The sequence below is a fragment of the Pongo abelii genome, chromosome 7 (genome assembly GCF_028885655.2).
Source record: "Pongo abelii isolate AG06213 chromosome 7, NHGRI_mPonAbe1-v2.0_pri, whole genome shotgun sequence".
NCBI classification, from domain to species: Eukaryota; Metazoa; Chordata; class Mammalia; order Primates; family Hominidae; genus Pongo; species Pongo abelii.
In genome coordinates, this window is record NC_071992.2 from 145,923,828 (window position 1) to 146,060,832 (window position 137,005).

General features: G+C 40.2%; 1 long non-coding RNA gene across 3 annotated transcripts; it reads right to left on the bottom strand.

Moving 5' to 3' along the window:
• Positions 1 to 19,211: 19,211 nt before the first annotated feature.
• Positions 19,212 to 118,198, bottom strand: LOC129047545 (uncharacterized). Of its 3 annotated transcripts, none has more exons than XR_008509301.1 (4): positions 118,056 to 118,195; positions 114,397 to 114,518; positions 102,314 to 102,413; positions 97,151 to 97,376 (listed from the first exon to the last, which is right to left on the bottom strand). It is a non-coding gene; the product is annotated as an uncharacterized LOC129047545 (long non-coding RNA). The 3 variants fall into 3 exon arrangements; XR_008509300.2 differs by lacking the exon at positions 97,151 to 97,376 and adding an exon at positions 98,275 to 98,407; XR_008509302.1 differs by lacking the exons at positions 97,151 to 97,376; positions 102,314 to 102,413 and adding an exon at positions 19,212 to 19,661 and having other exon boundaries at positions 118,056 to 118,198.
• Between the last annotated feature and the right edge of the window lie 18,807 nt (positions 118,199 to 137,005).

Sequence of the window (137,005 nt, forward strand, 5' to 3'; positions counted from 1 at the left end):
CATGCAGAAGACTACATATATTATTTACATGAAATCTCTAGAAAGACTATATATTTCATTTGTAAGAAACATCTATAAAAGGCGAATTTGTAGAGACAGAAAGCAAACCAAGTTTGCTTATGACTGGGAGTAGGAAAAGGAATTAATGGCAAATGAGCACAAGGAACTTTTGGGGGTGATGGGAATGTTCTAAACCTGGACTACAGTATGATGAGTATGTAGAGTACCAACTCTACAAATTTACTAAATTAATTAAATTGAACAATTACAATGAGTAAATTTTGTTAGGAAATTATAGCTCAATAAAGCAATCAAAACAAACACACACATAGGCACAAACATATTTCATGTATTTTTAATCCAGGTTCATATGAAAGTGCTTGACAATAATGCCATGTAGCTGCCTTATACTGAGCATCTCCTTAAGAACCAGCTACTTTTATCTCTGTTCCTGAAAGCCACCTTCAGAGAGAAATCATATTAACCCAGAGACACACAAAGAAGCCAGCTGAGTTAGGAATGGAACACAATTGGGCCCACCTCTAAATCCTATACACAATTTATCTCATCATACCTCCTGAAATAGGAAGAATCCATTGCCCCAGATTCACATGGTGTAGTCAAAGTAGTAAACTAGATTCACCCTGCACCTACTTATCTTTCTTGCTGTTGTCAGACCCTGCTACCATGATCTCCTGGCCACCATCTTGGAATGATCCCACAAATCAAAGTTGATCATGTCATTCCTGTGCTCAAAAGGGTGCCCTGGTGCTGAAACCTTGGCTTGGGCCTTTCCCAACCTGGCTCCAGCCCCCAGCATCTAGGGCATCCTTGCTCACTGTTTCCCCATACCACTGCGTACTGCTTTTCTCTGAACTTCTCACCGGTCTTTGAAGCTAATGGCCATTTTCACATTGCTTTGTCTTTGTCCATGAGGTTCCTCTCACCTGAAATGCTTGACCTTTCCTTGCCCCTGCCACATATCAGCTAACTCCTGCTCTTATTTTAACATCATGAATATCTATCATTCTCAGTGAGCCTTCTACTGCTTCTCTGAGAGAAGTTAATGTTCCAAGCAGGTTCTATACACTATGTTTATTTTCTTCATTCTCTTTAATAGCATTTTAAAACATGCCCCGAGTTTAAGTCTAGTGTGTTTGCCATATTTTCTTCATAACCATAGCATATACCATTAAAGGATTACTTGGATTCAGTTCTGATCTTCAGATTCCATCATTTATTACCTCTGTGACCTTGGGAAAGTTTATGTAAACTCTTGACATCAGTTTTCCCAAATGTGAAATGAGACCAATGAAAGCACATACCTCAAAGATACTTATAAGAATTAAACAATCTAATAATCATTAATGAAAAGGCATATTTTCTGGTCCATCAAAAGTGCTTAAAAAATGTTAAATAATAATACTAATTTTTACCAGTATAGCAAAGATTATAAGGGAGAGAGAGAAGATACAGGAAAGAAGTAAAGAAGGGAAGGGGAAGAAGAAGCTCCTTGACAAAATGGATAAGAGCTTATGATTTAGCATCAGGCAATAGTGAATCTTTGCCTTGCTATTGTAGATTGGGTAATCTTGGACAAGTTATTTGAACTCCATACGTTTCAACATGAAGCTAAGTATGCCACTGGATAACACATATAAAGCACTTAGCACAGTATCTAGCATGCACTAAGTCATGTTAAAGAAGAAAAAGAAACAAAAGTTTGTGAAAAAGAAAAATCCTCTTGCTTAATCTTTTTTATTCATCTTTGGCAAAGGTCATCTAAATAATTTCTTAACCATTCTCCATTTATACGCTGCTTGTATACTGCCTAGAAATCCGGGATTCCAAGGTGATTGAGAGAAGTGGGTTATGAAAAATTATGATCCAGTCTCACTTTCATGTTGGAAGAAAATTCCCTTCCAACATGGTCAACTCCAGTGAATCTTCACTATTTTGATCTTCAGCTACTTTCTCATGAGAATATTATTAAAAGCAGAGAGGAATAACTAAATGGAAAAAGATTAGCCAAGAAGCAATGAAGAAATTCTCAACAAAATATTTGCAAGCCATATAAAAAGGATTAAACACCTTGGCCAAGTGAGATTTATCACAGGAATGCAACGTTGTTTTGACATCAAAAATTAAAAAAAAAATACATAATCATCTCAATAGACACAGAAAACACATTCAACAAAATCCAGTGTGCATTCATGATTTCAAAACTTGGAATAGAAGGAAAATTTCTCATCATGATAAAGAGCATCTACAAAAAATTTACAGCTAACACCATACTTAATGGTAAAAAGACTATATGCTTTCCCCCAGAAGATTCACAATAAAGCAAGGATGTCTGCTTTGGCACTTCTATTCAACATTGTACTACAGGATCTAGCCAGTGAAATCAGGCAAGCATATAAAATAATGGGCACCCAAGTAGCAAGGAAGAAGATGACAGGATTTTGTATGTAGAAAATCCAAAGGATCCATTAAAAATACTAGAAATAACAAGTTTAGCAAGGTCACATGATAGAAGATAAATTCACAAAAATCGATTGTATTTGTACAAGCAATGAACAATCTGAAAATGAAATTAAGAAAAAATTCAGTTCACAATGACATCAAAAGAATAAAATGGAAAGTATTTTAACAAATGATGAACAAGACTTGTACACTTAAAATCACAAAACATTCTTGAAAGAAAGAATATCTAAATATGTGAAAATATGCCCCATGTCCATGTATTGAAGACTCAATAGTGTTGAGATGATGATTCTACCCAAATAGATGTACAGATTCAATGAAATCCCTATCAATTCCCAGCTGGGCTTTTGGTAGAAATTGACAAACTAATCTTAAAATTCACATGGAAATGCAAGGGAACCAGAATAGCCAATTTGCAAAAATAAAAACAAAATTAGAGGACTTACACTTCTCAATTTGCATATTTCCTATAAAGCTAAACTAATCAAGACAATGTGGTACTGGTATAAGCATAGACATATAGATCAATGGATAAACCCTTACAGACAATAGATTTTCAACAAAGGTGTCAAGAAAACTAAATGGGAAAGAAGTTTATTTTTCACCAAATAATTCTGGAACAGTTGAATATTCACAGGCAAAAAGATTAATTAGGACACCTACTTCATACCACACAGAAAAGCATATTCAAAATTGACTAAATGCCTACATGTAGGTACTCAAAACTATAAAACTCTTAGAAGAAAACACAAGAGAAAAGTCTTCATGATTTGGGGTTAGGCATATTTCTTAGATACAACACAAAACAAGCAATAAAAGAAAAAAAACTGATGAATTGGACTCAATCAAAATTAATATTTTTATTGCTTCAAAAGACACCATCAAGAGAGAACTCACAGCTTGGAAGAACGTATTTGCAAATCATATATCTGATAAGGGATTTGTATCTAGAATATATTTTAAAAAGTCTTACAACTCAATAGTAAATATTTTAGAATCCAGTTTTAAAACGGGTAAAGAATTTGGATAGGCATTTTTCCAAATGATCAATAAGCACACGAAAAGATGCTCAACATTATTAGTCATTAGGAAATGCGAATCAAAGCAGCAAGGCATCACTTCACACTCACGAGGATGGTTAAATCTAAAAGTCAGATAATAAGAGTTGACAAGGATGTCAAAAATTTGGAACCCTCATTCATTGCTGGTGAAAATGTAAAATGGTACAACCATGTTGGAAAATAGTTTGATAGTTTCTTAAAAGGTAGAGATTAACTTACCATGTAACCTAGCAATTCCACTTCTAAATTTCTGTCCAAAAGAAATGAAAGCATATGTCTACAAAAACAAAAAACTCATATACATAAATATTCATAGCAGTATTATTCATAATAACCAAGAAGCAAAAAAAGCAATGTCTCTGCACACTTTCTATATGGATTTGTTAATCCAGCTAAATTGAAGTTGATTTCTCTTGTGTTTTACATTTGACTCTGAACACTTGAAATAGTCAACATTTTGTACCCTAAAGATTAGACTTTCCTTTTATTGACTTTGCCATTTTTGCAGACTTATGCTCTGCCTCTGCCATAGGCCTTAAGCAAAACTCATCTGCCAATGCTAGGAAATAGTAGTAGCAAACTGTCCTAGATCTGGCTTAAAAATTGTTTTATAGTTTTCAGGGAATTCAGACAATTGATTTCTTTGGCAAAATTATTTTCACTGAATAGGTTTTCAGGGAATTGGTGTTTTTGTGAATTGCCTTTTGACAATGGATTATCAGCAAATTGACCAACAGCTAGTAAACAACTCCCTAATTCTCTCCTGTCCTTTCTGCCTCCTCACAGCTTCACTCTGTTCACATAAAGGGGCCTATTGGCAGTCACGTGTTTGCATTGTTTGAGCCTCTTAGAGTGTTCCCGGCTTTGAGATCTAAAGCTTGTCAGTTCAGATATGTTGACCTGAGTGTGGGTCATAACAAAGGTAAAGGGTGAACACTTTTTTAATAGCCATGAAATGTTTTCTTCAAAATTATTCAGAATAAAATATAAAGGAGATGAAAGTAGAGAAACTCTTGCTGCTGTGGTGACCTGTAAGCCCATCAACCCCTAATGTCTCCATGTTCACATCTATTTCTCCAGTACCCTCTGCCTCGGAAGGTGACCTGCCATTCCACATATCACAGTTTAGAAATCACTGACTTTATCTAGTCACTTCTTCTCATGGGTCAGAAAACTGAGGCCCAGGCCAGGCACGGTTGCTCACGCCTGTAATCTCAGCACTTTGGGAGACTGAGGCAGGCAGATCACCTGAGGTCAGGAGCTCAAGACCAGCCTGGTCAACATGGTGAGACCCCGTCTCTACTAAAAATACAAAAATTAGCCAGGTGTGTTGGCAGGCGCCTGTAATCCCAGCTACTGGGGAGGCTGGGGCAGGAGAATTTCTTGAACCTGGGAGGCAGAGGCTGCAGTGAGCCGAGATTGTGTCACTGCACCCCAGCCTGGGCAACAGAGCAAGACTCCATCTCAAAAAAAAAAAAAAAAAAAAGGAAAAAAAAAAACAGAAAACTGAGGCCCAGAAAGTCCCAGTGACTTTTTAGTCAAATTCAATGGGGAGGATTAAAAAATGACAATAGAATATTAACTCCCTCCCCCACGAAAAAAACATAAATAATTATTAGTTGAATCCCACTACTTGGTACAGAAATCTTCTCTGGTGTCCAAATGGCTTTTCCCAAACTAACAATTGGAAACGACATGGATTTCTACTCTAAACAGGTATCAGGTCAAATTGCATTTCTATTTCTTCCTATCTATGTAAATTTAGACTGTCTCTTAACCTGAGCCTCAGTGTTCTCATCTGTAATGAATGGAGAAAGATATCTACATTCTCCGATCATTGTGATGATAAAATGAGCTAATATATGTAAAACGTATCAACATCTGCACCATCGTAAGTACACAGAACTATTCATTCCTTTCCCTTCTTGCTTCCTACCTTTCACTCTGCTGTACTCAGGACCTAAGGGTTTGAGTGTTGTGTCTGTCTTTCAAATGCAATCCTCTCCAAAAGAGCCGCTAACACTCAAAATAATCTGTAGCCACAAGTCCAAAAAAAGGGTCACAGTGATCAGTCAATTAAAAACCACAAAGTAAATAAATACTATAGGGAGCAGAAGATACAGCTGAAAATAGCTAAAACCCATATAAATTTGCATCAGAAATATCACTTCTCTTCAACATCTCTCAAACATCTATTAACCTCTCTTTCCACAGTTGTTGTTTTTTTTTCCTAAAATTCTAGTGGAAATTTCCAATGCACTTATAGAAGCTAGATGAACCAAAAACACGTCTAGATGTTCCAAGTCAGGCTGCTCACCCCTGTGCAGGCTTTCAGGGGAAATAATGCTAAAGGCCTGTCTGGTGACTACCTTGTCTAATCCCTAAATCAAGGTATTCCTGGACAGCTAAGTAATCTACCAGAGGAAGGTCAGCTTCCACAGAAGATTTGGAGTATGGAAATCTCACATGGAAATGCGAAGGAACCAGAATAGCCAATTTTCAAAAATAAAAACAAAATTAGAGGACTTAGACTTCTCAATTTGCATATTTTGTATAAAGCTAAACTAATCAAGACAATGTGGTACTGGTATACCACATTCCAGGTTTACCTGGAATTCATATGAAGGAAAGAGGGAAGGAGTAGGAAGAAAAATGTGAAGATTAAAACATTGGCAAGCAAAAGTAAAGAAAGAATTCTCTAAAAACTAAATGGCCCCGCATTCCTGAGGGGTAAGAAGTGAGATATCACATGTTGGCAAGAGAATGAGCTTGGAGGTGGAAACAGCCCAAGTTGTTTCACCATACTCATTCTCATAGATGACTTTTATTGACAGTCTTTTACATAACAGGCACTAAGCGAGAAGCTTTATGTACATTATTGCATTTGAAATTTAGAACCTATCTAGGACTTCTTCATTCTTATTTTTTGAAGTAAGGAGGGAATACTAAACTTTGACCCCCCCCAAAATGAAAATTTTATCCCAATATTAAAACTCAAAAGTTCTGCATTGGGATCACTCTGATTTCCCTTAAGTATCTCTGCAATGTCTCTCCTTAAAACTCACCACTGGTTCACTATCTCTACCTTTTCTAAAGCTGGTAGCAATGTATCCCTTTTTGGACATGAAATTGTAGGTCTTTACCATGTACAACATGGATGAGCCTGGAGGACATTAAGTGAAATTAGCCAGGCACAGGAAGACAAAGACTACATGATCTCACTCATCTTAAAAAGAAAAAAAAAATGATCACATAGAAGTAGACGACAGTAGAATGGTGGTTACCGTGGGCTGGGTTCGTTGATGGGGGTGGTAGGGAGATATTGGTCAAAGAATACAAAAGTTCAGTCACATAAGAGGAATAAATTCAAGGGATCTATTGTACAACATGATGACCGTAGTTAACAATATATTGTATTCTTGAACAATGAATGCTAACAGAGTGGATATAAAGTATTCTCACCACAAAAATGATAACTATGTGAGGCAATGCATGTGTTAATTAGCTAGATTAAGTCATTCCACAATGCACATATACTCCAAAATAATATGTTGTACATGGTTCACCATTTCTTTTAGACTCCTTACCTGGCCAAAAAGCCCAGCGTGATTTGATTCCCACCTCATGTTTTCTGCCACTCCCTCCTTTAATATGGTGTGCTCCAGACATACTTAATTGTATGTTTTCTCTCCCTCTCCCATTTTCTCTTCCTCACTCTCTCATATATTCTCTCTCTCTGTCTCTGTCTCTCTCTCTCGCACATGCACGCTCCCTGTTTTTTCCCTCTCTCCCTCTCATTGGGCTCCCTTTCCCCTCACCCTTTAACTTACATAGATGATCTTCATAATTTCCGACCTCAACTTTGGCATCACCTTCTTTAGGAAGTCTATCCAGCCACCCCAAGACTACATTAGATAATCCCCTAAGACTCTGCAGTTGCCTGGTTATAGGCCAGTAGCACTGTAGCGTAATATTTTACTTGCTCTGTCTCTTATGTGACTCTAAGCCCAATGAAGGAAGAGGCCACACCTGTTTTGCCCATCACTTGCAATATCTCAAGTGCACAAGAAAAGAAGGAAAACCACAGAAGCAAGGGCAGTTGGAAAGAAGGGAATAAGGACAAGAAGAAAGGAAAGAAAGGAGGGAACTAATTATAGAGATGAGGCTTCTTTGCACCAGAAGCTTCCATTTCTGCCTCCTTTATTTTATACCTAAAATCTCACTGATTGTGGCAATAAGTAAGTAACCTACAAACCATCAGGAAGAATAAGGAGAAGGGAGTTGCAATTCTGGTTCTGCCACCAACTCACTGTGTGGCCTTCATTGCCAGACACTTGCTCCCCTTGCCTCTTAATTTCCTCCTCTGCAAAATGAGAATGTAAGACTAGTTCATTCCTAAGGTCATCTCTATCTCTTGTAAGGTCTAATTCTCATATGGGGCATCAGTTGGATTCATGACAAATAAAGCTTGAGGGAGACATGAGACACTGCCACCTTCTACCTTCTCATGGACCCTTGAACCAGTGCGTTGTAGACTATCAGAGTTGGAGACCCTTATTCCAACCTTCTCAGGGTATTGCCTAGGCAATGGAGCCCTCAAAGGACATTACTGAAGTGACAGAGGCAGGAAATGAGTTATAACTTCTTAGCAATGTCACCAAAACAATTTCTTTTTTTCCCCCTCAGTCCTGTTTCTTATTCTTTCTAGTAATTATTGAATGAATGCTGGATATTTTGTACAATAAAATGTATAAGTTCCTATTGCGTATTGAGATTGGCTTCTCCTTTTGCCTGAACAGCTTGGCAAAGTTAATAATGGACTTATTTGGTCATGATAACCTATCACTCGGTCACCCAGGTTTTAATCCAATTCTGACTCAAAGAAGCATTTGGGCCTGACATTTGTGTCCTTGCTTTTCTCCCAGTCACACACATACACACACACACACACACACACACACACACACACACATTTTCTCCTTTACTCCATCACACCACTTCATTTATTGCATGGGAAAGTTGCTGATGAAATGTTTCTCACCAAGTCATGCATAATTGGTTTAATGTCTCAGTCTTCCAAGAGCATTTGCATTTTAATAGGGGACAATATTTTATTAGCATTAATGTTAATTATTAAGTAAAATAGCTTTCATTTTTATAGCACTGTAGAGTTTACAAGGCACATTTACATATAACATCAAATTTATACTCACAAAGGTGAAGAGAGGAGCATGTTTTTATTAAAAGAAAAAAGTTACCTTGAATTACATTTTCTTCCTGTGGTGTGACTCTGCCATTTATTTGGGGGAGGGGAGGTTTTTAAATTGAAATATTACATGTTAACAAGAAACAATTCTAAATTCTAGAAGATCTGCACAGAGGAGATTATAAAGTATTTCTATATTTTAATAGAAAATGTTTATTATTAAAAATTAATGCTTATCATAATAAAATTTTAAATGAAACATTACCTCAAAATTCCTGATATGATTATTTATAAAAACATATTATTTAACCAGAAAGTATTATACAAGGGTGGAGTTCCATGCATGATTGCATAGAAAAAATAAAGCTGGAAGTTAGGACTTTGCCCAGCTTCTAATTTTTTTCATTTCTCCTCTGTTACACATGAAGATTCATTCAGAAGGAAAATATGGTGTTTCTTTTTTTGTGGGATCTTAGTTCTCTGCATTAAGTCATTGGAGGCTTTGAACAGAAGTAGTGATGCAACCAGAAGGGAATTTTGCCAATCTTAATCTAATGGCTATGGCAAAATTGCAATAAATGGAGAGGTTGGAAGTAGGAAATATCAGCCAGGAATCCAGATGAGATATAATTAAGGTCCAATCCAGATAAGCAAGCAGTGAAGATGGACAAAAGGTGAAATGTGTGGGAGTAACATAAATGTACCCCTGTAATCTCCAGTATTGATTATGGTGTCATCTTCCTGCAATGATGCCACATCCCCAAGTCCATTATTAACTTTGCCAAGCTGTTCAGGCAAAAGGAGAACCCAATCTCAATACGCAATAGGAACTTATACATTTTATTGTACAAAATGTCCAGCATTCATTCAATAATTACTAGGAAGAATAAGAAACAGGACTGAGGGGGAAAAAAAGAAATTGGCAATAGGAATAAATACAAAGATGATCCTTTTATTGAATTTAATAGACATGGACCTTTTAAAAATTGTGTTAAGGTGTTTAAGAGCACAGGTGACATTACAGAACATTCTTGCAGGATGCAGAATGTTATCAGAGAACTGAAACCTATGAGAAAGAATCAAATGAAGATCCCAGAACTAAAAACAAATTATAACTAACATTGTAACAAATAATACAATAGATTCAATACAGCTCATAAAAGGATTAGTGACCCAATGATATATCAGTAGAAAATATCCACATTGAAGCATAGAGGAGGAAAAGTATTGAAATCCAGAAATGAATTGAGAAAAAAAATCCACCATGGAGAATAACTAGAGGATAGATGTTGTAGATATACTACTATTAAACTAAGTATTCTTTTAGGCAATAATCCATTTTAGAGATAACAGGGATACTGTATAATGATAAAAAATTAATCTACCAGGAAAATATGATCATTGTAAATGTGCCTGCATTTTCTAATATGTATAAACTATATATGATATAAAATATATATATCATATATCATATCAAAGAAACTATATATCATAGTTTTAGAGTATATAAATTGAAAATTGATATAACTATTAAAAGAAATAGACAAAATTGCAACCATACTCGAAAATTTTAATACACCTCTGTCTGAAACTGATGGAAAAATAAGTAAAGATATATTAAAGACCAGGAGAATACACTAATTTAATTACAATTAATTTGTTAGTGAATATTAATTAGCTGATTCTAAAATTTATAGAACATAAAAAGGGCTGAGAAGAACCAAAACAATTAAAAAGAATACTTAGAAGACTTACATTATCAGATATCAAGATTGATTATAGAGTTACAGTTAATTAAGTCAGTGTAAAAATAAACAAACCAATAAAATTAAAAGTAGTATACAGAAACAGACATATATGTGGTTACTCAATGCATAACAAAGGCAACACTAGTTCAATAGAGAATGAATGGTCTTTTTAGTAAATGGTGCCATGAAAATCCTGACTCCTTATTTTATAATACATACAAAATTCCCAATGTACCATAAATCTATATGAAAATAGCAAAACACAGTAGAGCTTCTACAAGAAAGCCTAGAAAAATATCTTGATACTTTGAGTAGACAAAAATTTCTGAAACAGAACATACGTGCAAAAAACTAACCATATAGAAAAAGAATGACAAATTAAAATTTAAAATACTTGCATCAAAAGAAACCATGAAGAGCATGAAGGTGAGCCACTGTGTGCAAGATGTTTGCAATTCATGTATCTGATGACTGTCTAAACTTCAGACTATATAAATAACTACCTCAGCAAAAAGAAAAGAAGACAAGCAATAATAGACAGAGAGCCAAATCATGACTGAATTCCCATTCACAATTGCTACAAAGAGAATAAAATATCTAGGACTATAATTTACAAGGGATGTGAAGGACCTTTTCAAAGAGAACTAGAAACCACTGCTCAAGGAGATAAGAGAGGACACAAACAAATGGAAAAACATTCCATGCTCATGGATAGGAAGAATCAATATTGTGAAAATGGCCATACTTCCCAAAGTAATTTATAGATTCAATGCTATCCTCATCAAGCTACCATTGACTTTCTTCACAGAATTGGAAAAAACTACTTTAAATTTTATATGGAAACAAAAAAACAGCCCATATAGCCAAGACAATCCTAAGCAAAAAGAACAAAGCTGGAGGCATCATGCTACCTGACTTCAAACTATACTACAAGGCTACAGTAACCAAAACAGCATGGTACTGCTACCAAAACAGATATATCAACCAATGGAACAGAACAGAAGCCTCAGAAATTATGCCAGACATCTACAACCATCTGATCTTTGACAAACCTGACAAAAACAAGCAATGGGGAAGGGGTTCCCCATTAATAAATGGTGTTAGAAAAACTGGCTAGCCATATGCAAAAAACTAAAACTGGACCCCTTCCTTACACCTTATACAAAAATTAACTCTAGATGGATTAAAGACTTAAACGTAAGATCTAAAACCATAAAAACTCTAGAAGAAAACCTAGGCAATACCAGTCACGACATAGGCATGGGCAAAGACTTCATAACTAAAACACCAAAAGCAATGGCAACAAAAGCCAAAATTGACAAATGGGATCTAATTAAACTAAAGAGCTTCTGCACAGCAAAAGAAACTATCATCAGAGTGAACAGGCAACCTACAGAATGGGAGAAAATCTTTGCAATCTATCCATCTGACAAAAGGCTAATATCCAGAATCTATAAGGAACTTAAACAAATTTACAAGAAAAAAAAAACCAAACAAACCCTTCAAAAAGTGGGCGAAGGATGTGAACAGACACTTCTCAAAAGAAGACATTTATGTGGCCAACAAACATATTAAAAGAAACTCATCATCACTGATCATTACAGAAATGCAAATCAAAACCACAATGAGATACCATCTCACACCAGTTAGAATGGCGATCATTAAAAAGTCAGGAAACAACAGATGCTGGAGAGGATGTGGAGAAATAGGAAAGCTTTTACACTGTTTGTGGGAGTGTAAATTAGTTCAATCATTGTGGAAGACAGCGTGGAGATTCCTCAAGGATCTAGAACCAGAAATACTATTTGACCCAGCAATCCCATTACTGGATATATACCTAAAGGATTATAAATCATTCTACTCTAAAGACACATGTACATGCATGTTTATTGCAGCACTATTCACAAGATCAAAGACTTGGAACCAACCCAAATGCCCATCAATGATAGACTGGATAAAGAAAATATGGCACATATATACCATGGAATACTATGCAGCCATAAAAAAGGATGAGTTCATGTCCTTTGCAGGGACATGGATGAAGCTGGAAACCATCATTCTCAGCAAACTAACATAGGAACAGAAAACCAAACACCACATGTTCTCACTTATAAGTGGCAGTTAAACAATGAGAACACATGGACACAGGGAGGGGAACATCACTCACCGGGGCCTGTTGTGGGGGTGTGACTAGGGGAGGGATAGCATTAGGAGAAATACCTACTGTAGATGACGGGCTGATGGGTGCAGCAAACCACCATGGCATGTGTATACCTATGTAACAAACCTGCACGTTCTGCACATGGACTCCAGAACTTAAAGTATAATTTAAAAGAGAAGATAAGCAATAGAAAAAAATGAGTACAATATTACACAAGTGCTCCACAAGAATAGATATCGAATGGGTGGGCAACAGAAAAAGTGTTCAAACTCTTTAGTGAGCAAGATAATGTAAATTAAAACTACAGTGTGATACCTCTACATGCCCACTAGACCATCTAAATTTGAAATACCACCAGTGCTATCTAGCATTAACGAGGATGTGGAACCATCAGAACATTCCTGCCCTGCTAGCAGGACTGTATATTGATACAACTTTAGAAAACCTATTGGCAGTGTCTCCCCAAATGGAACACAGCTGTACCCTCTGATACAGGATTTTCACTCTTAGATATACAACAAACTGTATATCAAACAATACACCAAATAGGAATGAGTATATAATTGTCCTAAGGGCACAAAGAAGAATGTCCTTAATTATCATTGTGAAAAATTGGAAACAAATATCTTCAATAGTAGACTAAGTAAACAAGATGTTGCATATTCAGGTAATGAAATAATTTACAGTATGGAGGGTGGACAAATCATTGCTACACACAACCACAAGGCTAATATTACTAACATAACGTTGAGCAAAAGAAGCCAGACACAAAATAGTACATGTTCTATGATTCCACTTATATAAAGTTCAAGAATGAGCAAAAATTAGAAGTCAAGGTGGTGTTTCCATCCTTTGGGAGATGTAATGATGGGAGAGAAGCATGGGGGATCATCTGGGGCCTTGGTAACTGCTGTTTCAGGATCAAGGTGCTAGATACTGGGGTGTGTTTCTTTTTGAAAATTCATCAGGCAGTACTTTTATGATTTGTGTACTTTTCTGACTTTGTTTCATAAACAATTTATTCAATAACATGTTTACTTATAAACAAATTTGTGTAGCATTCCAACATCTTGCCAAATCTACTCTTTGGTCTCTGGGACTATTTAATATTTAACACACTTTTTAGTATTCTTATTCAAGACACTTCCCCTAAGTAAAGCCCTGATATGGTTTTGTTGGACTATTAAAGAGGAGAAAGGGTTTTTTTTTAACTTTTTTAAAAGAATGGTGCTGTATCCATCCAGTATTAAATATCTTGTATTTAATATTATATATTTATAGTAATTATAATAGTAATACTAATATTAAACATACTGAAATATAAACCAAATTCAATATCTCAAATATGTGTGTTTAAAAGATTACAGTGTGGGGAGTAATATTCTTTATTAAAAAGCTAGATTAAATAAAGGGACTGCAACTAATAATAAAAATCTTGGGAAATTAAGATCAATACATGGAAAATTTTGAGATTACAGAACTGCTTTTCCATGCTGGGGATCTGCAGATTCACCTCTCCTGATTAAACTCAAAAACTAGCTGAAAATTTAAATATAAAAAGAAGACAGTAAAGTCAGGAAATCATCTCTTCTACTTTTTAACTGGTGACTCCTCGCTTTCAAATTGCTCAGTCCTGAACAGGTTCTACACATGAGTCAACTAGCACGCATACGAAAGCATCAGCTATTGTCAGCACCTAAGTCAACACATGAGCACCGTTTTCCTTCCATCTGAAATCCTGCCACAGCCTCTACCCCAATAGGCAGCCCTAAACAGAGCTGTCTGATGTCCCAGGCAGATGTGGAACATGGAAACTCAGTGGGGGCATGATTCCAAACACGTGGGGTGCCTTCAAATCCTGGCCCCCAAGCCTACATCCTTACAACAGAACCCTGTCTGGAAATGAGACAATTATTTCTTTCTAGTGGGGGTTGCAGAGAGTAGAGGAAGAGAGTTGGAAAGGAGAAGGAGAGCTAGTGGATGGGAAACCAACAAAATGTGGTTCATTTTCAGGAAGCTGCGAGGCTGGATCTTTCAGAACAGCTCATATTTTTTCAAGATGCATTTTTTTTGAGGTCCCCCACTCCGGATACCCCAGTGCCCTCCTTTCAGCCTCGGCCCTTGCATCACCACCAGCCAGGGGAAGGAGCCGTGGCATGGCAGTGGTCACAGTTCTCTTGGATAAGCTTTACCGTAATCTTCATAAACCTCAATGCTCAAGGTGCAGAGGGAGATTGGAGGAAACTTGTTTTTCCGTTGGTTTCTCTCTGACTGCTGCGGCTAATCATTCCTAGAACAGGAAGCTGGAGAAATGTAGGTAGGAGACACTCTTCTGACCAGTCAGGTTGCCTCACCCTTCCAGGGCACAACTGATTAGGAAAAGCTTCTGGGTTACATAACCTCCTTCCTTTACGGTGGTTTTCCATCAAAAGGTGAATGGGCTTAGCCCTGAGAACTGCCCACCCCTAAGAAGCAGGGTAGGAATCTCTTGGTTGTATTTTAGTATTGCTGCCTCCTTCATCACAATGCCCCAGTGCACAAGTAAGGAGAGGAAAATGGGATGCATTAATTTATTCCATGAAACTTTATTGAGTGTCCATTCTTCTATGTATTTGAAATACATCAGTAAAGGAAATGAACTCTACCCTGGTACACTCATATCCTAGTGGAGGGACAGAGAGTAAACCATAATACGTAATTTACATTGTGGGTTAGAAGTTGATTAACGAAATCAAGAAAAGTAGAACAGAGACAGAGGGATAGGTGGTTGGGAGGGCCAAGGCGTGGATTGCAATTTTTAACAGAGCACAAGGTAAGACTCCTTGAAAAGATGACATTTGAGCAAAGACTTGAAGGAGATGAGGGTGTGAGCTACATGACTATATGAAGAAATAGCAAAGGCCTAAGGCAGGAGTGTTTCCAGACTTCTTGTCAGGGTGAGAGGAGCACAGTGAGCAAGGAAGAAAAAAGTAAAAGATGATGTATATGATTGGCTGGGGGGCAGGTGTCAGATCAGGTGGCACTTTGCAAGTGATTGTTAAGGACTCTGTGCTTTTACAGTAAATAAAATGGCAGCTATTATTGTTCTGAGAAGAGTAACAGAACCAGCACATTCACCCTGGTGCTCCTTCTGGGGTGAGAGCAAACACAGAAAGGGTCATCAAATATCATTAACAGCTGTCTGTACTGGAGGCCTCTTTAGGCTTCTGGGTCAAGTCGAATAACCTACAGACCCACCTATCCTCACGGCCGGGGTGGGGGTAGGCCAGAAGAGTGACAGCCTATGTGTTTAACAACATGATTTAAATCATTCAACTGACCCACTGAGAGCTGTGAAAGCAATTTTGAATTTCTTTTCCTGCAGAAGGAATGGCTTTACCTTAAGTCACTCCCTTCCTCAATCTTCTTTGTGACCAAAAAGACAGATTCCAAACACTGCCAGCTGAGTACAATCTACACCCTCCAAATATAGCAGAGCTAACTGGCTACACCAGACCCTGGTGCCATTAGCTCATGCTCTAGCTCCCTGCACTAGCCACCCGTACGGCTTTATGAAATGCAATCTCTTTTTAAAGATAATGACACAGTAAGTGTGTTACGACTTCAGTGATATAGTAAGTTAGGCGAATTCTTTGAAGGCTATCAGCTCATTTTGAGCAGGGCCACCAGCCTCTGGTAGAGAGAAGTTTGTTAATCTGAAGGCATGAAACCAAGGGGTGAAGGACATGTTGAACCAGACGATAAACACTGTCATGGCGGGTGTCCCTCCCGCCGCCAAATTCCAACAAATCATAGCAAGAAGATGAGGTTAGATAGCAGAAATGCATGGAAATCAGCCTGATCAGAATCATTGACCTTTGAATTTTAGAGCAAAACAGTCATTTAGAGATTGGCCAGGCTTCATGTCAACCTGTTCCACCTTTCAACACAGATTCAAATCCAATTGGCAGATATGTTTTGTTTAAACTGCACAGCATTAAAAAAATTTATGTAGCTGCCAATATTTGTAATAAATCAGGATATCTCACGTGCACAGAATTGTCTTTCTTGCTTCTCTTTTAAAATATGAATATCTGTGAACACCACGTCTGCATTCCAGCATGGCTGGAGCTAAATAGCAGCTCTCCCTATGGACTGGGCAGGTGGTCACCATATCACCCCAACTCCTGCCACTCACTATTACTTATTTCTGGCCCATTTCACTTATTATAGCTCTAAAGTTGTCAAGCCCTCACCTGATCTAATATCCTCTTGTACAAAAGGTAGAAAACTGAGGCCTAAATGAAGAGAAATAATGGAATCTTCAGTCAAAGATCAGTCACCCCCAGAAATGTGTGAACCTGAAAATAAAAACCTCACAGGAATTAAATTTGCATAGGCCAGTCCCTCCTCCTAACGTAACCTGGTGGCCAAGCCTCCATAATACTCTGGGGCTCTTGGTTATGTTTTAGAATTATTTTTAATTTAACTTTTGTTCTTGTTCACTCAGTGTCCCACAGTAAGGTGCATTGGGGGCTAAAGGCTTGAAAAAGCAAACAGAGTTAGGGGCCCTAAGCTTCTTCTCAAGAGTTCAGATGGAAACCATAAAACCACCACACCAGGTTCCAGATGAGTTCCACTGGAAGCTGGTAAAAACCTCCCGCCCAGCCTGGTTAATGGCACTTAAGCACTGGATTGTTTGGCTGCCACTCTCCCTTACTGGAATTGTTAGAATAATCTCTCTCTCTCTCTCCCTCCCTGCCTCCCGTTTTTTGTTTTTTGTTTGTTTGTTTGTTTGTTTTTTTCCTTGAGACAGAATTTCACTGTCTAGGGTGCAGCAGCACCATCTCGGCTCACTGCAACCTCCGCCTCCCAGGTTCAAGCGATTCTCCTGCCTCAGCCTCCCAAGTAGCTGGGATTACAGGTGCCCACCACCACACCCAGCCAGAACAACCACTTTTTAGGACCTGGACGTACCTGCCACTCTCTGTGCCCTTTCCACTTGGTAAATGCCACCATCCCCCTCTCAGACATGCAAAGATCCAGGCTATTCTGTTATTTGCCCATCCTCACCCTCCTCAGCAAAGATCTTGCTCTTATTGCATCATTGTTTTCTGCCTTTCCCAGGGGAAGTTCCAACATTAGGCTTTGCTATAATAGGGGAAGAGTTCCATGAATGAACAAGAAGGTAAGGAAATGATTTAGAAGATCAGAATGCTTTCCTACTCTTTTATTCATCCATTCATTGTTTCAGTATTGAGCACCTGCTGGGTTGGGTGTTTAGAAGATCTAAATGTAACTAACATATCTGCCCTGCTCTCAGGGAGCTCACAAAGTCAAATCCTGATTATACAGTGTAACACAAGTGATGATTGAGGGGACTTTCTTGGGCCTCAGGTTCCTCATTTGTAATAGAAGAACTCCACTTACTTCCACATAGTCTGGCTGTGAAGAACAAATGAGAAAAATGGATGTTAACATTCTTTATAAATGACAAAGCACAATGTTAGCACCTGATCACGATCTCTTATTAGGTGTGCTCAAGGATTTGAACCATTGTGGAGAGGTCCTTTAAGTAAATAAATGTGGAAGTAGGGAAATCTCCTCGTTACAGCAAAAAGCTAACAAACGAACGTGGAAAGGATGATGGAAATAGAAAACAACAATTTGGCAAACTTCAAAATAGTAATCAATTCAGGATAAGAATCATCAATGATGATAAAACCAGTAGCTTAAAGTATGAGGAGTAACCGAATGTTCACATAATAAAGTATATCTTAAGATGCTTATCAATTACAAAGGGAAAGCTTGGAAAACACCTTTATGGCAGCATTTACTGTAACTGGCAGACACCACCTTCACCAAATAAAGTCAACATCACTAATAATGAGGGAAATTGACATCATGTGCCTCCTGATAATAATGAATGAAAAAGGACATACCATCATTTCTATGATATTCCAGCTGAAAATGCATGACCTGAATCTAATCATGAGGAGATATTGGAGAATCTCAGATTAAGAAACATTCTGCAAAAATCTCACCTGTACTTTTCTAAAATGTCATTGCCATAAAATACAGAAAACTGTTCCAGATTTAAAAAGATGAGACACGAATAAGTTCAATGTGTGATCCAGTGTTTTCTTTTACCATATAGCATAAAACTGGAACAATTGGTGAAATTCAACTGAGGTCTATAGATTAGGTAATAGTTTTGTATTAATGTTAATTTCCTAGTTTTGATATTAACAATAGTGCTTATGTAACAAAATGCATTTTCAGAAAGTACACATTGAAGTCTTTAGGGATAAAGAACATTATGTCTATAAGTTTCAAATAATTCAGGAAAAAAATATGGCATCATATGAAAATATATGGTACCATATAAAAATATATGGCATATATAATAGATGGTACATATATATTAAATTAAGTAAAGTTGGTAAATTTTTAACACGAGGGAAACTCCTTGTACTATTCTGTCAACGTTTTAAAAAGTCTGACATTTTGTCAAAATAAAAAGTTAAAAACAGTAGCAAGAAAGAGGTACAATGTGGATAACTTTAATCAGCCCAGAACCAACACAAAGCATAGCAGAGAGGCTTGGCTGCACTTCCCAGAAACTCCAGACGCCAAACATGTTTCACCCATTTTTTTATCCCTGTCTTCCAGGCTTCTGATATTCATGACAAGATGGGAGATGATACTAAATTGGGCCCATTTCTTCAGTGATGGTTTCCCATAACTAAGCAGTGTCGTTAGAACCACCTTTATTATTGCCGAGCCAGCTGGAGTCTTAAAAGTTTATTTCCTAGAACCCATAGTCCACATAATCTCTTCCATTACTGCTGGAAGGCAGCAGGGTACCTCTCCTGCAGTGCCTCATGCCACCACAAATAGATCATGCAGAAATCAGGTGGCAATGAGGTCTCTTCTGCTATTTGCACCATAGGATGGCTGTTTGTTGTGCTGGACTCTTCTTCATTTGCCACTTGAGCCATGGTGTTCAGCTCCTATCTGCCCTGGAAAAAAACACTGGCAAAGTCAGCTGGGCCAGGATGCTTTGCATTTTGAGGAATCATGAAATGTCCAGTCCTAGCTAACGGATAAAAGGTGACTCACCATCCCCACAGTGACCCAAGGACTATACTGGACAATAGAGACAAAAATGCATCCCCTCCTCCCAACTGGTGAAGACAATCTAGAGACAGTGCAAGAGTGCTCCCTTCTGCCCAGAGCTCAAATTGCCCTAACTTCACACAGTTTAGCCTCAAGAGAGTTTGAGAAGAACCCTTCTGCTTCCAGAGCACACATCTTAAATGCTATCCCATAGTCGCCCCTTAAGCCTGCACTTAAGATTTCACCTTTATGATCTCATTTCATCTCTTCAACAACCTCAGTAGCTAAGTAGAGCAGATATCATCACACCCTCTAACAGGTAATTTGAAACAGGTGCTTCAATAGTAAAGTACTTACCCAAGGTCAGGAAGACTCCCCACAGAAAGCCTCATCTCCATATTTAAAATTCAGTGGCTGCAAAGAATGGCTTTAAATTCTCCTGCACCCCTAAAAGTATAGGCGAGATTCTGCAATTCTGGGTCATCCTCAGTGATGAAGGGGCTGGGGAGGAATGGAAAACTGGCAGAGGGACTATCTACAGTCATTATAAGTCAATACAGGCTTTATTAGTTTTCCTGTTGCGATCTGACCTACCTAGCACTATCTCCTTGGTTTCTCATGAATCTACTGTTCTTCACTCCTTCCCCTCAGTAGGATCTGCCAGAATGGAAATGACTATCAAACCTGAAAAGAAAACAGACTAGACTTGTGCCACAGAGAACATCGATCCAGGACTATGGGGTTCAAGGATCTCAGCTCACTCAGACAATGGGGGTAGGGAAGAGGAGGGGAGGACAGGTGCTTCTTCAGGGACAAGTGAATTTCCTATCCCTGGAGTTTACAAGCAGAAGCAAGCATAGTAATCCCACCTCTCAGTGTGCACACTTGAGAAACACACACACATTTGTTTGCACAAGGAGCCACATACAAGATTCTTTTTACAGTAGGAGAAAAAAAGAGATGACAACAATTTATCAGTAGAGGAATGGTGAAATAAACCATGACATATCTCCATTAATCAATACTAAGAATCAGTTAAAAAAATGAGGTATATTTGTACGTAATTTCAAGAAAAAGTCCAAGTGATATAACAATGACAGATGAAATTATTTGATTTATGTTAAAACATATACATACCAAGGTACCCAAACATGTATATAAAGATGTAGATAAAGCTTTAGAAAGCTGTGCACCAAAATGTTAACAGTGGTTTCCTCTGAGAAAACTTCAGGGGTTTGGAGAAAACAGCCTAAAGGAGACTTCGGCCTTACCTGTGATATTTTACGATGTCACCTTATAAGAAGGTATTTACATATTAGAAATGCAACTAAACATTAATTTTTTTCTTAAAATTCAGGCCCTTTCTACTGGACACTTCAAATTTCAGCTGAGGCATGGAGAGAGTTTCTGTTTTTCCCAGACCAGCCACTGTTAAAAGGTACCAAAATAGAGCCCTTTGCAATTCAAACAGTTGATAGAATTTAAAGAAGATAGACCTAAATAGTCAGAGCATTGGACCAGAAAATGACAATGAAGTCCCTTCCAGTCCAAAGATTTAATAGTCCTATATGTGTATCAATGCACCATGCATTGATTCAAGGCCTGATGGAAACTAATATAGAAGCACATTCATAAAGGTGTGGTTCTTCCCAAAGACAGACTTCTCTGTTAGTGGGAAAGAGAATGGTTTTTATGGCTAACTAGGCATGCAAACTGAGTCCTTGGTGAGTTTTAGCTGCTTTATCTATCTTCTGGGTACATGCAAGATACATTCAGTACAGCAATCCAGCTGTCTGAATTACCTGTGCCTAGCTGATGATGGCTAAAATCGATGTTCCTTTTCCAGAATGTCAAGAGATTATGGTTTTGTTGGGGGTGAATTGCTGAGAGAAACAGAAAAACCTGAAAGATCAAACTGGAATCCTCCAGGAGCTGGACTCCATGGTAGAAGGAGAGCGGGTGCCTTCACTTCCACCCCCTGAAGTCCAGAGACCGTTTTGTATCAAATTGTACTTAGCAGTCATGGAAGGTAGCTTGCACAAACTTAATGTTCTTCAATGGCTGTGCTCACTTAAAGTTAATTTTATTGTGGCAGTTGTTGTCTTGAAAAGTTTAGAATAAAGAGACTCCAGGAGGTCTTTTCCTAACAGATAATGATGCTGGAACGCAGAAATGTTTTGCTGAATAGCTTGGAGGGATAAATTAATTAATTATTTGGGCTAAAAAAAATGAGCTGGGAAGAAATGGAAAAAATACTACACTTGGAACTAGAAGACCAAGGTTCAACACTCGGCTGCCATACTCACTGTTGTATGACCTTGAGCAATACAGCAAACCTCTCAGAGCCACATTGTCATCTGTAAAATGGATATAATGCTAACATGCAACTGGTCACAAGGTTGTCATACAGTACTAACAAACTAGTTATCATTAGTTTCAGTTGACTGATGAGGAAACTGAGACTCAAAGGGTTAAATGAATTTCCCAAGGACACATAGCTAGTGAGTGGCAGAGCCCAGTTTAAAACCCAGGTACATGTGGCTGCAATGTCTCAATTCTTCCATGCCACCTTTCTCTGCAAATATGTTGGGTTTAATATTGGTTATTTGAACTCCATTCATCCCTAGGTCCCATCCTCCAGCACCTGGCAAAGAAATTAGTGCATATTAGGTGTTTGTTATATATTTGTTGAATAAACCAACCCATAAATCAATCAGGGAGTAAGCTAACAATTTTTTGATTCATTTACAAATACTATTACATAGTTATATGCATAACACATGAGTGATGATTGTTTCATGTTCATAATGTCATAAATATATTTCTCCAGATTTGATATGCGTGTTTCAAATGTTAATGTTTGTATATATGTTTGCATCTGTAATGTATGAGTGTGTGTGTGTCCAAAAGTGAAGGAACATGAGAATAAGATACAAAAGCAATTGTATTCTGTGAACAGCCTCCTTGGTATTAGATAGATGCCAGCACCTGTCTTTGGAAACTCTGGAAGCTCTCTGGGCAGTAGCTCCTTCCACACCTCAGCTGACAGCTTTTACTTTGAATTGCATAGAGAATTGTCTTTGAGGAGCAATTCTAGCTCCTTTCTCCATCAGCATTTGGTACATAGAAAAGGTCAGACTTGCAATTGGATCTATTTTCTGCATTCCCAAGGTTCTGGCTCAAAGTGAAACATCAGGGAGCTTTGTGATCAAATAACCAATGTGATCAGATAGCCTTTCATTATACAATAAAGGCCACCGGCGCCTGCTTCCACCTTGCCATGCGGGACAAAGGTGGTCTGTGGAATGCTGAACTTCCAAGTCTGGCTCAAAAAGGCAGTTCAGGCCTCCAAGACAACACCCAGCTGCCTTTTCCATTTGCAGTAATGTTTTCAAAACCTCAATTCTCCTTTTCTTCTTGGCTATAGATTTCAGACTGGTCTGGAATCTTTGTGACTTCATAGGCTCATAGATAACTAGGAGTCACAACTCTCATTCTTATTCCACCTCTTAACAACTATGTTATTTGGGGAAGTTCCTTGAGCCCTCTGAGCCTCAAGTTTCTCCTCTGTGAAATGGGAGTAATGATACTTAGAGGTTCAAATGAGTGGCACATATTGAAGTGTGGAATGCTTTTCAACTGCAAAGGTTCATTAAGCCAAAGTAGGAAATGCTTATCAAGGGTTCATTAAGCCAAAGCAGGAAAATGCTAGCATATGTAAAAGATAAAAATATAATTTTTGACTATGTAAAGATTTCCCAGTTGAATTTGAATTTCAAATAAACAAATATTTTATAGCAGAGATATGTCCCATGCAATACTTAGGATAGACGTACACTAAAAATATATTTGTCATTTATCTGAAATTTGAATTTAACCATGTGTCCTACATTTTTTTTTTCAGAATATGGCAGTTCTACTCCCAGCCTTAGCCCCTCAGCCACAGTCACCTGGCTGAACTCAGAGCTTGGCAGGTATAGAATGTGGGCCAGGTGCGGGGGGGTTCGATTTCTGAAGCTACAAGAGATTGCCCCAGGTACCTGAGGAAAAGGTGTCCAGAAAGGTGTGATGAGGAGAAGCACAGGAGGGAGGGAGAGAAAGAACAGTACTTTGTTGCCAGAGCCAGAATCCCATTGAGAGGCTGCCACTGCCACCTCAAGACTCCATAAAGCTCCAGTAATAATTACCACCCTCATAGCATCCATCACAATGATCAAATGAGATAAGGCACATTCAGTGCTAAGACCTGGCACTTAGCAAACTCTCCAAAACAGCCTTTATTACTATTTTTTGAGGGACTGAGAAGTAGCATGTATTGGACATATTGGTATCCCCAGCCCTGAAGTGAGTATTGTATAGATATCATCTCAGGCAAACATCACAACAATTTTCCAGGGTAGTTCCTGTTATTGATTTCAGTTTACTAAGGTACAGAGAAGTTGACACCTCCATAAGTCCTCTTGGTACTTAATAGTAAGTGGTGGAGACAAGATTTGAATCCAGGCCTGCTTGTGGTTAAAGTCTATCTTTTTGCACTGCACTAAGCTGCTTGGAAGAATCCTTTCCGGGTCCTCATGTTTTGGTAACCCATTTGCTGCTGACACCACTAGAAGACTTGAAGCCATTTCCGAATGACTTCAAGCTGCTCCTTTCTGAAATAGCGTACTGTTACCCATTTTAGAGAAGGCACATGGGGACAGGAAGTGACTGTCCCAGGTTGCCTCTTAAGAGATTAAGTGCAAGAGGCTCCAAGCTGAAATGGGGGCATCAGGACAGGGTCCTGACCCCCTTCCAGGCCCCCTTACTGACCAGCACCTGAGAGCAGGGCTGCACTTCAGTCTGGTGACCTCTGCTAGTGTTACAGGGCCCACTCTTTGCTCCATCTCTCTTGGCCCAGAGCCAGGGGTGGGCTGTGGAAAGACACAAGGGTGGATAAGTCTGAATGGACCCCCCCTCCAATGGTCACACCCCCCCCAGCCCCAATTCAGTTAAAGATTGCAGGAAGTGGTTTGTCCGTTTAGAAGTCTTCACAGCTCTGAGGCCCTTCTGAGAAATTAACTTGCAGTTCTCTAAAGATAGATTTCGCAAAACGGGAGGGAGCAGCCCCCAAGGACCCTCCAACAGCAATTCTCCTGAGGACTTCCAGAGACCTCTGCCAGTGCCCCCACCCCCACCCCGCCCCCTTGAGCAGCTGCCTGTCCTTGGATGGACCAAATCAACACCCGACTCTTGTGCAAGGCTCGGGTTTCATGTCCCCAGTGAACAAATTCTGTTCTGAAGAGGCAGTGGGGTGGGGAGGTTGAGGCGGGGAGGGGACATCAAAAACAGAGAGAGGGGAGGGGAGGATGGTGGGGGTGGGGTTTTCAGCTGCTCATGTCATTTATTTTCCATGGAATCTTAACTGTAATTTCAAACTGCATCTGGGTTTTCTGAAACTATGTGATTTGCCATGAGGTTCACAGAGAGCGTAGGCCTTGCTCCAAACTTCAGCACTTTCACGCCTAGAAAAACAGGATCCAGGAAGGCAAAGTGACGTAAAGAAGGGGATACTGCTGTGCCCTGATGGAGGGACATGTAAAGAAATCAATAAGCAATTGGTTTAGCCAGGGTAGAGGGTAGGGACATGAATGCCACTCAAACATTGAAATTTCCTAGCAATCAGACAGAGCAGAGCTGGCCTTGGGAGGAACAAGTCTGCACTTTTTTTTTTTTTTTTTACTTTGGACAGAGTTTTTAAACAACTGGTTTTGGAAAAAGAAGGTGGTTCTACCAAGAAAGGCAAAGATGTGCTTGAAGCTCATATATGCTGCCAACCCATATCCCCAACCAGCACCCTGATCAGAATTGCTCCTTCACTTACACAATCCTTAAGATTTATTCCAGTTTGTTTGCAGATCTCCTGTCTGGAGTATTGGGGATATAGAGACTGAGACGCAGTGAGCTTGGGATCTAGTGAGAGACGGGGAAAAGACACAGATGAAGAGGACCCTGTGGTTCCATACAACAGCATGAGTATTGCAAAGCATAGCTGTGCAGAAAAGGGAGCGACACCCTGAGGGCGATGGGAGCTGCAGGCAGAGACCATCAGAGGAGCCTCCTGGAGAGGATGGCAGTGAGCTGTGTTTGAAAGATGAATTCCAGGCAGACAGGTAGCCAAGCCCCATTCTGGCGTGAGCAAATAGCATGTGCATGGAGACATAAAACAGCCTGGACAATGGGGGTCTATAATTGTTCAGAGGAAAGGATGTGGGTCACAGTGGAATCAAAGCCCCAGTCCCCTAAAGCACTGGGCCATGAAGTCCTAGGAACAAGAATCTGCTATAAGCTCTGAGTAGCTTATTACCCAATCTGGAACTCTAGGAAAGAGGGCACACCGGGCTTGGACTCCCACAGTCAAGACCCTCCAGCCACACAGGACTTAAACATCATCACTCCCCCTCTCAGGGCCCAGCCCACTGTGATAGATTTGCCTGCTAGAGATCTCTACCATGCGCATCTCAAAGCTCGAACCCAGAAAGCCACTTGGAGCCTTAGGACAAACCACGAATCCTAGCCGCCTTTCATCTCTGTCATATGTGTTTGCCTCCAAAGTCACCAGCCCTCTCAGCCACGGGGCTTCTGTTCTTTCACTCCCTACCAGTTTGCACTATAAGATGATTTGTCTCCTCTGCGCACTCAATGTTCTCACTTTTGCACATTTCCACTATGTCCCCAGAAACTTATTTCCCTTTAACCTCAACCTTTCCATCAAATTATAATTCTTTCTTTTCCACCTTTGTAACTTAGATTTGACCTGGCAGCACTAGAGGGAGCTGCCTCCCCTCCTCCCCTGGGACTCTTGGAACTGGAAACTGCCCATTCTCCAGGCCCACATGCCTCAAAGGTAGGTGGTGGAGGCAGGAAACCCATCAGAATCAGTGTTTCCACCACCCATTCCGCATTCCTGCAACCTGGCAAAATCCCAAACCTGAATTAAACTCACAGTCGCCTTCTTTGATCTTCTACTGGGGTGACTGGGCACAGCTGGAGAAAATTTCAGAGCAGAAAAGCAACACGACATCTTCATCACTCCACAGCAAAAGTCTGTTCAACACATTCAGTCTCTTGGTATCGAGGTTACTGGTCAATTCTTTTTCTTCTGCTAGTTTAGCACCCTTGCCATTAACTTCCAAAAACTTTTCCTTTCAACTTCTCTAGCTTATCCCCATTATCCTAAAACATAACCTGGCTTTCTGATCCAAAATAAAGTTGAGACCATTAGGTATGCACAACTTAAATTCCTGTCCACCTCTCTCAAAATTAACTATTCCTGTGTCTTCTCCCCTTCTAGTATCAGAAGATGCATTGATTTCCTATTGCTGTTGTGACAAATTACCCCAAACGTAGTGATTTAAAATGACACAAATATTCTCTTACATTTCTGGATGTCAGAAGTCCAAAATGAGTCTCACAAGGCTAAAACTCGAACACTCTCTGGATCTAACATTTTCCTCCAACCTCTATTTCTACTCTACCTTTTCTTCTAGAACATTCTGGAAAGCATCCTCTTCACTTGCTGTCTCCATTTCTAACCTCCCCCTCCCTAGCCAGATCACTACAATCTCCCTTTTCTCCTACTGCTCCACCAGAACTGCTCTAACATGTCTCCAGTGACCATGATATTGACAAAACAATGAACATGTTTCAGTCCTATTCAAACTGAAGTCTCCACATATTGGACTGTGGACTACTCACAGATTTTTATTTCTGAAACTCTCTTTCGCTTGCTTATGTTCCTCATCTTCTGCTAATTATTTCTTTTCATTATTATTCATGAGTTCCCTCTCCTCTTTCCACTTTTTGAATACTAGAACTGGGTTCTCCCCATAGACACCCTGCTTGGGTAATCTAATCTACTCTCCTTGTTTTAACAACCACTTATGTGCTGGTGTCTTTTATTTATTTATTTATTTATTTATTTATTTTTGAGACAGAGTCTCACTCTTGTTGCCCAGGCTGGAGTGCAATGGCGCTATCCCAGCTCACCACAATCTCCGTCTCCAGGTTCAAGTGATTCTCCTGCCTCAGCCTCCAGAGTAGCTGGGATTACAGGCGCATGCCACCACGCCCAGCTAATTTTGTATTTTTAGTAGAGACAGGGTTTCTCCATGCTGGTCAGGCTGGTCTCGTACTCACAATCTCAAGTGATCTGCCTGCCTCAGCCCCCCAAAGACCTGGGATTAGAGGTGTGAGCCACCACATCTGGCCTGCAGGTGCCTTCTAAGACTGCATTTCCAGCTCCACTATCTCCCCTAAGTCCCTTATTCAATTGCCAACTTGACACCTCCAGCTTGATACTCCACAGCCTCCTCAGGGTGATGAAACTTGTACATTCTCTTCTGTTTCGAATCTCCATCAAAGTCATCATTAGCTATCCAGTCATCACTTTTCTCCATATCACCAAATCCTAATGATTTCACCTTTCTGAATGTTTGTTTTCCCTTTTATCTACTGACTCACTGACTTAGTTTAGGATATTGTGCAAAAGCCCCATAGCTGTTCTTACACTGCCCTGCTCACCCCTGCCCACAGCGGATCCATCCTACATGTAGTCTTCAGAGCTGTTTGTCTGTTTGATCTCTCTGCTTGAAACATTTCAATTGCCCCACATCACTTTCAGAATAAAACCAGAGTAAATACTCTTTATACTGGAATCCCAGCCCTCTCCAATCTTGCCCCCATCTCTCTCTCCTGCCTCTTACAGTTGTTCTTTAGTTAGTTAACACCAAGCTTCTTTTAATTCCCACAAATGTCATGATGTTTCTTACCTTTCACCATTGTTCATGCTATTTTTTTACACTTCTTTGATGGCAAACCCAATCTTTAAGCATGGGCTCAGATCGCACCTTTTATGAGAAACCATCTGCAAATCCCCAGGCCTTCCTCTGAACTCACCTACTGCCCTCTATGTTTCTCTACTAGCACTTAGCACATTATTGAACTGAGGAAATAGAAGCATTTAGATGAGAAAGTCTGCATATTCTCTTCTCTTTCTAGCTTCTGTCCCTTTTTTCTCTTTCCCTTACAGCAAACCACAAAAGAGGAGTCTATTTGACCGCATTGCTTAAAACTCTTCAATCAAGTGGTGCTCTCCATCACTTCCAGAATAAAGCCAGGAAATACTTCCTAGACTGTAATAGAAAGCTCACGGGTCAGAGCTACCTCCTGGAATCTCTCCTACCTCACTGGCCATTTCTATTCTGCCCCTTTGCTGACCTGTCTCAAATAAAGTTGACCACAAACTTTATTTCTCTATAACAGTTTTATTTCTCTGTAACAGTTTTATTGAGACATAATTCTCTGTAACAGTTTTATTGAGACATAATTCACACACTGTATAATTCACCTATTTGAAATATACAATTCAGTGATGTTTAGTATACTCACAGGTATGTGCAACCATGAGCACAGCCAATTTTGGAATACTTTCACCAACTCAAAAGGACATCCCATGCCCCTTAGTTATTACCCTCTTATCTCCCTACTCCCCCTAGCCCTAAGCAACCACTAGTCAGCATTCTGTCTCTATTGATTTGCCTGTTCTGTCCATTTCATACAAATTGAATCATTTAAGATGTAGTCTTTTTGTGACTGGCTTCTTTCATTTAGCATAATGTTTTCAAGGTTCATCATGTTGTGGCATGTGTCAATACAGGATTCCTTTTCATGACTAAATAATATCCCATTTTATGGGCATACCATATTTTGTTTACCCATTTTTCAGTTGATTAGGACTTCCTTGTTTGGGCTATTATAAATAATACTGCTATGAACATTTGTGTACAAGTCTTCATACAGGCATATGTTTTCATTTATCTTGGGTATATAGCTAGGAGTGGAATTGCTGGGTCACATAGTTATTCTGTGTTTAACCATTTGAGGAACTGCCAGACTATTTTTCAAAGTGACTGCACCACTTGACCTTCCTGACAGCAGTATACAAAGCTTCCGGTTCCTCCATATTCTCACCTACACTTGAAATTGTTTGACTGTTTAAATTTTAGCCTTCATAATGGATATGAATGCATATCTCATTGTGGTTTTAATTTACATTTCCGTGATGACTAATGATGTCAAACACCTTTTCATGTGCTTACGAACCATTTGTATACCTTATTTGAAGAAATGTCTTTTCAGATTCTTTGCCCATTTTTAATTAGATTATTTGTCTTTTTATTTTTGAGTTTAAGAGTCCTTTATATAGTCTAGATACAAGTTCTTTGTCAAATTTATGACTTGCAAATATTTTCTTCCATTCCTGTCTTTGTACCTTCTTGTGTCCTTTACAGCATAAAAGTTTTTAATTTTGTTGAAGATTCATTTATCTTATTTTTCTTTTGTTGCTCATGCTTTTGGTGTCGTATCTAAGAATTCATTGCCAAAGTAGAGGTCATGATGCTATATTTGTACATATCTTCTAAGAGTTGTATAGTTTTAGCTCTTATGCTTAGGTCCTCAATCCATTTTGAGTTAACTTTTTATATGGTGTGAGATAAGGACCCAATTTTACTCTTTTGAGCGGGGATATCCAGTATTCCTATGAAAGACTACTCTTTCTCCTGTTGAATGATCTGGGCATCTTTGTTGAAAACCGGTTGATTACAGATATATGGATTTATTTCTGGACTCTCAATTTTATTCCATTGATATACATGTTTGTACTTATTCTGGTACCACACTCTCTTGACTACTGATGCTTTGATGTAAGTTTTGAAACCAGTAAGTGTGAATCCTTCAACTTTGTTTGTATTTTTCAAGATTGTTTTCATAATTCAGAATGCCTTGAAATTTCATATGAATTTCTGGATAAGCTTGTCAATTTCTACAAAGAAGCCAGCTGGGATTCTGATAAGGCGTCCATTGAATCTCTAGATCAGTTTGGGGAGTATTGCCATCTTAACAATACTCTTACGCGCCACAAATGTAAAATATTTTTTATTTAATCTTTAAAAAATTTAAAATTTTTGTAGTTTTCAGAGCATAAGTTTTATGCTTCTTTTGTTAAATGTATTACTAAATGTTTTATTTTATTTTATTGTCAACTTTTAAGTTCCAGGGTAAATGTGCAGGATGTGTAGATTTGTTACATAGGTAAATGTGTGCCATGGTGGTTTGCTGCACAGATCAGCCCATCACCCAGGTATTAAACCCAGCATCCATTAGCTGTTCTTTCTGATACTCTTCTTCCCTGACCCCGATAGGCCCCAGTGTGTGTTGTTCCCACACATGTGTCCATGTGTTCTCATTGTTGAGCTCCCACTTATAAGTGAGAACATGCAGTGTTTGGTTTTCTGTTCCTGCACTAATGTGCTGAGTGTAACAGCTTCCAGTTTCATCCATGTCCCTGCAAAGGATATGATCTCATTCCTTTTTATGGCTGCATAGCATTCCATGGGGTGTATGTACCATATTTTCTTTATCCAGTCTACTGTTGATGGGCACTTGGGTTGATTACATTTCTTTGCTATTGGGAATAGTACTGCAATGAACATACACATGCATGTATATTTACAATAGAGTGATTTATATTGCTTTGGGTATATACCCAGTAATGGGATTGCTGGGTCAAATGTTATTTCTGCTTCTAGATCTTTGAGGAATTGCCACACTGTCTTCCACAATTGTTGAACTAATTTACATTCTCACCAACAGGGTAGAAGCATTCGTTTTTCTCCACAACCTTGCCAGCATCTGTTGTTTCTTGACTTTTTACAATAGCCATTCTGACTGGTGTGAGATAGTATCTCATTGTGGTTTTGATTTGCATTTTTCTAATAATCAGTGATGTTGAGCCTTTTTTTCATATGTTTGTTGGCTACATGAATGTCTTCTTTTAGAAGTATCTGTTCATGCCCTTTGCCCACTTTCTTTTTTTTTTATTTCCATGGGTTTTTGGGGAACAGGTGGTATTTGGTTACATGAGTAAGTTCTTTTTTTTAATTATACTTTAAGTTCTAGGGTACATGTGCACAACTTGCAGGTTTGTTACATGTGTATACCTGTGCCATGTTGGTTTGCTGCACCCATCAACTCGTCATTTACATTAGGTATTTCTCCTAATGCTATCCCTCCCTTTTCCCCCAACCCCTGACAGGCCCCAGTGTGTGATGTTCCCCGCCCTGTGTCCATGTGTTCTCATTGTTCAACTCCCACCTATGAGTGAGAACGTGTGGTGTTTGGTTTTCTGTCCTTGTGATAGTTTGCTTAGAATTATGTTTTCCAGCTTCATCCATGTCCCTGCAAAGGACATGAACTCATCCTTTTTTATGCCTTTGCCTACTTTCTAATGGGATTGCTTGTTTTTTTCTCATAAATTTGTTTAAGTTCCTTGTAGCATCTGGATATTACACCTTTGTCAGATGAATAGATTGCAAAAATTTTCTCCCATTCTATGGGTTGTCTCTTCACTTTGATGATCATTTCTTTTGCTGTGCAGAAACTCTTTAGTTTAATTAGATCTCATTTGTCAATTTTGCATTTGTTGCAGTTGCTTTTGGCATTTTCATCAGAAATCTTTGCCTGTGCTCATGTCCTGAATGGTATCGCCTATATTTTTTTGTAGGGTTTTTGTAGTTTTGGGTTTTACATTTAAGTCTTTATTCCATCTTGAGTTAATTTTTGAATAAGGTACAAGGAAGGGGTCCAGTTTCAATTTTCTGCATATGGCTAGCCAGTTCTCCCAGCACCATTTATTAGATAGGGAATCCTTTCCCAATTACTTTTTTTTGTCAGGTTTGTCAAAGATCAGATGGATGTAGGTGTGCAGTCTTATTTCTGAGTTTTCTATTCTGTTCCATTAGTCTGTGTGTCTGTTTTTGTACAGTATCATGTTGCTTTGGTTACTGTAGCCTTGTAGTACAGTTTGAAGTTGGGTAGTGTGATGCCTCCAGCTCAGTTCTTTTTGCTTAGGATTGTCTTGGCTATATGGGCTCTGTTTTGGTTCCAAGTAGATTTTAAAATAGTTTTTTTCTAGTTCTGTGAAGAATATCAATGGTAGTTTAATAGAAATACCATTGACTCTATAAATTACTTTGGGCAGTATGGCCATTTTCATAATATTCTTTTTGATACTTTTTTTTTTTTTTTGAGATAGCGTCTTACTTTGCCACCCAGCCTGGAGTGCAGTGGTGCGATGTCAACTCACTGCACATCCTGAGCTGAAACAATCCTCCCACATCAGCCTCCCAAGTAGCTGGAACTGTAGGCCTGCACCACCATGCCTGGCTAATCTTTTGTATTTTTTGTAGAGACAGGGTTTTTCCATGTGCCCAGGCTGGTCTCAAACTCCTGAACTCAAGTGATCTGCCTACCTTGGTCTCCCAATGTGCTAGGATTACAGGCATGAGCCACTGAGTCTGGCCTTGTATTTTTAGTAGAAATGGGGTCTCTCCATGTTGCCCAGGCTGGTCTCAAACTCCTGGCCTCAAGTAATCCACCCACCTCAGCCTCCCAAATTGCTGGGATTACAGGTGTGAGCCACTACACTGGCCTATTCTTTTTGATACTATAATAAGTGAAATTGTTTTCTTAATTTCAATTTCAAATTGTTTATTGCAAGTGTTTTGAAATATAATTTGTTTGTGTATATTTATCTTGTATCTTGCAACCTTAGTAAACTCATTTATTGGTCCTTATAGTACTGTCCTTAAGATTATATATATACAAGATCATGCCATTTGAAATAGAGACAATTCTACTTTCTCCTTTTCTATCTGGATGTCTTTTATTTTTTTTTTTCTTGACCAGTAGTTATGGTTAGAACCTCTACTACAATGTTGAATAGATTTTTCAAAAGCAGATATTGTTTCCTTGTTCCCAACCTTAGAGAGAAAGATTTCAGCCTTTCACTATTAAGTATAACATTAGCTATGGGTTTTTTATAAATGGCCTTTATCAAGTTGAGAAACTGTACTTCTAGTCCTAGTTTGTCAAATATTTTTATCACGAAAGGGTGTTTGAATTTGTCACGTGTTTTTCTGTATCTGCTGTGATATCATATTCTTTTTGTTTTGTATTTTATTGATATGGTATATTACATTAACTAATTTTCATATGTTAAACCAACTTTGCATTCCCAGGATAAATTCCACTTTGTCATGGTGCATAACTCTCTTGAAATGTTTTGTGAAATGGTTTGTGAATAGGTTGTTGAGAATTTTTGCATCCATATTCAAAAGAGATATTGGTCTGTATTTTTCTTTTTTGTGATATCTTTGTCTGGTTTTAGTATCAGGGTAATACTGGCCAGATAGAATAAATTTGGGAATGTTCCCTGCTCTTCTAATTTTTGGGAGCGTTTGTAAAGAACTGGCATTAATTATTCTTTAAAAATTAGTAGAATTTACCAGTGAAGCCAACCAAACCTGGGCTTTTCCTTGGGTGTGGTTTCTTAAATGGTTTATTGATATAAAATTTACATAATATAAAATTATCTTAGTTTTGTTAAGATGAATAAAATCAATGACATTTAGGATATTAACAATGTTGTGCAACCACGATCTCTATCTAATTTCAAAGTATTTCCATCATTCCAAAATAGAACTACTTAAACATAAAGGAGTTTCTCCCCAGCCCAAGGAAACCATCAATCTACATTCCATCTCTAATGACTTATCTATTACAGATATTTCATATAAGTGGAACTAAACAATGTGTAGACTTTTGCATCCAGCTTCTTCACTTAGCATAAAGCTTTCAAGGTTCATCCGTGTTGTAGTAAAAATCAGAACTCCATTTCTTCTTACAGCTAAATGATATTCCATTGCACATATATACCACAATTTGTTTATCCATTCTTCTGTTGAGGATTATTTGGGCTATTTTCACCTTTGGCTATGTGAATAGTGCTCCTATAAACATGCATGTACACGTCCTTGTTTGAGCATGTGTTTTCAATTCTGTTGAGTATACACACAGGAGTAGAATTCCAGGGTCATGTAGTAATTCCATGTTTAACTTTTTGAGGAACCACCAAATTGTTTGCACGGTGGCTAAAACATTTTATTTTTCCACTAGCAGTATATGAGGGATCCGATTTCTTCACTGTCTCACCAAAACTTATTATTTGCAGGGCGTGGGGTGTTTGTTTTTATCACAGTTATCCTAGTGGGGGTGAAGTACTACCTCATTATTTTTATTTGCATTTTTATAACGAATAATGTATTAATCCATTTTCATGCTGCTATAAAGAACTGTCCAAGACTGGGTAATTTATAAAGGAAAGAGGTTTAATTGACTCATGGTTCCACATGGCTGGGGAGGCCTCAGGAAACTTACAATCATGGCAGAAGGGAAAGCAAACATGTACTTCCTCACAAGATGGCAGGAAAGAGCAGTGCCAAGCAAGAGGGAAAAACCTGTTATAAAATCACCAGGTCTTGTGCTAACTCACTCACTAGCCACAGCTGGAGGTGAAGCAGCTGGGATGCAGGACACCGTGCCCCAAGGCTGCACAGAGCAGGGTGGCCCTGGGCATGGCCCAGTAAACCATTTTTCCCTCCTTTTCCCTCTGATTTGGGTGGGGACACAGCCAAACCATATCATTCCACCCCAGCCCCTCCAAAATCTCATGTTCTCACATTTCAAAACACAATCATGACTTTCCAATAGTCCCTAAAGTCATAACTCATTCCGACATTAACTCAGAAGTCCAAGTCCAGGGTCTCATCTGAAACAAGACAAGTCCCTTCTGCCTATGAGCCTGTAAAATCAAAAGCAAGTTAGTTACTTCCTAGATACAATGTGGGTACAGACATCGGGTAAGTACACCCATTCTATATGGGAGAAATTGGCCAAAATAAAGAAGCTAAAGTCCCCATGCAAGTCCAAAACCCAGGAGGGCAATCATTTAACCTTAAAGTTCCAAAATGAGCTCCTTTGACTCCAAGTTTCACATCCAGGTTGCACTTATGCAAAAGGTGGGCTCCCATGGCCTTGGACAGCTCTATCCCTGTGGGTTTGCAGGGTACATCCCCACTCCCAGCTGCCTTCATGGCTGACATTGAGTGTCTGTGGCTTTTCCAGGCACACAGTCCAAGCTGTCAATGGATCTACCATTCTGGGGTCTAGAGGATGGTGGTCCTCTTCTCACAACTCCACTAGGTAGTGCCCCAGTGGGGACTCTGTATGGGAGCTCCAACCTCACATTTCCCTTCCACACTGCCCTAGCAGAGGTTCTCCATGAGGGCTCCACCACTGCCACAGACTTCTGCCTGGACATCCAGGTATTTCCATACATCTTCTGAAATCTAGGAGGAGGTTCCCAAACCTCAGTTCTTTACTTCTGTGCACCCACAGGCTCAACACCACATGGAAGCCACCAAGGCTTGGGGCTTGCAGTCTGTGAAGTAATGGCCCAAACTGTATCTTGGCTCCTTATAGCCACAGCTGGAGGTGAAACAGCTGGGATGCAGGACACCATGCCCCAAGGCTGCACAGAGCAGGCTGGCCCTGGGCATGGCCCCGTAAACCATATTTCCCTCCTTTTCCCTCTGTGGCCTGTAATGGGAGGGGCTGCTGTGAAGGTCTCTGACATGCCCTGGAGACATTTTCCCCATTGTCTTGATGATGAACATTTGGCTCCTCATTACCTATGCAAATTTCCCCAGCTGGCTTGAATTTCTCCCCAGATAATCTGGTTTTCTTTTCTATCACATTATCAGGTGGCAAATTTTCCAAATTTTATGCTTTGCTTCCTCTTGAATGCTTTGCCACTTAGAAATTTCTTCCGCCAGATATCCTAAATCATCTATCTCAAGTTCAAAGTTCCACAGATCTCTAGGGCAAGGTCAAAATGCCACCAGTCTCTTTTCTAAAGCATCACAAGAGTCACCTTTATTCCAGTCCCCAACAAGTTTCTCATCTCCATCTGAGCCTGGGCTAAGATGAGATGAGATGAGATGAGGAACTTGTTGGGAACTAAGACCATCTCAGCCTGGACTTCATTGTCCATATCACTATCAGCATTTTGGTCAAAGCCATTCAACAAGTCTCTAGGAAGTTCCAAACTTTTCCACATTTTCCTGTCTTCTTCTGAGCCCTCCAAACTGTTCCAAACTCTGCCTGTTACCTGGTTCCAAAGTCGCTTCCACATTTTCAGGTATCTTTACAGCAGTGTCCCTCTACTCTTGGTACCAACTTACTGTATTAGTCCATTCTCACACTGCTATAAATAACTGCCCAAGACTGGGTGATTTATAAAGGAAAGAAGTTTACTCACAGTTCTGCATGGTTTGGGAGGCCTCAGGAAACTTACAATCATAGCAGAGGGGGAAGCAAACACATCCCTCTACACAAGGCAGCAGGAGACAGAAGAGCCAAGCAAGGGGGAAAAGCCCCTTGTAAAACCACCAGATCTCATGATAACTCACTCACTATCATAAGAACATCAGCACAGAGGTAACTGCCCCATGATTCAATTACCTCCATCAGGTCCCTCCCACGACACGTGGGGATTATAGAAACTATAATTCAAGATGAGATTTGGGTGGGGACACAACCAAAACATATCAAATAACAATATTAAACATCTTTTCATGTGCTTATTGGCTATTTGTAAATCTTTTTTAAAGAAATGTCTATTCAAGTCCTGTGCTTATTTTTTAATTGAGTTGTTTGGGGTTTTCTTTGTTTTATCTATATCTTCTTGGGTCAGTTTCAGTAGGTTGTGACTTTCTAGGAATTTGTCCATTTCATGCAAATTGTATAATTTATTGGAATACAATACTTTTTTATTTCTAGAAGGTCAAAAGTAATATCTTCTTTTTTATTTCTCATTCTAGTCATTTGAATTTTCACTAATTTTTTGGTCAATTTAGCTAAATATTTATTAATTTTGTTAAAGTGTTTAAAGCACTAGCTACTCTGTTGTTTAGTTTCTATAAATTTAAGAGTTTCTCAAATATAAGAAAATTCTTTCTTTTATTGATTTCCAATTTCATTTCATTACAGTTAAGGAAGATAAGTTTTATTACTTCTATACTTTCAAATTTATTGAGGTTTGTTTTATGGCCTGTCATATGATGTGTCCTTCCTTTGAAAAGAAGATATATTCTGCTGTTGTTAGGTGGAGTACTCTACAGGATTCTGTTCGGTCTAGCTGGTTTATCGTGTTGTTAAATTCTTCACTTTCCTTGTTGATCTTCTGTTACTTTTTCCATCCATTACCAAAAGTGTGATATGGAAGTCCCCAATTATTGTTTTTAATTATCTATTTCTTCTTTCACTTCTGTCAGATTATACTTCATGTATTTTGCTGCTTTCTTGTTAGATACATATATGTTTATAATGGTTACATCTTTCTGATGAATTGAACTTTTTATTATCATAAAATATCCCTCTATATCTCTGGAGAAGTTTTTTGTTTTAAGGTCTATTTTGTCTGATGAACACGCCAGCTCTCTTGTCATCACTGTGTACATGATATATATTTTTTCATCCATTTACTTTCAATTTATTTTATTTATTCTTTTGATTTTTCAGAAAGGGTCTTGTTCTGTTGCCCAGACAGAAGTGCGATGGTTTGATCTTGGCTCACTGCAGCCTCAATCACCCGGGCTCAAGCAATCCTCCCACCTCAGCCGCCGAGTAGCTGGGACTACAAGCAAGTGTGCCACCATGACTGGCTAATTTTTTTTTTTTTTTTTTTTTGGTAGAGACAGGGTCACCCTATGTTGCCCAGCTGGTCTCAAACTCCTAGGTTCAAGCAATCCTCCTGTCTAGGCTCCCAAAGTGCTGGGATTATAGGTACAAGCCACTGCATCCATCCTTCAATTTATTCTTGTCTTTAAATCTAAAGTATATCTCCTATTGACAGCATATACTGGGAACTTTTTTATCCAGTCTCACAGTGTTTGCTTTTAATTGGATCGTTTATTTTATTCACCTTTTATGATACTGATGTAGTTGGATTTATGTCCGCGATTTTACTTTCTCTTTTCTATATGTCTCATGTCTTTTTTGTTCCTCTATTCCTCGTTTACTGCTTTCTTTTGCATTAAGTTAATATTTTCTAATGTAGCATTTTCATTTCTTTAATGATATTTTCTACTATTTTTAGTGGTTGCTCTAGGGCTTACCATAGATATACTTTAACTTACCAAAAACAGCTTCATATTTGTACCAATTTAATTCCAATGAGATATAGAACTATTACTCCTATATACTTTAATTACCTTCTTCTCCTCCTTTGTGTAGTTTTATTGCTATGCATATTACATATGTAAACATTACCAACTCAGCAATACATTGTAATAATTATATTATTACTTCATATAATTTCATGTCTTTTAAAGAGATTTCTTTTTAAATTTATTGGCAAGAATATTAAATTTCTATGTATTATAGAGACAAAAAACATATTCATAATGTTTTATATGGTTTTATAAAAAATTAGTTACAAGAAAAAAGGCATAAATTGATTCATAGGCCAATCAAATCAAATTCAGGCTCCTTTGAAGGTATAGTTCTGAATGTCAGTGTTTAAGGTTTGTTCTGACCACAGGAGGGTTCTTCCCAGCTATTTCTTCCCTGTTTCCCTCTCTTGTAAACTAGCCAGCCTACTGTTGAGCCTATAACACCCACAAATCTATTAATCTCCCAATTACCTTTCACCACAACTTTCACATTTTTGAAAGTGTCCTTGGGCTTGAACTTCTCTGCACTCTGCTGCAAATGAAGCAAGTTCCTTTGGTCAGAGATTTGGAACTTTCTGCTTCTATAGCCTGTTTTCCCCCAGTATAAATTTCTGAGCCAAGCCCCAGACTAGGGGTGGGGATGATGGTGTGCTTGTCTCTGAGTAACAACTCCATTTTAGGAGCTGAGTGCTGAGTGAGTTGCAGAGGGGCCATCAGGCCCAGGTCCTTTTGGCTTGACCTTCTCCACATGGAATCCTTGTCCCCAAGCTTGAGCAAGGGGCTCAAGTTTTCTCAACAGCACTACTCCCAAGGTAAAGCCTCCATTCCATAGTTGAGGCTGGATGGAACAAGGGAACCCCCAGCTCCCAGCTGTACTTGCCCAGAACCTGGCCTCAGCAACAGGTAGCTGGGAGCAAAATGAGAAATGCTTATGTCCTATCCCCCCAAGGGAATATAGTCCTCCAACTTGGAATTAGCACGAGTGAGGGCCCTGGGTTTTAGGCTATACCATTCTAGAGTATATGGCACATCTTGCTGAGCTGGAATGGGGGAGAGAGAATGCAGGACTTGGCTCAACTAGCAAGACTCTCATAGTTCTTATTGAGTTTATTATATTTTCTTAAATAAATGTTTTTTCATTTACTATATGCTCTTAGAGCCATTTCCAGAGACTTTAAATGCTTGGGAGAATCTTACATAATTTTCAACAAGTTTTGCTGGGGATGAGGTCTATGGAGCTGCTCACATCATTATGGAGAAACCTCAGCACAAACTTCAAATGATAAAATGCCCTGGAGCTCATTCTCTAGATCTCTTATTTTCTGTATCGAGACACACTCCCTTGATTATCTCATCCAGTTGTGTGGCTTGATATATCATCTATACATAGATCTAAATTGCAAGCCTGGTTGTCACCTCCGAATTACAGATTCTCATACCAACTGCCTCCTCAACTAGGATGCTAATAAGCATTTCAAACTTAAATCCAAATTTGAACTTCTCCTATCTCTCCTAAATCTGTTGCTCCCACAGTCTTCTTTATTCCATTAAATTATTTCCATTTCTCAGGCCCATGAAGTCAACTTCAGCTCTTCTCCATCTCTGAGATTTCACATTTATTCTATTAGGAAATCATGTAGCTCCACCTTCAAAATAAATCCAGAATCTGCACACTTTTGACCACCTCCATTATTATCACCTTATTTGAAACCATTATCAGCTCTCAACCAGATTATTTAAATAAGCTTCTAGTTAATAGTATAGGCTGTTTCTACTCTTGTTCTCCTCCAATTCATTCACCACAATGTAACCAGAGCAATTCTATTATAAAAATAAGTCCATTTATTTCACTTCTTTTCTCAGAACACTCCAACAGTTTTCCATGTCACTTAAGATTTTTTAAAAAGTCATTTTAATAGTCTACAAGGCTTTCCACAGTCTAGCATCGACCCCCAATACTTCTCTGATCTTAACTACTCCTACTTCCACACTCTGCCCCAGCTCTGCTGACCTCCTTACTATTTCTGCAATACGGCATTCATACTTGCCACTCAAGAATCTGATCTTGCTGTTTCCTCTGCCTACAATGCTCCTCACCTCTTCCTCCTCACCTCCCTCATGTCTTTAGACAACTATTATCCCTCCCTTATGCCTGGATTCCCTATTCAAAATTGTAACACTAAAGGGAAATCTTGGGGTGTTAACATGAAAAGGAAACTGTGCCTGAATATTGGAGCATGTGAGGCTTGGAAGTGCAGGGGAGCACCAAAACTTAATCTTAACCCTAATGGCCAGGCATTTGGATTTTATGCAAATGTAAGGATAGAAGATACGGCCTTGGACACATGTGAGGTAAGGACCTACCAGAAATTGAGACCTATGCATGAAGTCAGAACATTAAACACACACACACACACACTAGAAAAGCACCAGTCCACAGAAGCAGAAAGATGCTACTAGAAAGGCAGTTTGTCAATGAACCAGAGGAGGCAGGGAGTTGATATGATTATTGAGGAAATTTAAGCATCTAGGAGTCAGTTAGACTAGAAGATATTACATCCATAAAATACCATGATTTGGTTTATCGTTAGACCTGGCTCTGCTCCTTACCACTTATGTGATCTTGTATATATCTTTTACACTTTCTGAACCTCAGTTCACTTATTTACAACATGAAAGAAAAAATTCTGTTATGTGGATCTCACACTTTATTTTTGAGGCAGAACATGAAATCGCTATGTAAAGTGAAAATATTATAAAAAGAGCAATTGATATGTTCCTTAGAATCCCTGAGATGTAAGTTATCCTAACTCACCTCCTCCACCCCTCCCATATTTACATATATTTGAATCCAATCTCTTCCTTATGGTTTCCACAAATCTCCCTTCTCATTTCCATGCCTACCATATTAATTATGCTCTCTGCCAATTTCCAACATCAAAAGAATCCACTTAAGCCAAACATCTGGTGATTTTAGAAACTACACTGAAGATTTGGGGGTTCATAGCAGAGGAATATTATTTCTTACCTCACAGAACTCTGCCATCCTGTCAGACCTGTACTTCCTGCTGTCCTCTTCCAAAGCCTGTGTTCCCAATCTATGACTCTCTTTGCTATGCACAGACTCATGGGAAATGCCCCTAGTTACCCAGGTCCCACCGCTTCTCTCCTGGATTACTACAGTGCAACATTTTTTCCATCCCATCACATACATAATACCACAGTTTCACAAATGACAAAGTTTCACAACTTGACAAAGGTCAAGGGAGACTGTGCATTTTTCCTAAGAGTACAGATGCAAAAGCACAAACCACCAGAGTTGAGAGCATGTTGGTAAAAGAAAAAAAAACTATACACACACGCACACACACACACGCACACACACAATCACATATACCATTTATTCTTTTGTAGTAATGTAACTTCAAAAATGATATGCCATACCCAAAAGTGCCAGACATTGTATGAGGTCAACTGAAGCATAAGTGCTTCACATGCCATCACATCATTCATTCCTAGGTAACATTTCACCACAGATCACTGCATTCATGTAAGTCATTCGTTCTAGATTAAGAATCTATGTGGTATAACCGTGTGTTATAATAAATCTTCAACAAACTTTTCAACAAATGTTTTACAATGCAACCTCATTAAAGAGTACTAAAAGATTTGCAAAACAGATAATTTGTATTTTCACAATATTTGGCATGTAGCAGGACTTAATTTGCTGCTACAAAAACAGAAATATTCTTTTTTTTTCTTTGGAGACAGGGTCTCACTCCATCACCCAGGCTGGACTGCAGTGACATGGTCAGGGCTCACTGCAGCCTCGACCTCTTGGGCTCAGGTGATTCTCCACCTCAGCCTCCAAAGTAGCTGGAAATACTGGTATGCACCAACACACCTGGCTAATTTTTGTATTTTTTGTAGAGATGGGGTTTCACCATGTTGCCCAGGCTGGTCTTGAACTCCTAGGCTCAAGCTTGACCTTCCAAAATGCTGGGATTGCAGGTGTGAGCCAATGCACCTTGCCCAGAAACATTTTTACAATGTTGCTGATGTTACTGTTTGGCCACAACAGTAACAGGTAAACTGTTGTTAACCTGGATCATCAATGACTTGTACCCAACTAAGAGCTTTTTCGTTACCTTATTTAATCCTCATAGCTCCCATGTCTCAAAGGTACTATTGTTTTCATTTTACAGATGAGCAAGCTGAAGTTTAGCAAAGGGATATCTCTTGCCCAAGATCTCCCAGCTAGCGAGTGGCAGGACCAAGAGTTGAATTCCTAGCGAGTGTTCCTGACTCGGACATCTGTATTCTAAACAGGCACCCAATGGCACTTTTCTGATTTTCAATATATTACGCTTTCAGCAGACATGATGTATAACTAATCCTTCTGGGGACAGAAAAGAAAGGCTGTGAAGAAAGGCATATGTCCCACCCACCACATATGCCACGAGCTATAAGACTCTGAGTAGGTCACTTCTCCTCATCATGCCTCAGTTTTCTGGAGCAATGTCCCCCGTTGCTCTAGTAGTCTATGGTTCTATGAAACTTCATTGGGTTCTTTCTGCTGCACTAAACTACAGAATCTAACCTGTGGTCTGAAGATTCCAGCCCCAGGAATAGACGTCACTTTTTAACCCATAAAATCACTGTGCTTCCAAAATTTTGAAAGTGATTTTGCTTCCCCTGCCTGAGATAACCCATCTGTAGAACAGGAAGATACACTTACTTTTAGCCAGGAAAAAAGTATATTTTATTTCCAACTCCTTTCTTCCTTCTAAGAAGGGTGTTACATGGTCAAAGGTAGTGAGGATGCAAATTGTAGCTAAGATGTAAGAGAAAGAACATTAATGAACTTGGAGAGATATGGTGTCGGGGGAAGATAATTGAGACCGAAGGGAAAGAGAGACATAGTGAGTATGTAGCCAGGGGAAGAGATTTTATAGAAAAGAGCATGGTCAAGTGAAAGTGTTTATGAGGTATTTTGGGTGATGTGTGATATAACCTAACTTTCCCTTCCATCTCCATTATAAAATATTCAACTAAAAAATTTAAAACTCACTAAGAATGGAGCTGATGTGGGAAGGGAGAGAGGTGGAGTGAAGAGAGTTGCTGAGCCCTGCTTAGGTGATGCAGACACAAGATTAGAAGTAGGGATGAGAATAGAAACAGCACCTATGGAGACATGGTCACATCCAGGTAACATGAAAATGAAGGAAGGAGCTATAGAACTGTCACCCCGTCTTCCAGCACTATGGCTAGATCAGCCCTCAATAGGTGGTGAGCTGTGTTGCCTCAGTCTGGGGAGTCTCAGGCTAAGTTCAGGCCGGACCCTAGAAGAGTTTCAAGGAAGGAATCAGGATTAAGAAAAGAGCAGCCCATGATCTCCACAGAAAAGGGATGTGTTTTATGCATTTCTATAACTTCCATACTTAAAGTGTCTGATTAATTGCCTGGACTCAATGAGCTTTTGGTGAAGGAATTAATAAATGAATGAAATAAACACATGAGTTAATTGTTTAGTTTGAACAAAAGTGGCCTACCTGTCCATTGGCTTCAGAATGGTTTCATGGAGATGGACAGCAACCCAGAATTCTCAGAACTGCAGCCAGTGTGCCTGCCTGCGTCACCTCTTTGGTTTTGCAAAGCTTAGCCTTCCTAACACTCAAGAGTTTGATTTTACATTCCCTGTACACATATGGGGAGATAGTACATAAACATACTGATCAACTAAGCTAAGCACCTAAGATTCAGAAGGGGTTTACTGTCCCAGAGGTTCACACATTTAACTGACAGCTCTCATCCCATCCTGGGCAGCTTTCCTAAGGATCAGATAACATCCCACACAATTTGTAGAGCTTCTTCCTTAAGCGTGCTGTGAATCCCACCCACCACATATGCCACGAGCTATAAGACTCTGAGTAGGTCACTTCTCCTCATCATGCCTCAGTTTTCTGGAGCAATGTCCCCCGTTGCTCTAGTAGTCTATGGTTCTATGAAACTTCATTGGGTTCTTTCTGCTGCACTAAACTACAGAATCTAACCTGTGGTCTGAAGATTCCAGCCCCAGGAATAGACGTCACTTTTTAACCCATAAAATCACTGTGCTTCCATAAAATCATTTTATACACTGATATTCGGAAGAATAAGTGTCTGTTTGGAAAGTGTTGTCAACCACAAATGTGGAAAACAGACAAAGAAGGTAATTTGTATTAAGTACTTTCAGCCAAGCACTCTGTCAGGCAAACTGTACACGTCATTTAATTTACTCTCTCCTAATAGCTCTGCAAGGTTGGCATAATTGTTTCCATTTTACAAATTGGAGAAACTGAGGCTGGCAGCAGGCAAGAAGCTCGTCCGAAGTCATTACAGTTGAAAAGTGACAAAGTCACTTTCAAGCCAACTTCACTTGGCACAAAGATGGTGTTCTCATAACCACAGCAAGGAAAACATGTAAAAATAAAGTTTTTCAGAATGTGATTAGCAATGTGATAAGCAGCATCCTGTGAGTACACAGACTGTATCCCATTATTCTCCTACCCTCACTCAGTTCCGCAAGAAGACAACTGGCCTCCTTTAGTGTGACCACAGAAATAGAAAAGGCCATATTTCCTAATATTTGTGTCAGGAGCTGACGATAAATGATCATGCAACTAATAACACATCGATCTTACCTCACATGTCTCGGTTTATCTCGTAATTTGGTTAAAATAAGAGATGGTTCAGGAATATTTCTAAAAACATCAATAAGCCCTGATGTTCTAATAATCAAAAAACCTCATGAGATGAGTTTAGGACCAAATACTTTTGTGCTACTTTCCAAGAATTTCAAGATTAAATCTTCTTGCAGGAGTACCATCAGTAGTTCCAAAAAAATATTTTTTTTTGGCTTGAATAAAGCCAGTAAAGGAAAGTTTTCAAAAATAAAAACCCCTGGCATGGGTACGTGATTCTACAGTTTACAAAGTCTTGTCATGCTGATTATCTCATTTGAGGCCCTCCAAACTGTCTAAATCTGTCAATCTAAACAATCTGTTAAAAGTACAGGAATTAATGACCCCTGATATATTTGAAAACAGTGAGCAATATTAATTGAGAGCCTGGTGTGTGCTAAGTTCTTTGCTAAGGGCTGTAGACACAGTAGTGAACTAAACACACACAGTCCCTGCTCCCACAGGACTTCCAGTCTAGTCATTACACAAACATTACACACAGTCGTTACACAAATAAATATACAAATGAGAGCCAGCATATTATGAAACTCATCCAGTAGAAAAAGCTGGCAACCCCCAGTAAGCAAACCTCCAGTCTTCTGTCTTCAAGATTACTAATGTTACTTACATGGTTATTTCATTTATCAAAGTCTTGATTTTTCACATTTGTAAAACAGTGTGATGTTGGTACCTACCTTATCTGGTCATGGTGAGGATTAAAGAAGATTAACAGATGTGAACATTCACCAGACTATAGGGGCTCAAGAAATGTTTCTTCTCTTCTCCTCCCTGACCTCCCCCTTTCCTTCCAAAGCTCAACTTTGGTGACAGGACTTCCCTGCCTACCCCATCCCTCACCTACTGAGATATCTTCTCTCTCAACTGCAATAGATCTTGATGTCTACTTCACTCCTTTAAGAATTAAAAAATAACTTATTTTTATTGTTTTCTTATTTTTCTTATTATAAAAGCAATACGCCCCCATTGCAAAAAAAAAAATGATACTATAGATGTGGCAAAAAAAGGAAGACAGAAAAATGAAGCAATTGCCTTCAACTCAGAGATAACCACTCTATTTGTATTTTATGTATTAATACAACCTAACATATTTCTAAGCATATTTTCATTAAAAGTGTTTTCATAACCATTTTATAATATGGTTTTCTGCTACCTGCTATATCATAAACATCTTTCCACTGAAATAAATATGCTTTTGCATTATTTATCTATTCCATTGCATGGATTGGGGCTATCATTTTCTTAATCAATCTTAATATTTGCATGTTTAGGTTGTGTACAACTAATGTTGCACTGAATATTTATTCTCATAGCCATTTTTTGTTTACATATTCTGAATTCTTTCCGTTAGTATTCACTCAGCTCTTTTGACACAAAGCATTGTCCTGATCACCAATTCCATTAATTTGTAGTCCATCTATGTCTTGTACTGCTTAAATTCTTCCTAGAACCCAGAATGATTCCTCAAAAATTAAAATTTATCAAGTTCAGATTAATGAACCTGAATATCCCATAGACTTTCTCTTTGAAGAGCTAAAGCTGTGCTGTCCCATGTGCCAGCCACTAGCCATGTGTGTGACTGTTTAAATTTTTAAAATTTGAAATTAAATAATACTGAAGATTTAGTTCTTTGGCCACACCTGCCACATTTTGAATGCTCAATGGCCACATGTAGGGGTGTGCCACATTGGACAGTGCAGCCGTAGAACATTTCCATCATCCCAGAAAGTGCTGCTGGATAGCACTGGTCCACAGGGACAGTGGTTATAAATTTGCTTTGAAAAAAAACAGATTAAAGCAGTCACTCCTGCTCCCCCATCCAATTCTCTTTAAGGCAGGACCATAATGACTCTAAAACATAGATCCAGCCCTCTGTGATCTCTGTTTATAACTCTTCTATGGGATAAAACCCATGCTCTTCCTCTTGCCTCTCCCATCAGCTGAATCTCCTTGTCTCCCTCCTCTCCTTCTCCTCCACCACATTGAACAACTCCCCTCACACTTCTGTGCTTAAACAAATCATGCCATCTGCCCAGAAGACCCTTCCTTTCTGTCTGTGATTGGCTAAATTCCATTTGTCCTTTAAGACTTGGCTTAAGCAAATTCTTCCTCTGGCAAGTCTCTCTGGACACTTCCAGGCTATGTTAAGTTCCCTTCCACTGCAGTCCACAGCAATGAAGACATATTTACATTACACTAAAGAAGTTTAAGCCTTAGGCCCCCTTCCACGTTTCTGGCAGAAGCTCTAACAGTGCATTCGCATACTTGTGTATTTTTTGTAAAATTGGCAAAAATAAGATATTTTAACTGGAATCCTTTAGGAAATTCTTCCCTCTCATTATATTTCCCTTCATGTCAATGGCATTGCTATGGCTGCAGCATTTGCAGGATAGCTTTGTGGAAGGTGAGTTGGTAATGTGTCCCTTTATCTGCAAATGGAGAGACATTTCGTGTCAATTAAATAAGTAAGAAATGACAGAGTCCTGATGATAATATATATATAAAGGTACCTTTGTCGTTTTTAATTTAGATATTAAATAATGGATAGAAAGTTCACATAAAAAATTGAATATGAAATAAAAGCAATTCATAAGAGTGATAAGAATTGGTAAAAATTATTCTGACCTCAAGAAGTAAATTGCCAGAAAAAAAAAAAACAATCAGATCATACCTAAGGTAGTAAATTCACTATGAAAACATTTTTAATAGAGTAATCAATAGGCTCTCGGATAGTTTGGTAGTCCAATTAATAAAGAGGAGTGAATCCCATAAACACATTGGAAAAATATTTATGTTCCCTCCTGGTTTAACTGACACTGACAAAGATAGCAATAAATTCATAATACACCACTAAACAAGGCAGCAAGGACAAACTTGTTAATAAATGTCATCAATGAAAAGAGCGTGGTAGGCTAAATTGGCTCCCCTAAAAAGGTGCTCATTTTGTAATGCCCAGAACCTGTGAATATGTTCTCTTACATCACCAAAAGACCCTTGCAGATATTATTAAGGTTATAGCCTTAAAATGGGAGATTATCCTGGATTATCTGGATGGACCTAATCTAATCACATGAGTCTTAAGAATGGAAAACAGAGATAGAAGAGTAGGTCATGAAAGGATACAAGCAGAGAACACTGTGGACTTTAAAGACAGAGGAACGGGATCTCTAGTCAAAGAATGTGGGCAGCCTCTAGAAGCTGGGAAATGCAAAGAAATGGATTATCCTCTAGAGCTTCCAGAAAGGAATGCAGCCCTGCTAGAATATTCATTTCCCTCCAGTAATATCTGTGTTAGACTTCTGACCCACGGGACTAAAAGGTAATAAATGTGCATGGTTTTAAGTCATTACATTTATGGTAATTTGCTAAAGCAACAGTAGAAAGCTATTCAAAAGAGAGTTTAGAATTTGGCAGTACATAGAAGTGCCCTGAAATCTGATTGCTCACGTAAGAAGAAAACTTGAGAAATTTTTCAAAATTTGATAACAATTCTAAAAATTTACAAGGCTTATTAATGGGCTCCGAGGCTGAAGCTTTTCTAAGCTATTAGTTATGTAAAATAAAAATACCTTGTGCATTGATTTAAAGGACTGAATTTTCTCTCCATTTTTCTCTAAATAAAATATTACAAAACCATTACATGTAGAAACAATCAGAGAATATACAGTCAAAAGTAAAGAAAAAATATTATAAATATGGGTCAGGCATTTAACTGATAAAAATACAGTTTGATATGGTCTGGCTGTGTCCCCACCCAAATCTCAACTTGAATGGTAGCTCCCAGAATTCCCATGTGTTGTCAGAGGGACCCAGGGGAAGGTGAATTGACTCATGGGGGCTAGTCTTTCCCATGCTATTCTCATGATAGTAAATAAGTCTCACGAGATCCGATGAGTTTATCAGGGGTTTCCACTTTTTCTTCTTTCTCATTTTCTCTTGCTGCTGCCATGTAAGAGCTGCCTTTCACCTCCTGCCATGATTCTGAGGCCTCCCCAGCCATGTGGAACTGTAAGTCAAATTAAACCTCTTTTTCTTCCCAGTCTTGGGTATGTCTTTATCAGCAGCATGAAAATGGACTAATACACAATTTCTGTCTTCATCTGGGAGATTTTAGGGATATCCCTGTATATTAGGTTGAGTTTCCCCAGAAGCAAATCCTGAGACAGGGAGAATCCAAACAGTTTGAGACAGGATACCAGCAACAAGAAGGGCTCCACAAACAAGCAACCTATGCAGTTGCCCGAGGCCTGTGCTCAAAAGGGTTTTGTACTTAGTTTAATGCTCTGCTATTACCATTTTGAAATTCTTAATAATTTTTCAACCAGTGGCCTCACAATTTTAATTTGCACTGGATCCTGAAAATTCTGTAGCTAGTCCTGACCACAAAGTACTAGCAGGAGGGTGAGAAAATGAGAGAAAGGAAGATAACTTCTAGAATGTGTTATTGGGCAAGTTGTTGCTGTGGTATCTGGAGCCCAATCACAGTGGGGAGCTCTAGGAGTTTGCGTGGGAAATGTTTGACAGTTGTCCCATGCAACAGGTGTTTATCCTCCAACAAAATATTCATCCTTCACCACCTAGGGGTAGCAGGCTCCCAAAGGCATTAACTCGCCCACACTTCCATCCTACTACCTTCAACCATTGGGAGGAGAGGTGCAAGAGCTTGTAGTAGGAACCTGAGGCATTTACTAGAAAACTGAGTGTCAAGAAAATGTGGCTAGGTCCCCACATTGAGTGCTTCTGTTGACTTTTTATAATTTTTAATTTGTTGTAATATCTATTCTTATATCAAATAAATATTCAGTTTTATAAAGAATTTTCTATTTCTAATTGTCTTTTTTCTTTTAAAGTACTCATTATATATATAAGCTTCAGGTCTCATGAAACTGAATCCATCTATACCTTCATGATAACAATTACCAGTCCAATTAAAATTATTTCCTTTGCCATCTATTTCATTGGGCCAAAAATATTCCTCTAGAAGTCCTTAGCTCTGAGAAGATCATGTTTCCAGCCATCACCTCCCTCACTTACAATTCAATATAAAATAACGTTAGTCAAAATCAGTGCCTTCAAAGCATCTGGTAGGGCCTCAGGGTATGGATTTGGAAGTTGTACACTGCACAATTCTCGGGCCCACCATTTATATCTTAGTTTGTTTGAAGAGTACCTTCTGGAATTGTGCAGTACACAATATGCATGATAGCCCTGCAGACTTCTGATACCTAATGTGGCCATCAAAGTCCATTTTATTTTCTGACATTAAATGCTCATCCATTTTATTTCTGTTCCAAATATTTCCATCTCTTCCTCCACTGAGCTCTCATTGTTTTTGCGCTTCCTTTGACAGAGTGTTTACTAAACTATTTTTTAATCAGTGATTTTCCTGGCTAGAATGAACTTCTGGAAAATATGGGATTTTCTGCTATTAATCTTTACATCCATAATGCTGTAGTGTCTAGTATAGTTGCCTATGTTATCTTACTCATCATTGCATTATGCCTGAATCATAGTAAGTATTCAATAAATATTAATATCCAATAAATACTAGTTGACTGAGCATACAATAATGAGTGAATGAACAAATGAATCTTTACATTCTATGTGTCTGTATCATTTTACCCTATTTTCCTACCTAGCACTTCTGACCATGTTTATTTAGTTATTTATTTTTTCTCTATACCCAAAATTCATGTTCCATGAGGGTAGGGAAACTTAATGTTTTGTTATTTATGTAATCTTATAACTGTTTGGTGCCTGGCACACTAGAAGGTGCTTGAAAAAAACGTTTGTATTAAGTCAATAAATGAGAAAACAGACTACCCAATAAACTACAATTATTCTCATTTTATGGACAAGGAATGAGGTTATTGGAGTTAAGCAGCTAGTAATTGTCAGCACCCTTATTCAGTCTCAAGTTGGTTTGACCTCAAAATTCATCCTCTTTCCATTACTCCATCTTCCCTCTCATTACAGTAAGAGTCCTCTTAACCGTACTCTCCTATTTAAGACCAACTTGGTCACTCTTAACTTGTGCACACATGTTGGCTGAGGCCCACAAACCTGAGAGCTCTAGCTAATAAGCTACATGCTATAAATCACATACTTATCGACTCATCCATTCGGTTACATGTTCAGTAAAAGTCACCTGTACATTTCTATCAAGCCAGTTCCCACCATTTTCTCCCCTGGGAAATGGGGGTAATCATATCATTGTCCTTACAGGCTAGTTGTGACAATTAATAAGTGAATTTAGGTCAAGCACTGAGAACAGTAGAAGCCCTCAGAGTTAGCTAATATTGCATGTATGTGTTTAATAAAATAATCTACAACCTGTGGAATTCAAGTATTAAAAAGGAAATTATTGTTTCTATGAAAACTAAGTTGAATTCATTGAAAATTTTTGGTAAAAGCAAGTTGATTTTTTAAAATTTTTGCTAAATTAATTCTTGGTAAAAACAACCATAAAATATTAGAGGAAAAAATTTATGAATAGAAGTCTAAAGTCAAATAACTTCAAAAGTATCTCTAAGTTCCTGATCCACTTAAAGGAAACTAGAACTAGAAACACGGATGATGTATTATGGGTATTTTTGCTCGTTTGTTTTTTGTTGTTTGCCTGTTTGTGTTTGGAAAAAAAGACTAAAACCAACAAACAAACTTGGCCTTGTATCAGAATATGGGTGAGTAAATATGCAAACATAAGTTTTAAGTTAAAAAAATGTAGGTGTACATGTGTACTTTTATTAAATGCTTATTTCCTTTTCAAAAAAAACTTTTTGATTAACTTATCAAATACAGATCCTGTTCATGATAAATACAGGACTTCTAATACGGATGGATGCTCAATCAAGTGAGTGAATAAATGAATGAATGGTTATGCATAAATGAATGATAAAATGAATGCCTAAATAAATTGGTCAGTTCTCTTAACAAATGGCCTATTTTATATCCCATAGTGCTAATCAAGGATGAAAACTTCTGCTATTTGGCATTCACAGAGCTTGTTGGAGCTTATAAGTAAACAAGTGTGGGGACAGCTTCTTTTGGTTTTCTCTTTCTTTTCAAGTTCCTAAAGCTCTTCTCTTCTCTGCTATCATTTTCCCTTTCTTCACCTGCTTCTATGGATGAAAGAAACTTAGTGAAATAAAAAGCTCAATGAGGTGAAAATACATCTCATAAAAACCCCCTTTAAAGAGTTTACTGAAGGGGCTTACACTCGCCTCACTTAAATGGCCATATTTTATTCCTCCCAAGGAAATTGGACACCCTTAATCCAAAAAGAATGTAATAACAATCAAAGAGCAAGAGGCAGGATCAGGTCACAATCCTTTATTTTTGAAAGAGTATTCAGGGGAAGGGATTGGAAGAAATTTGTAACTAGCTGTTCTAGAGCCTTGTGAATGTCAAAGTTAAATCTTCTGCCTGACTTCCTCGACCTCAGCTTGATGAACAAAGCAAGATTCCCTGTTGAAGGGGAAACCTGTGTAGGACTGAAAATGAAAGGGCTGAGGTATAAACAATGAATTTAGAATATAGCTTTACAAATAATAAGTATGTTGCATTAATGGATTTTTCTTAATTGGATGAAGCAATGTAGAGAAGGAGAAAGAACATGAGACTGGGGATTGAACAGAACTGGGTCCAAATCCTGGCTAAGCCATTTAGTGTTCTCGTGTTCCTAGGCAGGTTATTTAGTCTCTTTGAGGCTCAGTTTTCTCATCTGTTAAATTAAGATAATAATACCTGTTTGGAAAGGCTACAGTGAGGACAGGATTATATAAAATATTGAATATAAATTATATATTATGAGGCCAGTCTCAAAATAGGTCCTGGTTCTTGGAAAGTCAGCATTCCTTGACTTTTTTCGGTAATTTTAATTTTTATTTTATATTTGAGGGTACATGTGCAGGTTTGTTACCTGGGTATATTACATGATGCTGAGATTTGGAGTATAATTGATCCCGTCACCTAGGTATTGAGCATAGTGCCCAGCAGTTTTTCAACCCATTCCTTGCTTCTTCCCTCCCCTCTCTAGTAGTCCCCAGTGTCTGTTGTTGCCATCTTTATAACCATGAGTACACAATGCTTAGTTCCTACTTGTAAGAGAGGACATACGGTAGTTGGTTTTTTGTTTCTGCATTAATTCACTTAGGATTATGGCCTTCAACTACATCGATGTTGCTGCAAAGGACTATGGCTGCATAGTATTGCATGATATATATGTATCACATCTTCTTTATCCAATCTACCATTGATGAGCACCTATGTTTATTCCGTGCCTTTGCTATTGTGAATAGTGCTGCAATGAATATACGAGTGCATGTGTCTATTTGGTATAACAACTTATTTTCTTTTGGCTATATATCCAGTAATGGGACTTCTGGGTCAAATGGTCGTTCTGTTTTAAGTTATTTGAGACATCTCCAAACTTCTTTTCACAGTGGCTAAATCAACTTACATTCCCACCAATGGTGTACAAGTGTTCCCTTTTCTCTGCAGCCTCCCCAACATCTGGGTTTGTTTGTTTTGTTTTTGTTTTTGTTTTTTGGTCTTTTTAATTATAGCCATTCTGACTAGTGTGAGATGGTCTCCCATTATGGTTTTAATTTGCATTTCTCCAATGACTAGTGATGTTGAGCATTTTTTTCATGTTCTTGGCCATTTGTATGTCTTCTTTTGAGAAGTATGTGTTCATGTTCTTTGCCCATTTTTTAATGGGGTTGTTTTTTACTTGTTCAATTGTTTAAGTTCCAAATATTAGACCTTTGTCAGATGTTAAGTTTGTGAATATTTTCTCCTATTATGTAGGTTGCCTGTTTACTCTGTTGATAGTTTTTTTTTTTTTTGGTTTTTGTTTTGTTTTGTTTTGTTTTTTGCTATAAAGAAGCTCATTCGTTTAATTAGGCCTCACTTGTCAATTTCTGTTTTTGTTGCAATGGCTTTTGAGGACTTAGTCATAAATTCTTTCCCAAGGCTGATGTCCAGCATGGTGTTTTCTAAGCTTTCCTTTAGGATTCTTACAGTTCAAGATCTTACATTTAAATGTTTAATTCATCTTTTGTTAAATTTTGTATATGGTAAAAGGGGGAGTCCTTTCCCCACTGCTTATTTTTGCCAGTTTTGCTGAAGGTCAGATGGCTGTAGGTGTACAGATTTATTTCTGGCTTGTCTATTCTGTTCCATTGGTCTATGGATCTGTTTTTACACCAGTACTGTGCTGCTTTGGTTACTGTTGCCTTTACCATAGTTTGAAGTGGGATAATGTGATGCCCTCAAATTTATTCTTTTTGCTTAGGATTGCTTTGACTATTCAGGCTCTTTTTTGGTTCATATGAATTTTATAATAGTTTGTTCTAATTCTGTGAAAAATGACATTGGCAGTTTGATAGAAATAGTGTTGAATCTGTAGATTGCTTTGGGCAGTATAGCCATTTAATGATAGGGAGTCTAACAATGTTTTTCCATTTGTTTCTGTCGTCTATAATTTCTTTCATCAGTGTTATGTAGTTCTTCTTGTAGAGAGCTGTCACTTTCTTGGCTGGATGTATTTCTAATATTTTTGCAGCTATTTTAAATGGGATTGCATTCTTGATTTGGCACTCAGCTTGAAAGTAATGGATGTATAGAAATGCTACTGATTTTTGTACGTTAATTTTGTATCCCAAAACTTTACTGAAGTTGTTCCTCAGTTCCAGGAGCTTCTTGGCAGAGTCTGTAGGGTTTTTTCTGGGTATTGTATTATATCATCAGTAGAGAGAGCTCAACTTATTCTTTTCCTATTTGGATGCCTTTTATTTCTTTTTCTTGCCGATTGCTCTGGCTAGGACTTCCACACTCTTCGATTAAGATTTTAGTTTCATCCTGCATCCAAAATGTTACCCATACTGATAACTTTAGGAGTATCGAAGAGTATTGGTAATTTTAAGTAGGCAAGTCTTTGCCTTGCAAAATGCATTGCATTTAATCTGTTCTTTATAGGGGTATACGTGACCCACATATAGCAACAACATTATGAAGGATCTGAGGTTTAGGGTGGTTAATTAACCTGCCTAAGACCACAGCCAATAAGAGACAGAATTAGAAATTGAATGCATATCTGTTTCACTTCCCTATACTTCTATACTTTTCTGGATTCCCCAGTATTGTATTATATATCAAACAGATTGTATTTGCAAATATAAGCAAAAGAACACAGTCTTTCTTTTTCTTTTTGAGACAGAGTCTCACTCCATTGCCCAGGCTGCAGTGCTGTGGTGCGATCTCAGCTCACTGCAACTTCCACCTCCCAGGTTCAAGCGATTCTCCTGCCTCAGCCTCCCGAGTGGCTGGGATTACAGGCACATGCCACCACACCCAGCTAATTTTTGTGTTTTTAATAGAGACGGGGTTTCACCATGTTGGCCTGGCTGGTCTTGAACTCCTGACCTCAGGTGATCCATCCACCTCGGCCTCCCAAAGTGCTGGGATTACAGGTATGAACCACTGCACCCGGCCCAATCTGTCTTTTTCTTATCTGTCTAATCTTGGCAGTCAAGCTGCAAGCAGGGGCTGCAGTCATCTGACGGCTCAACTAGGTCTGGAAGATCCTCTTCCAAGGTTCACTCACATGGAAGGCAGTTGGTGATTGTTGTCAGCCAGGTTGGCTGAGTTTTCCCCCATGTCAGCTCTTATCCTCCTGGGCCTTCTGCTGCATTTGGCCTCTCCTTCAGAACAACCTGGCCTTCTTTACATGGCTGTATTCCAATAGAGTAAGAGCTAGACAACCTATCAACACGTGAGAAAGAGCACCCAAGACAGAGGCCACAGTCCTTTTATAACGCAATATTGGAGGTGAGATCCCATCACTTTTGCAGTGCTGAATTCATTGCAAGTGAGTCGGTAAGTCCATCCTACACTCAAGAGGAGGAGATTATATAAGATGTTGAATATCAAGAGATGAAGATTACTGGGCACCTTCCTCAAGGCTGTCTACCAGAAATATATAATTACAAATCAACAAAAACCAGATATAAAATTTAACAAAAAATAAGACAAGAAAGATGCAGGTGCTTTAGAGAAGAATTAATTGGAATGGTTAATACACATGAAACAATACTTAACCTCACTCACGCTTAAAGAAATGCACATTAAAACATTAAGATGCCAGTTTTCCCTTATATATCAGCAAATATTAAAAAGTCTGATAACATCCAGTATTGATGAGCATGTGAGGAAACAGCTATTTGCTGTAGAGGCTATTTACTATAGAGGCTATTTACTGTCAGAAGACAATTTGGCAATATCTCTCAAAAATAATAATGTATATACCATTTAACCAAGAAATGCTGCTTCCTGAAATATACTATACAGATATGTTTGCAAATAAATACACATAATAATGTTCACTGATGCAAATTTTAATAGACAATTACTGAAAACAAAAGAAGCTTGGTGAAATACATTACAGAAAGCTATGCAGATGTTTAGAAGAGAGAGTCAGATTTTTACAGGCTGATAATAAAGAGCTCTTTGTTACTTTATTAAATGAAGCATAAGGGACAGAGGAGAATTTATAATATGATTTATTTTGAAAAGAAGAAAACATATGGACATTTATATATACAGAAAGCTTTCTGAAGGATATGTAAGAAAAATGTTAACAGCACTTCATTCTGGAGAAAAGAATAATCATTTTTACATGGGTTAATTTTTTTAACAGGATGAATTAATTATTTTATAATTTAAAATACTAATTAGAAAAATCAAAGAGTTAACTATAGCCCATATATACTAAAAAAAAAAACAGCAGGGCTGACAATGAACCTGATTTGACAGAGAAGCATCAGTCGAGGCTTAGGGAAAGGGAAAGAAAGGAAAAGAATACTGATTTATTCATCACCCACTAAGCTCCAGGCAGTTTTGTTTATGTCACCTCATACCACCTACAGTACGCTCTAACCACAGAGAATGACACACTGGCCTCTGACTACCCTGCAAAATTCCCTTCCCTGCAAAAGTTGAGTCCTTGGCCTGGATGATCCCTCCTCACTCTTTCACACGCTGAAGTCAAAGAAGATGCTATAAATGTCTACCTAGAGATTACAACTTTGAGTTTATCCTTTTTTAGAAAAAAATTGGATTTCTAGTTTGTAAAAAAAAAAACACTGTGAATTCCAAACCAGCCTAGGTGAACCCCTGCTCAGTCATCTCTGTTCCCAAAGGACACTCTGAGAGCCTTGGCTCTCCATGGATGCAAAGCAGGACTCATGAGTTCAGCTGACCTCAGTCTCTCCGGGCTATGGTCTTACTTACAGGTATGCAGGTCCTTGCCTGGTTGACAGTGATGGGCACATAGCATGCCTTCAGTAAATGCTTGTTGTAAGATAATGGGACTGAGCTGGTTTGAAAATTACCACCTCTGCATGGATTCTATCCAAACCAACATCATCAGCCAGCATAGAAGCACAGGAGGAGCAACGACGGGAACAGGATTATCATTTCCAAGAAACTCCTTGGAAGGAGCCATTAGTTTTTCCCTCTGCAATCCTCATCAGCCCCCACCCCAATTCTTTGCTATGGACAAGCGTAGGGTGGTGTGAACAGATTTATGATAAATCCCCTGGTTCCTTCATCCTCTTTTCACAAAGGTGGATGCCTTCCTTGAATCCTTTCCATGATGAAAACTCAGGAGCTACTTCTGATGCAGGGGATAAACACGCCAGGATCCATTTTGTACACGTTGAATTTGAGGTGCCTGTTGGACAGGCCAAAGAAGCGTAGGAAAAGGACAATTCTTCCAGGCAGGGGACAAAGGGGACAGCATGAACCAGAGCCATGAGGGTGACAGGACCCCAGAGAAATGGCCGGGAGCAGGGTCTGGACATGAAGCAGGGACAGTCACCCTGACCTCCATTTGTAACGGCAAGAACCTCGCTGGTGCAGCAGCCACGAGAAGGCAGCCAGCCTGCAACGGAAGGCGCCCCTCCCACCTTCTCCACCACAGGACAAAGGGCCATTTTGATTTGGGGCCTCACTATTTTAACACCAAAGATTTTCATTTGGCAGTCACTGTTCATACAACGCACACTGTCTTTCCTCTGACATAAATTCTTTCTTTAAGGAGAAAAAGAAGAAAGGCCCCATCATCACAGCCTGCGGTTCCAGACAATGGCGGGAGCGTGGCTGCCAGCGCCCATGAAGGGGCAAGTGTGCTCGCAGCAGCCTCCTTATCTCCTATCTCCTGCCCGTGCCACAGCTCTTGCTTTTCCTGGGTGTTTTGACCACTTCTCTCCTTCAGCTGCTTTGACAGAATTTGCCGGCTGCCGGCTGATGCAAAACAACCCCCTTCTTGTGCCTGGGCCGCTCTGTCTTCACTCCAGGCCGCAGGGGAGAAAACGTGTCTTTGTGGCTTCCCTTCAATAGCTCTCTGAGTCCAAACCCCTCGTGGGCTCTGGCAGGCCAAGCCTAAGACCCTGTGAATAGATGCTGTTGTTTGCTTCTCTTTGCAAAGCCGGCCTCTGGGCATCCAGAAATGCATCCACAGCCCAGGCTTGGTAGTTTGGGGACAGATTCATGGGCAAGCTGGCAGATGCCCCAGCCCGTGAAGAATGATGATCACTCGTGTGTGCAGCTCATTCAGGTCCATCCACAAAATGCTTTCAGGCTGCTGATGATTCAATTAACATTTACAGTGGACCTACTCTGTGCCCAGCACAGCCTTTACTGTTTATTATCTCCTCAAGCCCTAAGATTACCCTCCACCACGGGTACTGTTCTAGTCTCTTCATTTACAGTGGAGGAAACTGAGTCTCAAAATGGTCAAGTGATTTGCACATGGCCACATAGCTAAAAAGTTACAGAGATCCATTGAGGGGCACCAATAGCTTCAGAGATGTTCAGAATCCCCTAAAAGACATGGTATTCCCTTTTAAGGCACAGAGAAGGACTATAACTTCCACAGACTTAGATGCCAAGTGCCACATCCCCCTCATCTAGGGAAAAGGGGGGAAATAACCAACTCCCTTTTCTCTCCCTTCAAGTCCTTCCTTCCCACACTCAACATTGAAAAACCCCTCCAAATAGAAGTGGAGTTTGTCATAAGACTGACAGGTCAAGGTGACCCAACCCTGGCCCTCTATACTACACCATTCTGAACCTAAGCATCTCCAAAGTGTTCAAGTTGGCCTCCACTGGACCATGTCAGGGGGCCTAGGAAACTCCCCAGGCTCAAGTAGCAAGGCTCAAGGTGAGAACGCTCTGGTACTGTGACCCACGTGGCCACAGTAAGCCACTTCTCTGTGCCTCAGCTCTTCTCTAGCAAAATAGGATGCTGAAAATACCGCTCAGGCTGTTGAAAGGATTAAATGAAAGAAAAAAATAGCTATCAGCGCATAATGGTTACAGCATAGCAGCAAAAGCCACAGTGCATAAATGCTAGTAGCAGAAGCAGGAGCTGTGGTAGCAATCTTACCAACAGCCCTGGTGGCTGGAAGTCATCCTCTGTTCTATTAATCATACAACAATCATTTCAGGTGTGTTTACTAGGAGCAATGCCTTATTCCAAAAGCCCTCACAGCTTCCTTATATGCACAATTTTTGGTGGTGACAGCAGAGTGGCAAAAGGTGGCCTCGTTGATGGCTACCAGCTAGTGAAGAATATGCAATCTGGCTGCCAACAATAGACTGATCCAATAGATGTGTTTCATTTGGCACAGAGTTTTGTTTTGTTTTGTTTTGTTTTGTTTTGTTTTGTTTTGTTTTGTTTTAAGGGAGCCAGGATTTTTAATTTGGAAGTCTGATAATACTGAGCCTATATTTCTACAAGGCAGTGATCAGCTAGAGGTGAATAGAGGTGTCCTTTTACACGGCAGGCATGCTCCAGTTCACCACAGGCCCCACCACTCCCCATTGTTTCATCAACACTGCAGGTCAGTGTCAGTTCCATTCATTACGATTATGTTTTTGTTGTCCTCATAGTAAATAGTTTGTCCATGGGTATTAGTTAGGGGAACACTAGCTGCTGTAAAAGCAGATCCTCACATATCTCCAAACCTTAATGCAACACAGGTTTATATTATAGTCTTGCAGCAGTTGATGGTGGTGGCTTTCCTCCACATGAAGACTCAGGGACCCAGGCTCCTTCCATCTTGTAGTTGTGTGATTTCCTTGGGCTTCAATATTTTGCCTTCACCCAAAGAATGAGGAAACAGAGAGTAGAAAATCCCCATCTGTTTCTTCAGAGCCCTGGACCAGAGGGGACTGTATTAGTCTATTTTCACACTGCTGATAAAGACATACCCGAGACTGAGCAATTTACAAAAGAAAGAGGTTTATTGGATTTACAGTTCCATATGGCTGAGGAGGCCTCACAATCATGGTAGAAGGCAAGGAGGAATAAGTTACATCTTACGTGGACGGCAGCAGGCAAAAAGAGGGCTTGTACAGAGAAACTCCCATCAGATCTCATGAGACCCATTCACTGTCATGAGAACAGCATGGAAAAGACCCACCCCCATGATTCAGTCATCTCGCACTGGGTCCCTCCCACAACATGTGGGAATTGTGGGAGCTACAAGATGAGATATGGGTGGAGACACGGAGACAAACCATATCAGGGACATACATCATTTCCTTTCACACTTCATTGGTAGGAACTAGTCACACGGCTATGCTAGATGCAAGGTGGACAGAGAAATATAAATTCCAAACAGATATCCACCTGTGACAGTAACTCTAGTGTATGAAAGGGAGAACACTTATTTTTTGTTGCTATCTATCTCTCAAAAATTATAGCTCTATAAAAAGCTGGGGAAAATAAATTACAGACTAAGAGCTATATGATTTTTCATACACTCACCTATTGTACTCATTTATATTCTATCCCTTGTGTGTACCTTGATTTTCAATGTCTGTACTGCAAGCCCAGCAACAGAGCAGGTTCTGATTCTATAGCTCTGAGGTCGAGCCTGAGATTCTGCATTGATAACAAGTTCCCGGTGATTCCAGTAATGCTAGTCTGTGGTCCATACTTTCAGGAACAAAACCCAAGAATTCTAGCCTTCCTAGACTACCTGCCACTTCTCCCAAACTTTAACCCCTCCTATCTGTGCACCTGTAGCCCTCTTTACTAAGCCTGTCATGCTCCAATGAAACTGTGTTTATTAATCAGAGGTTATGTCTATTAGTCTGTCTTCCCCAGTAGGTTGTGAGCTCCTCAAGGGCAAAGACTATTATTCACGCTCAATGTATGTTTGCTGAAAGAATGCATGAACGTTTACTAAGAATCTAGCTATATTCTAAGCATGTGATGCTGTATAATCCAGGATACATCCCAGGATACACTGAACAGCTTCTGAAGTGTTTTCTTGTTCCCATCACGGTGAAACATGAGCTCAGGGCTACAAATGTGGCCAAAACATGCTGGCCTCAAAAGACGTTAAATCTAATTGGGGAAGTGAGACTTAAGATGGGACTTAAGCCAGATAAAATCTGGGATGCAGGGGACAGCCAAGTACCACTTGCCTGTGGCTCACTCAGAGAATTTGGAGAAGGGAAGACACAGAATTACATGTTCTTCTATATTCAGAATTTTCACTGGTGCCAACCAGGCTCCACCTGTGTTGTGGGCTGAATTGTGTCTCTCCAAAATTCAAATGTTGAAGCCCTCCCTATCCTCAATACTCACAATGTGACTTTATTTGGAGATAGATTCACTAAAGAGGTAATTATATTAAAATGAGGTCATCAGGGTGGCCCTTAATCCAGTATTATTAGTGTCATTATAAGAAGAGACATTATAAGAAGCCGGGTACAGTGGCTTACACCTGTAATCCCAGCACTTTGGGAAGCTGACGCAGGAGGATCGCTTGAGCCCAGGAGTTTGAGAACCTGGCAAGATGAGGTCTTGCTATATTGCCCAGGCTGGCAACATACCAAGACCTCATCTCTACAAACAATTCAAAAATTAGCCAGGCATGGTGGTACATGCCTGTGGTCCCAGCTATTTGAGAGACTGAGGCAGGAGGATCACTTGGGCCTGGGAGGTTGAGGCTGCAGTGAGCCGTGATCATGCCACTGCACTCCAGTCTGGGTAACAGAATGAAATCTCATCTCAAAAAAAAAGAAGAGGAGATTAGAACACAGACAGACACAGGGGGAAGGCCATGTGAAGACACAGGAAAAGACAGCCATCTACAAGCCAAGGAGAGAAGATTTAGAAGAAACCAATCCTGCCAACACCTCAATCTTAGCTTTCAAGCCTACAGAACTATGAGAAAACAAAAAACACTGTTATTTAAGCCACTCATTCTGCAGTACCTTTGCTTGGGCAGCCCAAGCAAACTAATACAACTTGTCTATTAACTTACCTGCCACTCAGTGTGCTTGCCTTTCAAGGAAGACAGAGCAGAAGAGGGAAGAGGGAGGCAGCTGTTTGTCAAGCACCTGGGGTGTGATTGTATTAGGCAACTCACTTTATCTTATTTAATCCCCATCACAATCACGTAAGAAAATAGCCTTATTATCTCCAGTTTTTATATAGAGGACAGTGACGTTCACAGAGATGAACCTTCCCTATATCACAAAGATAGGACTCGAGGAAGCAAGGTTTGTAACATGGATCCATTTACCACAAATCCGTAACCTCCCAAGCTACCCCTTGTTCTTCCCTCAAAGTCAGCCAGAGGACCTACTAAGAAAGTCAAAAAGTAGACTGTGAGAAGGTGCCATGGAAAATATTTTTAAATGCTGTATGTGTGAGCAGTATTGCAGTCACTAAAACAAATGTGATGCTATCCCTGAACAAAGAGAATGCAAGAAAATGCAGTGAAAAATGGGTCTCCAGCCTTGATACCCACATTCCTAACCTTTTAATGCCAAACAGCCTATAAGGATATCAAATTTTACTCATGTTCCTGCTCTTTCCACTCAAGTTGGCTTTGTGAGTTGCTGGTTTTATCAAAATTGAGTGAGAGTGTGTTCAATACAATGTTGGATTCATTGGGGAGAAAAAAGCCAAAGAAAAACCTTGCTTCTTCAATGCCAGGAGCTTACAAAGACATATAAACCATGAGGAATTCCAAGGACTTGCTCAGAAGCCGTTCTGCAAATGCATTTCTTGAACAAAGGGCCAATGTTCCTTTCAGGGAAGAGCGCGGGACTGGTTTCCGGCATTTTTCTTTAAATCATTAGGACCATGCCAGCAAACAAACATATACAGCTCCTGGGAGAAAGAATCTCATTCAACACAGCTTACAAGAGTTTGATTATTAGGGAGGGGTGCTTCATGGCACGTGCCTCACCAGCCGGGCCCCAAATGTACAGATCTGTTTAAAGGGCTTTATTGATGGTAGCCACAGACAGATAGAGCTTGTGAGGAGAACTGATATCCCATGGATACTAACATATCAGCGTCATCCTGACCAGCACACAATCCAGTCAGAGACAGCTGAAAAGTCTGCCTCATTCCCTTGAAGATGTGCTTCTTAAGACAAATAAAATATATAGAAATAAGAAATTCACCTCTAACAGGGTTTACATTTCCTTCACCCAGACAATTAAAGGGTTTTGGAGGACCTGGAATGAAATGATGACTGAATCTTTAGCCAGACACATGTTTCAGCTTCTAATGAACTGAAAATATTACAGGTTGGGCCCTGAAAACAAATGAGCATTGGATTAAGACAAGCCATACTTCAAACTCCAGCCCTGCCACATGTTACCTATATGACTTTGATAACTTCTGTAAGCTTTCATATCCTTATCTCTAAAGCAAGGGTAGTAATATTACCTCCTACAATCTATAGGAAGATAAAATTTGGTTATATAAGAATGTGGCTTGGTGCGGTGGCTCACGCCTGTAATCCCAACATTTTGGGAGGCTGAGGCAGGTGGATTGCTTGAGGTCAGGAGTTTAAGACCAGCTTGACCAGCATGGTGAAACCTCATCTCCACTAAAAATACAAAAGTTAGACAAGTGTGGTGGCACATGCCTGTAATCCCAGCCACTTGGGAGGCTGAGGCAGGAAAATTGCTTGAACCCAGGAGGCGGAGGTTGCAGTGAGCCAAGATCGTGCCACTGCACTCCAGCCTGGGCAACAGAGCAAGACTCCATCTCAAAAAAAGAAAAAAATTTAGAGAGTACATAGCATAAGGGTAAATCCTTAAAATGTGTTACCTATGTTTCCAATTCTTCCTCTCTTCCAAAGAAATTGTTTCAAATACACAGCGTGTTTAAAGTACACCTAAGATTAGAGCAACACCATTAGTCGTAGTAGTTGGGGAGGGACAGATTGCTCTACTCCAGCAATAGTAGCAGTTGGGAGGGAAGGACTTCTACTCTTCCATACCTTCACCTCTAAATACATTCATTTATTCAAGCAATCTTTATTGAGCAACTGCTCTATACCAGCCACTAAGTGGCCACATGGTGCCAGTAGCTCAGTTGCTTTGGGCCCCATGATAGAGCCTCTCTCTATTCCAGGTAGCATCAGTCTCTCTACTTTATTACTAATTGCCCATTGGTCTCAGAGTGACTGAGTATGTAAGAGTGTTGATGAATCTGTGTGCACTCCCTACCACCCTTGACAAACTCACACAACAATAAACATGTCTACCACAGTCTGAGCATGGAGGCTGGTGCTAGAGCAGGGAGGGCCACAGAAATGCATAGAAAAGGGTTAACCCTAAGAGGTTAACACATGTGGAAAAATCACCATATGACAGGCAGAAGAATGCAGAGTTATAATGGAAGAGTAAACATCATGCAGAGAGACATCCGACTGGTGCTACCTGTAGACATTGGGAAGAGCTTCAAGGAAGAAATATTGCAGTTAAGACTTGGGGAACTGAGAGATAAGGAGTATTGAAGTAGAGGGAGAAAGATGGGAAGAGCTCTCCAAGCAAAAGAAAGGGTTCAAAGAGGTAAAATTTTGTGGGAGAAAGGACAAGTGTTCCATTTGTCTCCCCTAGGAAGCTTCTCTAGCACCACTAACTACCCCTCCTCCTATCTGAGTTCAGAGTTCAGTGCCTCTTTTGTGTAGTCTAATTTTACCTTTATTATAGCATCAATCACACTGTATTAAAGCATTGTCTTTACTGTTCTGCACCTTCCAAATACGCACACATACAGACACACAATGTGCATGCAATCATGGGCTAGAAGCTTAATGAAGATTAGGACTTTGTTTTCTGTGTTTTGTGCATTAGCATTTAGCACATTGTCTGATACTCAGGTAAGTACTCAAATTAAGGGGGAAAAAAAGACTGTGAGATAAGTCCATTGGTAATGACCTTCAATCAATGAATTAATTTTGATTAGAAGACGCAAGGTACAGAGTGTTACTGTTACTTAAAATAGAGAATGCAGGAATAGAGTACCTTGGTAGACAGATTCAGATACAGAGGTCCATTGGGCACCCTCATGAATGGGATGCATGGTGCTCAAGAGACAGGCCTAGGCTAGAAATACAGATATGGGATCACCTAATAGAGAGAATCATTGAATTCAAGTGAGCTAAGCATCTAGGAAGAAAAGAAAATAATGAGAGCCAGTACAGGAGCCAAAAGAACAGAATTTCTAGGAAGAGTTTACAAAGACTTCTCAGAGCACAAAGATCCATCATTGTTGAGTCAGGGTATAAATGAGGAGGGAAAGGCTGATCAGCCACTGGTCAGGAAATGCCAATGGGAAAGGCACACGGTCCCTGGGCTCCTTAGCCCTCGTGGAAAATGTTATCTTTGTACAACCACACACTCCCAAGGGCCCTTCTCCACCCTGGTCCTTCCTCAGCTATTTGTGTTGGCACTGTGGTTTTCCTTTCTGACCCTTCTCATTGAAACCTTGGGAGAAAAGGGGAAGAAAGCCAGGATGTCACAGAAGGACTAGGGTTGGCAGTGGGTGAGGGCTTTGATCCCCTGTGGTCTCTGGGGAGGCAGCATGAAGCCATTAGAAAACAATCAACTTTTTAGCCTCCCACTTCCTGCTGACCTCAGCATTCCCATAACTGTTCTGTGCTTCCTCATTCATCTATCAAGTGGATACACATACACACACACACATTTCACAGTGTCTCCTGGACAATGCAATAGGATTATGAACACGAAAACCTCTCATGTCATGCCTGATACAAAATACGTGCCAAATAAACAGGAGTTTCTTTTCTTTTGGACAAGTCTCATAACTGCCCAAAGTTAGAACGGCTCTGGGCATTCATTCTCTTAGCAGAGAGAGAGGATAAAACTGAGCCCTACGTCTTTCACATGGACATTATGAAGATCAAGACAGAAGTCACTGGGTATTATGTAACGTAGGGATTGCTCAATCCTGATACGCTTTTTCCTTGCCTGGTTCTCCTACCGGATTGGAGGAGCAAGATATGAGCAAAGAGCTGGGACACTAGTGCTGTCGTGTACCTGAAAGAGATTTTTCTTAAATAAGTACATGAATCAATGAATGATGGAAGGATGGAGGGTTAAGTGGGTGCATAGTGGGCCTGAGTTAACTCCTGCAGACACAGAATCTTCGATATTCAAGCTGCTTCAACCTCTGAGTGGCCTCCTGAAAAAGGGGAGGGGTATAGAAATAGAGACTCAGGGATCTGAAGACTATGAAAAGATTTTCTCCTTATTGTGTATACCCACAAACTAACCATTCTTCATCAAGTCTTGTTTAGAAATAGTTCTGCAGCCTGAGAAAACTGGGTTCGACTTGCCATGTAGAATTTTGTTAATGGAGTTGTATAAACATAGCTCTTTATTAATCTAAATTACTGGCCTTCAGGGTGAGTTTATTTTATTTGCACACATGATCTTCAGTCCCTGGGAACCCCAAAGTATAAGTGTGTTCCAATGAGACCAAGCCTTTTGTGAACCACTTAAAAATGGGCCCTTGGGAGGTGCTACATAAACAAAATGTAATGAATTGTTCCCCCTGTCAAAAGTGAACAATTCATAATGTGCCCCTGAATGGAACCAACTGGTCCTCTTGTCAAACACTCTGTACTTTGATGTGCTTTTCATCGGTTAGAAAAAAGAAGAAAATAAAAGCCTTTTTAGTGATTTTTTTCAGAGTAAAAAGACAGAAGAAGCTATCAACTACCAAGCCACAAACACCATGCTGAAGAAGCTCTTTGGATGTCCTTAATTAGGCTTCCTTGACTAAGAAAAACTTGCATAATTCAATTAAAGTATTCTTTATTCATGTTAGAAATCATAAAGTATTTTAAATGACAATATTCCTAAATGACCAGTTGGTGCAGTGAAAATAATAACAATGGTAATTACTAACACTTATTTGTCTCTTACTGTATACCAGGTATGGTGAATGCATGGTGAATGCATGCTTTACATATGCAATATTAAGCAATATAATCTAAACAACAGCCCTATAGGATAGCTACTATTGTTATCCCCATTTTACAAGAGAGAAAACTGAGGCAGAAGGAGATTAAGTGACATAATCAAAATCAAACAGAAAAGTATGTGGTAAAACCAAGTGTTCAAACCAGGAGATTCTGGGCCTAGGGACCATTCTTGAACCCCTATGCCATTAAGAATACTGGACTAGGAATGATGAAAGATGCTTTTAGTCTAGATCCTGCCATTAACTCACTGTATAACCTGGGGCAAGTTACAGAGAGACCACAGTTTTCCCATCTGTAACACAAACGGTTCTCATAAGATAATCTCCATATCAGCTGGGCTTCTATGGCTTCAGTAAACAAAAATCCACTTTCATTAATTTAAACCACAGAAAAAGGAGGAGGAGGAAGAAGAAGAAAAGGAAGAAAAAGAAAAAGGAAAAGGAAGAAGAAAAAGAATGTATTGGCAAACTATTTAGGCAGCTCAAGAATAGACAAATAGCCAGAGGCTGGAGAGCCAGGGTTGGAAACAGAACATGCATCAGGACGGGAATTAGCATGGTATTGAGGGTCTGACTAAAAAGACTACTAACCTATCTCATTCAAGCACTGCTGTGGAAGTAAATGAACCTCTAATATTTTGTTCCATTCTTATGTCTCTCTTTAACATTTAAAGTCCCTGTGGAGCATTCACTTGCCCTCGCTTGAGCCCACCACCCCCTTGCCAGTTTACGCAGGGCACGTGAGTTATAATCTCACCAATACTACACACAATGGAAATGGGCTCCCAAAGAGAATCTGGTCCTGTTAGAAAGGTATAGATTTTTTATTTTTTTTTATTTTTTTTATTTTTTATTTATTATTATTATTATCATTATTATTATTATTATACTTTAGGCTCTATGGTACATGTGCGCAACGTGCAGGTAAGTTATATATGTATACATGTGCCATGCTGGTGCGCTGCACCCACCAACTCGTCATCTAGCATTAGGTATGTCTCCTAATGCTATCCCTCCCCCCTCCCCCCACCCCACAACCGTCCCCGAAGTGTGATGTTCCCCTTTCTGTGTCCATGTGTTCTCATTGTTCAGTTCCCACCTATGAGTGAGAATATGTGGTGTTTGGTTTTTTGTTCTTGCGATAGTTTACTGAGAATGATGATTTCCAATTTCATCCATGTCCCTACAAAGGACATGAACTCATCATTTTTTATGGCTGCATAGTATTCCATGGTGTATATGTGCCACATTTTCTTAATCCAGTGTATCATTGTTGGACATTTGGGTTGATTCCAAGTCTTTGCTATTGTGAATAATGCTGCAATAAACATACATGTGCATGTGTCTTTATAGCAGCATGATTTATAGTCCTTTGGGTATATACCCAGTAATGGGATGGCTGGGTCAAATGGAATTTCAGTTCTCAAAAGAAGACATTTATGCAGCCAAAAAACACATGAAAAAATGCTCACCATCACTGGCCATCAGAGAAATGCAAATCAAAACCACAATGAGATACCATCTCACACCAGTTAGAATGGCAATCATTAAAAAGTCAGGAAACAACAGGTGCTGGAGAGGATGTGGAGAAATAGGAACACTTTTACACTGTTGGTGGGACTGTAAACTAGTTCAACCCTTGTGGTATAGATTTTTTAAAATCCACTACTGCATCAAGATCACTTTCAAATGAATACATAGATTAAATAAGACATATGAAACATTTGAACTGGGCCCAGTTTACAACCCGAATGCCATAAATCCTGGAGGTTGTTATAGGAAGGTTGTGGGGGTAGCCACCACTGTGACTTTTTCTACTGTTGTTTCATTCTCAACATAGAACTGGTAGGATTCTGTGAAGTAGCTAAGACTAGGTCAAGGGAATTTGTATCACCAAGTCACTGATCGTATATCAATACCGTTTCTATTTTAATGGGGTGTTCCTGCTTGTCAGATACATTGATCAGATTAAATTGAGCCCTTTGATTTGATTCCTCCTGTTAGAGGTAATATGGAGTATGAACCACCTGGACGAGTTTTGCACTATTTCAGAAGAGAGATGATATATGTCAGAACCAGGTTAAAGATAACAGGAATGGAGAAGGCAGAGCACATTAAATAGAGATTAATTTGATGGGACTCAAAGACCCGGTAAATAAAAGAGGAAGATTAAGAATGATCTTGAGGTTTCTGGTACAGATGATTCATTGAATGGAAAAGCCATTGACCGTGGAAATAACATGAGTAATTGGCAGTTTACAAGATAATGGACATAGTTTTGAACATATTGAATCTGAAGTCCTTGGACACATTTCCAGAAGAGACATCTAGAAGTCAGCTGTATATAAGAAGCTGAAGGCCAGCATGAAGTCTTAAAATGAAATTTGGCAAGAATTCACAGTAGCATTAGTTTAAGCCATAGGTTTGCTTAACCCCAGAAGAGTTTATGAGTTTAGAAGGAGTGGAAGACTTGAGGGTAGGCAGGAACACGCATGGATCCCTGAGGTAAAAGGGGAAAGAAGCACACAAAGGGGATGAAGAGGGAGAATCAGGGAGGTATGAAAAAAACAAGCAAAGAAGGGTCATGGATGTCTAAGAGTAAGAGAGAGCTATTGGCAGTAAGATCTGAAACAGAATACAAGGAAAGCAATCTCAACAATCCAGGTGGAAGAACTGCTCTTGCAAGGGCCCTTGAAGAAGGAGAGAGCACCATATATTCTTCTACATAATCAGATGGCTCATGGACCTAAAGCACACAGGGTAAAAGTGACCATAGAAAGATGAGGCTGGCAGGTGGGCAAGGCCAGACCATGCAGAGCCCTGAGGCCCATGAAAAAGGGTCTGGAATTTATACTTAAAACAGAGGAGAGCCATTGGAAGTTTCAAGCAAGAGGATGATATGATCAGAATGAATTTATCATATATATTCGAGGATATAAGTTGTTTTGATACGCATATACATAGTGAAATGATTACTGCAGTTAAGCAAATCATTCTGTCCACCACCTAACATAGTTACCTTTTGTTATTACTGTAAGAGCACCTAAAATCTACTGTCTTAGTGCAGGAAGCGGGAGGAAATAAGGAAAAGTAGGGCAAAGTGTACATACAGACTTTCAGTTACATAGGATGAAGAAATCCAGAGGCGTAATGTACAGCATGAGGACTACAGCTAATAATAGTATTGTGTTGTAGACAGAACAAGCTTTAAACAAGCTACAGGGTGGAGACGTTTCCTAGAAGGTGGAGAGTGAATGCAGGGAAACCAGTTAGGAAACTTGCATAAATGTTGTGATAAAAGCTCACAGCCCAAAGCATGAGCTCTGGAGTCAGTCTGCCTGAATTTGGTTGCCACTTCTGTCACAGGCTGTGAGTAAAAAAAATTAACTTCTTGGTGCCTCAATTTCTATATCCAAAGATGGGTGTGCAAATACTTCCTATCTCTAAAGATGGTATTAGGATTAAGTGTGATCATATGTGTAAAGCACCCAAAACAGTGTCTGGTATATAGTAAACACTCAGAACATCTCCCATTATTGCAACCATGCAGTGAAAGATAGAAGGGATTAGAACTGTGGCCTATAAAATGGAGAGAAGCAGATGAATTTAGGAGATTCTTTTTTTTGTTTGTTTTTTTGTTTTTTTGAGACAGAGTCTCATTCTGTTACCGGGCTGGAGTGCAGTGGCATGATCTCAGCTCACTGCAATCTTAGGAGATTCTCTTTGGGCGGCAAGAACTACAGAACTCTAGTGTCAGTTAAATTCATGGAATTTTGTTTACTTATAGGAAAATGGTAGAAAATAATGTTGAAATGGTAGCTTATAAATGTATAGTATTTTGTGAATAGAGTAGATTTTTAAATATTGTTACAAATTCTGATTTTGTATCATGGACCTGAAAGTGGAAGTCCAGATAAATAAACAGGCAATGTAAAGATTTGCATTTCTCAGAATGGATGTGAGAAGCAAATTGTAACCTCATCTGCAAATGGGCCTATTATGTGAGAAGCATTACCAATTGTTATGCCTGGCTTTTTCGAGAGATTTCCCACAACAACTGCTAGAGATGCCAGTGATGAAACAGAAAAGCTTGCAAAAGCAACAGCAATATCATATTCTTCTCTTGACATCGAGGTCCAAGAATCTGGGATGTTTTATTAGGGAGGATTAAAAAAATACATGTGAAAGCAGAAAGCACATAGCACAGTCCCTAGCTCATAGAAGCTGCTGAAAAAAATATTGTTCTCTCGCATTATGCTTGAGGGCAATAGTTACTTCTTTGTGGATCTGCTAACATCACAAACCACTAACGTACAACATAGAACATGGAGAGCTGCATTAGCTAAAAGTGCTCAATGTATGTCACTTTGCTCGAGAAAGATAATAGCTCCTCATTTGCTACATTCATTTTCATGACCACATACTTGATTCATGACAAAAATTACATGAGTTGCATACTTGTTTTCAAACTTTTAAAAACTGTATACTCATTTATGCCACAAGATAAAAGTCATCAAAGTCATCATCAAAAACATGCTAAAAGTCACTACTCAAAGATTGCTCACTCATCATAACCCCCATGATCTATTCTTTTTTTTTTTTTTTTTTTTTTTTTTTGAGATGGAGTCTCACTCTGTTGCCCAGGCTGGAGTGCAATGGCACAATCTCGGCTCACTGCCAATCTCCGCCTCCTAGGTTCAAGTGATTCCCCTGCCTCAGCCTCCCAAGTAGCTGGGACTATAGGCATGTGCCACCATGCCTGGTTAATTTTTGTATTTTTAGTAGAGACGTGGTTTCACCATATTGGTCAGGCTGGTCACAAACTCCTGACCTCAGGTGATCTACCCGCCTTGACCTCCCAAAGTGCTGGGATTACCTGTTCTTATAGAGACTGTAAACTGTTTTAGACAAAAGTAAGGAATAAATAGAAAAGGAGAAACAGAGAGGAGATTAAATGCTACCAAGCTCTCCACACCCCAAGTGCTGCACTAAGTACTCTCACATGTATCTAATGTGATCCTCCCCCACTGTCCTGTGCAGGAGGTATTGTTATAGAAAAAACAATACAGTTCAAGGAGGTTAGAAATCAAGGTAGCAGAGCTACCAAATGGCAAAGCAGAGGTTCAAATTTAGTTCTATCTGACTGTAAGTCTCATTCTCTTTCTATTGCACTGGTATTTTATGTGACTGTTAACATATCTTCCTGAAAAAAAAAAGAAAATAGCTTACTTTAAAAAAATCTAAATTCAATTAAATAAAAACATAGGTTTCCCTTTTCTAACAATGGTAGAATAAAAGATTCCCTGCATAAGGAAAAGCCTTTGCCGCAGTGAAATTGAGAAACCATTTTGAAAAGATTGACGTTCTTCTGGTCATCAACCATATATTTATTAAGGTGCCTTCAGATGCACATGCAACTCAATGATCTTATTACTAATTTTGTGAAGTTATAGGAGTAGAATGCGAGATAATCTTGCTAAGTCAAAGAAAAACAGTAATCATAAGTAGGGTAAAGTAGTGACAAGCTGGGGACATTTAGACAAAGGAAATAGATAGGAAACAGAAACTGACTAGCAACACACACAAAAAAAGCACAACGTTTTGGAGTTTAGGGAAGTGGCTGTGCTTAAAGACTTCTTTGTTATTTTACCAGACATATTTCATGACTGTTAATTATTTATATGCCTCTTATTTCATTTTGAACTCCTTGGGCTTGGTGTGTTGTTCATCCTAGTGTCTAAAAATCTTGCACAGTGATTGGCATGTGGTAGATACTTAATATATGTTTTTTGATGGGAGGAATGAGTAGACAAAAGAATAAAGAATAAAGAAGTATTAGAATAAAGGAATGAATGAGTGAATTTATTAATGCATTTTCATTGGTAATATTTCTCTGAAAAATAAATGCTTCACAGTTAAGTTTGTCAAAATTTTATCACCCTTTCTGCCCTGTTAAAAAGCAGTAGGTCTAGACTTTTGGCCAGTGATAACATGGACAGTGGTAGCAAATGGGTTTCATAGAATCTGAAATACGGTAGTGAGGCTCCTCAAATACAAAGGAAGGCAGTAGGTCAAGCCAGTATTTTAATAGATTGCTGAGAATCAAAGGCCAAGAAGACTGAGCACAAACTTCACAGTGGACATTGTTTGGCTGCCTCCTTGCTGTCTACTCCCCTCCTTCCCAATGTCTGACTTCCGTCTGCTCTCCAGGAACAGAGTTCATAACTTAGGCCATTCTTTAGGACAATTCTGTGACTTTAGTCTATTCAGAATGAATCTCAATACTTATGCTGAGAAATCTCAGGAAAGAAGTTTTTCACATCTGCTGGATGAGACCAAGGAGATGTTACTCCAGGAGCAGTTGATATGTGTCTTGGGTACAAAGACAGAAGGAGACTTAGTATGAAACCAGGCAGAAAATGGAAAGAAATCATGTCTTTGGCAACAGCACTATCTGAGGCTAAAGTTTTATCTCTGAACTGTTCAGTTTGTTTGCTTTCATTGTTATTTTTAATATAATGCATCCTTAGTGACACTAAAACCACTAATCAAATAAAATCATACATGGAGCAACAGACGGGAGAGTGGTCCTGAGTAATTTCCTCACCTCCAGCTGGTGTTTACACTTACCCTTCTAGGCCAGTGGATGTATGATGTACAATAGTATCCAATAGCCTAGAAGATCAAGAAGGTCAAATGAAAGTGAAGATGTAGGTCTGAGTGAATTTCCATGCTCACTAACTTGTCCTTGTGCATCCTTGGAGAACCTGGCTAGATCAAATGCAGTTTACCCCTACAACCAAACTTTAGGGTTCACTGGAGAAGCTAATTGATCTCTTATCATGTTGAAGATCCAGATGACTCCCCTACTCCCCAGCTCTTTCCCAAAAATCACTCTATTGCTAAAGCAGGCCATGCAAGTTAGGTATCTTTCTCCCTAATTGCAGCTCAAGTTAAGTATCTTTCTCCCTAATTGCGGCTGCAACAAAGGCAATTTTGACAGAATGAACTAAAAATGAGAAATTTAGGAATTGTGGAAATGAGCAAAACTCTTAAGTAGCTGTCATTTTTTAAAATTTTTAATTTAAAAAATCCCAGAGCATAACAGGGGTGGGGGTAGGAGAAGATTGAGCAACAGCTGTCATCTGGAAATCTGATATAGGGTAATGTAATCAGATTGGATTTGCAAAGTCCATTTGGTTTGCAACAGGAAATAGAACTTTTCAAGCCCACATCACTAAGTTCAGGAATATGTCATCTTCTGGATGGGAACCGAGGCTTCCAGCCACAATCACTTCATTCAGTGAGCTTTGACATAGATCTGATTATTTAGGGGGTTTCTTTGGTGGGCCAGAGCAGGCAGACCATCCTCCAAAGTAGACATTGACCCCCGCCTCCCCCAACTCCCAGCTAACCCATACCATGTAATCATGCTAGGAAAATACAGGGATGATGCAATGAATTCCAACAGGATGGGGGAGGAACAAGAAAGAAAAACACACAAACCCCAAATCCTTCCTAAGTCAGTACAGCAACTGGAGGATTTAACATGAAATTCCTATCCATGGGACCATGGCCAAACCAGGAGACAGCATAATTACAGGAGATAAGACTTGGAATAGAATAAATGAGAAGCATCATCACAAAGCTACAGATTTGACAGGAAATGAAGATGACACACACAGTGGAGTTTCTATGATCAGGAGAATCCATCAGGATTAAAGTATGTATACTTGTAAGGATCTTCATTACCATAATATTTAAATTTATATAAATATATGCATATGAATTCATGTTCACTCGTTCTATTTAATTCAACAAACATGTAGATTGAGGCTACTAAGTGCCAGGCATTGAGGTAAGCCCTGAGAATAGAACAAGGTTTTTCAACCTCAGCACTACTGACATTTTGAATCAGATAATTCTTTCCTGGGGGCAGGGTGGGAGTGATCACTGTCCTGTGCATTACAGGATTTTTAGCAGAATCCCTGGCCTCAACACACTAAATAGCAACACTCCCCCATGAGTTGGGACAACCAAAACTATCTACAGAAATTACTAAATGTCCCCCATAAGTGGGGGGCACAAAATCATCCCTGAGAACCACTGGAGTAGAGAAGTAGTTATGACAATTGTAACAGTTCAATGTGTTTACTCTGGGATTAAACTATCTGTGTTTGCTTCCTGACTTTGCCACTTATTGGCTTTGTAACCCAGGGAAAGTCATTTAATATATTTCTAATTTCAGTATCCTCATACATAAAATGGAAATAACATGACAGAAAGCCAAGTAGAATTGTTATGAGTATTAACGGGAAGATTAGCATGAGGGCTACTAGGCAATCGAGACCAATCTTTCTGTCTTTTGACACCATACCAGGGCCAGTTTAAGAATGCAATAAATGGTAGCTGCTATTTCCAATGAGCTCACAGTGTAATGCAAAACAATAACAGAAAGTACACAATTAATTTTCTTTATTTTTTATTATACTTTAAGTTCTAGGGTACATGTGCACAATGTGCAGGTTTGTTACATAGGTATATATGTGCCATGTTGGTTTGCTGCACCCATCAACTCGTCATTTACATTAGGTATTTCTCCTAATGCTACCCCTCCCCCAGCCCCCCACAAAAGGCCCTGGTGTATGATGTTGCCCACCCTGTGTCCATGTGTTCTTGTTGTTCAACTCCCACCTATGAGTGAGAACATGCGGTGTTTGATTTTCTATCCCTGTGATAGTTTGCTGAGAATGATGGTTTCCAACTTCATCCATGTCCCTGCAAAGGACATAAACTCATCCTTTTTTATAGCTGCATAGTATTCCATGGTGTATATGTGCCACATTTTGTTTATCCAGTCTATCACTGATGGACATTTGAGTTGGTTCCAGGTCTTTGCTATTGTGGATAGTGCCACAATAAACATACATGTGCATGTGTCTTTATAGTAGAATGATTTATAATCCTTTGGGTATATACCCAGTAATTAGATAGCTGGGTCAAATGGTATTTCTAGTTCTAGATCCTTGAGGAATTGCCACACTGTCTTCCACAACGGTTGAACTAATTTACACTCCCACCAACAGTGTAAAAGTGTTCCTATTTCTTCACTTCCTCTCAAGCATCTGTTGTTTCCTGATTTTTTAATGATCACCATTCTAACTGGAATGAGATGGTATCTCATTGTGGTTTTGATTTGCATTTCTCTGATGACCAGTGATGATGAGCATTTTTTCATATGTCTGTTGGCTGCATAAATGTCTTCTTCACAGAATTGGAAAAAACTACTTTAAAGTTCATATGGAACCAAAAAAGAGCCCACATAGCCAAGACAATCCTAAGCAAAAACAACAAAGCTAGAGGCATCACGTTACCTGACTTCAAACTATACTACAAGGCTACAGTAACCAAAACAGCATGGTACTGGTACAAAACAGATATATAGGCCAATAGAACAGAACAGAGGCCTCAGAAATAACACCACACATCTACAACCATCTGATCTTTGACAAACCTGACAAAAACAAGCAATGGGGAAAGGATTCCCTATTTAATAAATGGTGCTGGGAAAACTGGCTAGCCATATGTAGAAAGCTGAAACTGGATCCCTTCCTTACACCATATACAAAAATTAACTCAAGATGGATTAAAGCCTTAAATATAAGACCATAAAAATCCTAGAAGAAAACCTAGGCAATACCATTCATGACATAGGCAAGGGTAAAGACTTCATGAGTAAAACACCAAAAGTATTGGGGGAACCCACCCCCAGTATTTCAACGTAGGTTCTTTCTATTTTCCATAAGTGTCGGCTGGCTGAGAAATAAAGAGAGACAGTATAAAGAGAGGAATTTTACAGCTGGGCCACCAGGGGTGACATCACATATCAGCAGGACCGTGCTGCCCTTGAGTCTCAGACCAGCAAGTTTTTTATTAAGGGTTTCAAAAAGGGAGGGGTATAAGAACAGAGAGTAGGTACAAAGATCACATGCTTCAAAGAGCAAAAAGCAGAACCGCTAATAAGGGCCTAACAAAGATCACATGCTTCTGATGGAACAGGACAAAGGGCAAAAGCAGAACCACTGATAAGGGTTCAACAAAGATCACAGGGCAAAGGGCAAAAGCAGAACCACTGATAAGGGTCTATGTTCAGCGGCGCATGTATTGTCTTGATAAATATCTTAAACAACAGAAAACAGGGTTCGAGAGCAGAGAACCAGTCTGACCACAAATTTACCAGGGCAGAGCTTTCCCAACCCTAGTAAGCCTGAGGATTCTGCAGGAGATCAGGGCTTATCTCAGTCCTTATCTCAACTGCACAAGACAGACATTCCCAGAGTGGCTGTTTATAGACCTCCCCCCAGGAGTGCATTCCTTTCCCAGGGTATTAATATTAATATTCCTTGTTAGGAAAAGAATTTAGCAATATCTTTCCTACTTGCATGTCCATTTATAGGCTCTCTGCAAGAAGAAAAATATGGCTCTTTTTGCCCAACCCCATAGGCAGTCAGACCTTATGGTTGTCTTCCCTTGTTCCATAAAAATCACTGTTATTCGGTTCTTTTTCAAGGTGCACTGATTTCATGTTGTTCAAACACACATGTTTTACAATCAATTTGTACAGTTAACACAATTATCACAGTGGTCCTGAGGTGACATACATCCTCAGCTTACGAAGATAACAGGATTAAGAGATTAAAGTAAAGACGGGCATAGGAAATTATAAAAGTATTATTTGGGAACTGATAAATTGTCCATATTAAGATGAAATCTTCACAATTTATGTGCCCAGTTGGGCTCCAGTTGGTCCTCTGTTCGGGGTCCCTGACTTCCCGTAACACAAAAGCAATGGCAACAAAACCCAAAACAGATGAATGGGATCTAATTAAACTAAAGAGCTTCTGCACAGCAAAAGAAACTATCAGCAGAGTGAACAGGCAACCTACAGAATGGGAGAAAATTTTTGCAATCTACCCATCTGACAAAGGGCTAATATTCAGAATCTACAAAGAACTTAAACAAATTTACAAGAAAAAACAAACAACCCCATCAAAAAGTGGCAAAGGATATGAACAGGCACTTCTCAAAAGCACAATTAATTTTCATAAGTTTACCTTATAAGTCATATTCAATATTTTTCCTATATTGCCAAATCCCATTTCACCTCCAATTCATAAATGTATGATTTCCCCCTCTAGACCCAATGGCTACAGCCATGAATCAGACTCAAGACTTTGTACCAACACTGTTGCCTCAACTGTCCATCTCCAACGCATCCTCCATCCTGCTACCAAAGTTTATTTCCTGAAGGTCAACTCTGAAAACCATATTGTTTCCTTTACTCTACCAACTCCACATAGCTTTGTCTAGTATTCAAAGTCTTCTATGATTTGAACTCACCATGGTTTTCCAGTCATTTGTCCCTTTATAGTTAGCTCAACTCCAATTTCTTCCAAAAAGTTTTCACAGATCCTCTCAGGTAGAATTTATTTATTCCCTGACACACTTGCCCCATACTTTCATACATCCATAAATTAACTCCTAACAATCTGCCTCCCCCAAGATTTCCTTATGCCTGTCTGTCTCCTTCACTAGTATAAGAGTTACTAAGGAATTGAGACCAATCTTTTCATTATTCTGTACTTTCAATGCCAAGTCTGACACAGTAGAGTAACTACACACTCCACAGAAAAGAAAATAAAGAGAATTTGCATGGCACAAAGAAAAAAATATTTTAGACAAGAACCATCCAGATTAGACAGCATTTGGTTAGCCAGTGTTTCTTGGCCCATTAGAATCAATCATCAATTAATCAGAATCTTTGGACAAGGACACCTAGCATCAGTATTTTTTAGTTTCCCGACTTCAGCTGCAGAAAACTACAGTTGAACATAATATCTGAAAACAGTTTCCTCACTCAGGATGTCCACGTTTCATTTGTTGGGCCAAGTCCAATTACTTGATAGTGGCTGTCTGGAACACTGCCTTGAGAAGGATTTAGAGGCTCCCTTGGGTCTCAGCAGAAGAGAGTATACAGATTGATTGTCAATGTCTGCCAAGAGCAAGTAATCAGGGAGCTGAAACTATCATGCTGCTAATTGGCATCTCTGTGATTGATGCATGAATGAAAAGGAACTTGGTGGACCTAATGACTGTCATACACACACACACACACACACACACACAAAGACATACATATATACACACATATTCATGACACTCATATATAATTATCATTTATATATAAACATACACATGCATATATATTTACATATGTATGTTATATATAACAATAACTCACTTTCAGAGTGTCAGCTATATGCTGAACACTGGGTTAAGCACTGGCAATATTGCTAAACGATATTAATGTGGGCTCTGCCCTCAGGGAGCAGACAGTCTAGGGGAAACAGTATTTATAAAATAATCACACAAACAGTTAATTAAAAAGTGAGAAAGAAAATTAAAGGATGCACTACAAATCTCCATGAAAGGGATACTGAACTAGTTTAGAGGAACAGAGAAGGTACCCCTATGGAAGTGGCATTTTAGTTAAGATATAAGTGATGCATAGGATTTGGCAAGGGCAAGAGTGGAGGGAAGAGTTTTTCAGGCTAGAGGCCAACCCGTGGGGGAAGGATGGGAACCCAGGCTCCCACACACAGAGCTCTGTGCTCTTGGCAAGTTACTTTAACTCTGTTTGGCTCATCTGTAAATGGAGGACTAATAAGCCATAGTGTGTGATATCATTTCAAGGCTGCAACCAGATACTTCACGTTACATATGTGGTGCTGCCTATACCACCATGCAGCAGGGAGAAGTTGTTCCACGATGAAAAGTACAAACACTATGGAGCCTCAGATCAGACTTTGGCTCTATCATTTACTAGCTGTGTGGCTTGGTCAAATAATTTCACCGCTCTGAGTCTCATTTTCCACATCTGTAAACTGAAGGTAGTTATTAGTTACAATGAGAAGACCACAGTGGTTAAGTGCCTGCCATCTGAAGTCAGACTGCCTGCATTCAAATTCTGGCTTCACCACTTTCTAGCTGTGTGGCTTGGGCAAATTAACCCCTGTGTGCCTCAATTTCCTCAACTATAAAATAGGGATAATAATTGAGCCATTGGTGAAGATTCAGTGAGGCAATGTATGTAAAGGACTTAACACGGTGCCTGTCACAAAGAGTGTACTTGAAAGAATGTACTTGGCAAATATTGATTCTTTTGGTAATTTCTGACTTGGTAGAATTTACTCTGCATTAGTATTTACTCATAGGAATTAATCCTAATTACACCAAATGAAAGATACCAAAAGCTTTGAGTTTTCAAGAACTTTGAAGCTAAGAAACCCACAGCAGAGCTGCCCCACAGTATGTTCCCATCTGTGAACAAGCAGAGCTGGTGTTGGCATGGATGATGCTGTGGGTTAACCTGGCATCTGCTTTCAGGACCCTCGCTGCACCACTAGAGGTTTTGGATTTCACTTTCCACAAAAGCAGAGGCCCACATAGCACCTACACTCTCATGAATGGGATTAGCACCCTTATAAAAGAGGCCTGAGGGGCTTATTTGCCCCTTCAACCATGTTAGGACACAGCTAGAAGGCACCATCTTTGAAGGAAAGAGCAAGCACTCACCAGCCACCCAATCAGTTGGTGTCTTGATCACAGACTCCAGAACTATAAAAAATAAACTTCTGCTGTTTATAAATTACCCAGTGTAAGATATTTTGTCATAGCAGCCCAAACAGACTATGTCAGGGGGTTTTCTTTGAAAAAGCAGTAGGCAGGAAATAGCAGGAACTGTAATGATTTCTGCCCTAGGTCCATTCTCCAAAAGTAATACTTTTCAACTTTGTTTCAGAAGCTAATTTTTTTGTTGAAAGGCATTGAGTCACATAGTGTTGGTAGTCAGGCCATGAGACACAAGAGAAGGTACTAGAAGGGCAGCACTCTTTTGTAAACTCACTGCCTTCCCAGTGGCATCCCAGTCCCATTCCCAGCTCCCAGCTCCTCTCCTGAGATGTTGAAAGGGTCACACTCCCGAGCAGGGGTCTCAGGAAAGGGAGAATGTGAAGACTCCAAAAGCAAATCCTAAGAAGGGAGTAGGGAAGCAGACTGATTATTGAGATGTTGTGTTTTATCATGAGGATGCTTTGGGCAGCAAGTAATAGGGGGAAAAAATCCAATGGCTCAAACACTAAGAGAAGGACCGAAGAAGGAGTGTTAACAGGGATGGCTACTTCAGAGGCTCAATGACTTCATGATGGACCCAGGTTTACTTCCAACCTTCCATGCTGCCATGCTCAGCGTGTTCTCCTAAGGTTTGCACCCTTTATGGTCACCCAAAGAAGAACTGCAGTTGCAGTCATTATATGCAGGCATGTCAGTATTTAGGAGCAGCAACAGAGCACCCAACACTCCTTCCTGAAAATGAGGAAAACCTTTCCAGGAAACCCCTGAGCAGATCTCCATTCATATGTCATTGGCCAAACTAAGTTCACATGCCAATGCCTAAACCAATCACTGTGAAGTGACTGGTTCCACGATTATTGGCTTAGACCAGTCAGAAGTCACTCCCTGAGTCTGGGGCAATTGCAGAGCCCAGCCTTTCTTGATAGTCACAGAGAATGGACACCTAAGCAAAATCAGACTTCCGTGAGCATGCAAGAAAAGGCAGGCAACAGTGTCTGCAAAAGAGTGGCACAAAGCTGAAGCCCAGTGATAGGACCAGGGCCACAAGGCAGAAACTAGGACCCAAGGAATCAGGAGCAAAGAAGAATCCCCATTATCATGGCTAAATTAAAGGGACATGATTACTAAAAGGGAATTATGAGGAGGGTAAAATGAGCACAGTATGCACACACTGCCCTGTCTTGAATGAAGGAAGAAGAGGAGGAAGGGGCACTAAGCTAGATGCATGGATAGGAAAATCAGTCAGCCGCTACCCTGAGCTATTGCCCAGAAGCACAGGGCAAACCCTGCTCTATACTCCTAACCCCGAAAGCAGCCAGCCCAGGGTGATTGTCTCTATTCTTGAAGTGAGTACAAAGAATTTCACATAATGTCAAAAAACTCATATCTCAGTGCCCATCTTAGCCACTTCCTGCACCAATGACACTTCTGAGCCTTGATTTCTTCATCTGAAAAATATAGGTGATAAAAAGACCACTCTTTTCTTTTTTTTAAGTTTTAGGGTACATGTACACAACGTGCAGGTTTGTTACATATGTATACATGTGCCATGTTGGTGTGCTGCACCCATTAACTCGTCTTTTAACATTAGGTATATCTCCTAATGCTATCTCTACCCCCTCCCCCCACCCCACAACAGGCCCTGGTGTGTGATGTTCCCCTTCCTGTGTCCATGTGTTCTCATTGTTCAATTCCCACCTATGAGTGAGAACATGTGGTGTTTGGTTTTTTGTCCTTGCGATAGTTTCCTGAGAATGATGGTTTCCAGCTTCATCCATGTCCCTACAAAGGACATGAACTCATCCTTTTTATGGCTGTATAGTATTCCATGGTGTATATGTGCCACATTTTCTTAATCCAGTCTATCATTTTTGGACATTTAGGTTGGTTCCAAGTCTTTGCTATTGTGAATAGTGCCACAATAAACATACGTGTGCATGTGAAAAAGACCACTCTTTTCAAAGCCTCACAAGAATTACAGGAGATCATGTGAGGGTTGGGCACCATATAAAAACGTGACTATATTAATAGTCATTTATAAGCCTCTAACAATCTCAGCTTGTGCAATGTGCCTGACTCATGATACAAAATAGAAGATACCTTTTACCCCACAACCCAAACTAGCCAGGAATTCAATGAAAGGAATCATATCAATGTATTTCTAATCAAAATGGAGATCCTAGACTTTGGTGGCCTGACTGTAAGAATAAACAGCTCCTTTCTATCTCTCATTTTTAAGGTTCCTTTCCATTTTTGTATTTCTTTCCAAAAAACAGAACTAGTCTCTACATCATTCTATGTGCAAGCAGTAGTAACTATTCAGCATGTCAGCTCTCTGGTTAAAAATTATAGTTTTTCATTTCTGTTCCAGAAAAAACACCATCCAGAAATATAATCATAATATTCCAAAGGAAAGCATAGTCATTTTTCAAATCTCTCAGATGTGCATGATACCATCTCCCAATTGGTATGCACCCCAGATCCAGATTTTGAAATAAAGAGGGACTTTAGTTACAAAACTCTGATGGCACTTAATTTTAGTGGCAAGAGCAAAATGTTTCCATCTTAGCTTCACTATTAGCTTATGGTGCAACCTTGACCAAGTCACTTCCCATCTCTGGGCCTCACTTTCTTCATCCAAATGAGGAATTGGACTAGTTGAATTCATGGATTCATTCAAGTATCTACCACTTAGTAAGAACTTATGCTGTCTGAGAGATTTTTATCTCTAATACTCATTGCAGAGAACGGAGTCTCATCAAGGTTAAGTCTGGGTTCAAACTCCAGTCTGTGTAACAATACAGCCCTTAAATAATTTACTATACTGTCTTGAAACATCTGCTCTTTCCTATTTTACCACTTTTTGAATTTTTTCAATAAGTCACTTATTTCTCACCCTTTATAGATCTGGATTATGACCTCAAGACCATGTAACTGGTTTTGTTGTCTATGTGTCAGTTCATATAGCTCCCTACAAAGGATGGGGCAGAGTGGTAGGGATGTCCCAAAGAGGCAGGGACTGGGGGCTAAACCTAAGACTGCTGGAATCCTGCACCCTCTCTCATCATCCCATTTTTGTCCCAGGCAGTTATCTTCCAGCTAAGTGTGTCCTCTCCCCACCTAGTCATTAGAAGCAAGCCAAGACCCTCTGAGCACTGTGGGTGAGAAGGGCACCGCCCGTCCCCAGGCCCATTTCCTTTCAATGACTTCATAAAGGCTCCCTCAGACACGGCATTATAGGGGATGCAACCTCGGAGTTCAGGGGTTCCTGAGACTGGTCACCCCACCTCTCTGGCCTTTCCTGTTGGGCAGCCACCTTTTCCCTTCCTGGCCTAATCGTCTACAACAAAGAGTTTGATGAAGAGGGACTGTAAGAAGGGTGACATTTAAAGGGGGAAAAGATATCCATTCTAAATTCAGACAAAAGATGAGATTAAATGGTTCAGAGAATGGCCTCTCCAACTTGCTGAGAAGGCCTCTGTGAAATTAACATACTTCCCTAGCTGAGAAAGCTGCCCTCTCTTCACATCCATATGCTTGAGAATGTCAACCCAGGAACCTGGTTTAAGATTTGCTTGATGTCAAGAAGAGAAATAACTGCAGGAAGGAACTGATCTGAGACCTTTGTCTTTCTCAGGTCAACTGTGGGGCTTTGCTTGGGGCACAGGTACTCAGCAAAGACACTAATTTCTCCATTCTTGTCAGCCTTAGAAATGGAAGCAATAATCTGAGAATCTGGATTCTAACTTGGTGAGTTGCCACTAGAGAAGAAATGCCACTACTTGGCAGCTGTGTGGCCTTCAGCAAGTTACTTGACCTCTCTGACCCTCAGGTTCTCCATAGATATATCACTTATCCAGTTGTTGGAGTGATTAAAGAATGAGATAAGGTATGGAAAGTAATTAATTGGTAACAAGAGTGCTTGTTTTCTCTTTCCTTCCCTCCCACCTTTTTTCATTCCTGTATTTTCTCCCTTCCTTTCTACCTACCTTCCTTTCTTGTCTCATTCAAGGACTACACTTTTCAATACCTGCTCTGGGTGAGTTATTTTGCTAAGAGCTAAGATTACCAAGATAAGTATCACACCACCCCTGCCTTCTTGTCTAAGGAGGAGACAATTTCAATTGTGTGGTAAAAGCAATGGAAATTATGCACAGAATTTAATCCATAAATACTAAATACCTAGACCCTCGGAGTTTAGGTAGTGCTTCTGGGGCTCTTCTATCAGTCCCTGGGTCGACAATTCACCAAGCTATTTATCAGTTTATATTACCCCGCATGCTACTAGGGCAGATTTGGGACCAGGACTCAGGTCTGGTGGCCCCTGCCTCAAGCTCTTTCAAACACGAACCTGACAGCAAAGAATTAGAAGGTCATGAACCATGATTTTTAAATATGCCACTTAATTCATGCTCAGACAGAAACCATTCTCCTTTTTTTATTTTTCTGTCTCAAAAAAAGAAATAAATAATAACTTTTAAGGTGAGATCACTTTGGTGATAACGCAAGTCTACAGAGCTACAAAATAATTCAGCTTTCAAAAATAGATGTAGACCCAGAGAAAAAACGGTCACTGAGGAAGAGAAGCATCAGCTCTTACACCACACTTTTTTGAAACCAAACCACACAGAACACTGAGTGGGCTACTCAAATTCCAGCTGAGACTGTAGGCTGAGACAAATACTTGTTTTTAAAAAGTCACATGCACAGATGACCTTTGTAGTGTTGTTGATTATGTCTAGAAGGGTAATGTGGAAAGAGCACTGGTCATGGCATCAAGAAAGGACTTCTGCAAATGCTGTCTTGGAGACCTGGGCTTGTCCCTCATCTCATTGAGATGTTCATTTCCTCATGTGTAAGATACTGTAAGGAATCAGTGTGCCAGAATACAAAAAGTGTTTCAAAATTATAGAAAAGTGCTGTCCAATCTAACCACTAGTCACGTGTGCCTATTAAAATTTAAATCAATTAAAATTAAGACCAGGCATGGTGGCTGATGTCTGTAATCCCAGCACTTTGGGAGACCAAGGCACTGGGTTGCTTGAGCCCAGGAGTTCGCGACCAGCCTGGGCAACATTGCAAAAGCCTGTTTTTGCCAAAGCCAGCTAATACAAAAATTAGCCGGGCATGGTGGCACGCTTACAGTCCCAGCTCCTTTGGAGGCTGAGGTGGGAGGATCCCCTAAGCCTGGGAGGCATAGGTTGTAGTGAGTTGAGATCACGCCACTGTATTCCAGCATAGGTGACAGAGAGAGACCCTGTCTCAAAAAATAAATGAATAAAAAATTAAATTGAGTAAAATTTAAAAGTCGGTTCCTCAGTTAAACTAGCCACATTTCAAATGCTCAATAGCTACATGTGGCTAGCTCCTCCTGTATTAAACAGAGCTGAAATAGAACACTTCATCAATGCAGAAAGTTCTATTGAATAGCACTGGGCTAGAGGAAATAGACCACCCTGATGATAATGGCTACCTCTGAGAAGAGGTTGGGTGCTGGGAGAATTTTTTTTTTTTAATCTTATCACTAACAGCTTTTTAATTGTCAGTTGTCTTATTTTTTCTTTGTCTTTATTTTTATTTATTTATTTATTATTATTACGCTTTAGGTTTTAGGGTACATGTGCGCAATGTGCAGGTTAGTTACATATGTATACATGTGCCATACTGGTGCGCTGCACCCACTAACTTGTCATCTAGCATTAGGTATATCTCCCAATGCTATCTCTCCCCCCTCCCCCCACACCACAACAGTCCCCAGAGTGTGATGTTCCCCTTCCTGTGTCCATGTGTTCTCATTGTTCAATTCCCACCTGTGAGTGAGAATATGTGGTGTTTGGTCTTTTGTTCTTGCGATAGATTACTGAGAATGATGATTTCCAATTTCATCCATGTCCCTACAAAGGACATGAACTCATCCTTTTTTATGGCTGCATAGTAGTCCATGGTGTATATGTGCCACATTTTCTTAATCCAGTCTATCATTGTTGGACATTTGGGTTGGTTCCAAGTCTTTGCTATTGTGAATAGTGCCGCAATAAACATACGTGTGCAAGTGTCTTTAGAGCAGCATGATTTATAGTCCTTTGGGTATATACCCAGTAATGGGATGGCTGGGTCAAATGGTATTTCTAGTTCTAGATCCCTGAGGAATCACCACACTGACTTCCACAATGGTTGAACTAGTTTACAGTCCCACCAACAGTGTAAAAGTGTTCCTATTTCTCCACATCCTCTCCAGCACCTGTTGTTTCCTGACTTTTTAATGATTGCCATTCTAACTGGTGTGACATGGTATCTCATTTTGGTTTTGATTTGCATTTCTCTGGTGGCCAGTGATGATGAGCATTTTTTCATGTGTCTTTTGGCAGCATAAATGTCTTCTTTTGAGAAGTGTCTGTTCATGTCCTTCGCCCACTTTTTGATGGGGTTGCTTGTTTTTATCTTGTAAATTTGTTGGAGTTCATTGTAGATTCTGGATGTTAGCCATTTGTCAGATGAGTAGGTTGCGAAAATTTTCTCCCATTTTGTAGGTTGCCTGTTCACTCTGATGGTAGTTTCTTTTGCTGTGCAGAAGCTCTTTAGTTTAATGAGATCCCATTTGTCAATTTTGGCTTTTGTTGCCATTGCTTTTGGTGTTTTAGACATGAAGTCCTTGCCCATGCCTATGTCCTGAATGGTAATGCCTAGATTTTCTTCTAGGGTTTTTATGGTTTTACGTCTAATGTTTAAGTCTTTAATCCATCTTGAATTAATTTTTGTATAAGGTGTAAGGAAGGGATCCAGTTTCAGCTTTCTACATATGGCTAGCCAGTTTTCCCAGCACCATTTATTAAATAGGGAATCCTTTCCCCATTTCTTGTTTTTCTCAGGTTTGTCAAAGATCAGATAGTCGTAGATATGTGGCGTTATGTCTGAGGGCTCTGCTCTGTTCCATTGGTCTATATCTCTGTTTTGGTACCAGTACCATGCTGTTTTGGTTACTGTAGCCTTGTAGTATAGTTTGAAGTCAGGTAGTGTGATGCCTCCAGCTTTGTTCTTTTGGCTTAGGATTGACTTGGTGATGTGGGCTCTTTTTTGGTTCCATATGAACTTTAAAGTAGTTTTTTCCAATTCTGTGAAGAAAGTCATTGGTAGCTTGATGGGGATGGCATTGAATCTATAAATTACCTTGGGCAGTATGGCCATTTTCACGATATTGATTCTTCCTACCCATGAGCATGGAATGTTCTTCCATTTGTTTGTATCCTCTTTTATTTCCTTGAGCAGTGGTTTGTAGTTCTCCTTGAAGAGGTCCTTCACATCCCTTGTAAGTTGGATTCCTAGGTATTTTATTCTCTTTGAAGCAATTGTGAATGGGAGTTCACTCATGATTTGGCTCTCTGTCTGTTATTGGTGTATAAGAATGCTTGTGATTTTTGTACATTGATTTTGTATCCTGAGACTTTGCTGAAGTTGCTTATCAGCTTAAGGAGATTTTGGGCTGAGACGATGGGGTTTTCTAGATATACAATCATGTCATCTGCAAACAGGGACAATTTGACTCCCACTTTTCCTAATTGAATACCCATTATTTCCTTCTCCTGCCTAATTGCCCTGGCCAGAACTTCCAACACTATGTTGAATAGGAGTGGTGAGAGAGGGCATCCCTGTCTTGTGCCAGTTTTCAAAGGGAATGCTTCCAGTTTTTGTCCATTCAGTATGATATTGGCTGTGGGTTTGTCATAGATAGCTCTTATTATTTTGAGATAAATAATACCTAATTTATTTAGAGTTTTTAGCATGAAGGTTGTTGAATTTTCTCAAAGGCCTTCTCTGCATCTATTGAGATAATCATGTGGTTTTTGTCTTTGGTTCTGTTTATATGCTGGATTACATTTATTGATTTGCATATATTGAACCAGCCTTGCATCTCAGCGATGAAGCCCACTTGATCATGGTGGATAAGCTTTTTGATGTGCTGCTGGATTCAGTTTGCCAGTATTTTATTGAGGATTTTTGCATCAATGTTCATCAAGGATATTGGTCTAAAATTCTCTTTTTTGATTGTGTCTCTGCCCGGCTTTGGTATCAGGATGATGCTGGCCTCATAAAATGAGTTAGGGAGGATTCCCTCTTTTTCTATTGATTGGAATAGTTTCGGAAGGAATGGTACCAGCTCCTCCTTGTACCTCTGGTAGAATTCGGCTGTGAATGCTTCTGGTCCTGGACTCTTTTTGGTTGGTAAGCTATTGATTATTGCCACAATTTCAGCTCCTGTTATTGGTCTATTCGGAGATTCAACTTCTTCCTGGTTTAGTCTTGGGAGAGTGTATGTGTCGAGGAATTTATCCATTTCTCCTAGATTTTCTAGTTTATTTGCGTAGAGGTGTTTGTAGTATTCTCTGATGGTAGTTTGTATTTCTGTGGGATCAGTGGTGATATCCCCTTTATCATTTTTTATTGCATCTATTTGATTCTCCTCTCTTTTTTTGTTTATTAGTCTTGCTAGCGGTCTATCAATTTTGTTGATCCTTTCAAAACACCAGCTTCTGGATTCATTAATTTTTTGAAGGGTTTTTTGTGTCTCTATTTCCTTCAGTTCTGCTCTGATTTTAGTTATTTCTTGCCTTCTGCTAGCTTTTGAATGTGTTTGCTCTTTACTTTGTAAACTTCTGTATTGTCTATGTTGCCATGAACATGTGTCTTATTTATAATTTTTTAAATAAAGAACAACAAGGAAGTGATTGCCATTGAAAACATGATAACAGTTACTTCCAGGGAAAGGTGAATGATCTGGAAGGGACTCAGGATAGACTTCTGGAATGCTGGGAATGAAATACTTGGGCACAGATACTCAGCAAATGAAATTTATTTTCTCATTCATAATAGCCGTAGGTGTAGATAGAGCTACATGCATGTACACTTTTAAATTATTTATAAAAGTTGTCTTATACACTGTATTAGTCCATTCTCACACTGCCATAAAGATATAACTGAGACTGGACAATTTATAAAGAAAAGAGGTTTAATTGACTCACAGTTTGGCATGGCAGGAGAGGTCTCAGGAAACTTACAATCATGGTGGAAGGCAAAGGGGAAGCAAGGTACATCTTCCCATTGCAGAGCAGGAGAGAAAGAGAGTGAAGGGGGAAGTGCCACACACCTTTAAACCATGAGATCTCATAAGAACTTACTCACTACCATGAGAACAGCACGTAGGAAATCCTCCCCCAGGATCGAATCACCTCCCACCAGGCCCTACCTTTAATACGTGGGGATTACAATTCCACATGAGATTTGGGTGGGGACACAGAGCCAAACCATATCATTCTGCCCCTGGGCCCTCCCAAATCTCATGTTCTTCTCACATTTCGAAACATAAACATACCTTCTCAACAGTCTCCCAAAGTCTTAACTCATTCCAGCATTAACTCAAAAGTTCAAGTTTAAAGTCTATCTGAGATAAAGCAAGTCCCTTCCACCTATGAGCCTGTAAAATCCAAAACAAGTTAGTTACTTTCAAGATACAATGGGGGTACAGGCATTGGGTAAATGTTCCCTTTCCAAAAGGGAGAAATTGGCCAAAACAAGGGAGGTACAGGCCCCATGGAAGTCCAAAACCCAGCAGGGCAGTCATTAATCTTAAAGCTCTAAAATAATCTCCTTTGACTCCATGTCTTACATTCAGGGCAGGCTGATGTAAGGAGTGGGCTTCCAAGGCCTTGGACAGCTCCTCCCCTGTTGCTCTGCAGGGGACAGCCCCTGCGGCTGCTTTCATAGGATGGTGTTGAGTGCCTGTGGCTTTTCCAGGTGCATGGTGCAAGCTGTTGTTGGATCTAGCATTCTGGGGGTCTGAAAGATGGTGGCCCACTTCTCACAGCTCCACTAGGCAGTGCCCCAGTGGGGAATCTGTGTGAGGGTTCCAACCCCACATTTCCCCTCTGCACTGACCTAGTAGAGGTTCTCCATGAGGGTTCCTCCCCTGCAGCAGACTTCTGTCTGGACATCCAGATGTTTCCATACATCCTCTGAAATCTAAGTGGAGGTTCCCAAACCTCAACTCTTGTCTTCCGCACACCCACAGGCCCAACACCACATGTAAGCCATCAAGGCTTGGGGCTTGCACCCTCTGAAGCCACTGCCTTGGCTGTACCTTGACCACTTTAGCCACAGCTGGAACTGGAGCAGCTGGGATATAGGGTGCCATGACCCAAGGCTGCACAGAGTAGCAGAGCCCTGGGACTGGCCCATGAAATCATTTTTTCCTCCTAGGCCTCCAGGTCTGTGATGGAAGGGGCTGCCTCAAAGGTTTCTGACATGCCATGAAGACATTTTCTCCATTGTCTTGGCTATTAACATTCAACTCCTCTTTACTTATGCAAATTTCTGAAGCCAGCTTGAACTTCTCCCCAGAAAATGGGTTTTTCTTCTCTATCACGTGGTCATGCTGCTAATTTTCCAAACTTGTGTGCTCTGCTTCCCCTTTAAATGTAAGTTCCTATTTCAGACCATCTCTTTGTGAATGCATATGACTGTATGCTGTTAGAAGAAGTCAGGCACATTTTGAATGCTTTTCTATTCAGAAATTTCTTCCACCAGATACCCTAAATCATCTCTCTCAAGTTCAAAGTTTCACAGATCCCTAGAGCAGGGGCAGAATGCCCCTAGTCTCTTTGCAAAATCATAGCAAGAGTGACCTTTGCTCCAATTCCCAATAAGTTCCTCATCTCCAATCTAAGACCCCCTCAGCCTGGACTACCACTGTCCATATCACTATCAGAATTTTGGTCACAATCATTCAACAACTGTCTACAAAGTTTCAAACTTTCCCTCATGTTCCTGTTTTCTTCTGAGTCCTTCAAACTGTTCCAACCTCTGCCCATTACCCAGTTCCAAAGTTGCATCCACATTTTCAGGTATCTTTATAGCAATGCTCCTCTTTCCTGGTACCAATTTTCTGTATTAGTTCATTTTCAAACTTCTATAAACAGCTATGTGAGACTGGGTAATTTATGAAGAAAAGAGGTTTAATTGACTCAGTTTTATAGGCTTAACAGGGAGCATGATAGGAGGCCTCAGGAAGCTTATAATCATGGCAGAAGGCAAAGGGAAAGAAGGGACCTTCTTCACATGATGGCAGGAGAGAGGAGAGACATAGCGAGCGTGCACACAAAGAAAGAAGTGGCACACACTTTTAAACCATCAGATCTCATGAGAACTCACTATCATGAGAACAGCATGGGGAAATCTGCCCCCATCATCCAATCACCTCTGACCCCAGGCCCCACCTTCAAAACTTGGGGATTATAATTCCACATGAGATTTGGGTGGGAACACAGAGCCAAACCATATCATGCACTTTTTCACGTGTGTGTTTTATTTTGCAATATATTCTTAATAAGACGTTTTTGAAATGGATAAATTGTTTGGCTGTCCTTCTCACCAACAATGAGGTGTTGTTCTTTACATTAATAAGTGATCTCCAGTTTGTTGAAAAAGAAAAGGGGCTCAGTCCTCAGCTGCAATTTCTCCCTTTTAAGCTGCCCTTAATCATGGCCCCCCAGCTAATGTTTGCTCCTGCCAGGAATGCTCATGAGAAACCAGCAGAAGGTATCAGGTAATACTGATAGAACTTACCTAGGAGGCAATTTGGCAATATATACATAAATACATTTAAATATATATTAATATGCATTATGCTTTGATACATCTATTTTAATTGGATTTTACCCTAATAAATTACCTGAACAAAGATGTAATTATTAATAGAAGGATGCTAATAAGTGATTTCCATAATATCTAGGAAAAAATAACTGGAAAACCACTTCAATATCCAAAGCAACAAATGGGCTAAATTCTGATATATCCAGACAACCAAATACTGAACATATTAAAAAGTCATACTGTCAGAAAATATTTGACGTGGAAATCCATTCATGCTATATTAGGAAGAGAAAAAGAGCAGATTACAGAAAAGCAAATATAGTAATTTTTTTGGTTGAGAAAAATTTATACTAAAATCTACCTTTGCAAATACAGTCATGTATTGCTTAATGATGGGGTCATATTCTGAGAAATGTGTTGTTAGGTGTTCTCATTTTTGTGCAAACATCATAGAGTGTACTTACAAAAACCTACATGCTATAGCCCATTACACACCTAGGCTATATGGTATAGCCTATTGCTCTTATGCTACAAGCATGTTACTGGACCAAATAGTGCAAGCAATTGTAACACAATTGTAAGTATTTATGCACCTAAAAATAGAAAAAATATAGAAAAAAATACAGTATGAAATATTTTGAAAGAGCACACCAGTATAGGACACTTACCAGGAATGGAACTTGCAGGACTGGAAGTTGCTCTGGGTGAGTCAGTGAGTGAGTGCTGAGTGAACATGAAGGCCTAGGACTACTATATACTACTGTAGACTTTTTTATTCTTTTGTAATAACACTTAGCTTAAAACACAAATACATTGTAAAGCTATAAAAAAATTCTTTCTTTATGTCCTTATTCTATTTTTTCTATTTGAAAAATTGTTTTTTATCCTTTAAACTTTTTTGTCAAACACTAAGACACAAATGCACACATTAGCCTAGACCTACACAGGATCAGGATCGGGATCATCAATATCACTGTTCCACTTCCACATCCTATTCCACTGGAAGGTCCTCAGAGGCAGTAACACACATAGAGCAGTCATCTCCTAGGATGACAATGTCTTTTTCTGGATACCTCCTGAAGGACCTACTTAAGGATGTTTTACTATTAACTTTTTGATGCATAAGTAGAAGGAATGCACTCTAAAATAGTGATTAAAAATATAGTTTAGTAAATACATAAGCCTGTAACATAGTCACTTATTATCAAGTATTATATACTGTACATAATTGTATGTGTTATACTTTTACATGAGTATCAGCACAGCAGGTTTGTTTACAGCAGCATCACAATGAACACAAGTAATGCATTGTGCTATGACACTACACTGGCTATGATGTTACCAGGCAATAATAGTTTTTCAGCTCCACTATAATCTTATGGGACCACCGTTGTATATGTGGTCTGTCATTGACCAAAACATCATTATACAGCACATGACTGTACTTGGTTATACTTTTACATTTTATTCTCTAAATTCCCTAGAGTGGATATGTATTAATTTTTAATCAGATAAGAAATTTATTACATAATCAGAAGTTACTTAGGAACTTCTCTTTCACATTTCAAAGTGCTATGTGAATGCCAGGAGGAGTTTATCAGATAATTATAAAAGCAAGTCAGTGCAGTCATTTCACCAATTGGACATTAACTGCAGATGACCCAAGATGGGCCAATCAGAGCACTTCCCTGGTTTTTTACAACTAGGGACCTAACAGACAAAGTCTGAGTTGCTCCCCAGTGATGGAAAGTAGGACTCTATGGAAAGTGGGACTCTAGCACTATGTTCCTTTACCAGGTGGAAAATTCAGACAAAGGTAGGAGGTGATAAGGCTGGTACACAGACAGGAGAGAGAACACAGTAGGAAAAGCAAACCTTGGTGATGTTTCCCTTACTTTTGGCTTGAATACATGCTGCATTCTCCTCAGTCACAGGAGCTATCCCCAAAACTCCCCATTTGGCCTAAAATTGCTGGAGTTGCATTTCTGTCACTTGCAACCCAAAGAGTCTGGCCTTGGATTTTACATAGAGAAACTCCCTGACCTGATTCAAGCCTACTGGAAGTCAGTGGCACATTTACCTGGTTTTTAGCTAGTCATTTTCAAAGTGGATCAGATTAGGTGATCAGTAAATGATAAGTTGAATTCTTGAAATGATAAAGTAAGAGATGAATGATTAGTGGTTGCCAGGGATTGGGGGTAGTGGGGAGGGAGATCCTTGTGGGGATGGGACAGTTCTTTATCTTGATTGCAGTGGTAGTTACACAAATATACATGTGACAAATGATGTTGGACTATCCACCCACATTGCACCAGTGTCAAAGTCTTGATTGGAGTACTGTATTATAATCATATAAGATGTAACCACTGAGAGAAACTGGATGAAGGGTGCATGGGGCCACTATCTTTACAACTTCCTAGGAATCTGTAATTATTTCAAAATATAAAGTTAGGAAAAAAGAAAGCAACAGCTGTAAGTCCAGCATGGCATCCTAGATTGGATCCTGAAGCAGAAAAAGGACATTAGTGGGAAAAATGGTAAAATCCAAATAAACTCTGTAGTTAATAGTAAAAAAAAAAAAAAAAAGAAAAATTGATACGTAGAACTGAACTGAAATATAATGAATCAGATTTAATTGAATTGAAAAATTACAAGTAAGGTAAACATAGAAGGTATTAAATTAATATCATTTAATTTATTTTGTCACCCCAAACAGTAAGGACTAGACGTCTCTTTGTATTACTATGAGGGTAGGAGATGAGAGGAGAAATGTCCCAATTACTACATTATCCTTAGTGTCTACTATAGTGCCTAGCACATACCACATACTTGCAACCCAATGACGAGAAAATAAATGAATATATGTTCTCTTCTCTATCCATAGGTTGCTAGAAATATATTGTACCCAGTTATATGGGATGTGAACATCACCATGTCCTCCCATGGCTTAGTAAATTATGATTGATGCTAACATAATACCTAACTGCTGACTGCATAACTTTACTGATACTCCCCATCAGCTGCATATGCAAAGTGAATGTAGTACGTTACCTGCAACTTCCTCCTTAACTGAAGGAACATTAAAGCCTCAAATGACTCTGTTAATGGAAATTGAATAGCACAATGGCTATTTAATTTTCTAAATAGCTTCTATTTCAGTGCTATGGATGCCCGCTATTAGGTGAAATCAGAAATATGTTAGACTCATTGGACTCACTGAGAAATCCAGTGAGGGAGAGAAAGAAAAAAAAAGGAGTGTGAGTGACTAGACGTCACAGAGGATCAATTTAATACACAAGAGGGAAACATCATTCTTACATCACAATAGAAAATTTTAGGAAAGATTCTTTCTGAAAAGTAGGAAACCCTATGTTTGAGCACCCTGTCCTCTACATTATATTCCATTAGGTCCATGTGATTCCTTCAGCAGCATTTATTGATTACCTACTATGTGCCAAGTACTGTTTTCTCAAGGAAACCCTTCAATAACATTGTAAGTGAGAGACTATTATTATCTTTGTGTTACAGATGAAGAAACTGAGGTACTGAGAAGCTAAATGACTTGCCTATGATCAAACAAATTGCCAGGAGTACACCCGAGATTTGAACCCAAGAACTACAATATATTGCCTCTTAATCATAAAACTTAAAACCCCCTTCAGTAACTGTTTACCTATCAATGTCCTTCACAAAACTATAAGCTCTTAAAGAGCAGAGACTGTGCTCAATTGATTATCCAGCACCTAGTGTCTCATGCAGAGTTTGTGCTCAATGAATGATTAACAATGTGAGCTTCTTAATTTACAGATTTTTCTTGATTTTTTTATTCATAAGAAATCAATACAGTATTAAATGAGCTTAGAATTCAGAATTTTAAAATACAGATTGTTCATCTCTGTATCTTCAAGTTCTGTCACTGTATCTTCAAGTTTTTTGATGTGTTCTCAAAAAAAAGAGACTGAATGAAGAAGTTTTTTGAGTAGCCTTCATGTCCGTGATCATAAGAGCACTTCAGTTAATACATAACACCTGGAGTGAAAGACAGATGGAAATGAGCCTGTCTAATTGAGCCATGAGTGACTAACCACACTAACATTCAAAGCCATCCCTCAAATTTCCTTCTACATAAGAAAAAAAAATTGAGGCCAGGCATGGTGGTTCACACCTGTAATCCCAACACTTTGGGAGGCTGAGAAGGGAGGATCATGTAAGTCCACGAGTTCAAGATGAGCCTGGTCAACATAGCAAGATCCCATCTCTACATAAAAAAATATATTTTTTAACTAACTAGGTATGGTGGGACTTGCCTGTAGTACTAGCTACTTGGGAGGCAAAAGTGGGAGGATCGCTTGAGCCCAGGCTGCAATGAGCTGAGATCCCACCACTACACTCCAGCCTGGGTGACAGAGCAAGACCTTGTTGCTAAAACATATATATATATATATATATATATATATATATATATATATATATATACACACACACATATATATATACACATATATATACACATATAAATTTTTTTAATTAGTGTGCTTCTAATAATCAGAAATTTGTTTATCTTTCCCTCAAGTTACAATAAAATTAGACCTTTGTGTTATTAGTCTTTGAAATTTACTATATATTGCTCACTTACTTTGGAAAAAATAATTAATTAAGGTTTGAGTTATCAGAATAGGTGATATATAAACAAAGCACATTTAAAAATAAAATCATAGGGGACTGGAGGTTATATAAAGAAAAAAGGCTGACAATATTGTAGGCCTCTCCATTCAAACCTAAAAATAAACCTAACATGGTCATATCCCCTTCTTTAGATCTTCTTTGATGTTTGCATATCTTTTACGGTTCTTCTAACCTTCAACTGTTAGGTGTAGGAGGTGAATTCCTCAGAACTCTTCTGTAAGATCAGAAGCCTGCATGGGTGGGACTATATCTTGTTTGTCTCTGCATTCTCAAGCATGAAGGACTTGGCCTTGGGCATACTAGCTAGTCAAGAATTTGAGGGCTGTTAAGCACTTCTTGGATAGTTTCTACATTCCTGTAACATAGCACAGCGCCTGCAACACAAGAGGTGCCTAATCAGTGTCTGTTGGGCTAGTTGATTGAATTGAACTGAATTGTCAAAATGGTGGTATCTACACTTTGGACTTCATTGCACTCCGTTCCTTCAAGCTCCTTCATGAAAACTAAGTGTAGTCTTCCTCACATTCCATATCTTGACTAGTCATCCAAAGTCAGTCAATATTATCCCTAAAATGTTCACTGGAACCATGAAAGGTGGGTCCCAGTTTCTCCTTTTTCAAGATGAAAAGACAGAGGCAAAAGAGGTTGACTGTGTTTTCCAAGCCCACACAGACACTAAGTTACAGATACAGGTTTGGAACAATAATCTGTATGGATGTAGAACCTCATATTGTCCATTTTGCCTCACTATTTTCTCATTCCAGAACACACAAATGTACATATGCATGTGAATATACACATAGTACCCAATTCCTTTTTGTCTACGAGAAATAAGGGTCAAAAGACATAAACAACTAGAGTCAAAACCAGTCACAATGTCTGGTTTTGGAAGGAACACAATGTGTTCCTTCACTGACTAAGTTCAGTTGACAAATATTTATTGAGAACCACCATGTGCCCAGAACTGTACTAGGTGCTGGGGAATTAGCAGTGAACAAGACAGTTAAGTAGTGGAGGGAGACAGAGCAGGTGTCAGTAAATTTTTCTGTAAAGGGCCAGATACTAAATATTTTAGGCTTTGCAGTCCAGATGGTCTCTGTCACCACTATTCAGTAATGCCCTTATAAGGCCAAAGCAGCCATTGACAATGCATAAACAAACAGGCCAGGCCATGTTCCAATATAACTTTATTTACAAAACCAGGCAGGCTTGATTTGACCCACAGTAGTTTGCGAACTTCTGAAATAGAAAATAAACAGGGAAATAAATGGAAATAGACAAAAGCATAGAGATATAGGTAAGTTCTATGAAAAAAAAATAAAGCAGTGTAATAGGATAGAGACAGAATGAGAGGCAACTTTAGATAGGGTAGCAAGGCAGGAGATGATATTTGAGATGAGATCAGAAAACTGATGAACCAGCCAGGCCAAGATCCTGAGAAAGAGCTTTCCAAGTAGCAAGAAGACCTAGAACAAAGAGCCTAAGGCAAAGTGTGTTTGAGGAACAGAAGGAAGGTCGGGATGTCAGGAATAGGAGTGATAGGAGATCAAGTCAAAGGGTTGACAGGACCAGATCACAACAGGCCTTAAAGGCACAGGGAGGAGACGGGAGAAAGCATTTAAAGGTTTTTAGCAGCACTATGGCATGCTTTAATTTATAAGTTTGAAAACGTTAATTCCAGCTCCTGTGTGGTGAATGGGCACTAGAGACAAAAGAGTAAAAGAAGAAAAACGAGAAGGGGACTTGCATGGAAAGGTAGCAGAGAAGAGAGTAAGAAGTGGTTGGATTCCAGAGAGGTTCTGGAGGTGCTGGCACCACCAAAAGTTTCTGGGGACTGCATGCAGAGTAAAGACAATGGAGGATTCCAGCGTGGGTTCATTTGGTTTCACATATTGACACAGAACAATTGCTGGGCATTGGAGAGACTTAGGTCAAAGGGAAGTGGTGCAGGTGAAAAACACTATTGGGTTTGGTGCTCTGAAGGTTGACCCTAACTGACCCGCAAGGTGGCTTTACTCAGCACAATCTGATAAGAGATCACTGCAGAGCCTAGCAGATAATGCCTATTGTATCATATAGGTTTCTGCAACATGCTAACCAGACAAGGAAGAACTATTTTAAAAGTATTCCAATTTCTTATCACCAAAACACCAAACTGGGGAAGCAAAAATACATGGCCCAGCTCAGCAGGGACCGATCTGACAAAAGGACAAAACCTCAAATATTCTAGTGCCTTCTCCACCAGACATTCCTCTTTGGGCTCTGAAGGACCACATATTTAGATGTTAAAAGTGTTTCTGAGGAATGTGAATATCAACCATTCCCTGGGGGAGGGGGTGCAAAGAACCATGACTGGAGAGACAGTCTGAGGCTTTCTGAGGAAATCAGTCAGGTACTCTAACGCTCTAAACGGCTGAAGACCAGGCTCATTCTCCTGCAAGAAGCTTAAAGCCTTTCTCTCAAAGACAGGCATACTTTCTGTTCTCCTCATTATCAGAAATGCTGTCAGGCACATAGTAAGAGTTATGTAATAGGAAGCAATACTTTCCGGCCATTTCTCCATCCTCCTGTTATATAATAGTCATGCCAAGATGAAGTGGCCAACGTCTAAGCCACAGAGATGCAACCCTGTCAAGTAAATTTATAGTTTATACTTCCTTTTCTTTTTTTTTAGCAAGTACCCCACCACCACCCCTCTTGGTTCCCCTTCCCTCATGCCTTCCCAAGATGCTAGTTCCCAAGCTGACTTTTCCTCATTAGGTAGACCTCTTCCATTCATGAAAAAAAGAGAGAAAGTCTGCTTTAATATATTCACCCACTTATTCATGCAACCAATCAGTTGACAACTATTTAATAGCCTACCATGCAAAAGATTCTGCAACAAGGTGGAAAGATAATATGCTTTAAATAATGGATTTGGACCTATCGGTGAGGTGACCTGGGAAAAAAGACTCGACCTTTCTGAACTTCATCTGTAACAGTCTAAGAAGGCCAACCTAATGGGGTTTGGGGGAGCATTCGAGATAATGGAAGCAAAGTACTTCTCTATAGCTATTATTGTTCTTCTTAATATTATCATGCATTTGGCACCAGGCTTCCCAAAATGACAAAGACAAAGTCTCAGTTCTTATAAAGCTCAAATCAGTCAGGCAGATGCTAAGATAAAAAAAGGAAAGCAACAGTTGTCATTTGGTATAAAGGGTACATTGCTAAAAGTAAGAAGAGAGTGCCATGGAAGAAGTGAGAAGCAGTACCCAACTCAACCAGGTCACTCTTATATCACATGGCAGCATCTCATGTCTGGTGTGCAGTTGTAGGGACCAAGAAATAAGCAACCTTATAGCTGAATCAAAAAGAGGTCAGGACCAGGCATGATGACTCACACCTATAATTCCAGCACTTTGGGAGGCTGAGGCAGGTGGATCAGTTGAGGTCAGGAGTTTGAGACCAGCCTGGCTAATATGGTAAAATCTCGTCTCTACTAAAAATACAAAAATTATCTGGGTGTGGTGGCACACACTTGTTATCCCAGCTACTGAGGAGGCTGAGGCAAAAGAATTGCTTGAACCCGGGAGGCAGAGGTTGCAGTGAGCCAAGATCATGCCACTATACTCCAGCCTGGGTGACAGACCAAGACTCTGTCTCAAAAAAAAAAAAAAAAAAAAAAGGAAGTCAAGACCCCAGCTCAGCTCAGGAGAAATTTAATACAGGATATACAAACTGTGACTCTCAGGAATTCAAAGCACCTTTGAAGTTCAAAATTAATACAACTTACCATATCAACAGAATAAAGAGAAAAAATATGACCAACTCTACTGATACAGAAAAAGCATTTAAAAATGTCAAAACCTCCTCATGATAAAAAAAAAAGTCAACAAACTAGAAATAAAAGGAAATTCATAAAGCAGATAAAGAACATCTATGAAAAACCTACTCTAACATCATACATAATAAGACTAGGTGTTTACCTCTAAGTTTTGGAACAAGGCAAAGATATATTCTTTTCAACAAATGGTAAAAGCTAGATATTTATGTGGAAAAATAAAAATCCCTTAACATCTACCTAACACTATTCACAAAAATTAACTTGAAATGAATTATATACCTAAATATAACCACTAAAATTATAAAGAACATAGGAGAGAGAATCTGTGGCATTGATTGAGTTAGGCAAAGATAGCTTATGCGCAAGAAAATGAAGCATAAAGAAAAACCTAATATGTTAGATTCCATTAATACTTAAAAACTTCCATATTTCAAAGACATCATTGAGAAAATACCTGGAAAATCCTTGAAGAAAACTTCACAACACATATATCTGATGATGAATTTGTATTCAGAATATAGAAGGAACTTGCAACTCAGTAATAAGCAAAATAGCTAAACCAAAAAAAGAACAAAACATTTGAATAAGCATTTCAAAAAGTCTACAAATGCCCAATAAGTATTTTTTAATGCCCAAAAGTATTAGTTATCATGGAAAAAGCAAATTATGATCACAGTAAGATACTACTACACATCTGATATGGTTTGGCTGTGTCCCCACCCAAATCTTATCTTGAATTGTAGCTCCCATAATTCCCACATGTTGAGGGAAAGACTTGGTGGGAGATAATTCAGTCATGGGGGTGGCTCCCCCATACTGTTCTCATGATAGTGAGTAAGTCTCATAAGATCTGATGGTTTTATAAGGGATTTCCCCTTTCACTTGGCTCTCATTCTCTCTCTTGCCTGCTGCCATGTAAGACATGCCTTTTGCTTTCCACCATAATTGTGAGGCCTTCCCAGCCACATGGAACTGTGAGTCCATTAAACCTCTTTTTCTTTATAAATTGCCCAGTTTTGGAGATGTCTTTATTAGCAGCATGAGAACAGACTAATACAGTAAATTGGTACCAGGTAGTGGGGTACTGTTGTAAAAATACCCAAAAATGTGGAAGTGACTTTGAAACTGGGTAACAGGCAGAGGGGTTGGAACAGTCTCAAGGGCTCAGAAGACAGGAAGATGTGGGAAAGTTTGGAACTTCCTAGAGACTTGTTGCATGGTTTTGACCAAAATGCTGATAATGATATGGACAATTAAATCCAGGCTGAGGTGGTCTCACATGGAGATGAGGAACTTGTTGGGAACTGGAATAAAGGTGACTCTTGCTATGTTTTAGCAGAGAGACTAGTGGACTTTTATCCCTGCCCTAGAGATTTGTGAAACTTTGAACTTGAGGGAGATGATTTAGAGTATCTGGCAGAAGAAATTTCTAAGCAGCAAAGCATTCAAGAGGTGACTTGGGTGCTGTTAAAAGCAACCAGTTTTAGAAGGGAAACACAGCAGAAAGGTTTGGAAAATTTGCAGCCTGATGATGTGATAGAAAAGAAAAAGCTATTTTCTGAGGAGAAATTCAAGCCAGCTGCAGAAATTTGCAAATGTAACAAGGAGCCAAATGTTAATCACCAAGACAATGGGGAAAATATCTCCACAGCATGTGGAAGTCCCTCCCATTACAGGCCTATAGGCCTAGGAGGAAAAAATGGTCTCGTGGGTCAGGCCCAGGGTCTCCCTGCTGTGTGCAGCCCAGGGACTTGATGCCCTGCATCCCAGCCACTCTAGCCATGGCTAAAAGGAGCCATGATACAACTCAGGCCATGGCTTCAGATGGTGCAAGCCCCAAGCCTTGGCAGCTTCCATGTGGTGTTGAGCCTGCAGGTGCACAGAAGTCAAGAACTGGGGTTTGGGAACCTCTGCCTAGATTTCAGAGGATGTATGGAATTGCCTGGATGTCCAAGCAGAAGTTTGCTGCAGGACCAGAGCCCTCATGGAGAACCTCTGCTAGGGCAATATGGAAGGGAAATGTGGGGTTGAAGCCCCCACACAGAGTGCCCAGTGGAGCTCTGAGAAGAGGGCCACAATCCTCCAGACCCCAGAATGGTAGATCCACTGCAGCATGTGCTGCAGACACTCAATACCAGCCCATGAAGGAAGCTGGGAGGGAGGCTGTATCTTGCAAAGCCACAGACATGGAGCATGGAGCTGCCCAAGGATGTAAACACCTACCTCTTGCATCAGTGTGCCCTGGATGTGAGACATGGGGTCAAAGGAGATCATTCTGGAACTTTAAGATTTGACTGCCCTGCTGGATTTCAGACTTGCATGAGGGCTTCAGCCCTTTCATTTTGGCTCATTTCTCCCATTTGGAATGGATGTATTTATCCAATGCCTGTACCCTCCATTGCACTTGGGAAGTAACTAACTTGCTCTTCATTTTACAGGCTTATTGGTGGAAGGGACTTTTCTTGTCTCAGATGAGACTTTGGACTGTGGACTTCTGAGTTAATGCTGAAATGAGTTAAGACTTTGGGGGACTGATGGGAAGGCATGATTGGTTTTGAAATGTGAAGACATGAGATTTAGGAGGGGCTGGGGCAGAATGACATGGTTTGGCTCTGTGTCCTCACCCAAATCTCATCTTGAATTGTAGCTCCCATAATTCCCACATGTTGTGGGAGGGACCAGTTGGGAGATAATTGAATCATGGGGACGGTTCCTCCCTACTGTTCTCATGGTAGTGAATAAGTCTCATGAGATCTGATGGTTTTATAAGGGATTTCCCTTTTCACTTGGCTCTCATTCTTTCTTGCCTGCTGCCATGTAAGATGTGCCTTTTGCCCTCCACCAAGATTATGAGGCCTCCCCAGCCACATGGAACTATGAGTCCATTAAACCCCTTTTACTTTATAAATTACCCAGTCTCGGGTATGTCTTTATCAGCAGCATGAAAATGGACTAACACAACATCCATTAGAACGTCTAAAATTGGGCTAGGCATGGTGGTGCATGCCTGTAGTCCCAGCTTCTTGGGAGGCTGTAGTAGGAGTTCAAGGCTGCAGTGAGCTATGATTATTTCACTACACTCCAGCCTGTGTGACAGAGCAAGAATCCATCTCTTTAAAAAAAATTTATCTAAAATTAACAAGACTGACAATATGAGTGCTGGCAAGGAAGTAACTGATATTCTTGCACATTGTTGGTGAGAATGTAAAATGATACAAACAGTTTGGAGAACTACTTGGCACTTTCTTGTAAAGCTAAACACACACTTATCATATAATCTAGCAGTTTCATTCTTAGACATTTACCCAAGAAAAATGAAAACATGTCCACACAAAGACTTTTGCCTCAGAGTTAATATCACCTCTATTTATAGTAGGCAAAAACTGAAAAGAACCCAAATGTCCATCAATACATGAATGAATCAACACATAGCAATAACAAGGAATAAACTATTGAAACAAAATGGAATAATCTCCAAAACAGTATTCTAAGCAAGAGAAGCCAAACATGAAAGAATTTGTACTGTATGATTTTATTAATATGAATTGCCAACAAAGATAGATCTAATCTACGGTGACAGAGAACAGATCAGCCATTGCCTAGGGCTGGAATTGAGTAGGAAGGGGAATAAGGAAATATTCCTTATTAGAAATGTTCAATATCTCAGTTGTCACAATGGTTTTATGGGTATATATATTTTTCAAAACTCATTGAACTGTACCTTTTTAAATAGATGCATTTTCTTGCTTTAAAACTTTCCCTCAATAAAGTCAATTTAAAATAAAAAGAAGCTAAAGAAAACTAGGTTTGGTTAAGCACTGAGCACAGAGTCTACAAATTTCCAATCCCTTAAGAGTTAGGGAGAATTGTAAGATCAGCACAGAAGCCCAAAACTGGTTGAAAGTTCAGCTACAAAAGAGGTCCTCTAAACAGTTCCATGAATTTAAACTGAGATGTAATATGAAGTTATATGATGTCTGTGTAAACCAGAGTCTATTGGATGGCACATTCAAAAGATAAATGGAAGAGAGTTTCATGGAGGAAGTGTTTGTAAAGGTGTAGCCAAAGTTAGGAGAACCAGAAAAGGATGGTGTAAAACCCAAGGACAAGCAGCAGTGGGGAGCCATTGCCACACTGAGGCCTGAGCAGGGACAGTTACCAAATCTAGTGAAAGTAAAAGCCTGGGGGAGAAACTCCAACAGGAGCTACAGACTTAGGTGGTGAAAAGAGCTCTGGCCAACCTGGCCCAGCAAGGAGTAGGCAAGTGGACCAGGTACCCTGACTTCTCTCTCCTTTTCTCATCCTCTGATCCACATGTTCCTTCCATTGGCCAAACACAACTAGAAACCAGAGAAGAAAAACGCCCACACAATACAGGTGCTAGAGGTCAGTTTCGTGGGGCAGAGGAGGTGGAGAAGGGTAGAAAATGGATCTGGAGGGCAAACCATGATTATCCAACACAAGATCCAAGTTGTGCTTCAGAATTCAGTGAATCAAGCACATGTTTATCATATTCTTGTTTTGTGCCCACCTTAGTACTTAGCTCTGCAGGAGATATTTTTAATGGAATAAAAGGATAATACTTTGTTATATGAAAATGCTTTTTGATCCCACATTTATTGGATTCTTACAAAAGCCTCATGAGAAAGGAAGAGCAGGGATTATTACAGATCAAGAAAGGAACTCTCACGGGGAGAAATGTTTTGCCCAAGGTAACAGTGCCAACAACTGTCCTGATGCCCGCATGGCTATCCAGTCTTATCTACTGACTGAGCAGACCACAAGTGAAGAACTGAGAGTCCGTCTAGTCACTTTGCTGGTCTGTCTGCTTGGGAACAAAGGAGACATTCTGGAAAATGGACAGAACTGTCAAATATCTAAATATACTCATTCCACCCTCTGCGTTGTGACGGCCAAAATGCTTATTCTAAAATGTAGATCTGACTCCTTCACTCCCCTAACATCCTTCAATGTTCCCTTACCATTTCAGGCCCTCCGTGACGTGACCTCTGCTATCATCTCCAGATTTATCTCCCATGCTCCCTGGAAGCCTAGCTGAAGCCATAACTCACTCTCCAGATTGCTTGTATCTCACAGCCCCTTTCTTGTCTTCAATCTGTCGTTGTTCTCTCTGCTTTCTCAGGCTACAAAGACTCCTGACCCATAGAACGCTTCTGCTTTGCCTCTTGACAGCAGCTACCTTTTCAGACAGGAGTATAAGTAATACTTCATTAGTCTATTTTATCAAGAAAGAGATATTTCTGATGAATGATTTCTTTCAAACTCAAATAAAAACTTTTAAGTATAATTAAATATCTTGGCTATTTTGGAAGGAAAAGTGTCTCACCTCTCTTATCTTTGTAAATTGAGATATTAAGACATAATTTTAGTCCTGTTCAGTGACCAAGGGTCATTATTAATTACACTGCAAAAGTCATGGGAATTACTGAGCTATCATACACTGTTATCCTTGCACAGAATGCCAGAAGGTTGGCACCTACTGAGTCTTCTCTACTTCTTGCTAGTTGTTCTCTGCCAGGCTTTCTGGATTTTATGCAGCTTGCCTGAGCAGAACCTTGCAGCCCCTTCCTCTTCACACTTTTAAAATTTTCTGTATTTAATCTGCTATGTCTTAGGAAACCAGATTGCCAAGTGAGGACTGCTTCTAAGAATAAATAAGTTCTGTTCCAAAGCCAGAAACACGTTGCTGTATTCCATGGGATTTTTTTTTCCTTAGAGAAAGAGTCTCCCTGTGTTGTTCAGGCTGGTCTTGAACTCCTGGGTTCAAGCGATCCTCCCACCTCAGCCTCCTGAGTAGCTGGGATTACAGGCTCAAGTCACCACACACCTGGCCCTTCACTGACTTTTTGACATTGACACCGTCATCTTTAAGTCTTTTTTTTTACCCACTTCCTGGTTCACCATGTTTGTCACAAAGCTGACAAGTGGCCTTTGAATAAGGAATGTCTTATCAACATCCCAGTACATTGCTGGGAGTGATCTCCAGCGCTGGCTCCTTAAACTGTTCAGACTAATGTCTTACACCCCAGGGGCACTTTCCAGAAGGTTACTCTCTCCTTTTCTGCCTTCTTAGCAACACTGAATTATTTCAGGACAGAAATATGTTGAGGTAGGGACAATCTTGTCACCCTGCAAAAAGGAGCCATTCTTAATCAGGGTCATCTCAGCTTCTGTAAGTTTTCAGGGTTTTCTCTCATGGACAACTCAAAAAGGACATCCATTGGTCTGCATCCCCCCACAGGCCAGGATGTGTATATGCTGAAGAATATAAAAATATCTGCCCTGGAAAAAGCATAATTGACCCTCCAGTAAAAATTATAAGGGGAATGTGTTTGGGACTAGTAATGATGAAAGAAGGGAGGAAATCAATTTTTTTTTTTTTAATTTTTTTTTTTGAGATGGAGTCTCACTCTGTCGCCCAGGCTGGAGTGCAGTGGTGCGATCTCGGCTCACTGCAAGCTCCGCCTCCCGGGTTCATGCCATTCTCCTGCCTCAGCCTCCCGAGTAGCTGGGACTACAGGCACCTGCCACCACGCCCAGCTAATTTTTTGTATTTTTAGTACAGACGGGGTTTCACCATGTTAGCCAGGACGGTCTCGATCTCCTGACCTCGTAATCCACCTGCCTCAGCCTCCCAAAGTGCTGGGATTACAGGCGTGAGCCACCGCGCCCGGCCGGAAATCAATTTTTTTCAGCATTCACTGTGTGTTAGACTCTCCAATCTCAGTTTCAGCTTCGCTCTGAATCTTTCCTGAATGCAATCTGCAATTCTTCCATTTGCAATTAATTCTTTCTCTCATTTGCCCTCCCTGTCATCTGTAAACCCAAACCACTAGGATGCCTCCTTAAATTTATGTATTCAATACTCTGACTCTCCCACTAGTCTCTGAGCCCCTTTGAAGGATAAGAATTGGATCTTGGTCATCATTGCATTCCCAGAACCAGCACAGTGCCTACATACATAGATGTTTAATTAATGTTTAAATTCTGGAAAGAAGCATGCTTTCATAAAACTTAAGCTGCCTCCTTGTTTTGTTTACTTTGTCTAAGCAGCCTGGATGAGTTAGTAACTTGGGGCGCAGATCTTCTGGTTACTATTGTCTTCAAGCCCTTCTTCTATCTTCTGATTTTTAAGAAAATCTTTCCTGGAATGATTATCATGAGCTACTATATTTCAATGTCAATGAATTAGGTTTGAATGCCTGAAAAACTCTCGAAATTTTATAGGGGATAGAAAACAGAAGAACCTAACTTTTATTTCATCTCCTCTGTTTACAAGCCTTGTGACCTCAGACAAATAGCTTGAATTCTCAGAATCCTAGGGGTTTGTTTCACTGTAAAATAGAGATAATTATATCTTCCCTAACCTTACAGAATTGAGAGGATCATATTAGCTAACAAGTGCTAAAGCCATTTGTGATAACTAAAATTTTATATAGCTACAAGGGATTATCACTTTATAAATCATGGGTAAAGCTAAACAAATCAATAATTTGCCCAAGGGTATGGAAAATGGCAAAATGAGATTCTTGAACCAAGTCTTCATCTCTGTCATACTGCTCTGTCACCTACAGCCCCTGTGGGGGTAGAAGGGAATGAAAAGGAGAAAAGATGGTACACAGCAGAGAGGCTCTGAATCTCACTGTTTTGCCTTATCTCATAACTTTGCCCCCATCTGCCCCATTTTCCAGCTAACTTCTCAAAGAATCATGCCATGCAACCAAATGGACACAAAGCTACCATGCACAAGTACCATCTCTTCTTCCAGGGTAATGGCCACCAGGCCTGGATGGAGAGACCAAAGCCGGTGCATATTTGCATAGTCCATTCACCCTTCATTATGACGAACTCTTCTCTCAAGGGTCAAGATGTGAGCATTCATCTTTTTGGGTTCTTCAACTATTAGTACCTAGGGCTCTCTACAGATCATATATCATGGCGCTGAAGACAGGAGGTACAGACAAAAGTTGTCACTTGTATTGATATGGTGTGAAGAGGATGATTAATGGAAGTCACACATGACCGCCCAGCTTCTGACTTACCCAAGCTCACTGGAAGCGCTGACTTCGTTATTCTTCATGAGCCATCTTTCCCACCCCGTTCCTCACTGCTGCTTTCAATAATAACATCAGCTTTGGGAGTCTTATTTTGATGGAAGGGAGGAAAAAAGTCGTCACCCAAACCATGCCAGTGTGTCTGACAAGCCTGCATGTGTGACTTTCTATTCTCTGATTTCTGCAGCTTTTGTTGAATTTGAAATTCATTCACTCATTCAACAAATATTTAGGAGTTCCTACTCTCGGTGCTTGGGGATACAGCAGTAAGTAAAACAGACAAAATTCCATGCCCTGGTGAACCTTACATTCTTGTAATGGAAGACAGGTGTTTCTAAGTAAATTGTACAGTATGCGACAGGGTGTCAAGTGTGATGGAGAACACAGAGCAGAGAATCGGGGAAGTACCAGGGTAAGGGATTTGTTGCAATTTTAATTAGAGCAGTCAAAGGAAGCCTCATTGATCAGGTGATGTTTGAGCAAAGCTTGAAAGAGGTAAAAGGATTAGCTGAGCAGCTATCTGAGAGAAGAAGAGAACTCGAAAGACTGGAAATGACCATTGCAAAAGCCTGAAGGTGGAAACAAGTCCAAATTGCTTGAAGAATAGCAACAAAGCAAGTGTGGCAGGAGAAGCAAGCCTGAGGGATGTAAAAGGGTGGGTGAGGTCATAGAGGAAAACAGGGGCTGGATCACAGAGGACCTTGTACATCATTATCATGTCACCAGCTTTTTTTCTGCATGACATGGGAAGTCATTGGAAGGTTTTGATCTAGTTTGTGCTATAAAAGATCCACCCTGGCTGTCATTTGAGAATACATGACAGAATGTAAGGAAGAGGCAGGGAGACCATGGCAGTCTTCCAGATGAGCAATTGGGGTGACTTTGAACAGGTGTTAATGTGGAGGGCTGAGAAATGGCCAAATACTGGATGTGTCATATTTCACTGAAGCCAACATGCCTCTGTTTGTGGGCCACATCCCTAATTTGGATATATTATTATAAAAGGTGACATAATCTCTATCTTGGTATTGAGGAACTATGGTATTTCAAAGTTGAACTAAAGGGTTTGCTGGCGGAACAGAAGTGAGGGTGAGAGATAGGATGACTCAAGGACGCGTTCAGAGTTTGACATCTGAGCAACCGAGGATGGAGCTGCCCTCAGCTGGGATGGGGAAGGGCTGGGAGGAACCAATCAGAAAGAGTGGGTGAGGCTTAGGCCAGAGTACAGTTTAAGACATGTTAAGTTTCCATGTCTATTAAAAATATAAGTGAACAGGCCAGGCGCGGTGGCTCACGCCTGTAATCTCAATGCTTTGGGAGGCTGAGGCAGGAGGATCACGAGGTCAGGAGATCAAGACCATCCTGGCTAACACGGTGAAACCCCATCTCTACTAAAAACACAAAAAATTAGTTGGGTATGGTGGCAAGTGCCTGTAGTCCCAGCTACTCGGGAAATGAGGCAGGAGAATGGTGTGAACCTGGGAGGTGGAGCTTGCAGTGAGCCAATATCACACCACTGCACTCCAGCCTGGGCAACAGAGCGAGACTCCATCTCAAAAAATATATATATATAAAATATTTAATTTTATATTATAAAATATATATTATATTTATATATTTTATAAAATATATATTATATTTATATATTTTATAAAATATATATTATATTTATATATTATAAAATATATATTATATTTATATATTTTATAAAATATATATTATATTTATATATTTTATAAAATATATATTATATTATATATATTTTATAAAATATATATTATATTATATATATTTTATAAAATATATATTATATTTATATATTTTATAAAATATATATTATATTTATATATTTTATAAAATATATATTATATTTATATATTTTATAAAATATATATTATATTTATATATTTTATAAAATATATATTATATTTATATATATTATAAAATATATATTATATTTATATATATTATAAAATATATATTATATTTATATATATTATAAAATATATATTATATTTATATATATTATAAAATTTATATTATATTTATATATTTTATAAAATTTATATTATATTTATATATTTTATAAAATATATATTATATTCATTTTTTTATAAAATATATATTATATTTAATAAAATATATATTATATTTATATATTTTATAAAATATATATTATATATTATATTATATATGTGTTATATATAATATATAATATGTATAATATATATAATATAATAAATATATATATATGAGTGAAGAAGCCCTATAGGTACTTGAATATGGGAGTTCAGGAGAGAAGTTTGGGACAGAGATATAAATTTGAGAGTCATAAGATGTAAATAATAATTGACACTCAAATACTGAATGAGATCACCAAGGGAAGGAATTTAGATAAAGAAAAGAGAATGTGGTGTGGAGCCCTGGGTCTTCCCGTGTAAGAGGTCTGAGAGGAAAAAAGAAACCAGCGAAGGAGACAGAGCAGAAGGAACCAGTGAGATAAGATAAAATAACACAAATAATTGAAAATGGCCAAGAGTTCTGGGCTGATTTGGAGAGAAGTAAAAGACAACCTACTTACAAGCTTCTGAAATAAATATCATAAAAATGGCTCCTATCTATGCTCAGTTAATGACTGAGCAGCCAGAATGGGGTTAATGTGGAAATGACCATAACAAAGAGATGGTAAAGAGTGGAAAGAATTTAAGATAAAAAGATAAGGGTAGCAGGGTGCAGTGGCTCATGCCTGTAACTCCAGTGTTTTAAGAGGCTGAGGTAGAAGGATTGCTTGAGGCCAGGAGTTTGAGGCCAGCTTGGGCAACATAGCAAGATCCTGTCTCTACAAAAAAAAATACAAAATATTAGCCAGATCTTCTGGTGTGTGCCTGTAGTCCCAGCTACTTGGGCAGCTGATGCTGGAGTATCACTTGAGCCCAGGAGTTAGAGGCTGCAGCGAGCTGTGATTGCCACTGCACTCTATCCAGCCTGGGTGACAGAGTAAGACCCTGTCTCAAAAATAATAATAATAATAATAATTAAAGATAAGGGAATCATATAAATGATTGTACTATTTATTTGTATATGTAATGTGTTTCTTTACTAGCTGCCTTGTTCTAGGAAATAGTTGAAGTGGTTTGTGAGAAATTGGCTTGCTTGCATCAGATATTTTCAACTTTCCAAAGCATTTTACCTTCCATTCAAATGTATTCCCTATCGCCCATTCGGCACTTTCTGTCCCACATTCATTCATTCATTCCTTTGTGCCACCAATACTTATTCACAGCACAGTAAGCCAGTGTTCCTGGTGGGGTGTCCTGGGCCAAGTTGAAGACACATGGTTCCAACCCGCTTTTCAAGCTTGAAGCCAACCCTGGATACAAGACTAAGTATTTCACAACTAATTTGTCAGGCACTCACGAACCCTATTTTTAAATCTGAAAAAAGCAGACACACAATGGACAGGTAGCCAGGCTAGCAGACTCCAAAACCTCCCATGCTAAATCAGGGTCCACACTGCCACTAACTCACTTCTCCTTTCAGAGGTAGGCAGGGAAAGTAGGAAGTCACCTAACAGTAATGACAACCAATGTGCGCAATGCCTTTCAGGTTGAAACTCCATGTTCTCATCTTGCCTTTACGTTAAACAATACAGCAGTGTTAGTGGGTGAGCACAGCTATACCCTCAGTCTTGGATGAGGAAGCAGAGGCTCTAGGGAGGTGAGGTGGCTTCCCCAGGGAATAGCCAGAAGGCGGCTCAGCTGGAACTCAAGCCCAGGTCTCCAAATCTTTATAGCCAGCAGTGGGTTGGGTGCTTGGGGGAAGCTCCAAACGGATAAACGGTAAAAGGCCTGACACGAAAATAAGAGCAACTATCACGAGAGAAAGCAGGCAATTGAGGGGGCCAGGAAACAGCTGGAAGGAGACAAGTCTCAGAGCAGTTCCAGAGAGCAGGCACTTGGGGACAGATAGGGAGGAGCATAGCAAGTCCCTAAGGGGGTTCGGCGGGGAGCCCAAACCATGTACTGCTGCCAAGAGAGGGGTCGAGGGAGCTTCTCAGTTTACAGGGGACAGCAGAAAGAACCCAAGAGACCTGGATACTAGGCTGGCCAAACTTCTCGGCTTACCCAGGACTGAAGTGGTTGCTGGGATAAGGAACTTTCCATCTTAAAACCAGCAAAGCCCCAGCCAAGCCAGGATGAGTTGATCACGCTAGTTAGAATTCCAGCCCTGTCACTTCCTAGCTATGTAAACCCTGGGCAAACTACCTCCCCTCTTCTGATCCTAATCACCACTAAATTAGGGGTAACAATGTGACCCTGGCAGGTTGATCATGAGATCAAGTGAAATAAGTGAAAAAAACTCTAACATAACCATCTGGCACTTGGAAGGCATTCAATACATGGCAGACATTATTATTACTACAAAGTTATTAAAATGAGATTTTCAACTGTACTTTTCTCACCATTCTTGAAGTTGAAATGCAGTCTTCGGCATTCTCCCAGAAATGATTCTCAGGAGTTGGGTTTGCAGCCAGCTGTTATGGATCTTCATATACACCAGAAACTTTGAGAAGCTGAGGCAACACTGTACAAGGATTAAGTGAAAACCCAGCTGTGAGCTCCTGGGTCCTGTTGCTACTTCTTGGAAGTTTCTATAACTTGTGAGATTGACATATCCTAGATAAACTTGGCTGCTGTATTAGTGTGTGCATCACACCAGGTTTACCCTGAGAGTAACAGTGAAGCCTTTCCTCGTGACCTCCCAGACACCAGGCACTAGGGCTCTTAACCTTCCTTGTTTATCCCAGACTATGCCCACGCGCATTGCCCACCCAGCCATCCCCATCACATTCCCCAAGGGGGCTGAAAGGAGTCATTGGCTAATCTGGTAACATCACAACAACTGACCCCAGCATACAAAATCTAAGTATCCCCTCTATGAACATCATTTTAATTTCCAGGAGTACTTGATGCATTTATCACAGCTCTATTATAAGCAGAAAATTCAGGCTCATGCCCTCTCTTGCTCTCTCTTGCTCTCTCTCTCTCTCTCTTTCTGTAAAAGTCCTTACTTTGAGACTCTGCATTATACTGTAAGCTATTTGCTCTTTGAGCATCAACTGTCATTGTAGTTATTACACTGTAGTGTCATAATCTGTCTATGTGTCCTGAACTCAACAGAACTCTTGAAAGACAAAAACCATGTGTCATCCATGGAAACAATACAGTATAGCTATTAAGAATACCACGTCCCAACTGTTAATGGGTACAGGTTTATTTTGGGGGGATGAGGCATTTTATGAGACATGTTCTAAAACTGACTGTGATGTTTGCTCATCTCTGTCAAATATACTAAAAACCATTGAATTATACACTATAAATAGGCAAATTATGGAGTACATGACTTATAACTCAGTAAAGCTGTTTTGAAAAAGAAAAAGGATGCTACTGCCTCCCTTTAAATTCTGGCTTCACTACTTACTGTAGCAAGTTACATAATTTCTCTGTGCCTCAGTTTCTTCATCTGTAAACTGGGTTAAAGCAATACCTACCTCAAAGGGATATTAAGAGGAATTAAATCAGCAATTATTTTTAAAGTCATTACAACAGTTTCTGGAACATATAGAGCAGTATGCAAGGATAGTTATTTATTTTTCACCTCTATTCTCAGAACATGGTTTAGTGCCTGACACATAGTGAGTACATGATAAAGATTTTTAAAACGTATAACCCAGTAAGTACCTACAGGAACTCAAATATGGGGCACGTTAGTTGCTATGCCTTATTCAATAGAAAGAGGACTGAACTAAGTTTCCAAATGACTTGGGTTTGAGGCTGGGTACAGTGGCTCACACCTGTAATCCCAGCATTTTAGGAGGCCAAGGAAGGCAGATCATTTGAGGTCAGGAGTTCTAGGTCAGCCTGGCCAACATAGCAAAACTCCGTCTCTACTAAAAATACAGAAATTAGCCAGGCATGGTGCCTGTAATCCCAGCTACTCAGAAGGCTGAGGCAGGAGAATTACTTGAACCCGGGAGACGGAGGTTGCAAGATCATACCACTGCACTCCAACCTGGGTGGCAGAGCAAGACTCCATCAATACATACATATATATATATACATACATACGTACATACATACATGACTTGGGTTTGAGTTCTGATCACCACCTTAGAGCAGGCTGACTTGAAAAAACCACTTTCCCATTTACCCTGAGGCTCTGCATCCTCATCTACCGAAACTGACAATTTTGCTTCTACTGAACTCAAAGGGTAGTTTCAAAGAAGAAATGAATCAATGTATATGAAAGCTCTTTTAAAACCATCATGTGCAAATAAAAGTTCCTCCAAGAAATTAGTCTTGTCCTAAAGATGGCCCAGGTTGCCCTCTTACCCTAAAAGTCTCCTTATTCACTCCCAGCCCACCTCACTCATTCATCATTGCAGGAAAATGTGCCAAAGATCAAAAACAGGTGAGATCTGACCCCAGGGAAAGAGCAAAGAAGTAACTGGACTTTAAGCACCAGCTGGTCCTGTTCTGCCCTGCCCTCGTAGAACTGTGAACAGCTAAGAAGTGCTGTTCCTTTAAACTTTGCCCCTTTGTGGCTCACAGATGAGTAGATTCAGGCAGCAGCTGTCAGCTCTGCAGGCAGCAGAGAATCTTTCCAGGGCAGCATTCCCAGCAGTGTCAGGGTGGCAGGATGAAATTAGGTGAGCCAAGCAACCTGAAAGTCCTCATTCAAAAGCCTCTACTGCCATCTACTGCCTCTCTGAAGAACTCATTGGCAAAAAGCCAAGAAAAGACTGCAATGGAGGTGGGGTAGAGAGGAGACTTAGCAATAGATTGAATTGTCTGGATCAATTAGTCCACCCTTCATTCTCCAGCTGGGGAAAATGAGACCTAAAGAGGTAAACAGGCTTGTCTGAAGTCACTCTGCTAGCCCACGGCAGCCCATCATCTCTTGGATACACATATTAGCTCTGCCCCACAACACACTGTTTCTGTCTGAATATATAAACTATCAATAAAGCTGGCTTAGAGCAAAGAGGTTTGTGTGGTTGTTGTTATTGAGACAGGGTCTCACTATGTTGACGAGGCTGGTCTTGAAATCCTGGCCTCAAGTGATCCTCCAGTATCAGCCTCCCAAAATGTTGGGATGACAGGCGTAAGCCACCACACCCAGCCAGAGGAAAGAGCTTCTGCCAGGTACCCTTTTCCTCGCCATTTTTGGTTCCACCTTCTCTGCTTTGCACCAACAGCCCCAGACTGGACCTGCTGTCTTATCCATCTAGAGCCCAGTGTCTCATACTGTCCAGCAGTCCCTTTCACGGAGAAAACATTGAGCCATTCACTTGAAAGCATTTGCTTTTTTTTTTTTTTTTTTTTAAAGAACATGAAGAATAGGACAAATACTGTTTAGTAGACACTCAACACCCCCATACTACAGAAAGGAAACTAAGGCTCAGGGACATCAAAGAATTGGCTCCTAATGTGCCTGACATTAGGATCACCTGGGTATCTTTTACAACCTCCAAAGCTCAGGCCACACCCAGACCTATTGAATCAGAATCTCTGGGTTAGAAAACAGGCATCAGTAGTGTTTGAAGCTCTCCCACACCCAGGTGATTCCAACGTTTAGGTAGGCTTGGGAACCACTGACTTATGTTCTCCTAATTAGTAGGTAAAATGGCAGAGACCCAAGTCTTTCAACTTCCAGGCCAGTGAAGAAAAGTGATGGTGATGTCCATATTTTAGTTGTTTGCATCACCCTTTAAAGATTTTTGCCACTTCCACACACTAACTATATTAATATGTTAAGTGACCCCGTTTTTTTACTTAAAGCAATGTATTTTTAAAAGAACACTGTTAATCTCGGGAATGGAAAAACAATCTCGTCACAAAACAAAAATCAACCTTTAAAGACATACACTAAAACCCAAAAGTTAAAACGAAAATGTACATCCATGTAGGAAATAAAGTTATCTCACTTTGTAATTTGGGGGAGCCATTGCAAAGAAAGCTACCCTCTCTGCTCCTGATTAGACTGAAAGAAATGTGGCAAAAACACATTTTGGGGCAGAGAGTATCTGTGTTCACTCCGCGCTTCTCCATGTGTACGCACCATTTTCTCTCTCTGTCATTCTGTCTGTCTCCAGCCTCGCTACTAAGCTCAGGAGGAACTCCCATCAGCTTTCCCTGTGTTGTAAGACCTGAGCCCAGGACTGCGGGTTCTGGCCAAATTGTAATTGTGACAGCATCCTGCCCAGGACTTACCCGACAGCGGAGAACTGTCACTCATTACTAAGAGCAACAGACATTCTTTCAGCATTGTCCTGGCCCTCTCCTGATAGGCTGGTCCACGTGTTGGGGTGGAACCGTGGCACCACCAGCTCTTTGTGACCCCACCTGTGACTGCAGCCCAACTCCATGACCCCATTTCCGCTTCCTGCAGGTGAGTGTCATCACGCTGTTTGCTCAGAACACAGCTGTTTGGCAAGGGCATGCAGTAGATGTGGAGTCCGGGCCCCAACTGCTCTGAGCAGTGTCTTTTTTAATGCCATGGACCCACTGGTGGCTGACTGGGGCTGTCTTCATTGACAAAAAAAAAAAGTTAGTTAACAATTACTCCTGAAAACATCATTTGTGCCTGTTTTAAAATTATATGGTAATACATCTTTTGAACAATCATTTGAAAGAAAGCTGGTTATTCCATTTTTTTCCCAATCACTTAGAATCATCACCTTTACTCCTTTAAGAGAAAGAACTTTTTAAAACTGATTACCACATTAATATATGGTCAATTTAGATATTTAAGTAAAAGAAGAAAAGCAGTAAGAAAAAAATTGAAAGCACTTGTAGTCCCACCACCTATAGAAGACCACTGTTAACCGTATGTGATCATTCTTGTCTCTTTATTGTGTACTTTGTGTATTTTTATACAAATTAAGTTCATACAAAACATACTACTTGTATCGTTTGTCTAACATAACAATATATTACTATCATCTTTCTATCATTCAATGTTCCTATATGACATCATTTATAAGGAATGTAGAATATTGTTTTCAAATGACTAAGATGAAGAGAGTGAACAAATTAATGGATCAAGGACCCTAAACATTAGATATTATAATGCCCATTTTAAAGATGTGAAAATGAAGGTAAGTGAGCAGCCAGTTAACCATAGAACAGAGATGCCCACCAGGTCTGCATATTTTCAGGCCTAAACTCCTTCTCCCATACCCGTGTTTCCTCCGCATGCCTTGTCATAAGACTCAGCTTGGAAATCTTCATTATCGACATGTAATACATTTTATTATAAACTGAATTCCAATTGAGAACCTACAAAGAGCTACCTGAGGTTAGATCATGATTCAGAAGAAACAAGTTAACAAGACTGTGCCTCTGATGGAGACCAAACATGGTCAGATATGGTTTCTCACAACCTTACATGTCAAGGGGAAAGAACTCCAGACTAGATGTCAGGAGATCCGGGTTGTATTCTCACCTCCTCCAGTCACCAGCCAAAAAGTCATGGCCACATCATTCAATTTATCTGGGCCTCAGTTTTCTAATCTATATATTGGGATAACACAACCTTCCCTGTCAAGCTGAATATATTCTAAATAGCAAAGGAAATAATGAAGCAATATACAAACATAAGAGACCTTTATGAATCCTACTACGGATCCATCAGCGGTGAATTTTCCAGCCCTCTAATACACATCAAAGAATTGTAAACAGAGAAGGAAACTCTGAGCCCAACTAATTTTAGAGACAGAGAGACTGACTTCCTGAGAAGGTAGGCAGCTTGCCCAAAGATTCAGAGTGAGTTAGGAACCCAGCTAACACTAGAAGCCAGTGTCTGGATTCACACAGGAATATTCCTTTTATAAGACCACCTTTACGGTGATAAATGTCTCAGACGCGTTCACATAAACACGTTGACAGCAATTCAGTTTAGTTCCGTTTATTTCAGTTAAGTAAAGATAAGCTGAGCGTTTGTTTGCCACGTACAATGACCTCTTCAGTCAAGGAATTCCAGCTCTTGTTTTTGTCTTAACTTCTTTCAACTTTGAGAGTTTCTTTGCATGTTCCTTACCTAACAAGACCAGCCTGAAAAGAGTAGAAAAAAACATAAAGAAACTTAGAGTCTGAATTTTCCACGTGCCGGGAGCTCTCACACCCAATTCCAGATACAGCACTCTCCTGAATATGACCTGAAGTGGTTTCCTCAATTGATCACATCCCAGGAATTTGGAGAGCTTCCAGGGCAGGGAAAATTAGTTACAGAGTCACAGAGCGGTGCGGCCTGTCACATGAAAGTCACTTCCAGCTTGGAACGGATTGCACATTCCTGCCTTCTGAGTGGTGTTTCAGATGACTGGGATCTGGCCTGTCTGCGGACAGGCCCCAAAGCAGCAGAAGGAAGCCAGGGGGCAGGGGCATTCCAACACCGTGCCCGAGACCCGCAGTCACAGGAAAGGAGAACTTCCTAAGGCTCCTCCAAGCCTTGCCTCAACTTAATGGTGTTTGAGCAAAAACATCAAGTTTCCATTTACCTCCATTTTGAAACACTGAAAGCATTTGTCATTAAATAGCATGATGACTCTCCTGCCTCAACTCAGAGCTTTGTCAAACAGTTCACATGGCATAAACAAGGATGACGGGGTTTCCTACACATATATCAGAACTTCTAAATGCTTCTTATATGCCAAGTACCATTATATACCATGCCTTGACTCATCTATTCCTTACAGACAACCTCAGGAGAGAGGTGCTCTATATCACTATCACAGCCAAGGAACCTGGGGCTCAGGATGGTTAAGTAACTTGTACAAGGTCAAAAACTGGCAAATAACAATGCACGAACTTAACACAGATCTGTCTGACTCCAAATCCCAGGTCTACACTGGCTGGATAAATATGAGGCAGAGGCCACATGTAGTAGCTCACGCCTGCAATCCCAGCACCTTGGAAGGCCGAGGCGAGTGGCTAACCTGAGGTCAGGAGTTCAAGATTAGCTTGGCCAACGTGGTGAAACCCCATCTCTACAAAAAATACAAAAATTAGCTGAACGTGGTGCTGCATGCCTGTAATCCCAGCTACTTGGGAGACTGAGACAGGAGAATTGCTTGAACCCAGGAGGCGGAGGTTGCAGTGAGCCAAGATCGCGCCATTGCACTCCAGCCTGGGCAACAGGAGCGTCACTCCATCTCATTAAAAAAATATGTATATATGAGGCAGAATGACCTTCAAATAATACATAAGGGTTTCCTAAGAGTCTGGCCTCTGTTTTGTTGATTGCAAGGCCCTGTCATATTTCCAAGCCACCTATTGCCAGGTTTCACAGCTTTAATGGTTTGAAAAGTCTTCCTTATGTCAAAATGTTTCATCAGGCTTCGTTCCCGCCCTCTGTGCCCCACAGTCCTCTTCCTTCCCAAACTCTCCTCTGAGAAGTCTGTCTCAGCCCCCATTCCCATGAAATACATCTGCTGACATCACAAAGGGATTCTTGTCTAACTTCCATCTCTCTAATTGAAGTTTAAGCAAAATGTTTCTTGACCTAATCCAAGTAAAAGAGCATGGTTGTCCTCTATTTCATGTTATTCTCACAGTTACAATATGTGCTTACATCTGCTGGTGCAAAATATGATTAACTTTTTTTTCTAAAACCCTAGGGCTAGGAGGAGCTTGGAAATTCTATCTTTTACTTCCCCTTGCCTTCAGACGGATCCCTGTATGTCAACAAAGCATGAAAACACCCTGTGAAATCCATTAGTAGCCTCACTTTATATACTAGGAAATCGAGGCAGGGTGACGGATCTGAAGTCCCTCACGCAGATTGTGGCTAGAGCAAGAAGGGAAGCATGGACCTGGGTCTCTCAGAGGAATCCCTGTCTTCCCATACAGCCTTTTTCCATAGCATCTATGGAATGGTAGCTAACTATAAGCTACCGACCCTATAAAGGTCCATGGACATATGAGAACATTATCTTCTTCCAGGCATTCAGTTTCATTTATCCAACATTTCCTGCACTATCCTAAAGATACAGAGGCAGGTAGATTAATTCACTATGCCCTAGAAGTCCTGGTCAAGGTCTCAGAATCAAGAACTACCTCTATAACAGACAGACATTGAGCACCCTCTGTAGGCAAGGCAGAGTCTTACAAGCTGGCCCCAATGATTGTCTGCGTCTGCCTGGTCCACATACTCCCTGGACGTCTGTGTGACAGGCTCTGTAGAAGACAAGCATAAAGCAAGCCTGAGGGTGAGTCCCAGCCCAGCTCTGCCACTCACCAGCGGTGTGACCATGGGAAACTTACCTCCATGGATTGGACCTTGGCTTTCTCATCTTTAAGTTGGTGTTAATAACAAGTTGGGGTTAAATGCCGTGCCCCACTCAATACCTATGTCCACATCTTAATCCTTAGGACCTCTGAATGTGACCATATTTGATAAAAAGGTCTTGGCAGATGTAATTATGTAAAGGTTCTTGAGATGAGATCATCCTATATTATCCAGGTGGTCTCTAAATCCACTGACAAATGTCCTTATGACCGCAGAAAGAGAGACACCGGGAGAAGAAGAAAAGTCCACGCAAAGAAAGATGAAGGTAGAGGTAGGAGTTATCCAGCCACAAGCCACAGAATGCCTGGAACCTCCCTGAGCTGAAAGAGGCTAAGACAAAGTCCCCTCTAGAGCCATCAGAGTGAGTGTGGCCCTGCCAGCACCTTGAGTTTGTACTCTGGCCTCCAGGACTCTAAGCAAAAAAATTTCTGGGGGATTTTTTAAGCCATGAAGGTTTGTGGTCATTTGTTAAAACAGCCCTAGGAAACTAGTATCCACCTATTTCATGGTATGTTAAGCATGGAACCTATTCCAGAGTAAGTACTTCATCATATTATTGGTGTTATTCTTGCCCTTGCCATGCTCCAATTTAACTTAAGACCCTTTTTATTCTGCCGATACGTCCTGGAGACCACCCACCCATCCAAAGCTCCACAATCAAGGTTTTAGTATTTTGATTTGGAGTTGTCTATTTGTTAGGAGGAGGGGATGCACATACCTATTTCCTATTTTTCAAAATAATAGCCCCAAATTTTGATTCAAATGAAGCTGGATAGACCCTGAAGGGTGTATTTGTTAAAAATTTCACAGCTCATTCTGATACAAAACTGGTACTGATATTCAACCAATGCACGCTGACCAGCATCCTCTCTGATTTGTCTGGGACTGGGTCCTTTGGTGAAATATTTGCCCTCTCTCTGCACACCAGCACTGCTCTCCCGTCACCACTGACCTGGGGAAAATCAGCCAAGCTGACTGGTAGGCCCAGAACACAAAGCTGGGGAAAAAGCTAGTCCAGAGGGCTTCAAATGTGTTGGGGAAGCCAGGTTTGCATGAACATGTCCCGGGGAACGGAACAGGCATGGCAGCAGGGAATGACAGGAAGGACCCGGGCACAGGCCCCTGGTGGCCCAAACTCCTCCATACAGGACTGTTCTTTTTATCTGTTGTATCAACTGGGAATATGCATACAATTCTTTTTAGAAAAAAAGTTTTAAAGCATTCTGATGATTTTTTTAAAAATTAAAAATTAAAAACTGATAAGACATGCTTATTTTCTAGGCAAGAAACTGAATTCCAAAGAGATTAAGTGACATGCCCAGGATCACACAGTGAGGAACTGATGGCCAAGACCAGAATCTTGAACTCTGGGTCTTATCCAGGGCCCGTCAGCTCCACCAGTAGCAGCCTCGGCTACCAGCCCCACCGCTGAGGCCTCAAAGCACTGATCTCTCAGGCTCCAGTGCCTCTCTCTAGGTGCAGTAGCCCCCACATCCCTCAGAAGGTCCATGCCTGGCAGGGAAGAGGATGCTTGGGCAATGCTGTCAGCCTCTCCTTTCGGAATGGCCTTGGTCTTGGTCTTGGTCTGCACCAAGGCAGCCCAGTTTCTAGGCCATTGCTGCCAGAGGTGGTGTCATTGCTTGGGAAATCTTCCTGCTGATCAGAACTTCCTCTCCACTGTACCTTTTCCCCTCCTTAGAGCCAACATCCAGGCCTTATCTCAGATGAGGAAATGTTTAGGGCACAGGACCGTTGAGATATTTCTCAGAACACAAATTACGAGGCACATGTTTTCACAGAGAAGAAAATAAAGAGAAGACACACAGTGATCACCATGCTGGTTCTGAGAACAAGCCCTTATCTGCTCTGACCCAGCTCTGGACTCACAGGCTGGTGTCAGCCTCACAACTGGTCAATGAGGCAGCCAGGAAAAGTCCAAAGCTTTACGTGGGGGAGTCCATCGCCCAAAGGCAAAGGTGCAAAAAAATAAACACTTAAGAGAGAGATGCAGCCTCAAAGCCCTGGGCTGTACCAGGCCGACATACCACAGCAAAAAGCCAATGAAGTCCTACAAAATGTGAGCACCTCACCAAGCTGCTAGCATGGAGGGATTGCACATTAAAACTCTGGTCACGGTACAAATGTCTGTGCAGGGTCTTCCCGCCAGGAAACCCCAATGCGGTGAGGAGGATACTATGCATGTTTAAAAAACTAAGCAGCCATAAGATTACAGTAATCATTCCAAGCAGGACAAAAAGAAAGAAAAGATGAGGTGATACAAAGTACTACATGGTCAATGAATGACCAGATAAATGATGGAATCAATAATTACTGGAAGGGTTCAGAGGGAAAAGTTCAGGTAGGAAGGACTAGCTTGGCTTAATAATATCTATCATTCATTAAATACCTACTATCTGCCAGAATTTGAGAATTTTTCTTTCAACGACTTCACAAGGTCTGTGTAAGTATCGCCACTTCACCAAGGGGAAGGCTGAAATGTGGAGAAGCCAGGTGACCTCCCACAGCAACTCAGCTGTAGGAACCAGGTGAGTTCTGTCTCATTCTCCTGAACAATTACCTGAGTTTCCTTAGCCATAGAGGTCCTGAGAAATTGTGTGAGTTTCCTTAGCAATAGAGGACAAGGAGAGCTTGGATAAAGCCAAAAGGAAGGAGAGGGATCATTGCAGGCAGGTGAAAGGAGCAGCTGAAATCACAGAGGCAGTAAAGTCAAAAGCACATGTGTGGCTGCTAACAGAGATGAATTTAGCTAGGGTGGAGGTTTCTGGAATGGACAGAACTTATTGAGTACTTACTATGCTAAGCAAAGTTCTAAGAACTTTATATAGATAATCTCATTTAACCCTCATAATAACCCTGTGAGGTATGGAGTATTATTATTCCCAAACTAGGGATAAGGAACTCAAGGCATAGAGAGGTTAAGTAACTTGCCCAAGATCACACAGCTGATAGGCAGCAGAGGTAAGACTTGAACATAGTCAGGATTGAAAGTCCATGCCCTTAATCACTACAATGTACTTGAAGGAGTTTGTCATAGAAAGCTGGAAAAGCTGGATTCCCTGAGGGGTTGCCTCGAATGCCAAGTGTTTGCACTTAATCTTTCTGCAGAAAAAAAAAAAAGAATTATAATGAAATAACTGTTTCTATATAAACAAAGCAAAGCAAGAGCAGAGAAGCTCTCAAGACAAAGTCCAGCCAAATAAAGGGCTGCAGCCTCCTCACCCCTTGGGGTTCTTTGCATGTTTCACGTCCACGGCAATCACATGATCAAAGCAGAAATGTTCTTTTAGCTGTGGTGAGAAAGGTGGACTGGAAGAAGGGAAGAACAGTTGGACACTAGTGCCAGAGGCAAAGCAGGAAGTGACGGAGGCATGCAGTCTGTGGGAGCTGCAGGAAGGCTGGAACAGTGGAGGTGGATGGGAGAGCAATGGAGAAGGAAGGGTCAAAAGGCTTTGATGAACCATTAGAGAAAAGTAGTCATTACTAGTTGTGGCTTAGGTTAACCTACCATGAACCCATTTTCTGACCCAAGAACTGGGCTGACAGGTCCCCATAAGAGTGAGGCAGAATGTCTGAAGCTATCTCTGCTCCAGAAAGCCAAAGACAGTCTGTCTTTGTGTTTGTGCCTGTCACCTCCTGCATGCTTCTGGGAAAGGAGTTCCTTTGTCCAAGGAGCCCTCCAGGGGAAGGCCTGTCCAGATACTTAGAACCAGGGGAAAGACAGGACACCAGGAGAGGCACAGATCCTCCCAGAGATCAGCCTTAAGAGCCCCCAGATTCTCCTATGTAGAAATCTACATGAGATTCCCCTGGCATTTATGGAGGGCATTTCCTATTATAAGGAGATTTCATATATATTACCATCCTTGATTCCATTCACCTCTTCCAAGAAAAAACAGAGCCATGGGGGTGTGGGGCAAAGAATGAGCATGTGTTAGAGGCCGACTCTCTTCCAGGTAGCATCCTCTGTACTCTCCCGCAGCTGTTTTAGATCATCCTCACACTCTGTGGGACATGCTTTTACTCCCCCCACATTAAAAATGAGGACTTGAGCTCCAGTGTGATGAAATGACTTCTCATGATCATACAACCGAGAAGGAATAGGCTCAAGATGGACACTGCCTTTGCCTTTCCCCTGGGACAGGAAGGCAGACCTAACCTCACCATCTCACAGGTAAGGAAATATTCAAGGCCCCAAAACACCATGCAGATCAATGCCAGAGCGAGACTAAAATCCAGAGCTCACAATTTCTAGTCCTGTGTTCATTTTGCATTTCGTTATGTTATTTGAGCACATTTGTGTTTTGGCAAGTTCAGCTCCTTAAGGAAAGGGTCCAGGTCTTTACATCTTGACATCCCCACAGTGGCCAACACCATGGATGGCCTCTGAAGACATGAAGCATGTATCGCTGATTTGTGGAATGAACCAATTGCTATAACTCATCTCTTTGGTGCCAGTGTCTGACTTCTTCAATTCATTCTTCATGCCACTTCTAGAAGTATGGTGCTAAAGCGTTTCTCCTGTTATTTGACAAATGCAATCCTTTTCCACCTTAAGGCTCAGCTCCAATGCCATCCTCCCTATGAAGCCTTCTTCAATCTCACCATGATAATGCCCTGTCTCTGCCATTCCCACACTGCTTGGCTAGTCCCTCTGCTACACAGTCATGGGCAGCTCCTCCATGACATCATACATTCCTTGAGGAACTGTCAGTTATCTCTGTACTCTGAATAAACGTTGATGAGCAAACACATAAAGGAATGCATGAATGGGTGGATGGACTCCTTAATAAATAAAGACATAGAGAAATGACAAGGTGGAGAGGTGAAATATTGGGACTCAGTAGCTAAAAGAAGTGGACTTTATGTCAGAGCATCCAACCCTACACAGAGCTTTACTCCTGACTTGCTGTGGGATCCAGTTAAAGTCACCTTCCCTCTCTTGGCCTCTTTTTGCTTGTATTTTAAAAGAAAGAGTTAGACTAGAATTGCTGCAACTCCCCATTCTCTAATTCTGTGAATGAAAAGTTCATCCTTGGACAAACCCCATTAACGGATGTTTTGTATCTCCTCCCTTGAAAACAACAATTATCCCTCAACCAGCATCTTATCTGAAGCAAACCTTCTCTGCCTCATCCCCACCAGAAGCTTTGCTATCTCTTAAGGGACCTCCTCAGGGTGTTTGTGAACAAAAGCGAGTGTCTTATCTGGTCACTCTCTCCTGCACTATCCTGCCCTTGGAAAACATGAATGGATTTGCAGAAAACATAGCCTCTGATAGTCTTTCTACCCCAGGAAAGGCTAGAAAGGCAGCCTCAGCTTTCTTGGAAAGACTGTGTAATTTCATGCTACTATCAGGGCTGACAAGGAGGCAACCCCTAGCCCTGGACCCTTCAGCTAAGTTCAACTCTAGGTCAAGTCAGGGGCCCCCAGCAGCTCAGGGGCACAGGATCCACAAGGAAGAAATTCCAGGATGTTGCCAGAAGCTAACAACAGTTCCCAGCTGTTCCCGGTCGCCTCTTGCCATTGAAGTAGTTTGGAGTGGGGGTCTTCACACAGACACAGCAGAAGGAGGGTCAAATGAATGACTGTGCCTCTGGGCCAGGGTGGAGGACAGGCCAGTGAGAACAGAAGTCTCTTTGTTATTGGCAGCTCCTGCACATGGCCCCCTAGACCCTTGACGGAGACCTTTCTCTCCCCCAAATCTTGGGGACCTTGACATCGGTGGTATTGATGCAGCTCTCCTCGTGTCATCATGGAAAAACTGCTGCTTGCAGCTTGCCTAGGGCCTGGAGCCTCGCTCTGCAATTCCTTTAGAGCACATGCTGTGAAACTCTTTTATTAAAAGGTAGTTCCAGAACTGATCTCCCTTGAGTGGAACAAAAACAACATCTACCTTAGAATTGATTTTGTGCAGAATGCCTGCTCCCGCCTCCCCACACACCCCACCCACCCTCATTCCCCCAACCCCACTCTTTGTCTGGCAAGCTCCTGCTCATCATTCAGGTCCCAGTTTTGATGTCCCCGCTCAGAAATGCCTCCCTTGCCCACCTTTCACAAACCAAATTATGACCCTCCTCTTAACCCATTCATCCATTTTGCCTGGTTTTTTTTTTCCTTCCTAGAACTCACTACAGCTTGTACTTGGGCATGTGTGTGTCTGTGCAATGATTATGTCCACAACTAGTACTTCAGTCTCCTGATGGTAGAGGCTATGTTTGTTTTTTCATCACCAAGAACACACATACTTGCCTAGTACACTGCAAATGATCAACAAATAGTTGTTTTTTTAAAAAAATGAATAGATACATGAATGAATGAATGAATGATTTAATATAGAAGAGTATTATCTTCAGAATCCTAGAAGAGATATTTTATATTTATTAAGAGTTATGAAGCCCTTAATACATGGGATCTTAACTGTTTCTTTATTTTTATGTAAAAAATATATATAAATGAAAATGAAGAAGATACTTGGTCCCCAAGGAGTTCACAGGCTACCAGGAGGGCCGGACATGTAATTTGTCAATTCCAAATGCTATGTTCTCATTAAATCCTCACTTGTGGGGTAAGCATTATGATTTGCATTTGACAAGGAAACATTAAGATGCTCAGAAACATTAAGTTCTTTGCTCAAACCACAGAGCTAGTGAGTGCCAGACCTAGAAGCCAGGTCTCCTGAATCCTGGGACAAAAGGTGTTCCACCAGCTGTCCTCCTGCCTTCTGGACTTGGCCTGTTTTTCAATTCTTGCATTTGAAAGCAGATAGGTCCAGAATTCTGGGAAAACACACTATTCACCAGGAGTGACTCTGGCAGGACCAGGAGGTGGTCTTGCTTCAGGAGTCTGACACCCTTCTCCCTGTTCCAAGCTACATACTAACTCATTCTGAGAAGGAAGCTTGGGCGACAGCTGCGAATGCCCATTCTCACCCCCACTGAGCTGATTTTCACATCTTTCCTGGGTCAAGGGATTTTAGAGGGCTTGAGCTGAAGAGGTTTCCTTTGAATGTCAGCAAGCATCTGAGGGGAGAATGTCGGCCATTAGCCAATGACTCCAGGTCTACTCTACTTGGTTATGTCAACACTCCAAAGAGAAGATAAGTTCTGGATGGATGCAGTGGCTCACGCTTATAATTCCAGCACTTTGGGAGGCTGAGGTGGGTGTGGGTGTTCAAGACCAGCCTGGGCAACATGACAAAACCCTGTCTCTACAAAACACACACACAAAAAAAATTAGCTGGGCACAGTGGTACATGCCTGTAGTCCCAGCTACTGGGGAGGCTGAGATGGGAGGATCACTTGAGCCTGGCAGGCAGAGGTTGGAGTGCACTCCGGCCTGGGTGATAGAGTAAGATCCTGTCTCAGAAAAAAAAAAAATGTTCTGACTTAGAAACTGCTCCCCCAAGAGCCAACCTGATGAGCACCTCTGAACAAGTTTTCTATACTGCAAAGCGCAAACCTTTGAACTCACAAAACCATGTTATTTGGGGCAAGTTACTCAAATTCTTTGAACCTTACCTTCCTAATCTGAAAAATAAATTCTTATGATACCTGTGAAGATTGAATTTGATGAATCATATACCACCTTGTATCATGTGATAGCTCTCACCATCATCCTCTGGTTTTTTAACCTTCATTTTCCTCCTCTATTTCTTACTCCATCTTTCTCTTGGTCCTTATCTCATTCTGTTATTTTTTGGACATTTCTCATATTGTGAAGGTCCTTTAGGTTCAGATCATCTCCTCTGGAGAGTAACTTCCCACCTCCCGGTGGTCAGCATGCAGGAGAGTCCAAAATAAAGCACAATTAGAATTTCCTGGAAGAGTTGAGAACAGGGAATTTTTAACTCATTCTTGACAATACAGTGGAAGGTTTCTGGTTTGAGGAACAAGCAAGGGCTCTCCGAGCATAGTGTTGGGGTGCCTCATCCACGTAGTGGATCTTGAGAGAGGAGTTGGGCCATGGAGCTGGGCAGAGGAAGATGAGACTCACAAAGTTTCACAGAGCCATCATGGAAGCTCTAGATAGCACCCAGAATGCCCTCCCATGGCTACGGAAGGAGTTTAAGCACAAGAGTGAAATATCACATCTGTGTTTGATGAAGATGAATCCCATGCTGGCCATGGGAAGGGTGGATAGGAGACAAGAGAAGCTAGAGACAAAGACACCAATTAGGAGGTTTTTAAAGTGAACCCTCACAACCATGGCAAGGCAGAGGGCCCAGACTAAGGCAAAAGACAATGAGGATAGAGATAAGGCAATGGATCAAGAGCCACACCTAAAACACCAACACCACACATGGGACTTGGCAATTGATTTATGCAGGAGGCAATAGAAAGAGCATAAAAATGCTCCTGAGGTTTCCAGCTCAGGAGGTGAGGTTTCCAGTGTCCCCTTTAAGAGAGATTTGGAATGCAAGAGACACGCCCACAACAGGAAGAAACAATGAATTTAGTTGGTGACATGTAGTGTTTGAGTTATTTATGGGACATCCAGGTGATGTCCAAAATGTGTGCAGCAAGTGGATCTGGAGTGGAACCGAGACAACTGGATTGGAGATAGAGTTTGGGGGCCATTTGGCATGAAGGTAATAAGATAATATATGAGTGAATAAGAACACCATCAGGATAGAGTCCTTACTTTAAAAAATAAAAGTAAAAAAGCTGAAACACTGGCATTTAGAGAAAGACAAGCCAGCCAAGGAAAGCAGGAAAGAATGGACAGAGAGAGGGGAGAAGAAATAGGAAAGACTGAGAGGGCCGAGTGAGGGTAAAAGGAGGAGAGAAAGCAGCCATATGGCAGTTATGCAAATTCATATGTTGAAATTCATAGAACTGTACACCAAAATAAGTCAAATTTTTGTACAATAGTTTTAAAAAATAAAATTAATAAAATACCAAAAGAAGTTCTTTATGAACCTACTTACCAGTGGAGGAAACCACTGTTAATACTTTGGCAGATTTCCTTCTAGTCTTTTCTATTATACACTTTTTGAAATGAAATTATATGTGCTATTAACAAGTACAAATGTCACCTTTCTCAATTTATATTAAATTGTTTTAAAATTCCATGTGTTAAATAAATAAAGTGGTACCAATACAGGAAAGGAAGGAAGGAAGGAAGGAAGGAAGGAAGGAAGGAAGGAAGGAAGGAAAGAAGGATTGGAGGGAGGCAGGAGAGAGGGAGGGAGGGAAGGAAGGAGGAAGGGAGGGAAGAAGGAGGCAGGGAGGGAGGGAGGGAAGGAAGGAGAAAAGGATCATAGATATTGCTGAACCCAGCAGAAGGGAAAGATATGAGAAGAGGATACGGTTTCTTTCAAATTCATTTTAAATCTTACCTAAAGCTTGGACATATACATCCATTTAGAAAGCTCTTGCCCCATTTTTCAAAGAAGGAACACGAAAAAACTTCCTTATTTTTTTTGGAAAGGGAGGTGTGGCACTTCAAGCCACTGTCTAAAACTCTCTTACGTGTAGTAACATCTCCATCTGCAGGACATGAACGATATTACCGTAGAACTTAAGGAGGTTGTTCAACTTGGCAAACCTACAACCCCAATAAACATGGAGGTTTGAGGAGCCTCTCATTCCAGAACCATGTAGCAACATAACCCAGCAGTACCTTCACTCTGTCCCCTCTCCTGTTAAATACTCCGCTATCCCTGTAGCTATAAAGACTTAAATATTAAACATACTACCAGGGAATATTGTGTTCTGAACCCCATTGAAAGCAAGGGGGACTTGATGTGATTTAAGCCACCTTATGGCAAAAGGGCAAGTTGGCATATAACAAGCATTGGTAGAAAATTAAGGACTCCCAAGTTCCAGGCCCAGCCCTGCCACTAGCATGGTAAAGCCCAGAGATCTTCCTAATCAGATCATGGGCTTTGCCACCATTTAGATGAGGATGTGGGGTTCACAGCATGGCAGTGTTCCCCCATGTAGCCTTCATAGTAATTATGTTGATTTGTTTTTCACATCCAACTCCCTGTCTCATCTCGCAGTTTGTCAATAACAAAGTAATAAAAGAGGTGTGATTAATTAGCATCTTCAAAGTTTGCATCATCCCAGAGAGTATCTGCTCAATAAAGAAGGCATGGCCAGGCAAAGCTCATTAGAGAAGAGGAGGGGACCTCTCAGACCTTACTGAAAGAAGCTGCTTGGAGTGACCCCATTTTCCCTTACCCCCTCCTGTGACCCCACATATGTGACCACAAACCTGCTTACACAGAGATTAAGCCCCATAGCATTTCCACTTTGGGGTCTTTGACTGCGGCTCTCTCATCACATGAATCACCCACTGACAGCCCCAGGAACAGATGAGGCTGTGAGATTCTCAAAGAGAAAAATGAGCTTAGAGCCCCAAACTCCTGGGGTTGGTCCCATGTAAGCATGACACTAATATGGTTCTTGGGCCCAAACTGCAGCAAAGTAAACAGATGTGGGCTTAACAGCCTCCAGGTAGCCTTCTATGGCTCTGAGCTCCAGAAGGACAGAGCTGGAATGTTTTACTGACCGTTGTACTTGCTGTGTATGTCTATATAGAGTCCAAGCACTTCTAGGAACTAAATAAACACACTATATTAATGAAAGCATAGAACATCAAAAATCAACAACTTGTTAGTTTATCTGAGTGTAGTAATTTATTGAGAGAAAAGGAATTAGGTGTGTTAGAAAGATGATCAATCCCAAGAATGAAACTAACTGGCATTTTGCTTACCTCTCTAGTAAGCAGGAAATTAAACTTTTTCTCTTTTACTAAAAATTTCTATGGAGTATTTTGGTGAATAGAGCATCTAGTGTAAAGTTCTCCCTTCATGTAGGTATAAGATATAAGATAAAAATATTCATTTCAAGTGTTGGCAGCAAGAGTACACAGTAGGCACTCAACGGTTGTGTACTCTATCCATTAAAAATACATGGCAACCTCCATTCCTTACCCCAAAGAGCCGATTATTTAAAGGATCCAGCTTTTCTGGGCTTTCATCAATGGTGGTTCAGGTGCTACTGTCCATTTGTAAGGATAGTGTGAGATTATGATCATGACTCATGATGGGTGCTTAGGGTTTGGGACCTGGCCCTTTAAATCAGTGGGTAGCAAGGGTCCCTTGTCTCTCTTCTGTCTCTCATCCTTGCCTTTGACAACTGCTTATCCCTTCTCCTCTTGCCTCCTCCATCAAAGGCAACTTTGATCCTCCATCAAAGGCTCTTGCTGCCAACACTTGAAATGAATATTTTTATCTTATATCTTATACCTACATGAAGGGAGAACTTTACACTAGATGCTCTATTCACCAAAATACTCCATAGAAATTTTTAGTAAAAGAGAAAAAGTTTAATTTCCTGCTTACTAGAGAGGTAAGCAAAATGCCAGTTAGTTTCATTCTTGGGATTGATCATCTTTCTAACACACCTAATTCCTTTTCTCTCAATAAATTACTACACTCAGATAAACTAACAAGTTGTTGATTTTTGATGTTCTATGCTTTCATTAATATAGTGTGTTTATTTAGTTCCTAGAAGTGCTTGGACTCTATATAGACATACACAGCAAGTACAACGGTCAGTAAAACATTCCAGCTCTGTCCTTCTGGAGCTCAGAGCCATGGAAGGTGGCTTCATGGTGAAGGCCACAGGCTCTGGGACCAGACAGCCAGGGTTCCCATCTGCTACTTCCTAAGTAGGTGATCTAGGGCACAATGCTTAATCTCTCTATGCCATATTTTTCTCAAGTGGAAAATGCAAATAATAACAGTACTGAGCTCATGCAGTGTGGTATGTATTAACTGAGGTTGTGGTATAGAGCCTAAAACTGTGCCAGATACATGGTGAGCATTTAATAAGTGTAAATGATTATCATCAGTTAGCAAGCTCTGAGGGTCATTCTAAATTAATAACTGTACTGAACAGTGCAGAATATCCAGTTTAAAAGGGGAGGAGATTACCCTGGAGAGTGCACTGACTCAAAATTCTCCTTGCATGTTGGGGTAGGCTGAACAATGCCCCTCCAAAAGATGATCATGTCTTACTCCTTGGAATCTGTGAATGTCACTTTATATATAGACAAAAGAACTTTGCAGATATGGTTAAGGATCATGAGGAGACTGTCCTGGGTTAGCCAGGTGGATCTAATATAACCACAAGGGCCATTATAAGAGGCAAACAGATCAGAGTCAGAAATACAAGAAGAGATGTGACAGTGGAAGCAGAGGGAGAAAAGGTCATGTGATGTGGGGCCACGAGCCAAGGGATGTGGGTGGCCCCTAGAAGCTGGAAAAGGCAAGGAAGCCTACAGATGGAATTCAGCCCTATAGATACCTTGATTTTAGCCCTTAAGATTCATTTCAAACTTCTGACCTCCAGAACTATAAGAGAAGACATTCATGTTGTTATAAGCCACAAAGTTTGTGGCAGCAAATACAAATGCAAATGTGAATAAGTAAATAATCTTATTTCCTTTTACTGTATCTCTTTCGAAAGGCAGCATGATAGAGTTGAAAGAGCATGGGGCCTGGTGTTTGAAATCTGTTCCTACAAATTACTTTGTGTCTTCAGATAAGTTACTTAACCTCTCTGAGCCTCATTGTTCCATCTTGAAAAGGAAGATAAACATACTCATTTCAAGTGTTGGCTGCAAAAGTAGGCCCTCAATAGTTGTATCACCCTTACCATTAAAAATACGTGGCTCTCTCCACTCCTTCCCCCAAAGAGCTGACTATTTAAGAATCCAGCTTTTCTGAGCTTTGTTTAATGGTGGTCACAGGCCACTGTCCATTTATAAGGATTTGACTTCTCATTGCCATTTGAGTTTGGGACTGAAAGTTTAGATCTATATTATTATTTGCCAGAGATAATATTTTAGTTTGTTACTATGTCCTGCTGATACCTTAGCTCTACCCAACCACGCTTCCCACCCCCTACTCATGAGAACCAAAGACCCCCTGGATGACCACCTGTTCTCTGTTTTAAGCCACCTTGTCATCAGCACACCAGTTCACCATCTCCTCATTGGTAAATTAGAGAAATAAGTTCAGAATCTTTCTTTCTTTGGAGACAGCGTCTTGCTCTGTTTCCCAGGCTGGAGTGCAGTGGCATGGCCACAGCTCACTGCAGCCTCAAACTCCCCAGCTTAAGTGATCCTCCCGTCTCAGCCTCCTGAGTAACTGGGACCACAGGTGTCTGCCACAAAGCCCAGCTAATTTTTTAATTTTTTGTAGAGACAGCGTCTCACTACATTGCCAGGGCTGGTCTGAAACTCCTGGGCTCAAGCGATCCACCTGCCTCAGCCTCTCAAAGTGCTAAGATTATAGGCATGAGCCACCATGCCCGGCCAAGTTCAGAATCTTAACCTGCCCTTGGAAATATTATAATGATGACCAGTGTGATGGCTACTGGGCACTGCACTAGAGCCTGTGTAAGAGGATGGAGTCTTTTTATCCCTCCCATTCTTTTCCTGGGAGGGTGTTTCCAGGCTTAATATAATAACATGCTAGAATTGAATAACAGGAGGTAATCAATATTAGGAAAAAAAACAAAATTTGTCATGTAGATGTTCCACTCTTAGTCAAGAGAAAGTCTTCTCCTACTACGCCTCTACCCCTACTCCCTCTTTGCCCCCCACTCTAGCTGCAAAAGGGCCTTACATGAGCTAAGGCTCTCATCCTAGCCTAAGTGTCAAGGAAGAACGAGATGGAACCAATGGACCCAGAGGATGAACTCTTAGTGGGGAGTGGGCAGAGGCAGAGAGGTGCATCATGGGGCTGCTGGGGGAGAAAGAATAAAGGAGATAGCTCACGGCAGAGGGCCTTGGGGATGTCCATACCTGTGTGAGAAGCAGAGCTCCCTCTCACCCTTCCTCTGAACTCTGTCTCCATGCATGTTCATGAAATAACATGGTTTTCATCCTGGTAATGAAGTGCACTTTTCCATCTTTGCAAAGGTTACCGACAAAGCAAAGACACTGACAGCATGCACATCATTTCATTAAATCCTCACAAGAACCTGTGGAGAGGGTTATGTCATTCTCACAACAGAGTTGAGGATTGATATCCAAGGACTAGTGTGTCCAAGGTAACCAACTAGTCAGAGCCAGGATCCATACCAGGTCAGCCCAGCTCCAAAGCTCATGCTCTTTCAAGGCCTGGCCCCACCACTGCTGCTGAACCTTGCAGCCCCTCCCACACCACCCCTCCCCCACCCAATAACGTGGCCTCCAGAGCCAAAAGCATTTCCAGGGCCTCTTCCAACAAGGCCTGAGAAACCCTGGGTGGTCTAGAAACCTTGAAGTGAACATTGAGTTTTATCCTGGAACAAATGAAGAGCTGGAAGTAAAAGGTCCTTCCCAAACTGGAAACAGCTGGGCCCAGCTGAGAAGTAAGATCAAAATCACCTCTCCACGCTGCACCATGCTTCAGGAAGAGGCGTATCCATCACAGTGTCTTGGAAGTAGGCCAGGGGTGTCTGCTGAGAGAGGGTGCCGCAGGTCTGCACAAGTGTGGGGAAGGGGGGACTCAAGGATGCTGGGCAGCTGCTCAGGGGAAGCTATGTTTAACAGCAAGGGCTGCAGAAATGCCCCTGGAGCCCTGTGGACAGCTGGAAACAAGGCCAATTTGCAAACATCCAGGGTCATCCCTGCACACACATGGAGGTAGAAGGCAAGGAAAGAAACGGCTGTTCCTGGAGCACCTATGATGTGTTGTA